The sequence below is a fragment of the Amphibalanus amphitrite genome, unplaced genomic scaffold (assembly GCF_019059575.1).
Source record: "Amphibalanus amphitrite isolate SeventyFive unplaced genomic scaffold, NRLGWU_Aamphi_draft 000222F_arrow, whole genome shotgun sequence".
NCBI lineage: Eukaryota > Metazoa > Arthropoda > Thecostraca > Balanomorpha > Balanidae > Amphibalanus > Amphibalanus amphitrite.
This window is the reverse complement of record NW_024881717.1, coordinates 313404-457582: the sequence shown is the minus strand read 5'-3', so window position 1 is coordinate 457582 and position 144179 is coordinate 313404. Positions and strand designations below refer to the sequence as shown.

At 48.0% G+C, this 144179-nt stretch overlaps 1 protein-coding gene across 1 annotated transcript; it reads left to right on the top strand.

Annotated features, from left to right (window-relative positions):
- The first annotated feature begins 61246 nt into the window (after positions 1-61246).
- Positions 61247-130962, top strand: LOC122385546 (D-aspartate oxidase-like). The gene is made up of 4 exons (XM_043373892.1): positions 61247-62297; positions 67373-67526; positions 82985-83173; positions 130231-130962. The coding sequence occupies exons 1-4, from the start codon at positions 62017-62019 to the stop codon at positions 130438-130440; spliced, it is 834 nt and encodes a 277-aa protein (XP_043229827.1). The 5' UTR covers positions 61247-62016; the 3' UTR covers positions 130441-130962.
- Positions 130963-144179: the final 13217 nt, after the last annotated feature.

Genomic DNA, 144179 nt, shown 5'->3' with positions numbered 1-144179 from the left:
GAAACTTGAAATTTTCAGTGGACATCAAGAAAGGATAGACGAGCAGCTATACGAAAAATCAGCCTTCTAGCTCTAAAAATGTTGAGTGCAGAGCAGAAAGACTGCCTGGGGGGTGGCAACCACCCCCCCCCCCATGTGCGGGCGAGGGTTAACCTATAATTTTGTTTCTTTTTTGAACGATGCACCAAATAACTATATGAAGCTGGATTCTATTTGGTCTTTTCCAATATTCATTATAAAACATTCATTACTTGCGCTCTTGGAATTCGGTTACAACAGTTTAGGCGATATTTCAACGACGATATTTCTGCTCTAAGCGATTCGGCCATTCGGCCGATATAGACACTTGCGCGAGAAAATCGCCGCTGTAACGACCGAATGAACCGGCCGAATGGATAGTGTGCGGTGGCCTTCAGTCATATACTAATGGCGTTTACGGCATGTCTGTATCTTTATTCTGTGATTTCATATGATTTTTTGAACATATGCCGTTTTTGGTCGAAAACTCAGAAATCATGACGTCACTAAAACCTTGATATCTCAAAATTTTTCCAACTTGTATATTTGAAACTTTGTCACAATAAACTTCAATCAATTCCCTACAATTATTTATGCTATACCCTGGCGAAAAAAGTGGGGGCGTTTAACACCCCCCCCCCCCCCCGAGCAACTCGCGGGTTAACACCGGTGTCGCTGCGCTGAGCGGTGGCCGTCCCGTTTGTTGGATTCTACAGCAGGCTGGCGGAAAGCGTTACCTGCCGCCCGTCCACCGCCCGCGGGCCGGACCGAGCGGTCCCGCTGACGCTACATGACCTGAGCCCGGCGCGATATGGGACAAGCAGACGTGGGTTCGGCTCAGCGGAGGCAGCGCCCACTGGTGTTGGGGACTTTTTTAATAGACCTACTGTACAGGGTGTCCCATAAGTTCCTTCTCACCTATATTTTTCTTTTAGAGGCTCTCTTATTTAAAGGGACTATCCCACCTTCTAAAATGTTTTTAATACCAGTTAAATTGTGCCCGACTTTATAGATTGGATGACCAGGAACACGGTTCTGGCATTTATTTTTCATTAAACATCTTAGGCTTCCCATATTCCAAACACAAACTTTCAAACATGTGACGTCACAGCCCAAAATTACCTCCTTCCCCAGGCCACATTACTGTCATAAAGCTGATTCTTTTTACTCTGTAGGCACCACAACAAAGTTCAGACCAAGTTTTGAGCGATTTTTCAACAAACAAACCCATTTAAATCAGAATGACTAAACGAGGTGACGTCACACTAACGGTCGCTCCATGTTGAAGATAGGGCCTTGCACAAGGCCCATTTTCAAATGAAGGGAACGAATTTCTTCAACACCAAGAGGCCGCGGGGGTTGCAACCTAGATAGATAGTGGTTTCTGAACCTCGCCGCAAACTTGGCTATCTCAACTCAAACCCCATGTTAAAGGTGGGATAGTCCCTTTAAGGCCACGCCTAATTTATTTTGTAACTGAGCTTTTGGGGTTGCCATGGCAACTATGAATATGCTCTACGGTAACTAATTCGTCTAGACAAAATATCTTTTGCTAGAGTTCACTTCCTGTGGAGACGGCTTACGCCGCAAAATAGAGGTCTCCGATACGGGTTCGTCTCGGTATTAAGTCCGCACGTGGGCCATTCGCGACGGTTGAGGGTGATTGAGACCAGACATGTGCATGGATCCGAGAGCTGGATCTATGATCTCAGTGGATCTCTCGACAAAATAGAGGGGTTGGATCTATGATCCGAGTGGATCTCTCGACAAAATTCCGGGTTTGGATCTATGATCCAAATGGATCTCTCGACAAAATTTAGGGGTCGGATCTATGATCTCTGTGGATCCAGCGGGCAACAATTTGTGGAGGACCTATGATCTGTATGGATCTCACGACAACATGTAGGCAATGAAACCCTTATCCCACATAATGTACACCTTACTGTGTAATACAATTGAGAATTGTCACTTGTGGACCTTGTGGTCACTTAAGACCAGTTGTAATCATTAGGTAGCATCATTAAATTTGAATTTAAATCAACAACATTTGTAGGTACTACATTTACAATAAACCAAGAACATGCACATTGCTACTTTTTGTGACCAATTGTAACTTTTTCATGACAGCACTGATGACAATCTTATCAACAAGCCACAGCCACTTTAATTCAATGAACAAACAGTACAGACAGATGCAGTGGCAGCGGGGCACTGCAGACTTGCCAGTAGGGCTGTTAAAATGCCAAAATATATGGGGCCACGGTGCCCTGGTGCCACCCCCCCCTCCGTTCCGCCGCCTATGGACAGATGTTAGGAAATCAAACCTGGAAGCCAAATAGGTCAGTTTTGCTAAAAATAATCCAGCAATCCACTTCTACCAGGTATGAAAACCCAATCCAGAATGTTCGTATGAGCTATTGGTATGTGCAACACAATTTCGATTTTGTAAGAACAGCAGGGGCATTCCACGATAGATCGTACCAGGCCCGTCACCCTCATCTCTCAGATTTTAATGAAAATGTCCTAGGGGTAATCATAGGCCCCAAAGACGCCTGGCAAAATATCAGACTTCTCAGATCAAAACTTTTTGAGTTATATCGCATTACATTTTTTTAACTTCGGTTTGTAACGGTGAGTTTGATGGCCTATAACTCAAGAACGGGTTAAGCTACCAACAAACAGTAAACAACACTGAGCTTGCGATGAATCAAAAATTAATATTACCATTTAAAAATTCCAAAGAAAAATTTTCATTGTTGAGCAAAAACCTTAATCTTTTTTCATTTGCCTCTAATGACCTTTGGGACCAAAATTTTTCAAATTTTTATTTTTTCAAAATAAACTTCATGTCATTGCAAATCGACATGCAAAAAATTAGAAAGGTGTTCTTTCTATAAAATCCTCATTTTCCCGCAAACAAAATTGGTTTCGGAGGGGTTCATACGACCCCAGCACGCCGTTTCACTTCTAATAGAGCCTCGCGAGCCTCGCGAAAGCCTCGCGGAAGAAACGAGCGTGTGTGCCGCAACAAGTCGCAGCGATTGGTACCCGATTTTAAGGTCTCAATTTAACCGGTAGCGTCTGAGGTCAGGTCAAGTGACTGAAGTTACGGGTTCGGTTTTTAGTAAATAACTTCGCAAAAAATGGCCGCAGAGCCGCGATTTTGGAATCATTGTGTTCGCCTAGCTCAGGTGCATCGAATGGTATACTTCTTGCTAGGGTGAGGTCAACTTAAGTAGTTGACCTCGGATCAAGGTCAGGTCAGAGCCCCTCAGGTCACGAAGCTGGGCAAAGGGTATCATATGGCATATTATTCGATTCGAAAGGTCTTCCCGAGTCCATTGGTGGCTTTCCCGACTCTCTAGCTCCATTTGATCGGGAGTTATTGACGAAAAACTCGTACGACTCTAGTGACGTCATAAATGACGTCACGCAAGGTTACCAATGCAAAAGAAAAGCATTGGACTTTGCAAGAAGTGCATGAAATCACGATACCATGTACGTGGGATAGTTTTAGATCATTTTCGGCGTCAAAATAACAGTTTTTATATTTCCCCATTGACTTATAACAGTGATGTCACGTGACCGACCTGATATCACGTAACCTTAAAAATTCCCAGATATACAAGTTGTGAGACCTCTGGAGGACACCATGTATGCGTCCTGTAACTTTCATCTCGGACAGCTATGGTCGTTGGCGTCCAAAACAATGTCAGAACCAAACAGCCTTTTTCACCCTCGCGCTTATAGGAAAGAGGGTTGGATGAGCCCTCTTTTCACTTTTTCAGATGACTCAGACTTCAATTGAAATTTCAGTAACCCGTGATGTCACTAGGCAGCTTTACCACGCCATTTGTAAGCTCCCCTCCCGAAATCACTATTCGAAACCGTTATCGTGACGTAAAACTAGATGCCGGCAGCGCTCGTGCGTTGCCTTGGGCCAGAATTGGAGGATCCATAGCCCACGATCCATAGCCCCCCGCACGCGCAGCTTGCACCCCTCGGATATTATCTCGCCGGAATGTCGTGATCAAATGTATTCTTCTTATGACCTGCAAGTTTTGAACCAGTTAGAGCTGCGTTTACCTTGCAGGCGTGGCAACGTACGAAGGGGTGCAATCGGCTTGCACGTGCATAGCTCATGCACCACAGAGTTTAGCTCAACCAAATGTGCATTATTTTGGAGGCCTTGCCTGGGACTACCATTGAACCGATTTTGAGGTTGATAGCTTAAAATTTCTTTGAGCCATAGGACCTCACGTCAAAACGGTTTTCCGACCCCAGCACGTGCAGCCTGCACCCCTCGCAGACGGTGACCCCCTGGAAACTGGTTCAAGGTGTTACCGATGTGTCCCGCCAGTATGGCTTTGCCCATGACCTCGGGTTGACCTGTAGCCTTGACAAAAAATTTCGTGTCACCGAAACTTTGAAGCGGAATAGCATGTGCCACGAAGCACCGAGCGAACCGAGGCCAGCACCAAAAGTTTACCTCGCCGGAGACGAATCAAACGGTCCCACTTTCGTCCCGATCGGTCCACCCATTTTGACTCCAGGTCCAAAAAAGCTTGGACAAACTCACTCACATACTCACATACTCACATACTCACTGACAAACAGGTTCAGCCGAACTTTTTTTCAGCGACCCACCAATGGGAATTTCCGGATGCAAAAGCATGCTATCGCATGCTTTTGATCCTCCAATTCTGGATAAATACATTTATAGAAAGAACACCTTCCTAATTTTTTTGCATATTTGTTAACATTGAGCCAAATATTTTTTTAAAGAAATAAAAATTCAAAAAAATTTGGTCCCAAAGTCCAAAAAATACAAATGAAAGAAAACACGATATGTCATATATCAAAAATAGCGTATTTTTCGAAATTTCAAAAATACATATTAATCTCTGTTTCATTGCAAGTTCAATGTTATATAACATTTGGCATTTGAATAATCCGTCTTGAGTTACAGCCCGCCAAACTTAGCGCTGCAAAGCAAGATCCAAAAAATGTTATACACCATAACTCAAAATATACTTATCTGATAAGCCTGAAACTGTTACAGGTGGATTCAGACCCTCTGATTACCCAAGAGACCAATTTTCGTCAAATTCTGAGAGATGAGGGTGTCAAATTGGAAAAAAGTGGTACGATCTATCGTGGAATGCCCAAGCAACCAACCTCTAATACTTTCCTAATAAAATTCCAAGTTCAAAAAATGGCACCAACTTCTTCAGATTACCTACTTTTGGCATCGTGCCACGTGTGGTGCCATGCTGTGCTGTCGGTATATAGGGCCTTGGTGCTGTCGTTATGAGAGAGCCTCCCAAAAAAAGACAAATGAAATTCACAGCTCACGTGTTAGTAATACAGGGTGTCCCATAAGTTCGTTCTCACATTTTATTTGCATGTGAAACAGAGTACTTTGCGTTTTGATATATTTATGACCCCTCAATGTGCTCCCCATTTAATAGGCAAACACATGAACACATGCTGCGGCATGCCAACCGGCATGTTTGGCTGCATAGCAGGCTTAAAGTTAACCCAGACTGACTTGACATGCGCCGTGAGCTCCTCGAGGCTGGAACAGCGCTACGCTTCGACGAGCCTAAATTTCAGCATAACCAACAATTTTTTATGAAATTTTGATCCGATGAGGTGCCTGGCATGTGGTCTTGCCACAAACGCCTGTCACAGTCTCCTTCCACCGCTTTTAAGCTTTGCTTGGCCTGTGCACTGATGCACTGTCTTGCCTGAAGATGGGCCTACGACCTCTCGGATGCCATTTTCTCCTCTATAAATGTGTTCATACTCGCGGTTCGAGTTCAGCTTGAGGGCTGAAACTCCTCCTAGATTTTCTTGGAAAAGCATTATGCTTCCCAAAGCTGTTTCTGGGACACCAATCGCAACCTGGTCAGCGTCTGGACGCCTATAACCCCACAATACCGTGATCTTGGCCTTTCGCATAGGAACATAACGGGACGAAACGGAGGCCTCCTCCTTCGCCCTTATGGGGTTGTTTTCGGGTTTGGACGGGTGTTTCATCTCGAACGTGGACTAGTTAGTCCAGATGACCTGGTTGATGTCCTCAGCCCTTTAGTTTTTTTTAGCCTCAGGCATAACGAAACTCATGTTTGGCCATTTTAAGACGTTTTTGACTGTTTTGAGCCCTCCGGTAAGCAAAGCTTAACCCGGCAGTTGCTGGGGTATTTCGCCACCCACCGTTTGCTGGGGGGGGGGGCGTTAAACGCCCCCAGCCGATAAATCGAGAACCAATAGGCGCAGCGAAACGCACGAGGCGGCAAACGAAAGAGCGCGACGAGACGCTTCAGATGAGTACTTAAAAGTTGAATTTTGAGGTCACAGGTCAGGTCAAGGTCAGGTCAAACACCGGAAATCGGGCTTTCAGTAGCATGGACTTCAGGACTTCGCAATGGGCGCCTCTCGTCATAAACTCTGTCAAAACGGTGCGCAATCCATCATATAAAGCTTACAAGAGTGTCAGCTCCATGTAGGGGTCAGTCAAGCATAGGTCAGGGTCAAGGTCAGGTCAACCGGGTAGGCACATATCCCCGAAAATCAAAACTGATATTCGCAGCCTGTGACACATGTTTTATGGGTAATTTGGAGCGTAGAACACGATGGTGACATTATTTTTCTCATATGTGTACGAGTTTGGCTCAAAAAGTTCAATTTAAGAAATTCATGTATCATGGTCGTGAGGTAGTCACGAGAAATTGCCAAGATTCAGTTCAAGATTTTGGAAAATGCGGAACAATAATCAATAATCGAAGATAGCCATTAGATTGCTCATGGTATTGGCAGTCTAATGGCGTTTACGGCATGTCTGTATATCTATTCTGTGATTTTATATGATTTTTTGAGCATATGCCGTTTTTGGTCGAAAACTCAGAAATCATGACGTCACTAAAATCTCGATATCTCAAAAATTTTCCGACCGATTTTTTTTGAAACTTTGTCACAATAAACTTCAATCAATTCCCTACAGGTACCCAATATTTGGCGCGCCTGCGGCGCGCCGTTTTTATGCCATGACCCGGCGAAAAAAGTGGGGGCGTTTAACGCCCCCCCCCAGCAACTCGCGGGTTAAGTCACCTTGAGTTATGTACCCCGTAAGAACAATTTTAGACAGCTGGTAATCCATCCTGAAAAGTCTGCTTACCAACTTTCTAACCCTTTGACCTTTTTGATGGCCACTTTGGCGCCACACAGTTTTGGCCACATGGCTCACTCCTGAGAGCTGACAAAAAAGGGGATAAACTTGCAATGATTGACTCCCGACAAATCATCGGTGTCACTTGCTGACTGTGCGTCCAGTTAGCGATGGACATTGTCTACAGACTGGTAGGCCTCAATCACCCTCAATCGTCGCGAATGGTCACGTGCTGACTAAATACCGAGACGTACCCGTATTGGAGACCTCTATGTTGCGGCGTTAGCCGTCTGTGTAGGAAACGGGCTCTCTAGCAAAAACTATTTTGTCTACAGGAATTAGTTACTGTGGAGCATATTTCTTCCAGCCATGGCAACCACGTAAGCTCAGTAACGAACCAATTTCAGCGTGTCTTTAAGCAAGAGAGCCTAAAAACGTAAAATTTAGGTGAGAACGAACTTATGGGACACCCTGTATTGTTTTATTACGTCATTATCGTTTGACCAATGAAAAATCTTAATTTGACTAAAACCGTAATGATTCCAAAAGGTTCCCCGTTATATTTAGGATGGTTATAGGCCCTTCAGACTAATGACGTAAGATATTGTGATATTTTTGAAAAGTGAATAAAATAAAGATGCAAGGCGCACTTGTAGCACTCGCGTAACATTAGCACTAATGGATTGTCGCACATTTGATATACACCCGGCTCAGGGCCATGCAATACCGTTTCAGCTTACGCTTTCGTCATTAAATTCAACGCTAAAAAGATGATATTCACAAACAACCGTGAACCGTATCGTAAAATTATGTGAAACAGAAAAAATGAACATTCTTTTGAAAAAGACTCCAGACTTTTGAATTTCCAGTTTGATTTTTTATTTATTTTCATTATACTCGAAGGTAGAACACTTAGCTCATTCGTTATTTGAAATGACGTCACGAGTTCTATTTAGATACTGAATAATCATTTTACGGTATTTATCCAAGGCCATTACAATTGATATTTCGCTTCCCATGGCTTCCGCAGGCTGTTGAATATTTTTATACTTTTGTTTATATCTCAGTTTATTTTATCAAACATTTCTTTCAATAGATTGAAATACCTTTACCTAGCCAAGCCACATGTGTCAGTATCATCTTTTATTGTTTATCAATCAATTGTGTTAGCTGGAAACTGGAAAGCCTCATGGTTGTCTAATGCAAGATTGTCTAATCATTATGTAGATTCTAACATGAATTGTGATGTGGTAGGTACAGTCACCAGCACTTGCTACTAATCACCTCGTTTTTGCTCAGTAGTTTGAAGACCGATCAATTTTCAGTCGTGCAAGATACGTCAAACGATCCGTTTGGTCCTCTGATTTTCGAATATCTAACTTGTTTTTGTATATTCGAAGCATTTTGGGATGGGGAGCCAAAAAACTCTTTTCTGCCCTAAATTGTGCCCCAAGAAGTCGTAGAACCTAGCCCCGCCTCTGATCCACAGACCACTACTATGCATTTCAGACCCCATGAGACCCTGTTTTTCGGCGATAATTTCTTCAATTTTTTGTCCAATTAGCTTAAAATTTTGGCAGACGATGTTTCAGCTCAAGCGCCAATTTTTGTCAATATGGTCTCTTAACAAAATATCAAAATTTAGAGCACTTGTCGTTGGCTCGTAATGTTAATCAGTTTTTGCACCTGGATAGAGGCTCGCTCGCTACCGCACCGGATTGGATAGGAGCGCTGGCCAATCACGTTACGCCGTGATCAACTTGACTCCGCCCACTGGCCGTGACCGCGATGGGTCTATGCCGCTTCAGTCGGTGTCAGCACCACGGAGAGGTCGGAGCGGGACCACATACTGGAGACAAGTGAAGCTGGCAAAGTTGTTTCGGGACGAAAGCCAAAAAATTATCCGTTCGAGGGCATTTGCTGTCCTCTTTTCCTTATTTTGGTATTTAAACGTCGAAGATCAGAATCAAGGTAGGATCTATTGGAACGGAACCGGCCGTAGAAGGAAAGATAGATGAACTCTTGGACTCTGAACATCTATTTAAGCCGGAGTTGCACCTGGGGAATTCCACGATAGATCGTACCACTTGTTTCCCATTTGACACCCTCATCTCTCGGAATTTGACGAAAATTGGTCTCAGGGGTAATCAGGGGCTCTGAATCCACCTGTAACAATTTCAGGCTTATCAGATAAGTATTTTTGAGTTATGTTGTATAACATTTTTTGGATCTTGCTTTGCAGCGCTAAGTTTGGCGGGCTGTAACTCTAAGACGGATTATTCAAATGCCAAATGTTATATAACATTGAACTTGCAATGGAACAGAGATTAATATGTATTTTTGAAATTTCGAAAAATACGAAATTTTTCGAAATTTTTGATATATGACATATCGAGTTTTCTTTCATTTGTATTTTTTGGACTTTGGGACCAATTTTTTTTGAATTTTTATTTCTTTAAATTAATATTTGGCTCATTGTTAAGAAGTATGCAAAAAATTAGGAAGGTGTTCTTTCTATAAATGTGTTTATTTTACGTCACGATAACGGTTTCGAATAGTGATTTCGGGAGGGGAGCTTACAAATGTCGTGGTAAAGCTGCCTAGTGACATCACGGGTTACTGAAATTTCAATTTAAGTCTGAGTCATCTGAAAAAAAGTGAAAAGAGGGTTCATCCAACCCTCTTTCCTATAAGCGCGAGGGTGAAAAAGGCTGTTTGGTTCTGACATTGTTTTGGACGCCAATGACCATAGCTGTCCGAGATGAAAGTTACAGGACGCATACATGGTGTCCTCCAGAGGTCTCACAACTTGTATATCTGGGAAATTTTCAAGGTTACATGAGGTCAGGTCGGTCACGTGACATCACTGTTATAAATCAATGGGGAAATATAAAAACTGTTATTTTGGCGCCGAGAATGATCTAAAACTATCCCACGTACATGGTATCGTGATTTCATGCACTCCTTGCAAAGTCCAATGCTTTACTTTTGCATTGTTAACCTTGCGTGACGTCATTTATGACGTCACTAGGGTCGTACGAGTTTTTCGTCAATAACTCCCGATCAAATGGAGCTAGAGAGTCGCGAAAGCCACCAATGGACTCGGGAAGACCTTCCGAATCGAATGATATGCCATATGATACCCTTTGCCCAGCTTCGTGACCTGAGGGGCTCTGACCTGACCTTGACCCGAGGTCAACTACTTAAGTTGACCTCACCTTAGCAAAAAGTATACCATTCGATGCACCTGAGCTAGGCGAACACAATGATGCCAAAATCGCGGCTCTGTGGCCATTTTTTGCGAAGTTATTTACTAAAAACCGAACCCGTAACTTCAGTCACGTGACCTGACCTCAGACGCTACCGGTTAACCTGAGACCTTAAAATCGGGTACTAATCGCTGCGACTTGTAACGGCACACACGCTCGTTTTTTCCGCGAGGCTCTAGCTCTATTAAAAGCGAAACGGCGTGCTGGGGTCGTATCAACCCCTCCGAAACCCATTTTGTTTGCGGGAAAATGAGGAACTTATAGAAAGAACACCTTTCTAATTTTTTGCATGTCGATTTGCAATGACATGAAGTTTATTTTGAAAAAAATAAAAATGTGAAAAATTTTGGTCCTAAAAGTCATTAGAAGCAATTGAAAAAAGATTAAGGTTTTTGCTCAACAATGAAATTTTTTCTTTGGAATTTTTAAATAGTAATATTAATTTTTGATTCATCGCAAGCTTAGTGTTGTTTACTTTTTGTTGGTTGCTTAACCCGTTCTTGAGTTATAAGGCCATCAAACTCACCGTTACATACCGAAGTTAAAAAAATGTAATGCAATATAACTCAAAAAGTTTTGATCTGAGAAGTCTGATATTTTGCCAGGCGTCTTTGGGGCCTATGATTACCCCTAGGACCGATTTTCATTAAAATCTGAGAGATGAGGGTGACGGGCCTGGTACAGTCGTGTACAGGTTGATGGTCCCCTACTCTTTATCCACCGGGTTCCTATGGCTCAGCATTGGCAGCAGCCGCCTGGTACCGGTAGGCTGTGCCGCATGACCCGAGAGTGAAGCGGCACAGTCTACCCAAGCCGTTTGACATCGGCTCGGGTCGTCGGGTGGAGCGCTTTGTAGACCAGCTGTCGCGTCAGACCAGCGCGGGGGAGGGGCTCGTCAGTCGTCTCGGTGGTTGGCGTGGGCTGGCGAGTGGTGTGGGGCGTGTTGGTGGACCGTGGGGGCTGGGCGGGTGTGTGTGGTCACTTGCTGCATTGCACATTTTGCGTCGCTTAACAATTGCATTCCTGTTTCTGCTAAGCACAATGCACGGAAGCCGAATGTAAGCCGTATGCAATGTAAGCCGAAGCGGTTGGGAGTGCAAAATTCGTCTCTCTTGATTCCGGTATATTATAACCCAAACGCTCACTCCAGAATGCCTTGAGCATCGAGTACCGACATCAACATGTCTAACGCTCTCCGCGTCCTGAAACGTATTACAATGCCATTAACAAAAATCCCGTAATAGGAGCGCGAACCAAATTGACTAAAGCACACAAACTCATTACAGAAGTGAACATAACAAATATCCGCAAATCAGTCAAAATGATAAACTCACCGTTCAGCAGACGCACAGCACAAACAAGCACAACGCCTTTCGCTGGCGCTCCGATCAGTTTGACCCGTCTGACGGCGCCGGCTGATCGGCCGAGCGCCGGCCGGCCCTCAGGCTACGTGGCCGCGCTCTCATTGGCTGACCACTAGAGCCGCAGAATACCGACGGTAACAAACACAGTACCTACACTCTTCCCCCTTAACTGAAAAAACAACAGAACAAAAGCACATAACAAAACGGGCAAAAACTAAGCATAACATCAATCAAGTTGAGCATTACAAACAGGTCACAATTCACACATCCAGGTGGTCGACGTAGAAAGAGACGCGTTTCCATGTGGTGGAAACATGGCAACATCGGAGTCTGCGCGCTAGACACCTCAGTCGTCTGTCACAATCCATTTCAGCCTTCACCAGCCCGGGTCAAGAACTTTATCTGACCGTGTCCGTGCACAACGATTTACATGTTACAAAACATCACACACTCTACAGATCGGCATGAAATCTAACACAGTAAATATCACCTATCGTCGTACCCTAACCGGTCAGGCGGAACACCTTTGGTTCGCCTGTCCGATCGTCTCGGAACGGCATCGGCCTGCCCATCGCTCTCCTGAGCGACGGAACTCTCGCCGTCATCAGTCCCCAGACCAGGCTCCTGTTGCACTCTCTGACCAGGGGACTCACTCAGTGAACTGAACGGCACAACGGGCGTGAAACTCAACGCGAACGGATTGAGTAATGAAATGACTGGAGCTCGAGACTCGGGGATTACACTGGTAGGATCAGCTGGCTCATCAAAACGGCCATTCCACTGAGGTCCACCCGCCACCCCCTTTGAGTTACAACTCCCACATTCCATCCCTCGGGGAGACACACGCGCCTGGGTCCCAGATGAGAGATCAGCCGCAGAGCCCTGGCTAATCCGGGGCTTTAGTCTATTGTGGTGCACGAGGAGAGTCGACTTGGCACCCTCTAATCTAACACGGTAGTTCAGTTCTCCCACCTTATCCACTACAACTGCAGGCTTCCAAGGCCTGAGAAACTTATAGTAAGCTCCCTTAGGAACCACACCCTTATGAAGATACACTGCATCACCAGGGGAAAAATTAAAATCGTTGATTTTCTTCTCGTACAATGCTTTGTTTTTCTGGTGACTTAACCTAGAGTTTTCTAAAGCTACGCGATGCAAACACTTCAAACTGGACCTCAGCTCATCGAGATACTCTGAGATGCCTCGAGTGCGGCCACGCAGAGGAGCGTCGAGCTCCATCTGAGCAGGAAGACGTGGCTCCCTCCCAAACAGAACACAGTACGGTGATACACCTAGTGAGCGGTGGACCTGAGCTCGCAGGCCCAGTAGCAGCAGTGGAAGATTCTTGTCCCACTCTGAATGCTCGTGCTCTTCGAGAAACTTCGCGAACATGTTTATCAAAGTACGATTAGTGCGCTCGACAATGGAATTGGACATCGGATGAAAAGCTGTCGTGGTCGACCGATTGATACCCAACAGCTCACATGTCTTTCTCATGATCTCACCAGTGAAATTCGCGCCACGATCGGAGTGGATTCTTCTCGGACACCCAAAACGTGACACAAATTCACGAACAAAAACAGAAGCAACCTCAGCAGCCTCCTGCGTCCTCAGTGGATAGGCCTCTACCCACCGTGAGAAGTGGTCAACCACAACAAGAAGGTGGCGATGCCCACTTGGGGTCTCTGGTAAAGACGACAGAATGTCTAAACCGACTATGTCGAGCGGCTCAGAGGCTGCAAGCTCTCCCAGCGAAGCTCTGGGCGCCGGAACTGGAATGTTCCGCGAACCGCATTGAGGACACTTCTTACAGAACGACTCTATCTCTGACAGCATCCGAGGCCACCAGAACCTGAGCTTGACCTGTTGGTACAGTTTGTCAGAGGCGAAATGGCCACCAGTCGGTCCGGTGTGAAGAGAAGCCAACACACTGCAAATGAGAGAGCGCGGTAGAACAATCTGTAACTGGTCGGTGTCAAACGGCCTTCGCTTGTACACTCGGTACAGTACACCATTCAGTAGTCGCAGGCGGTACCATTGCGAGAGAAACCGAGCTGCTGTTGCCGAAAGTTCCTTCTTTTTCGGCTTTCGACCGGCCGACAGATGCCTGCTGATCACAGACAGATCTGCATCTTGGTCCTGCTCATCTCTGAGATAGCTGACTGACCAGTCAGAACAGGACACACGAAACACATCGGGAGAAGCCTCGTCCGTCTGACAGGACTTGTCAGTGACATCCAGGGGTCGGCGACTGAGCGCGTCAGGCACGACATGCTCAGCGCCAGGACGATGCTCGATTGTGAATTGAAACTGAGCGAGAATTTCATACCAACGAGCCAAGACACCCGTCGGATTTTTGAAGTTTAACAACCAACGGAGGCTGGCGTGATCGGTTCGAATGATGAACCTGCGACCAAGTAAGTATGGGGCAAACTTGTCAACAAAGAAAACAACAGCAAACATCTCACGTTTTGTGACGCTGTAATTCGACTGGCTCTTAGAGAATCTGTGGCTACCATAAGCTATGACCTTTTCGTCGTCACCGACACGCTGCTTCAGAACGGCACCTGCAGCGTCTTGAGACGCGTCGGTCTCCAAGATGAAAGTGCCAGCATCAGAACTGAAATCGGGAACAGTCAGGACCGGTGCTTCACATAGCGCGGCACGTAGTTTGTCGAAGGACGCCTGTGCCTCCTCAGTCCAGACAAAAGCCTTGTCCTTGTGCAGCAGACGCTGCAGCGGAGCGGCGATCATAGCGAAGTCTCGAATGTGCTTCCTCATATAACTGGCCATGCCGAGGAATGAAGACAGCTGTGCCACAGAACGAGGAATGGGCCAGCTTCGAACTTTCTCAACCTTCTCTGGATCGACAGCTATTCCTTCAGCTGAGATCACGTGACCCAGAAATTTCACCGTCTTCTGGAATAGTGAACACTTCTGCAGGTTGATGGTCAGACCTGCACTGCGAAGTCGCTGCAAAACGAGCTCGAGCTTTCCAATGACGTCATCAAAGCTTTTGCCACCAATCAAGATATCGTCAAAGTACGCCAGGGCGGTCTCTGGAGGAACATCACGCAGAACCAAATCGAGGAGTCTGGCACACGTCATCGGCGCACCATTGATGCCTAGAGGCAAGCGCCTGTGCCTGTAGGATCCAAACGGAGTCACAACAGTGGTTTTGTCAGCGTCCTCGGGGGCGACTCCGATCTGATAGTAGCATTGTTTGAGATCGAGGACACAGAAAACAGAATTGCTACCGAGAGAATCAAGAAGAGTGTCAACTCTCGGAATACCATAAGCGGGAATTCGAGTCACGGCATTGACTTTCCTTAAATCGGCACATATTCGAATGTTTCCATCCTTCTTGGACACAACGCAGATGGGGGATCCCCAACTGCTACCGAAATTCTCCTCAAGAATGCCAGCATCCACCATGCGGTCCAGCTCTGCCTTGACTTTCCCTTGAAGAAACGGAGGGATCCGGCGAGCCGCGGACCTGGTAGGTGGAGCATCACCGGTATCAATATGATGCTGAACCAGAGGCGTGAAACCCAATCGACCATCAATCACGTCCTCGTATTTGGCGAGCAGAGAAATGACAGCTGATCGCTCCGGGTCACTGAGATCGCTCTGAGAAAGATCGAGCTGCTCTCGCCAAGTCGTTTTGCTGCTTTCCGTCTCAGCCAGCGGACACTCGGCAACGCCTACCTCAAGCTGTCCGAGCTCAGATCGTTTCCGAATTGTCACCGGTTCGCTGGAAATATTTCTCACAATGCAGGGCACAAACTGGCCTGAAACTGAAACAAAGGAGGGCACCAGCTCCACTCCCTCCATATCAGCGTTCGGCTCAAACAAGGCTGGCCCTCGAAAGTCTGAATTCGGGATGAAGGCCGGTATCACAAGCTCATGACCAGGAGGGACAGAGATGTCTTTCTGCACGATCACTCGTCCAACAGAGACAAGCGAAGCAGAAACAGACCGGACTACTCGTGACGGCGTCAAAACCAGTTGTCCCCCAGCCAAATCAACAACACACGGACAGGATGCTAGAAATTCAAGGCCGAGCAGGACTGGGACATCGATAGACTCAGACACAAAGAACGGCATCACTGTCGTCTGACCCGCCAATTTAAGTGACACGTTTGCCCTACCGAGCAATGGCAGAGGGTCCTGAGCTGCGGTCTTGGCCACAACCGACGTCTTCTGAAGAGGCGGCCGATTAATTAGAACGTCGAAAACAGACTTGTTCATCAAATTGATACTACTCCCTGTATCGAGCAAAAGACAACATTGAACTCCTCCGACTACTCCATCAAAGGTCATATCCGGTCTCAAGGGAATTACGCGCTCGAAGTCCTCGGCGGACCCGACTCTGGTGCCGCTCGAGTCTGATGCCCCGGCGACGGCAGGTGCATCTGGGGAACAGCCATTCCCTGTGGATGTGGAAACGTGACCACCGGCGGTTGCACGCGCGGCTGGTGCGACCACTGAGCGCCGCTCTGGTGCGTTGCGCTCATCGCCCCTCGGAAACCGGGCTGGGGCCGCCCGGGCGGGACGGAACCGACGGCCCCGCTCGGGTTTTCCGTGCTCTCAGACGGACAAACCTTGGCCAAGTGTCCCTTGACGCCACATCGGTAGCAGACGGAATTGCGACTACGGCAATCCCGACGGACGTGTCCCTCTCCACCGCAACAGTAACACGTCCTACGTCCGCTCCCGAAACTCCCTTTCCCCTGGAACCGAGCCAGCTTGGCCTCCAGTTCCTGTACCCTCTGGCGGAGCTGATCAGTCTCTGAACTGACCTGACGGACAGGGGCAGGCTGACTGATGTGCAATCGAGCTGCACAGCACATGTTGCGGACGGTCACTAGCGCAGCATCAAAAGAAGTGACCCCATCAGAAACCAACCGCGACTGGAACTGCATCGGTAGTGCCTGCATGAAGTAATTGAAAAGCAGAGCGTCCGACTCACTGTCAGGGAACGCGGCAGACACTAGTCCCCTTAACCGAATCGCGAACACATCCAGATCAGAGTTCGGCTCGAATCGCAAACCTCGGAGCTGCACTTGGGCCTCTACAGCACTGTGTGAGGGAAAAGCCTGCTTGAGACCAGCAAATGCCAACGAAATCGACTTTTTAGACGGCTCTGGTAAGCAATCGTATGCATCACGGGCGATCCCCGATAAACACAAGGGAAGTAAACTAACTTGTTTCGTGTCATCCCAACCCTGAAAAGCTGCAAATGTCCGGAAATCAGAAATAAATCTAGAGACGGACCCCGTGTTCCCAGCAAAGGTAGGTAACCCAAGTGTAATACCAGATTGTTTAGCCATGATACCAGGATAAAGGTAATTTGGAAATAGGGAATGAATTTATAAGAGAAAAATTAATCAAAGTGCAAAGCAGCAGTAACCCGAGCCTGGGAGCTGATCGAGAGAAAAGTGGAAAGTACCCAGTACGAACGTCTGCACGGCCGCCAAATGATCTAACTATCTAACACAAGCTAATTATATCAACTCAAGGAGCACGGCAACTAATGACAAAAAGCAAATAACAAAACACAATGCACAATACACTGTCACCTTCTCACCCTCAATTGGTCTCCCTCCCCCGCTGCACCTATCAGGAACACAGTAAGGCCCCTCACAAAGTCATTAGCCCCACTTCCTCACCTCGAAAATCCACAGTCCGGCGCACCAGTATCTCACGCGCGCGAGCAGTCCACAGCGCACGCAGTAGCTCACGGTGCAGTCAGCTGACGCTCCAGCGGTGACCCGTGTCCGCCGGTGCATCCGTCCTCCCGGCGAGCCACGTCAGGCGCCGGTCGCTGACCTTGGTCAGGCCGCAGTCAGCTGATCACGAGCCAGACAGCCGCCCGGCCGGCGGGCGAGGCAGGTCAGCTGACCAACCGCCCCAGGCCACGGCCGCCGCGACTCAGCGGAGCCCGGTGTCCGCCAGCGCTGAGCCGGCCGCTGAACCGGGAATCGAGCCGGTTGGCGAGTCAACTGAAGCTCACACGCGATTCTGAGCCATCCAGTCTGCAGTTGCAGAGCAACTCCGGCCTCCAAAAGATGGGAACCGACTGGAGACTCCCATCACACTTGACGAATGGTGCCACAGCACTCCCGATCGGCCACGTGGGTCCGAAAAGACCAGGCTGCCACCAAAATGTAAGCCGAAGCGGTTGGGAGTGCAAAATTCGTCTCTCTTGATTCCGGTATATTATAACCCAAACGCTCACTCCAGAATGCCTTGAGCATCGAGTACCGACATCAACATGTCTAACGCTCTCCGCGTCCTGAAACGTATTACAATGCCATTAACAAAAATCCCGTAATAGGAGCGCGAACCAAATTGACTAAAGCACACAAACTCATTACAGAAGTGAACATAACAAATATCCGCAAATCAGTCAAAATGATAAACTCACCGTTCAGCAGACGCACAGCACAAACAAGCACAACGCCTTTCGCTGGCGCTCCGATCAGTTTGACCCGTCTGACGGCGCCGGCTGATCGGCCGAGCGCCGGCCGGCCCTCAGGCTACGTGGCCGCGCTCTCATTGGCTGACCACTAGAGCCGCAGAATACCGACGGTAACAAACACAGTACCTACAGACCCAGCGAATACAATTTACTTGTGCATTGTGCAAAACGTGATTTGGCACGGTATCGAGGCAACCATAGGTCTTGTGCCACATATGTATATGCATGATATTTAGGCAATACACTTATGAAAATGGTAGATTGATCGGATTGATCCTTGATGTCAATTCGTATGCTAAATGTCGACATGTATTAAAAGAACGAATGAATGAATCAATCAATCAATCGACAATCGACACGTAGATATAAAACCGTATAAATGGCTCGCAACCACTAAAATCAAACCAGATCCTAACTCGGAAAAGTAGCCGGTGCCCCGATGAGGCTCGAACCGGGACCCCACGTTGAAAGTTTTGTCAATGATCCATCATCATTCCACCAAGCTAGAGCGACCGGCACCCGAAACCGCAAAAACATTCATTGACTTTGCTGCCGACCTCCCGGCCCCGCCGCCCGCCCGGCCAGACTTTGCCCCGGGCGTGGGCACCATCCGGTGTAGCTCAGCGTAGGAGTGCTGGACTGTCAAACTGACCGGTAATGAGAGGCCCGGTTCGAGACGCTTCGCGTGCTGGATGTTTATTTCTGTGTCCGAGGCTATGCGATTAGTCCACTTTTCAGAAAAAATTATCTGGTGACAGGTCTGTTTTCTTTCTTTGCTGCAATTCATGAGGAGACCGTATGGACCCTTACCTGTCCTTCCGCACCCCACTTGCGGAGATGGGTGTTTGAACCCCCCTGGGTTTTGTGAATATCTCTAAAGCGAATTTTTGGAGGGTGGATTACGATTGGTTCTATGCGACAAGTGACCACACACACCCAGCCCCAGGTCCGCTCACTCCCTCCCCACATCACCCCCGCCCCACACCACACTCCAGCCCGCCTCATCCACCGAGCCGAGCCAAATAGACAGACCTGACCCTTACGCCCCCCCCCCTCCCCCCCAGCCGGTGTAACGCAGCGTCCGGTCAAATCGCTCTTCCAGGCGACCCGAGCCGGTGTCATACAGTGTGGGTAGGCTGTGCCGCTTCACTCTCGGGTCATGCGGCACAGCCTACCGGTACCAGGCGGCTGCTGCCAATGCTGAGCCATAGGAACCCGGTGGATAAAGAGTAGGGGACCATCAACCTGTACACGACTGTACGATCTATCGTGGAATGCCCCACGGTCTATCTCATCGTCAGGTTGGGTCAGGTCACTACGCGATTACCTATAAGATCATGCGTAAGCCTCTGCATGACCCAAAAATATTGATATATTTGACAGCGTCAACAAATGTTTCTGAGGAAGGCGCAGAAAGCAACAAAGTTAGATGAAGAGTCTCGGACACGGTCGATTGCCTGGGGCATCGCTCCAGCGAGACGATCGTATTCGTGATTCGTCAAGCGGTGCGGGGCGCCGGGTGGGGCAGAAGCGTGATGTGTCGTGTGGTAGAATTGTCCTTTATAGTTGTGTGTGTTATATTGTTAAGACATGCACAAAAAGAAGTAGGAATGTGGCAGGCGGACGTTGTGCACTTCACGAGAACGATCATCAAGAAACACGTATCTTTTTGTAAAACTTATGTAACAGTAGGACGTAGGTATGTCCTCAATGGTGAGGTAACTATTTCTAGGCTTTTACTTTTCATGTTTGCATTTCAACACACAAGATCTGGGGGTAAATTTAGTCCGGCGACCTCCGCAACCTAAGTCGATGATAAAATGGATTAGTCCTGAAGGTGTTCAATGCTTATGCTGCACTGGGATGATATAAATCGATCACGCCGGCATACATTCCTAATCAAATTTAATATATCAAACACATAAACTGCATCCTATTAGTCTATATTACTATTTGAGGAGGGTGCGTCTGTCCGTTACCGAGGTCCCGACTTGGTCGTGCTTTGCGTGGACTACAGGCCAGACCGTTGCACCTAACGCGGTGAAATTTGCACAACTTATAGATCAAGGATGCGCGACGTGCCTTTGAGGGGTCTCAGCTCGATCGGATTGATAGGGAGTGCGTGGCGCGTGCTCAAAAAGTGCAAATTCGCGTCATAGACTTTACATGTATAAATCGGCGTGCGAAATCGGTCGAAAACGGCTAAATTTGCCCGACACGGGTCCGATCCCGGTGCCATATCTTGGCGACCAGGGGTCTGATCGGCACGGGGAAAACAGCATCGTGTAGAGAGTCGAACGGGCTATCGAATGCTGTGCGTTGCAGAGGATAGCACGCGCCACGTGCACCGGGGAGGGCACTTTTATTGGAAAAATTGCGGTTTTTGACGGATTTTGGGATTACATTTATTTTTAGGTGACCGTCAGACGGAGCGAGTTGAACCAACGCCTATAGGCAAGAGAAATGTACCGCCTCTCATGGAAAAATTGTGAAAAGCTGATTGATCCAAATCAAGGTGGTACAAATCACGGGAGAAAATGGTGTTTGTCAATTTTGTGCCACTTTATTCATTACACGGGTTTTGCTCCATGCTCTGATATCTCTGGCAATTAAAAATGGCACCGTTGGAAAGAGCATTCAATTCTGTCCAATATTCACTCTTCATTTTTGCATGATTAGCAACAGTATCCTTAAAAATGTAAATGCTCCAAACCATTACACTGTCATTTTTAGCGAAATTCATCGATGGCCCTCAAAAGACTTCACGCCAGTTTTCGAATCATTCTAAAGTAGAACGCATGATAATACGACACGGGCACCTCGATGCGATGTATCGTTTTGTTTTCTTACAAAATGCTTGGCCGTCAAAAAGCAATCGAACGAAATGGATATCTACCAACCAAATCGAGACCAACCCAATACCCACGGGTAAAAAAATCCCCCTTCGCGTTGCGGAGCACGCGGGTAACCCTAGTGGTGATTCTATTTTGCAATTTGGACGTAGTCTGACGCGATACATAATATTACGCAAGCATTTGAAATCAACAGCGTCTTTTATGAGCGTTTTTTTTTTTCACAAGCCCCGAATCTTGTGTGGAAATAGATATTTTTTGTGACTGAACAAGGTGTACGTACATTTGTGATAGATACAAAGTCGAGGGCTTCAGCTAGTGCGTTACTTATGCGCGCTTTTTAGCTCATTCGATGAAGTTACGGCTGCAACGACAACTGCACGGCAGCTACGTTCCATGCGAGCCGCCCCGGTGCGACAGCCCGCTCCACGCACTGCCTCGCCCGCTCCACGCAGCCGACTGACCGGCCAAGGTCACCGCCCCGTCCGCCGGGAGGGCGGAGCTTAAAGGGACTATCCCACCTTTAACATGGGGTTTGAGTTGAGATAGCCAAGTTTGCGGCGAGGTTCAGAAACCACTATCTATCTAGGTTGCAACCCCCGCGGCCTCTTGGTGTTGAAGAAATTCGTTCCCTTCATTTGAAAATGGGCCTTGTACAAGGCCCTATCTTCAACATGGAGCGACCGTTAGTGTGACGTCACCTCGTTTAGTCATTCTGATTTAAATGGGTTTGTTCGTTGAAAAATCGCTTAAAACTTGGTCTGAACTTTGTTGTGGTGCCTACAGAGTAAAAAGAATCAGCTTTATGACAGTAATGTGGCCTGGGGAAGGAGGTAATTTTGGGCTGTGACGTCACATATTTGAAAGTTTGTGTTTGGAATATGGGAAGCCTAAGATGTTAAATGAAAAATAAATGCCAGAACCGTGTTCCTGGTCATCCAATCTATAAAGTCGGGCACAATTTAACTGGTTTTAACAACATTTTTGAAGGTGGGATAGTCCCTTTAATGGTCACGTGTTTGTGACGTCACGCCTACGTACGGATAGCCTCTACTCCACTGACGGATTTACGGAGCCGATTTTAACATTACGAGGCAACGACAAGTGCTCTAAATTTTGATATTTTGTTAAAAGACCATATTTACAAAAATTGGCGCTTGAGCTGAAACATCGTCTGCCCAAAATTTCAAGCTAATTGAACAAAAATTGAAGAAATTATCGCCGAAAAGCAGGGTCTCATGGGGTCTGAAATGCATAGTAGTGCCATCTCTTGTCAGCCGAACAAGCCGCAGAAGTAAATAATGTCACGTGACCTTTACACACGCTACAATTACTACGCAGCTGTAGTGGGGGAAGCGGGGCGGAGGCGTGGAGAGGGACGCGATCGGTCGGCTGGGGTCAGGTCGCCGAGGTCAAAGGTCATGCGCCGGAGGGTGTATGAGCGGTTGGGCCGCGTGGGCTGGGGCCTGCGGAGTGGGGAGCGCCTGGACCTGTCTGGAAACAAGCCCTACAACGCTGTGACAGTCGAGAATATTGTGAGGAAAGAGAGAGAGAGAGAGGGAGAGGGAGAGGCAGAGAGAGAGAGGGAGAGAGAGAGAGAAAGAGAGAGGAGAGAGAGAAAGAGAGAGCGAGAGAGAGAAAGAGAGAGGGAGAGAGAGAAAGAGAGAGGGAGAGAGAGAAAGTGAGAGAGAAAGAGAGAGAGGGAGAGAGGGAGAGCGGGAGAGCGAGAGAGAGAGAGCAAGAGAGAGAAAGAGCGAGAGAGAGCGAGAGAGCGAGAAAGAGAGAGCAAGTGAGAGAGCGAGAAAGAGAGAGCAAGTGAGAGAGCGAGAGAGCGAGAGCGAGAGAGAGCTAAGAAAGACTGGAGGGAAGGGATAAGGACGGGAGGAGAGAAAAGAGAGACAGAAAAGGAAAACCAGAGAGGGTAAAATGAGAAAGAAGGCAATGGGTATATCAGTGAGAGGGAGCGAGAGAGGAAATATTTAGTTGTGTCAGCTTGTTTCACATGTAAAATGTAAATTTGCTTTCCATCATTACAGCTTCGGATTGGAAATTAAATCTTAGCATCCTTATGATAAACCCACGTTGACGGGATGCAGTAGCGGCGGAACACCTTCAATTAAGGGGGGGGGGGACTGCCGACTTTTGGTTCTATTATTTCCATGAAACGCTCATAGGGCTAATGTTGAAATGCCAAAATCAAAGGGAGGCACGGTGCCCCGGTGCCCTCCCCGTTCCGCCGCCTATGACGGTATGGGGACGCTTTTATGGTCGTCGTTGGGAGCTCGCCACTAATGGGGTCTGGGGATGATGTTGAAGGTTTCGCAAATGTTTCATAAAAGAGACGCTATTTTTTTGCAAAACCTTTTTAAACACTTTTTTTACGTTTGCTATGAAAATGTTAGGCCCAGTTCCTTCAAGATCAGGTCCACGACTCCACAGCTTACAACAGGAGCTCCGAGCTAGCTAACATAACAATTAACCCGCGCCGTGTTGGTGGCATGAACTTTTCGTCGAGTGCTGGGGGGGGGGGGGGGCGTTTCACGCCCCTCCGTCTACCTCGGCTCTTGGGCCACGTATCGACACGCGGTAAGTGGCAATCGAAAGATCGTCAAAAATAAGGAGGAAAACACTCCGTCATTTTAAAGTCAGGGCAAAGTTCAGGTCACCAGGGTTCATCAAAGGTCAAATTTTGTTGATTTCTACGATTTTGAACACCCGACGGCTAACTCGGGAACCAATAGAGCTACAGCGCCGCGGAAAAGCGCATTCGATAGCTCTTTTAACGCTCTTTCACCGACGTGTCCTCAAATTTGACCTCAGATCAACGGTTTAGCCCTCAGAGGGCACCGCTCTGATTGACCTCAAATTTGACCTCAGATCAACGGTGTTTTCACAGCTCTAGCACGTCTCTGTCTTAAGTCAAAAAACTGCTGAAGACCTTTTATGTCCTAAAATGACCTCAGGGGCACACACAGGGGTCACAGGTGCAATTTTCTGATTCAGTGTGTCCTGTTTACCTATGGACCGATGTTTGAGAGGGTGTATAACGAAATTCGTCCAAAAGAGGCGCATTTCAATTTTCTCCCATTGACTTATACCTAATGGAGCAGTCGCAAAATTGACCTGACCTTAGGTCACAGACAAAAAAAAATCCGAGGTATCCATTTTATACATACTGTTACCCTAAGCAATTACTGAAAGTTTTAAAGTGATCGCTCAGTCGGTGTAGCTACAGCGAGCTTTCGATTTTTTTCTGAGGTAAGGTCACTTGACGTTACCTGGTGACCTGACCTTGAATGACGCTACGCGTCGCGTCACCGTTTTTGAGATATTCGCGAAAAACCTGAGGGGGAAGGGCGTAAAAACGCCCCCCCCCCCAGCACGGCACGGGTGGTCGACATACCGACTCGGACTGAACAAATGCCTTTAACGTTTCAACGGTTGAATAAGGTGAGAGGGTTGAGGTAGGCTTGTATCGGATTTCCTTCTGCTTGTCGGTAGTTTAGGTTGAACTTAATTTCGCGAGCTGTCCATAATCATTCAAGAGGGAAAATTCAGCTGCACATCGTTCGGGTCAAAGTAATACCAAACATTCTCAAATTTTGTAGTGAAGAGCCAGTAGTCTACCAATATATTCAAAAAACAATTAGAAAAAGAATAAGGGGACCGGTTTCGTCTATCAAAGACTTCTTCAGCGCTTTTTCAAAAACGTATAAGAAGAAAACTAGCACAGTGACAATCGTTTGAAATAAAATTGGATTCAGTAAGAACTAAGAACTTCATTGTCCGAAAACCGCTGACAGTTGATAGCTCAATGACACTTAGAGCCGTGCATAAGGAAGCGTGAAAACACTCTCCTCATCTCGTTCTATTACGAGAGGACCATGTCATGGCGTGAGAAAGGTGTTCTCAAAATAAATGACACTGTATGAGTGAATAAATAATCCCCGCCCCCTTGGGCTATTGGCGGACCCTACCACCTGATCGGGTGGTGCAGGCGTTTCGCCTTCCACCTGAGATCTCGGAAAGCTACCGACCGATTTTGAACATTCAAAGAGCGTTCGAAAGCCCCATCAGGGAACTACCTTGTTACCAGCTTTCGTTGACCTAGGTGCAACCCATGACGTCACAAGTCAGGTCAAAGGTCGCATTTTTTCACCGATTTAGTCTAAGGAATGCGTTACAGTCAGTTAACACATCAAATAAAAGGCATGCTATCGGAAAACATTGATGGAGCGTTTGTTGTCTAATACATATGTTGCCTAAACAGGTCATTGATGCCAGGTCAGTTCACAGAGGTCAGGTCACTAAGGGTCACAATATGAACCCAACTATGCTAGGGTCGTGTGATACATGTTTTATGGCCAATTTTACATTTAAAATTCAATGGTGTGGGCTAGACGGCCATTGGGGCCAGTTAAGATTACATTCTGGTGGAGGTCAGGTCAAGGTCAGGTCAAAGAAGGTCAAATTTCAAAGTTGATATTTTGCATAAAAGGGGTATCTAGTTATTCGATGCAGCTCATCACAGGAAATCCAATGGTGGTCTTTGGCTTGCTCTGTGTGTTCTGTGACGGCTAAAAATTGAACTTGAAAATTTTACGTAATAAATTTTGAGTAGTTTTTTTTTTGCCATAACTGCTAAAAATGGAGCTATCGAGCTTAAGTTTGGCATATCTAGAGCAGATAGTTCTATAACATATATTTCAGTTTTGATTTTGAAAGTTGTTGGTATTTTCGGGGTGTTATACTTCTGTAGTTTTGATGGTCAAAATCAATTTTTGTTTGGAAATAAGAGTTGGCAGTTTGGTAGCGCTGTTTATTTTACATCTTTTTTATCTTGAACAGTTTTCGTTATCCTCAAAACTGTAAGCGTGACAGCTCTTCCCGCTAAACCTTTTATTGGGTCGAAAATGACAGAGCATGACATCCCTCTGACGTCATTTGTGACTAACCTTTCATAAGAGCTCTGAAAAAAATGGTCACAAGGTGTAAAAATGATGCCCGGAGGGGTCTTGAAAGTTTGGTGGCGACATTTGCTATATATACTTTAGGAGATATCGACTGAAAAGGAGAGAGGGGGCCGTTTCGCGCCGCCCTCCCCCCCCCCTCAACGGGGCTTCAGTTGCTGCTCTCATAGAACTCTTGGTTATATTACAACGTAGTGGAATTGCAAGTGGCAATATAAGCTTCCTGCCAGCGCCGGACCAGAGTTTAAACATGCAGGCTGAATTTTAACATTTAACTTTTGAATTTTGAAACCGTTGAGCTTTTTAAAAGTTGTATGAACTGTTCAGTTCCTTTTTTGGTCCATCACAGCGGGCTTGTATGTCATTTGTCAACCAAAATCGAATTAAAAACTTTTTATTTGGTCTGGCTACCTCGCCAACTTCTTAACTGGATCGTTTACGTTAGGCGGCACGGGCGGACATCGATAGCAGCGCCTCTATCGGTCACTAGGGAAAGCTGGACTGTAGGCGACGAAATACCGGCTGGGTTGTCACACGTTGAATCAGGGCCTCGGCTAAGGAATTTTGACTGGTGGGCCACTTGGGCAGAGACATGGACTGACCCGTAGCCATAGCCCCCCCCCCCCAATTTTCGATTTCTCCCCAGATTTCGGCCACTTTATTCTGCAAAAAAACGTCAGGATGGCATTAAAAAGTAAAAAAAAAAACGGGGCTCGACCCCCCCCCCCCCCCCGACTCTTTAGAGAGAGGAGAGAGAGAGGAGAGAGTAGGGACCCACAACCCTCTCAGTGGTGATACTCCGGCAGTGCTCATAAAATCGCACAAGTATGCACAAAATATTGACGCAGATTATCAAACTTTGGACGATAACTTACGGCCGGTCGGATGTTAAAAATCAGCGAGCCCTGAGTGGATCGCTCGCCGACTAGTCGGAGATTCGGAAGCGGTCGGACGGGATCGGGCGTTGGGTGGATCGGGAGGAATTGTGAACAGCACGAGTGCAACTTTATTACGGAGCGAGCGAAGCGAGCGTAGTCTTTCCTTAGATTAACGGAAATTTGTGAGTATGAGCGGCCGGCCGGCCGGCCGGCCGGCCGTGGTCACGATTCTGCGACGCTTATATCTCAGCAACCACTTGACCGATTTACACGCGGTAATTTTTGTAGGGTAGCTTCATTCCTTCTACCAAGTATTGGACTATTCCCGATGCATGTGGGTGACCCCTTATGCACGTGCCACGTGCAAAACGAAGAGGAGTCACTTTTGTAATTGTTGCAATATCTCGGTAACTACTTGGTCGATTGCGCTGAAAGCTGGCATGTAGGTAGGCACCCACTAGGCAATGCATATCCATGTGCCAGAGTTGGGGTGCTGCTGCACGTGCGCACGTGCAGGGGTCGATTCCAGATCTCGAGAACGGCTGGACCGATGGCGCTCAAATTTGGCACATGGTTAGGGACCGGTTAGTAGGGTGCCGTGCAAAAGTCAGTTCGGACCCATTTTGCACGTGCGCACGTGCAGGGTGCCGCTTCCAGATCTCGAGAACGGCTAAGCCGATTGTGCTCAAATTTGGCACATCGCTAGAGACCGGTTAGTAGGATGCCGTGCACAAGTCAGCTGGAGGTATCCCGTCGAAATTTCGCACGTGCAAGGCTCACACTCTCGCTCGCTCCGTTAGTCGCCCCAAAAGGCGTTATACTGGTAGGGGAGAGCGGGGAGAGTTGTATCATGTCCAAGTTGTATCAGGGCGAATTGTGCCAAACTTATCCAATAGATGGCGCTCGTGACACGACCAGCCGACGAGGTTTTCCGGGCGCCATCTTTCCCTGTTCTGTCGTGTGGCTGGATGGACGCGTCTCGAGGTGAGAGCCGATTTTATGTTTTTTAAATGTCATTCTAAAAAAATAAGTTGCAAGAAAATGTGTGTTTTGGGCATTTAGATGTGCACGAATTTGAAAGATCTCCGTAGCGGTGGTGAGGGTGGGCTCTAAGGCTGCGTGAGTGAAAATGGATTTCTCCAGCTGTCCGGGGTGAGACTAAATGCTTACTTCGAAATCTAAGCTGTGTTGCGGCATTGGCGGTTATGTGCGGCGTGTATCCCGCATGATTAGTAAGCGGCGACCACTAAATTAAAGACTTAAACGCTCCAACCTGTTTTCAATGAATAACACTGCATACCAAAATGCCAATCGCTCTCGTCATAAGATATTTAGATTTAAATAACTAAGTTATATGCATCATCATTTTGAACCAAATTAATGCTCTCAACTTAGTACTCACTCATTCCTCCCTTCGTTGGCTCCAAACAGTTTTTCGATTGTCTGGAAATCGTATGCCAAATCCCGCACCTGTATACGACTGGTGCATATAAAGGCCGATGTAAGAATTTCAATAGGCTCTCGCATGCGATTTCCAGGCTACCCAAAAAGTATGTTTCAGTCATGCTATCAAAACATGGTATGTCAGCCCTGTCACCAGCTTATGACTGCTCTGCTTGTAGTGCCCCTGACCGTCACCGACTCCCTTCCCTCCTTAAAAGCCTAGTTTCCCTCCATCATCTCTACTAGATTTAGGTGATGCTCCGACAAATTCACAAACAAGACCGAACTTGTTCGGAGTTCGGACTGTGAGTTAACCCTCGCGCTTTAGGGGGGGTCGAACGGACTCCCCTCGGTTTTTCGCGAATAACTCGCGTAAAAAGCGGCCGATCACGACGTAACTTTTAGTACCCTCGCGTTGATCAATTTTACACCTACCCTGAAAATTTCATGACCCTGACGCAAATAACCTTTGACCTGTGACCTACTTTTCGAGACCATGTTTGGCCGGAACCGCGATTCAGCGTATGTCGGCTCGCATTAGCAGCGCGTTTGCAGTCTTTTCGTAGTTTCGAGCGTTCAAACATGTGATATGATGTTGCCCCCATGCATTAGGGTGGGTGTCAAGGTCACCTGAAGGTCAGGTCAGGTCATTGACCTTTGGTGACCTGGGTTCACTTTTTCGAGTTTGACATGTTTCTAGGCCAGTTTTTCGAGCTGAATTCGAATTTAGCAACCACATGAACGTTTACAAAGTAGTTTTGGTGCCTTCGCAACATGTTACGAGGCTGTCAGAGGCGATTGAAACCTACTACAAATACCCGGCGGCCGGCAGGACCTCTACTGGTTGACCTGACCTGGCCTGACCCGACCTGGCCTAAATGAATGAAGACATCATCCGTGATCAAAACTAGCATGATATTCGTGATCAGCACCCCGAAAAAAACCATAGTAGCTTCACTACGACGTTCTAACAGGTCCCAATTTTCCGCCTTTTGGGTCATTGACCTGACCTGGAAGGTCAACCGATGACCTAGGACCTTAAACTTGGGTAGCATCGGCTTCCTCTCGTCACGGGCAACACGCTCGTTTTTTCCGCGAAGCTCTAGCTTGATCAGGAGCGAAACGGCAAGGGGTTATACCTTATACGTTCGCGGCTGGAAAAACACCAATACGGGCGAGGGTCAAGTTGAAAGTATTAATTTGGTTCAAAACGATGATGTAGATAAGTTAGTTATTTAAATCTCAATATCCTATGACGAGAGCGATGGACATTTTTGGTATGCAGTGTTATCCATTGAAAAGAGGTCAAAGCTATTGAGTTTTTAATTTAGTGGTCGCCGCTTACTAATCATGCGGCATACACGCCGCACATAACCGCCAATGCCGCAACGCAGCTTAGATTTCGAAGTAAGCATTTAGTCTCACCTGCTGTCCGCTGTTTTTGAGCACAAGGATATTTTTTTCCAAGATGGCGGCGAGGTACATGTTGTATCAGAGCCGGGTGGGGTATGTTGTAACATGTATGTACCTATATAAAGTGGGTTGTAGCAGGAACCCCAAAAGAGGGTTGTAGCAGCAACCCCAACATCTCTGAAAATGATCATTAAGCCTATTGGTGTCGCATGGAAAAGAATTGACTCAAAAGCCCAAGCGCACTGCGCAACCCTAATATTTTCTAAAAAAGAAAAGTAAACACTAAACACTAAACAGTGTCCCAAACTTCAGATTTGTCTTGGGTGTCTGAGTGGAAAATTCTAGCCACCCGAAATGTGAGAGTGGAAAATTATCCATTCTTATTCTTCAGTGTCATCTTCAGCCCAAATGAGAATTTTTTGGAACGCTGACTGTGAACGGTTCGAAATTCGTCCGACTGGTCAGATGTGTGACTGCAAGCATCATACCGGTCGTGAAGACGCATACTTGCAGACTTCAATCGGCTGGAAGTCGCCGATAATACCTCTAGTTTGACTCTGGCTTATATCGTGTCTATCGGCGAGCCGTGTGAGATCGCTCGCAGGCTTATCCAAGATTCTTACAGATACAGATGGCTTATCCCCGACCGTCTGAACTGGTCTGCTCTTCCACTTTTTACCCCAAGAGGATATTGCAAACAATAGGTTGAAGTTTTTTCACAATATGTTTCACCGATGGGTACTTTACAGCCTGAAAATGTACGATAAGATCTGCTAGTTCAATTTGAAATGTGAAAACTTAGATTTTTCGTAAAATTACTGGTGGGCCAAATCTTTGAGGCTGGTGGGCCATTTCGGGTCACTGGTGGGCCATTTGGCCCACCAGTTAACATGTTAGCCGAGGCCTTGCGTTGAATAGGTTTATAGACATCCGTCTTGTGGAAAAGTTGAACTTTTGCGTTCAGCATTTTTACAGGCAATTTTAGAAGTGTCTTCAGATAGATTACAAAACCGTTTAGATTATTGTATTCACTTCAAACCTTCCATATTGTTCTTGACGATGATGCGGGAACTATTTCTAATTAGTGTTTCTAGCTTAGTAAGAGAACATATCGTGCAAACAATGAAAAAAGCATAAATGGAAGATTTTAAATGCAATTTTCTCTAGCAATTAATGATTAATTCTCTACAGATCAAGGAAAAGGTGCATGCTAACTGATAATTTTAAGTTCTTGGGGCCAGTTGTTTTCTTCTTTTCTTACGTCGCCCCAATGGCCGCGAATACACTCGTGATAACGCCTATCGAATAGCTTTTGATTGGGCACTACCCACGTTGTCTGTCTAGCTTTTCGTGTCATATACACTGTCTATGACACGAGAAGAGGCTGCTGACATCGTTTGTCGCGGTTGATAATACCAATCCACGTCCCAGTGGCTGCTCGATCGCACTTTCCCTGGCCCACCTCTCCCACCATTCTAGACTTTGCCCGGCACAGCCGTCGCCTCAGTGCCTCGGGCGGTGACCCGTTCAAAGGGGCTTACAATTCGTATGGTGCCGTGGCTTTCAAACCAATACAGAACAGTAAAACGCAAAGGCTCACTTTCCATATAAGGCGAACGGCTGATTCTGGCGCCGGGGCTTCATTCATGCTAAGGCGCCCAATCACAGCGCCGCATTTCAGTTAGTGTCGGGCGCAACAGCTACTATGCTCCGCCCCTCCATCACGTGACCCTGCCCTCACGTGGCCTCAGTCACGTGGTGTTTCCACTTCTTGGCGCATGGCGGCGCTAGTCTCGCAGGGGCGGTGGTAGCTTGCTCCCCCGCCGTCCGAGGGTGATGGGTAGCAACTGCTGGTGACTGTACCTGTATTGTTCATTAGTCATTACTTTGACTTATTGATCTCAGGCAGCTTTTGCCAAATTGTCAGGGAACTCAGATTTGTTTTTCAATAGAAAAAAACACAATTTGAATTCTAAAGAATAGTGTTTTAACTATTGACAACAAACCTTCGATTACCTCTATGTTAATTGTTAATGCAAACTTTTCTGTTGGTATGTGAACAATCTTCATGTCACTCAAGTCTCTCAAGTTGTGACCGTCATGAGCCTCCTTTATTTTGTTTTCTGTACATACAATGTAACTGGATGCCCTTTACTAATATGGCTTTTGTATAAGATTGTTTGTTTCTAACCATACTTTGGTATTCATAACTTCTTATGCAAGAAAGTTGTTAACATTTTGAGCACCAATGAGCTATGATCCCAATGGATCTCACGACAAAATTGGGGAGCCAGATCTATGATCTGAGTGGATCTATCGACAAAATTGAAGGGTCAGACCTATGATCCCATTAGATCTCTCGACAAAATTGAGGGGTTGGATCTATGATCTGAATGGATCTCGGATGGGGATCCATGGGATCGGATCTCAGATCCATTTTCCCGGATCCAAGCACATGTCTGATTGAGACCATCCAGTCTGTAGCCAATGTCTGTCGCTAACTGAACGCACAGTCAGCAAGTGACGCCGATGATTTGTCGGGAGTCAATCGCTGCAAGTTCATGCTCTTTTTTGTCAGGTCTCAGGAGTGAGCCATGTGGCCAAAACTGTGTGGCGCCAAAGTGGCCGTCAAAAAGGTCTTCGCGTTAGAAAGTTGGTAAGCAGGCTTTTCAGGATGGATTACCAGCTGTCTAAGAGTATTATTTCGGGGTACATAACTCACGGTCACTTGGGCTTTAACTTAACCCTCGCCCGTATTGGTATTTTTCCAGCCGCGAACGTATTTGGGGGGGGGGGGGTCCGTTGGACCCCCCTTGCCGTTTCGCCCCTGATCGAGCTAGAGCTTCGCGGAAAAAACGAGCGTGTTGCCCGTGACGAGAGGAAGCCGATGATACCCGATTTTGAGGTCCTAGGTCATCGGTTGGCCTTCCAGGTCAGGCCAATGACCCAAAAGTCGGGAAAATCGGGACCTGTTAGAAAGTCCTAAAGCGTGGCTGCTATGGGGTTTTTCGGGGTGCTGATCACGAATATCATGTTAGTTTTGATCACAGATGATTTCTTCATGCATTTAGGCCAGGCCGGGTCAGGTCAGGTCAGGTCAACCAGTAAGGGTATTCGTAGAAGGTGGCAACCGCCTCTGACAGCTTCGTAACATGTTACGAAGGTGCCAAAACTACTTCGTAAATGTTCATGTGGTTGCTAAATTCGAATTCAGCTCCAAAAACTGGCCTAGAAACGTGTAAAACTCGAAAAGGTGAACCGAGGTCATCAAAGGTCAGTGACCTGACCTGACCTTCCGGTGACCTTGACACCCACCCTAATGCATGGGAGCAGCATCATATCCCATGTTTGAACACTTAAAACCACGAAAAGACTGCAAACGCGCGGCTAATGCGAGCCGACATACGCCGAATCGCGATTCCGGCCAAACATGGTCTCGGAAAAGTAGGTCACAGGTCAAAGATCATTAGGGTCAGGGTCATGAAAATTTCAGGGTAGGTGTAAAATTGATTAACGCGAGGGTACTGAAAGTTTCGTCGCGATCGGCCGCTTTTTACGCGAGTTATTCGCGAAAAACCGAGGGGGGTCCGTTCGACCCCCCCCCCCCATACGGGCGAGGGTTAACGGAGGACGCAAAACAGTCGAAAATGTCTTAAAATGTTCAAACATTTGTCTCGTTATGCATGAAGCTAAAAAAACTAGGGGGCCGATGACATCAATGTGGTCATCTGGACTACCCAGTCCGTGTTCGAGATAAAACACCCGTCCAACCCCAAAACGGTCCCATATGGGCGACGGAAAAAAGCCATCGTGTCATCCCGCTTTATTCCTATGCAAAAGGCCAGGGTCACCGGGTAATGTGGGGTAATATGCGTCCAGACACTGAGCAGGTTGCGATTGATACTCCAGAAACAGTGTTGGGACGCAGAATGCTTCACCAAGAAGATCTAGGAGGAGTTTCAGCCTTCTAGCTTAACTCGAACCGCAAGTATGAACACATTTTTGGAGGAGAAAATGGCATCCGGGAGGTCGACTCGTAGGTCCATCTTCAAGCAAGACAGTGCATCAGTGCAGAGGTCAAGCAAAGCTTAAAAGCAGTGTCAGGAGACTGTGATAGGCTTCTGTGGCAGGATCACATCCCAGGCAACTCATCGGATCCAAAATTCATAAAAATGTGTTGGAAAAATTGAAATCGAGGCTCGTCGAAGCGAAGCGCTGTTCCAGCCTCGAGGAGCTCACGGCGCATGTCACGTCAGTCTCGGCTGACTTCAAGCTTGCTATGCTGCCAAACATGCCAGTTGGCATGCCGCAGCATGTATTCATGTGTTTGCCTATGAAATGAGGAGCACATTGAGGGGTCATAAACATATCAAAAGGCAATGTACTCTGTTTTACATGCAAATATAAGGTGAGAACGAACTTATGGGACACCCTGTACATACTCGCCACATGCTCCTCCATGTCTCAGGTCCCTTTTCAGGCGCAGGGTCGAGATCAGTCGGTGTCAACGCGAGCCCAGTTGAGCTCCTTGAGCTTCCGCAGATAAGAACCGAGCTTGCCGAGCGCTCCCTCCAATACAGGGCGACTTCAAAGTTCGCACTGACTGCTTTTTATGACACCATTTGAACTCCAGTGATGCGTCTGCCCATGTTCGTCGCCTGTTGTTTTAACCCGCGCCCCAGTGGCGGTCTCGGCCAACTTCGCCCTAGTGGGGGAGGGGGAGCATATGTTACCACCCAGCTGCCGGACATTGGTCACGTGACCACATTTTCCGTTTGACCTTGAGTTGGCACCAGATTTTGTCGACGGATGTGGCGCAGCTTATTTTACTGCATTATTTTAGATACTAAATATTTAGACGTGTGGTGGTAAATGATTCCGTGCAAATAATATTGAATCATCAGTGACATAGTTACCATTGAAACTTGAATAGCATCAATAAAATACAATTTAACTATTATTACTCTTCCATTGATTTTATTGTGTTTGCAGGCATTGGTAGAAACTGAAGAGCTGAGCCTGCAGCTTACAGTTGTTCTATTTAATACATAAATCAAGGCTACTGAGGGCTGTAAATTTGTTTCACTTATCTTTAATAACTTATACCCTACCTTTATCAACCATTATCTGTAAGAATCTTGCATCAATCACCACCAGACTTAGGAGTTTTTTTTTACATACCTACGCCCCGGCCGCGAGTGGGTGGGTACGACTCCCTCGCCCTAATTGAGCTAGCCTCGCGGGAAAAACAAGCATGTGTGCCGTTACGGGACCGGGGACGCAGCGGTTGATGCACGGTTTAAAAGTCTCAGGTCAACTGGTGGCCTCTGAGGGTCAGGTCAAGTGCCCCAGGACCAAAATACGATTTCGGGTTTTGATAAATTACTTTGCCAAAAAACGGCGCCGAGTCGCGATTTTAGTACCATCATGTTTGTCATGCTCCGGTGAGTCAAATGGTACACTTTTGTTTGGGTGGGGTCAACATAAGGGGCTCACATCGGGTCAAAGTCAGGTCAGAGTTATTAAGGTCACGAAGTTGGTCGGAGGAGGTTATATTGTATATCATTCGATTCGGTAGGTCTTCCCGAGTCCATTGTCGACTTTTCCGACTTGCCAGTTCAATTTTATCAGGAGTTATTGACGAAAAAACTTGTGACCTTTGTGACGTCATAAATGACGTCACGCTAGGTTAAAGATCCAAAAGTGAAGCATTGGACATTGCAAGAAGTGCATGAAATTGCGATTCCATGTGCTTGAGCTAGGTTTAGATCATTTTCGGCGTCAAAATTACAGTTTTCATATTTTCCCCATTGACTTGTAATGGTGACGTCACGCGATCGGCCCGACCTCATGTGACCTCTAGGAGAAATCCGAGATATACGAGTTTTGAGACTTCTAGAGGATACTAGGTCCTGTAAGTATCATCTCGCTGGGACAGCTCCTCTGCACCGAGGGCATTGCGAAGTTACGGTATTTTGGGACTATTGCAGAGGTTCACGTGTGACGTCATAAGTCAGTGATCTGACCTGAGACGGAAATGCAATTGGTTTCCAAAGATGCATATGGAAGCAAAGATAAGGTGTGCCAAATAGCAGCCCTCTAGCTGTAAGGTGTTTTGAGCTATCGCCAAAAGTCGTGAGTGGAGCGCTACTGACTCCTCCGGTCGACCGCTGGAGGTTAGGAGGCGTGCAGGGTATCGGAAAACCACCCGGTACTTAGCGAATTTTGCCGATAAAAATACGTTTCTTATGCCGACTTATAGCCAAAAGACGACTGAATCTCCAACCAGTCGTATCCTTGCACTAAATGGCTTGGTTTAGACACGATAGGTCTGAAAAGAAAAGGTCCCATGTATTCTCTATGGGCGCCGCGAGGCCGTTGGCACCAGAGTTTCGGGAAGTGCCCTCGCCACAACTGCACGTGCAGATTTGGTCACGTGACCAAGCGCATTTGCCGCCACTGTATTTATATATGTTACAGGCAAAGTGAAAACTCGGGCATTTTGCAAAATGCCTAGGCAGTTTGCAAAATGCCTGACCGGCCAGGCATTTTGCAAAATGCCCAGGCAGTTTGCAAACTGCCTGACCCACCAGGCATTTTGCAAACTGCCTGAAATATTTTCCCAGGCATTTTGCAAAATGCCTGACATCAAACTCGCACTAGCGACGATGTATAGGTAAGCATCATTTGTAACTGCAGCTTACAAAAGTTAATCGCTGTCAATGCGCACCAAGTGAGGGGACGCTGCGTTCTCCGGGTAGCGCCGCCGAGTTCAGGTCACTGAGCCCCAGCGGCCGTCGGGTGCCGAGCACCGGGCGTGGTTTCGTGGGTAAACATGCGCTCGATACAATGATTGTACTGTTTCTAAGAGCTCTTGGTGGCTTTTTGGAAATACTATGGGTGGATATTGATCAGAAAAGAATACTCTTCCAATTTACGAAAATTTGATTGTTACACGTTTAGGTAGGTACATTATCAATCGTCTCTGCCGGAACAGCTGCCCACCAGGGCAGAATACTGGACATCGCAGCTTTTATACACACGGCTACAACTCCGCATATACGAAAGGTACGGAGACGGTCGCTCAAGTCCATTCAGCGTTGGTTCCATCTCGACAGAATTGACGCAAAACGTATAGGTATACAGAGTGTCACGAACTTGATACGCGGTTGGCGCGGTCTTGTCCCTACATGTCCCTCCTGAGTGCTGAATGGATGTAATTTTAACGGGTCCGGCACCAGGGCATCTGGTCCAGGGCACTCGGCATCTAAATCGGCCATCCCCCGGTATCTGAAGATTTTACCCTGAAGCTGAAGCCGCTCAACCTCAGGCTGCAACCCTGACTTACCGTCATCCATAAGTGATGCAGCTGGATTTCGACAAAACCCACCAAATCTGGACCATTCAGGACTAGATATTCAGACTTTTCAATGATGAGGCCGTGAGGTGATATTAGCCGTTTTCACGACGGCCACCTGGTACACATTTGGTTCACGGTGTAGATTAGGTGCATATTTGGTCAAATTAGGTTCAGTGTGTCTCTTAGTAGCTATCAGCTAGGGTTGTACTAATTGCTTATATACCTCCTTTGTCATATTATCAGAGAGCATCATCGGTTAAAACACTGAAATAAATTCATAAAATAAAGATATTTGCTGTATTAAGAGAGATTAGGTGCATATTTGGTCAAATTAGGTGCACTCACCGGACAGCCCGTCGTGAAAACGGCTATTAGAGCTCTTCTTAGTCACTAACCGTCCCGACAAGCAGTTCTGGGCCAACAGCAGCTCAGAGGCGCTGCGCCGTCGAGACGGTGAAGCACCCACTGGGCACTGGGGATTCTCGTTTGGGGCATGATGGGCTACAGAGGCGGCCTATTTGAGCTTCACCAGGTGCCGCGGGGACAGACCATGTGGCAGCTGATAACTTGTCAGCGAGGTGCTGGAGAACACTGACGCAACTACGATGCAATACATTTCGGGACACCAGTACAACATCCCGCAACAATTTCGCGACACCCGTATTCGTGACCGTGGAATGTGTCAATGTGAACACAACACATGTCAAATGTGTTGTGGGGTCAGTCACGGTGGAACGTTTATGATCAACGGCTGTAGTCAACAAAAACGGTGGAATATATGGAAACCCAGGCATTTTGCAAAATGCCTGGCGGGTCAGGCATTTTGTAAAATGCCTAGGCAGTTTGCAAAATGCCTGGTTGGTCAGGCAGTTTGCAAACTGCCTGGGCATTTTGCAAAATGCCTGGCGGGTCAGGCATTTTGCAAATTGCCTAGGCATTTTGCAAAATGCCCGAGTTTTCACTTTGCCTGTAACATATACACTGTGTTACCACCCACCTCTAACTCAAAAATAAGAGGGCTAGAAAGACGCAGTAATATATATTCCCGACCGGGGCTGGGAAAATGCGTTTTATTCACCGAGGTTTTTGTGCGGAGGACCGAGTGCCGGTAGGCACGAGGTCCGTAGCACGAGGGCTAACTCAAAAATAAGAGGACTAGAAAGACGCAGTAATATATATTCCCGACCGGGGCTGGGAAAATGCGTTTTATTCACCGAGGTTTTTGTGCGGAGGACCGAGTGCCGGTAGGCACGAGGTCCGTAGCAAAAAAAAAAAACGAGGTGAATAAGGGTGCGTTCGGAGAGCGCGGAATATTCCCCGTCATCGTGAAAATTCCCCGTGTTGCGTTCGGAGAGGGACATTCCATACCGCCAATTTCAAGGATCGCCGCTACTGCGCCAAGTTGAGTTTGTGGGATTTTGTTTGGGTTATTTGAGTTATTTGGTTATGTGGAACGCTACATCTATGGCAAAATGTAATAAGAATGAAGCTCTTGAAGAAAGAACAACTAAGAAAAATCACAATTATTTTCAAAAAGTCCCATCTGTACTGTGCCCCCCCCCCCACCCCCCACCCCAAACACACACAACACAACACTTCAAATTATCGTTTTCATTGCTTCAGAGGACAATCACACAACTGAGTAAGCATTATCAATTGTTGGATTTGCAATAAAACTGATCAGGGTGGAAACAATCGCAAGAAATATCCATTTATATTCAATAATATACTCACTCGAGCATACCGATGGGCGCCGCCATCTTGACGGGAACTACGCGTGAGATGCTTTTTAGATTCCGCGCTTTCCGCGTCCGTTCCGCGGAACTTTCCCCGGGAATCGCTCTCCGAACGGCACATTCGGCGGAAATTTCATGCCGGCGTGGAATATTCCCCGGGAATCTGCCTCTCCGAACGCACCCTAAAACTACATTTTCACAGCCCAAGGTTGGGAATAAATTTACCACATGTCGTACCGGCGCAACAGTTAATATAAAGTTTAATGTTAGGCATGACACGACATTCATGTATTAAATTCAGACCGGTTTCGAATCACAAGATTCATCTTCAGTGACAAAACTCTTTTCAAATTGATACAGGGCACATATTCAAACACACTTTTGATCATAAAATATATCGCACACGCACATGCAATAGTTCGAGTTCAGCTTCGAATTAGAAAACTGTCTAATGCAATTAAAAGTACAATGACGTACACAACGAAACAGCTACATAAAAGTACACAGTTAAGCAGTGACACGTAGTGGATACGCCGAGGACATGTCGTTGATTTGCTCAGACGATGAATATACAACGATTCCAGAATTCTTAAATCAGGGAATGTACTGCTTCTACTCAAAATTTGAAAGTCGTCTATCCCTAGTGATGATTGACATGATAAGGCATGGTCTCTGATGGATGATGCTGAGGGAGATGACAGTAGTTGACCTGTACGATGTGACTTGCCTAAGTGCTGAGCTACTCTGGTGTACAAGCGTTGGTAAGTGGAGCCAACGTATGACGCCTGGCATGAGGCGCAACTATATTTGTAAACCACACCAGAGATGCTCGACTTGGGCAGCCTATCCTTGTAGCGAAACATAGATCCTATGGTTAATCTGTTACGTAGTACTATTTTTGGGTTCAAATATGGGTAAAACTTGCTGAGAACTTCTAGAACTTCTTTTTGCATTTTAATGGACTGTTCCCCGAAGTATGGGAGCACTAAGTATTTCTCGAGTTTGTTGACAGTGACAGAGCTTTTTATTTCCTCAAAGCGCTTCTTCAGGAAGTCGCCGACAGTTCGTTCTAAAAGTTGTTTAGGAAAACAATTGTTGCAGAAAAAGGACGTTAAAAACTTTACTTCACTGTCGAAGAGTAGGTAGTTTGAACTTATTTTGAAGGCACGGTAAATCGCTGAATTCATTATGGCTCTCTTCACAATCATGGGGATGAAGCTAAAGAAACTGGTCCCGAGGCCAGTGAAAGACTGCTTTCTGTACACTGATGTCTCAAATCTGCACCCTACGCGTTTCACTTGAACGTCTAAGAACGATAAACTGTTATTAACTTCCGTTTCTTTTGTGAACCTCATATTTGGGTGCTGAAGATTCAGGTAAGTGAGAAACTTGTCGGCATGGGAGAGATGCTGAAAAATAGCGAAGCAGTCATCTACATATCTCTTAAAGTATACTGGACGGAAATCAGATGGGCAGTTTTCTATCCAGTTCTTTTCATGATGACAAAGAAATGCATTTGCAAAGGTAGGACCTAACGGCAGGCCCATGCCAACGCCGTCTATCTGTTTGTACAATTTCCGGTCGAAAATGAAGTAAGAATTCAGAACCGATACTTCAAGCATAGAACGGAAACAGTCTTTTGCAATACCCGCAATGGATGTGGCATTCTGAAACAATGAGCTGATACAAATGTCGATAGTCTCCTTGACGGGGATGTTCGTAAACAGGTTCTCAACATCAAAACTAGCCATGTACATGTTGTCTTTGGCCTTAAGTTGGCGTACATCGTTGGCAAACTCATAGCTATTCTTTATGGTAAAGTCATTTACTGTCAGTGGTGAGAGAATGGGAACTAGGTACTTGGCCAGCTTAAAAGTAGGTGTACCACAGGCAGAAAAAATAGGACGTAATGGAACCAGAAGCTTGTGCACCTTTGGGAGACCATACAAAATGCCCGGGACGGAGCCCGATGCAAAAAGACTGGAGTATACTTCTTTTGAAATCATTCCTAACTTTTTCATTCTATCTAGTAGTCTGTTAACCTTATCCTCAACCTGCAACATGACTTTGTGGAGAGAGTTAGGCTGCAGTGCTGGACATTCTGTCGAATCATTCACAAGTCTGAACTTAGATTCATCAGCTAAAATAGTAGACATTTTCTCATCATACTTGCACTTGTCTAAAATAACGACCCCCCTACCTTTGTCCGGTTTCGTGACGATTATTGACTTGTCGGCCGACCACTCTTTCAACAGGTTAACATCGTCCTTTGTAAATATTGATGAGAACACTTTAGATGATTTGAAGCCATGATAGTACTTGTGACAGACATTTCTGAGCTTCGTCGTTACGTCTTGAAATTGAAATCTTTCTGGTAGATGCAGTCTTGAAATCGAGTGTATGAGTTTCTCAAAGGACAGAAAGTAGTCAAAAAAGTGAAGCTTCCACACTGGTAGCTTAAACTCCAGTCCAAAAGCGAGCAGACACTTGATTCTGTTTGGAACAGGTTTGGAAGATAGATTGAAGATAACTTTCGAAGGGTCGCAAGGTTGGCAGTCGGCATGAATTCCAATGCGTTGAAGTTTTCGTTCATGGGTTTTCTCTTGGCTCTTGATAAACGTTGAAATAGTAGAGCGTACATGACGAGAGAGCCAAAAATATTTGAAAAGAGAAAGCGAACGGTAAAGCAGGTTACGTTGTTTCTGGCAGTCATCCTTGAGCTCTAAAACTCGGCGTTTTTTGAACTTTATTTCTTCGTCCAAAAGTTGATTCTGCCAGGAGCGGTAGAAGGCTCTATTGTGAAGAGACTTTTTGTAGAGTTTGAAGCGTAAAAACTTTGGAAAAATATTGTAGGTCTTGCATGTTGAAAGAAACTTGAGGTCTAGATTGGCCTTCTCTTTCTTCTTTTCCGTTGATATGTAGTTGAAGACATCTTTGAGCCGTCTTCTGCCGTGGTCACGTACTATGATATCATAAAGTCTTTCTTTTGATGGAATCAAAAGTAATATAAAGTTTAATGTTAGGCATGACACGACATTCATGTATTAAATTCAGACCGGTTTCGAATCACAAGATTCATCTTCAGTGACAAAACTCTTTTCAAATTGATACAGGGCACATATTCAAACACACTTTTGATCATAAAATATATCGCACACGCACATGCAATAGTTCGAGTTCAGCTTCGAATTAGAAAACTGTCTAATGCAATTAAAAGTACAATGACGTACACAACGAAACAGCTACATAAAAGTACACAGTTAAGCAGTGACACGTAGTGGATACGCCGAGGACATGTCGTTGATTTGCGGCCTCAGACGATGAATATACAACGATTCCAGAATTCTTAAATCAGGGAATGTACTGCTTCTACTCAAAATTTGAAAGTCGTCTATCCCTAGTGATGATTGACATGATAAGGCATGGTCTCTGATGGATGATGCGACAAGTCAATAATCGTCACGAAACCGGACAAAGGTAGGGGGGTCGTTATTTTAGACAAGTGCAAGTATGATGAGAAAATGTCTACTATTTTAGCTGATGAATCTAAGTTCAGACTTGTGAATGATTCGACAGAATGTCCAGCACTGCAGCCTAACTCTCTCCACAAAGTCATGTTGCAGGTTGAGGATAAGGTTAACAGACTACTAGATAGAATGAAAAAGTTAGGAATGATTTCAAAAGAAGTATACTCCAGTATTTTTGCATCGGGCTCCGTCCCGGGCATTTTGTATGGTCTCCCAAAGGTGCACAAGCTTCTGGTTCCATTACGTCCTATTTTTTCTGCCTGTGGTACACCTACTTTTAAGCTGGCCAAGTACCTAGTTCCCATTCTCTCACCACTGACAGTAAATGACTTTACCATAAAGAACAGCTATGAGTTTGCCAACGATGTACGCCAACTTAAGGCCAAAGACAACATGTACATGGCTAGTTTTGATGTTGAGAACCTGTTTACGAACATCCCCGTCAAGGAGACTATCGACATTTGTATCAGCTCATTGTTTCAGAATGCCACATCCATTGCGGGTATTGCAAAAGACTGTTTCCGTTCTATGCTTGAAGTATCGGTTCTGAATTCTTACTTCATTTTCGACCGGAAATTGTACAAACAGATAGACGGCGTTGGCATGGGCCTGCCGTTAGGTCCTACCTTTGCAAATGCATTTCTTTGTCATCATGAAAAGAACTGGATAGAAAACTGCCCATCTGATTTCCGTCCAGTATACTTTAAGAGATATGTAGATGACTGCTTCGCTATTTTTCAGCATCCCTCCCATGCCGACAAGTTTCTCACTTACCTGAATCTTCAGCACCCAAATATGAGGTTCACAAAAGAAACGGAAGTTAATAACAGTTTATCGTTCTTAGACGTTCAAGTGAAACGCGTAGGGTGCAGATTTGAGACATCAGTGTACAGAAAGCAGTCTTTCACTGGCCTCGGGACCAGTTTCTTTAGCTTCATCCCCATGATTGTGAAGAGAGCCATAATGAATTCAGCGATTTACCGTGCCTTCAAAATAAGTTCAAACTACCTACTCTTCGACAGTGAAGTAAAGTTTTTAACGTCCTTTTTCTGCAACAATGGTTTTCCAAAACAACTTTTAGAACGAACTGTCGGCGACTTCCTGAAGAAGCGCTTTGAGGAAATAAAAAGCTCTGTCACTGTCAACAAACTCGAGAAATACTTAGTGCTCCCATACTTCGGGGAACAGTCCATTAAAATGCAAAAAGAAGTTCTAGAAGTTCTCAGCAAGTTTTACCCATATTTGAACCCAAAAATAGTACTACGTAACAGATTAACCATAGGATCTATGTTTCGCTACAAGGATAGGCTGCCCAAGTCGAGCATCTCTGGTGTGGTTTACAAATATAGTTGCGCCTCATGCCAGGCGTCATACGTTGGCTCCACTTACCAACGCTTGTACACCAGAGTAGCTCAGCACTTAGGCAAGTCACATCGTACAGGTCAACTACTGTCATCTCCCTCAGCATCATCCATCAGAGACCATGCCTTATCATGTCAATCATCACTAGGGATAGACGACTTTCAAATTTTGAGTAGAAGCAGTACATTCCCTGATTTAAGAATTCTGGAATCGTTGTATATCCATCGTCTGAGGCCGCAAATCAACGACATGTCCTCGGCGTATCCACTACGTGTCACTGCTTAACTGTGTACTTTTATGTAGCTGTTTCGTTGTGTACGTCATTGTACTTTTAATTGCATTAGACAGTTTTCTAATTCGAAGCTGAACTCGAACTATTGCATGTGCGTGTGCGATATATTTTATGATCAAAAGTGTGTTTGAATATGTGCCCTGTATCAATTTGAAAAGAGTTTTGTCACTGAAGATGAATCTTGTGATTCGAAACCGGTCTGAATTTAATACATGAATGTCGTGTCATGCCTAACATTAAACTTTATATTACTTTTGATTCCATCAAAAGAAAGACTTTATGATATAACAGTTAATATATATTATATTTTTGTTTTCATTGTTGGGCTGCGTAAAAAGCTGAGTTTGAAAAAAAAAAACTAAGGATGAAGATGGTGAAGCCGGTGCCAAAAGTTACAACAAAGCATATGGAGTACAGCAGGAGAGAGGACTGAGGAGACCGTAAGTAAAAATGAAATTGGAGAAACGCTGAATCAAACGCGTCTTGGATCCCAGCTGCAACAATATCAAAAGTTTCATTGTGGCACCTTAAGGTGCTTCGCGCATTTAGATTGTTCGTTTTTGCGTGCATTTTGTAGTAAGAATGACTATTCTGGCCATGTTCTGCAGCAATAAATACATTGGGATTGGAACAATAGGGGAAGTTGGGGGAACGCCGAATACTTTTTTTCTGACGCCCGTAGCACGCAAGGTACACAACATAAGCTATTCTTGTTGGCGTCATTCGAGAGGCCAGTCTTTTGTCTTTCAAACATACCAGGCGCATTTGATGAATTCGCATACCGTTAAGCGCAAAAACTAAAAATATCAAAGAACTGACTTTTTCGGCGTTGCCCCGGACTGCGGGGAAAGCCGAAAATGGGATAAATGATCTACGAGGAATGCTGACATTGATGTTTTGCCAATTTATCTCAAACTTCATCAAAAGTTCATCAAAGCTGACACGCGTTTTAAGAGCTTGAGGACGCTTGGTGCACACTGGAAGTTATAATTGTGTGATATAATAAAAAATGCTAGGTAAATCATTCCTTATAGGTAACAGGCCGTTGTGCCGGCTGAAAGTGTAACTTGTTTGACTAAAAATACGCGTTGCTATTCTACAGCAGTAAAGTCCACGTAGCGTGCTTTAACGTGCGTAATTGCACGTTTTCGGCATTACCCCCAGCCAGCCATACTTTCATTTGCAGGCCCATAACTTTTAAACGTGCTGTATAAATTTCAAATAGGCAGCACACTTAGGCAAAGACATGCTGAAGATTACTTGACCGAATTGGCCAGACAAACGGTAGCATAATGAGTAAGAAATGCAGCTTCAAAGGCGCATGTAGTACAAGGGAAACGTACCTTGAAAACGCTTTTGGCGCCCTCACAGCCGAAGTATTCCAAATGACAACTCGTAACAAACATGCGATAATTGTAGTCACTTAAGCTTCAGAGCATCACTGAGACGTGGCATCCATGTCGTACGGTTTTAGAAATATCTCGAATTTCGGCTTTGCCCCAACTCCGGCATTGCCCCAACTTCCCCTACCCTTGTTTAGTTGAATTACGTTAACAGCAAAAGTAAGTAAACACGCAGTCACTTACTTTGCTGTCGCTGTTAGTGAACACGCAGTCCGTAAATATCTTCTTTGGAATTGGTTCTTCCGCTCAGAACATTCAGTAAAACTTTGTCTGGGAAAATAAAAATGACCACGGTCCGAAATCGTTTCCCAAATACCTTAAACATTAGCCACAGCCGGTCCGAAAGCTTTTCCCAAAAGTACGTGCTAATACTAAAGGAGTATCTCGGCATGTGGTAAAAAGTAGTCGATAGCTCTCAATGCGTGCGTTTGAAAGTATTTCCATGGATGAGATAATAATGGATTGGTGTCTTCGCAGTTTTTGGAGACATTGAGCTCAGGCCTGCCATCTAGCGGGAGAATTATCGTAAGTTAGGAGCAAGCCGAGTGAACGCCGCTGATTAGCATTGTGACACATGGGAGTGTGGTGTAGTAGCGGGCTTGTTGTGCAATTTTTCAAAAGGTTATGTCTTTATATGTCAGTAAAAGTGAAGGAATTAATAGATTTATGTGCAGGGTCAGTAATAAGATAAGCAGTTCCATGTTATTTCCTCATTAAATCGTGAAACAGGGAGTTATTGGAGACTTCGCCAGCACGTGTCGTTTTCGCTATTTTTCACGAGTTTTACTTGGCCTAAATCAAACAAATTGTCCGATCAAAGAACAAAACGAACGTTAAAGGGACACTCCCACCTTAACATTAGTTTTGAGTTGAGATAGCCAAATTGGTGGCCATGGCCTGCAAATACCGGTTTGGGCACTCACAACATCGAAAAATGCTTTAATTTGAAGATATGGAATTTCAAACTTGCAGTTTTCGGATTCTAAGGGGCTAATGCATTGGAATGCCCCCTTAGAATTTGTGACGTCAGCGGAGATCTAACGATTTTTAAAGCTTAGACTAAAACTATCGTTAACACGTGGTGGCATACGCTGCTTTGCGCGCAACGTCTGCCGCACTTTAAGGCTGCCAAATTATTGCTTCCAAATAAAGTCGCTAGTAACAGGGGAGATCCCAAAAAGTAAACAAAAGTAAAAGCCTAATATCTTGAAAACCAGTGAATATTTTTCGGTGAAATTTGGTAGATATTCGTTTTCGCTCTTCCTGAACCAAGGGACATCACTTTCATGCCAATTCATTAACTTTTTTGAAGGTGGGAGGGTCCCTTTAAGTACTATCTATAAGTCTAATGAAAAAGTTGAACGGAATTGCTAACGTCATTGCCGCTCAATATGTCATTCAAGACGCTCTATGAAAAAGACCCAACCAGTGCTGCGTAGTCGATGAAATTTCAGTGACTTTGGCTTCAACTCCGATTCCGGTATCCAAATATCGACTCCGACTCCTCCGGGCAGAACTGTCGATTCACAAAGACTCCGACTCTGACTCCGACTCTGCAGCCCTGGTAAGTCTGTGGAGTCGATGACTTTTCGGTGACGTTCGACCCATACTTCGACTACAGCTTTTAAAAATCAACCGACTCCGAGTCGGAACAGAACCGCTGGCTCTGACTACAACTCCGCAGCCCTGGCCCGATAGCCGCCTAAAACAACTTTGATGTGTGATCTTCTTCGTACGTACATTGTTAATGTTATTTTAAACAAGGGATGGAAAGGGGAGACGAAGCCTTCACAAACAGGGATCTCCTGTTGCGGATCAATCAGCTGCTGGAGCATGAGGCATACACACCTGACACCCAGGGGCGGATCCAGGAAAACTCCAAGGGGAGGGTCATGAATCGAAGTGGTGCCCCTTACCTATACCCAAAATTAAAAACTCAACGGATTTCGTCCACTTCATTTTGGTGGTGCCCCCATTTCAGTTTTTTTTTCTTTTATTTTTTATTTTTAGTCAGTATCTTAACTCTTAGCCACAACCACATTTACCAATTGTAAGCAAGTGCTTACAATTGGTAATGATGGCAATGAATGTGCTATGTGTATATGTTACGGGTCATATGCTAACCTGGGCAGTATGCAAACTACCCGGGCGGTATGCAAACTACCCAACAGCCCGGGCAGTATGCATACCACCCGGGTAGTATGCATACTACCCGACCCCTTGGGCAGTATGCATACCGCCCAAAAGCTTGGGCAGTTTGCATACTGCCCGCTTCTTGTCTTGAAGTTGTGTATTCCATGTCCATTTAAAAAAAAAGTATTAATGACTCTATAAGTATTGGCCGGTCCTGTAGCTCAGTCGGTAGAGCGTTGGACTCCGCGTGGTGAGAGCACGCGTTCCCGGTTATAACCGGCCCCCAGTCAATGGCATTGGTAGCTTCACGCTCTGGTGACGTAAGCAGAGCGTGAAGGTTTTTTTTATTTTCCCTTCACTAGTGCTTTACCTATGGGAGATACCGATTTCGAAGGCAAAACTAAAAGTCGATTTATGAACTTATTAGTCGAGATACGTATAAACCGAGTGTACCATACGACAGCCTGATCTTTCTTCTATCGATACCCGCATCCACTTTGGCGATGGTACATACATAAAACGCTGAAATTTGGCGATAGGCGGGAAGGTGCAATCCTAAACGGTATCATTCAATTACATCTTGATGGTTGCTTTTTCGAATGCTCGGAACATACCGAGTAGTGATGAACCTGACCTTTGATTCAAGCCGGATCTTGCAATACCAGCAGCTTTTTCAAGTCAGGTCAGGTCACTGACCTTTGACGTCATAAGTGAACCTCTGCACGGTCCTCAGATACCGCAAGTTCGCAACGCCCTCAGTGTCAGAGCAGATTTCACAAGGAGATGAAACTTGCAGGACCTAGTATCCTCCAGAAGTCTCACAACGTGTATATCTCGCTTTTTTATTCAAGGTCACATGAGGTCAGGCCGGTCATATGAAGTCACCATTATAAGCCAATGGGGGAAACTTATAAACAGCTATTTTGGAGCCCAGAACAATCTCAGACTAGCTGTAACACACGCAACCGTGATTATTTCATGCACTCTTTACAAGGTTCGATGCTTCATTTTTGCACCAAGAGCTTGCATGACGTCATTGATGACGTCACTAGTGTCATAAGTTTTTCGACAATAACTTCTGATCAAATTGAGCTAGCGAGTCGGGAAAGCCACCAATAGACTCGGGAAGACCTGCCAAATCGAATGATATGTGACATGACCTCCTTCGACCAAGTTCGTGCCCTTGGGACCTCTGACCTCACCGTGACCCGAGGTCAACACCCAAAGTTGGCCTCACCCAAATAAAAAGTATACCATTCGACGCGCCTGAGCAGGGCGAATACGATGCTGTCAAAATCGCGGCCCTGCAATCATTTTTTTGTGAAGTTATTCGCCAAGACCGAACCCGTACCTTGGGCCACTTAACCTGACCTCAGAGGTCACCGGTTGACCTGAGACCTTAAAATCGGGTACAAAACGCTGCATCTCGTAACGACACACACGCTCGTCTTTTCTGCGACGTTCTAGCTCCATTAGGGGCGAAACGGCGAGATGGGGTCGTACCCCCCGCCCCCCCCCCCCCCCCCACCCCCCACCCCGGCCCCCGGCCGGCGCGTATGTAGAAAACCAATAAGTCCGGCGAGGATTAAGCGGGTTGCACTGTGCACAAACAGCTAAGGGTTGTGCATTTAGTATGGTCATGAGAGAATCCTGTTTGATTTGGGCTCATAATACAATGCATGATCACTTCTTTTTCATAAGTTTAATTGATTTTCTTCTTCCCAAAAACAAACAATAGATGCTCTTCTCCATATTCCCCTTCACTCAACAACTTTTGATCACTTTTCCCTAAAGGCCTAAGGTAGTGCATTGGTAAAAACACAAATGGATGGCTCATCTCAATAGTCAATACTTCTGTCTCCTAATGCTCCTAATGCCTTTGATCATGGTGGCAATGCAATGTGATGATGACAGCTCACAGCATTCCATTTATCACCACTGAAACACAACTTAGCTCAAAAACACTCATATACATAAATTTATTTATCTCCATTTGTGCAAAATTACTTAACTTATCACATTCTTTGACTATTGCTTCAGAAAGACATATCAGACCATAAGATTGTGTGAAACAAGAAAAGATTATCAGGCAATAGAGTTGATATATGAGTAGATAAAGTCCAGATTGTAGACTTGAGTTTGGTAGGTTGTAGGAGTTAGGTTGTAGGTTTTAGGCTGGTGGGTTCATAGGTAGTATATTGGTAGGTTGAAAGCTTTGAGTTAGAAGGTAAGGTTAGGTGATAGGTCAGGTTAGATGTTCAAAATCTTCACTGGACTTCATCTTCACATTTACCACAGAGTTGACACTTGACAAGCTGTGCCAGCCAATCTAGCAACTAAGTATTCCGCACTAGCACGCACATAGGCTGGAAATGTGCACAAATACACGAAAAAAGGCTGCAAGTTTGGGAACTCTGCACTTATATGGAAACTACACTAATATTCAATGATGTCTCATTTGCCTTCTGAAAATTTCTTAGATAGCATTGCATCAACACTCAACAGTGTCAGCTCATATCACAGCACAGCCATTCGGCATGGCATTTACCACATCATGGCACGCAATGTGCACTGATCCACACAAAATTCACACCACAATTAATCTGCACTGCATTGTGCATTGGCTAAGTGCCTCTGCAGTCTGCCTGCACATACATCTTGCTGAACTGCCATTCTTAGCAATATAATGTTGCAGCCACAGGCATTGTAAGCATCAGAAGAGAGCCTGATGTTCTGGAGATTAACGGAGCAGTTTGAACATGCTTGCAAATCTGATGTTATTCATAGGTCTAAGCCTGACTTCGAGGAAATTTGAAGAATAATTTGAAACCAGTTGCAATACTGTTATTCCAGCCGTTTCAGTTTCACTTTTCAGCGAGGTTGTGCAGGGCCATAACAAGGCCTTCTTCACTTCAAATAATAATTGCCATTGCAAATCAGAGGCAGAACTGAATACCACAATTATTGAAGAAAATTCTGAAAGTGAAAATCACTGCGACGAAAAAGTACTGACGGCAGGAGACGCGATTTCAATAATAGAAATAGCATATCACCCAAAGCTACCTATACTGTAATTTGTTTATCTCGGCCGCCGAAAACACGTGTTTTTACCGACCGACTGCATTCGCCGACTCGCGGCCCCAGATGACGTAATCAACAAATAATTGGCCAATAGAGATAATAAAAAATGATTGTTGGAACAATATAAGAAAAAACAGGTAACAAAATATAATTTTGTTATTTAATAATGTCAAACATTTGTCTTAATGACCTTAGATGAGGACTTTTTACTCTATGACGTCATGTGTGCCAACAGTTTTCAAGAGGAAGTATAACAGTGGAATAAACCTACCTCTATTTGTAACTTGTTCGCCATTTCTGTCGACATTTGACTGCTACCATATCCCAAACTCTGACTGTACCCGGTGTTCTATATACTCTGGTTATAACAGTCCGGGTTCGAAGCGCGCGACGGGCGATTGACGTTTAATAAGCCTCCTTACAGGTATGATTGCGGTTTGTGGCAGGCCGTAGCCAAGCGAAGTCAGTGAGAGGACCGGCCGTGCGCGGCTCTGTGCGCACTTTAAATTTTGGACTCCAAATTCTGCCATATCCGGCATTGCGCAATCGGAGGGTAGAGGGCAGGGTTATCGCAACAAGCTTCGCTTAGCGGGGGCTCTGTCCCTGTGAATCCTTCTATTCAAAAGGTTCGGACTAAATTTAAAAAAAGTAACGTAGTTCAATCGCGAAGTCTTTTTTGCCGTCAAACGTGATTTATCGATCGAAGGGTGAAATAGTGTTTTGAATATGAAGATTTAAAATATTTCCCCAGAATTTCATTGAATTTCATTGCCAGCGGCCAACAAGTCATTTTCATCTGAAATGACGACAGATCTATAGTGCCATCACTCGCTGGCTTTGGTTTGGCACTTGGAGCTGTTGAGGGCGTTATTATAGTTTCAATAGCTAATGTTACATGAAACCATTTACTTTACATGTAAGACGTTACAAGTTGTTATGGTCGGGTTACCAGGTCAGGTCAAGTGACTTTACCCCAGAAAAAGTAGAATGCTCGCCATAGCAACACCGACCGAACGATCGCTTTGAAACTTTAAGCGATTAATAAGAGTAACATTAGGTTCAAAATGCATGTACTTGAATTTTGATATCATAGCGATGACTTTAGGTCAAGTCAATTTTGCACAGTCTCCCTAAGAAGTTGACAGGAGAAAGTTGAAGGACGCCCCTTTTGATGAACATCATTCCAAACACTCTCAAACATCGGGTTACAGGTAAACATGACGCACTGAATCGAAAAAAATGCACTTGTGACCCCTTTTTATGACCATGAGGTCATATCAGTTCATAAAAGGTCTCCAGCAGTTCTTTGGCCATTATTTTTTATGGAGACGTGTTGGAGCGATGGTCATGGAAACAACCTTAGATGTGTTCAGTTCGACGATAAGGAGCGGCTGATAAATAACATGACCTTTTCATGTCAGGTCATGACCTTGACCTCAGGTCAAATTTTGAACTTAGATCAACTTCGAGTACTTATTCCAGAAAGCGCTAAAAGAGCTATCGAATGCGTTTTTCTGCGGCGCTGTAGCTCTACTATCTTCCGAATTATGGGCGAATTTATAAAAAATGAAAAAGACGAAATTTGATCTTTGATAACCTCTATTGTCCTATTCTTTGACCTGACCTTAAAAATGACTAGGGCACTTTCTTCATGATCTTTGACGCTATTTCGAATGCCGGTTACCGCATCTAACATGCCGCTTACTTTTGTTCCGCATAAGTGGCACGGGAGTCGAGCAGAGGTGTTCAACATAAGCGCCACACGATAAGCGCCCCAGCCCGGCACGACTGGCGCCGAGCACCGCCCCGGCGCGGGTTAAAGCGTCTGTCATTGACATATATGTGAGCTATTGCATTAACTAGTCTCACGGGCCACGGTCAGCATATTGCCCGAGTAAACATCTTGCCCGTGAGAGAAAAGGTGGGTAGTATGCATACTACCCGGGCAGTATGCAAACTGCCCGGGCGGTATGCATACTGCCCAAGGGGTCGGGTAGTATGCATACTACCCGGGCGGTATGTATACTGCCCGAGCTGTTGGGTAGTTTGCATACTGCCCGGGTAGTTTGCATACTGCCCAAGTTAGCATATGACCCGTAACATATATATGTTGTGGACGCTGAGTAGTGAGTACTTACCAGGAACGTTATCAGAGGCGGATCCAGCTCAGAGCTTTTTTTTTTGGGGGGGGGGGCAAACCATAACAATTTATCGATTCTTTCCATGCATCGTCCATAGGCGTTATGTTAAAATTATGCCGTTTGGGGGGGGCAAATGCCCATTTTGCCCCCCCCCCCCTGGATCCGCCACTGAACGTTATCAGGTAAGCAAATCGTTGTCAGTCCGACGAACTTGACCCTGGCGTCTAAAGGGTCTGTCCTTGACACTTCAGGCTTGTCAGGGGCACCAAAGTCCTTCCAGGGACACCACAAACCTGTCGGGGGCACCTACGGCCTTGTAGGGGCGCCACAGGCCCGCCAGGGGCACCACAGGCCTGCCAGGAAGCAGGGGCACCACAGGTCTAGCAAGTATACACGACAGGCCTGTCAGGGGCACAACACCGTTCCCTGATTCTATCCTCAGGATACAGAAATCCTTCTCCTCCACGCCACAACCCCCTCCGGGCTGGACAGGCAACTTTATCTCATGCGGGCTGCTCCCTTGGAGCGGCACCGCTGCTCCTGAGGGAGCGCACCCCGTAGCCGGGTGCAGTGAGTGTCTTGGGGCTGGGTGGCCTGTCCTTGGACGGGCTCAGCCCCGGCGACTCACTAGGGTGCCTGCCCAGACCAATGTCTCCCCCTATATCCTATCATCCTCCCGGCTCTGAAATGGTCTCATTGGACCGAAAGAGCCTACCCAACAAAACAAAAAAAAACAAAAAAACAAAAGGGGCACAACGGGCCTGTTGGGCCCATGAGCACCCCTCGGGGCAGGGGCACCACAGTCCTTCCAGGGGCACCGCAGGCCTGTGAGGGGCACCAGCGGCCTAGCAGGGGCACCAGTCAACACAGGCCTGCCAGGGGCACCACAGACCTGCCAGGGGCACCAGAGGTCTGCCAGGGGCACCACCGGCCTCGCAGGGGCACCTTGAGCCTGTCAGGGGCACCACGGGCCTGCCGAGGGGCACTTCAGACTTTTCAGGGGCACCAGTCCTCTCCGGGCGCAGGGGTACCAGCGGCCTAGCAAGGGCACCAGAGGCCTGCCAGGGGCACCAGCGGCCTAGCAAGGGCACCAGAGGCCTGCCAGGGGCACCACAGGCCTAACAAGGGCACCACGGGCCTGTCAGGGGCACCTCAGGCTTGTCAGGGCCCAGGGACACCACAGTCCTTCCAAGGGCACCGCAACCCTGTCAGGGGCACCAGAGGCCTGCCAGGGGCACCACTGGCCTGTCAGGGGCACCTCAGGCTTGTCAGGGCCCAGGGGCACCACAGTCCTTCCAGGGGCATTACAAGCCTGTCAGGGGCACCAGAGGCCTAGCAAGGGCACCACAGGCCTGCCATGGACACCACAGGCCTGCCAGGGGCACCACCGGCCTTGCAGGGGCGCCTCAGGCCTGTCAGGGGCACCACGTGCCTGCCGGGGACACTTCAGGCTTGTCAGGGGCGTTACAGTCCTGTCAGGGCCCAGGGGCACCAGGCCCGTGGTGTCCCTGCTAGGCCTGTGGTGCCCCTGGCGGTCCTGTGGTGCCCCTGTCAGGACTGTGATACCCCTGATAGGCCGGTGGTGCCCCTGGCAGGTCTTTGGGCCCCCGGGCCTCAAGGGGGGGGGCATGACCCATGTGACCCCCCCTTGGATCCGCCACTGCTGACACCACGCATCTCATTTCATCGGTTTCCTAACGACACTGCACCAATGTTATAAGCTCTGATCAATGCAGTGCGAGCATCGATGTGACATTTGTGTACCAAGTTTGAGTGTTATCCGCCCCGCCGTTCTTGAGATATGGAAGCGACACCCCGCACGTGCGCACGTGCAGTAGCACCGTCATAGTGACACATGGAACTGCATTGGCCACTGGGTGCCTGACTATTGACGAAATTTAACTGTAATGGTCCCAGCCATTGCGGAGTTACTTTATGTGGAACAATCTCGACACCACTAAGCTGGGACGTGGCACGTGCCGTAACAATTAACTAAGATGAAGAAAATCGAGCGAAATTCGGAGAAGAAGGACTAAGCCTACCAAATATGTATGACATATTGTCAAACTGCTGTACCATTGTGAGTAAACGACTATTGAAAAGGTCGTACAAGCCGATGGGACTGAGCGTTTCAATACACACCGTCTTACGCATTTTATTTTCGTTATTACCTAAATGCTGCTTGACATTTTTGGCTTTCAAGCATTTAAGACATTTTTTATCGTCTCAAGTCCAGTAAGATTACCTCCAACTCGTGGGAATATGCACTTCAAGCCAACTAACACACCACACCCACGTGTGTCATAATGCTGAGAGATGGCGTTCACTCGGCTTGCTCCTAGCTTACGATAATTCTCTCGCTAGATGGCAGGCCTGATCCCAATGTCGCGGATCCCAATGTTAATTTCCACGAGATACCAATCCAGTGTTTTATATCATCCATGGTATTTCGGTCATTTTTCACCTTAGAGCAATATTGGGGTCACTGGAGGTCATCAAAGGTTAAAATTTGCCAAATGTCATTATATTTTTTCAGAAAACATACATTTATGTCAGGAACTATGATAGCTAGAAAAACGCATGGAAAAGCAATCAATAGCTTTTGAACTCTTCTTTTGATAACGTTATTATCAAAATTGACATCAGGTCAACGGTTTAGCCTCCAGAGGGCAAAAACTCCAAAAATAGCTGTTTTTACGAAGTGTTTTTCGACAGTACCTTTTGACCAAAAAGCCACGACATTTCTATTGCCAGAATCGTGTTCCTCTCGCCGAGACGCGTCGAATGAACTATAATTTGACCTTGAAAGGTCAACTTGAAAATTTGACCTCAGGTCAAGGTCATGACCTGACCGGGAGAGGTCATGTTGCATATCATTCGATGCGTCGCAACAAGAAAAACATAATGAGGCCCTCCCCAGCGTCCTATCTCTTTCCAATCGAGAGTTATTGGCAAAAACCTGTTTGTAGCCTCAGATGACGTCGGATGACCTTTCTAGAGGCTATCACCAAAAAAAAAAAAAAAACACACACACACACACACCTTGGTCGTCACGGGTGGTTCAAATCATTGTGATTCTGAAATAGTTAGACTGTTTCTATGCGTACACACGGATCTAGAGGCATTTTCATTTTTCTCCATTGACTTAAAATGGTAAGGTCACGCCACTGGCCTGACCTTAGGTCACGGATATAAAGAATCCAAGATATACAAGTTATAGGCGCCCATAACATCATGCAATCCACCAAGTTTAAAACCTTTCTGACAAACACTGCAGGCTGGACATAATTGCAAACTTTTTTAGGCTTAGTTAAATAACTTAACCCTGGTGACCTGACCTGACATGGCCTGGGGTCAAACATTTCGCACATTGTCCAAAATTGATATACAAAAAGCTACTCCAAGCGGCGCGGCGTAGCGCCGTGGTTTTTTATTCACACGCAAAAAACGCGACAGGGTGGTAATATATGCTTCCCCCCCCCCGCTGGGGCGAAGGTTAACCTTCCAGGCGGTGGGGGGGCATTTTTTTGCCCCCCCTTTAGTTTTTTTCGATATATCTCGAGAACCGCTGCGCCGATCGTCACCAAACTTTCAGTACCCTCCCGGGAGTAGCTAGCGCACATGGTGACCAATTTTTTTCCAAAGGCTATGATAGGTTGGTCGCTAATGACGTCAGAGTGACGTCATTTCTGCCATTTTCGACCCCAAAAAAGGTTTCGCGGGAAGAGCTGTCAGGCCTACAGCTTTAGAGATACAGAAAAATGTTTCAGACATAAAAGGTGTGGAATCAACAGGGCTACAAAACTGCTATTTCGGTGTTTCGAATTTTTTGGATTTAAACCCCCAAAAACCAAAATAAAATTTTTTAAATATAATAGCCGAAAAATCCAAAACGTTTTTTGAATTTCGAAAAAACCGGAATATATGTGATAGTCCCTACCACCTTCTATCTGCATACCAAATTTGAGATCGATACCTCTTTTTTTGGCCAAGTTATAGCGAAAAAACTGTTCAAAATTGATGACGTCAAATTTTCAAACTCAATTTTTAGCAATTCTAGACCTCGTAGCGCAAAACAAAGACCACCATTAGACTCCCCGTGACGAGCTGCATCGCATTGATACCCATTTTATGCAAAAATTTCAACTTTGAAATTTGACCTTTTTTGACCTGACCTTGACCTGACCTCCACCAGAAAGTGACCTAAACCGTACCTGATGGTCTTATAACCAACACCATTGAGTTGGAAATGAAAAACTGGCCATAAAACATGCATCGCACAACCTTAGTATAGTTGGGTTCATGTGGCGACCCTTGGTGACCTTTGGTGACCTGACCTGTGACCTGACCTGGTATGACCAGTGACCTCTAATAGCAACATATGTACTAGACAACTGACGCCCTATCGCTGATTTTCGACAAAATGCATTTTACTCGGTGTTATAGCGCTTTCCCTAGAAGCCCCGTGAACATTGAAACATTTTATCTTTGACCTGACTTGTGACGTCATCGGTGACCACGAGGTCAATGAAATTTGGTTTCCGTCAACAAATTTGACAGGGCTATCGAACGACGTTTGAATTTTTTGGATCCGTCCAGTAGTTTCGGAGATACGGGGGGGGGGGAAATGCTCCCCCCCACACCGCGCGGAAGGTGGCCGGTAGGCCCACCGCCTGCCGGGTTAAGTGTTTCGACGTCAGTTTCAAACTGATGTTTGAACAATAAACTCGACATACATACACACATACTTATGCGTGGTTCACACCGGATCCGTAATGACGCCGTAACCGTTACGGACGTAATGAGCTAGAGATTTCTCAAGATTCCCCAAGCATTGTGACTTTTGTAGACGAAGTTGAAATGTGGCAACCAGTCGCCGTAAACTGGCAGCGTCCACCGTACTCGTTACGGAACGTAACAGAAGTTGGGAAAATTGAACTTTTCGGCTCGACCGGCCGCCGTAATGACTTTTATCGACATATATCTCCAAAACGGTTTGACTGTTTGATGAGCGGTCTTCTTTGGGGAGGGGCTGCATCCTTTCTACCCTGAACTGTGCTATTGATATCACTCATGAGTGCCTGTTACAGCACGTGTCACGTGCGACGAGAGAGGTTCCAAAAGAGCTCATCATACCATAACTCGGGAACGGCCGAATGGAAACGGTTCAATATTTGTTTGTTGTTTTGGCTGGGTGCACACTACACATCCCGTGACCTTAGGACGATTTCAAATTGCCTCAGCGCGTGCGCACGTGCGCACCCGTTTTTCACATCTCGGGATTGGCTGTGCCAATCGCGCCCATATTTGGTATGCTGAATGACATCATGTTTATATGCAAATTGCACAGGTTGACAAAAGCATTGATCTGCACGTGCGCACGTGCGTGCCTCTTTTTCATATCTGGGGATCGGCTGGGCCGATCGCGTTCATATTTGGTGTGCTGAATGACACCATGTACATACATTGTACATATGAAGATTGAACAGATCGGCAAAGGCATTGGTCTGCACGTGCGCGCGTGCGTCCCCCTTTTAGGCATCTTGTGATCGGCTGGGCCGATAGCGCTCATATTAAGTATGCTGAATGACACCAAGTTTATTTGCAGATTGCACAGGTCAGCAAAAGCATTGATCTGCACGTGCGCACGTGCGCACCCCTTTTTCATATCTGGGGATCGGCTGGGCCGAAAGTGCTTATATCAAGTATGCTGAATGCTAACATGCTTATACATATGTAGAATTCACAAGTCGGCAAAGGTATTGATCGGCACGTGCGCACGTGCGCACCCCTTTTTCATATCTCGGGATCGGCTGGGCCGATAGCGCTCACATTTGGACTTTGGTATGCTGAATGACACCACGCATATAAAGTATGCAGATTGCAAAGGTCAGCGAGAGTATTGGTCGGCACATGCGCACGTGCCCACCCCTTCTCACATGTTGCGATTGATTGGGCTGGTCTGGGTAGCGGGTAGCGGTCTGCTCGTGTGCAAGTGCGGACCTTTCTATTTGAAAAAAATCGTATCAACTCGCCGACTGATTTTTAGGCATTATTTCATGTAGGTATGCCTTCAGTATGTCATAACCTACTTTGTATCTCTTGAGTGACGTACATAAAATTCATGTTCCGTAATTACATTTCACTCGTTTATTTAAAGATAACATTTCCTTCGTAGGCCTAGCCTAGCCCTAATCATGTAGGTATGTTACAGGTCAAGTTCAAAGTCCACAAAATAAATTCCAATACATAGATTTTCGTGCCACGTCTTTTATGCAGTTCTGAGTCAACTTCGCTGCCCATATTGCCCCTGCTAGACTTGATGCTTGGTCTTGGACGGACACTGCACCGCCTCTTCGCAAGCCAATTGAGCAAACTGTACGATGCGTACGTTGATCTTGCCCATGGATAGCAGCGATTCACGAGTGTAGAAAATGAACTTCAGCGTTGACCAGCATAGGCATGTTTTCTTGTTTATGCCAAAAGAGGATAAAAGATTCTCTGTAAAGTATCATGACCACAATTATATTTAATTAACAATGATATGCCTCCATACAATTATAAACCACTATGCAAAAGTGATAGGAATAAATTTAATAAGAAGAGAGCAAAACCAATTAAAATTCTGACGCACCGATATTAAGAAACAGCTCTTAGCTTTAGCCCATTTTTCGATTGTTTTTAAGCAAAATAGTTTTGGCGCACTTGATTCGAAGGACGGCGCTCAACATGGCAATTCCCGGTGCACACCGAATCCGTAACGAATACGGCGTTACGTCGCCAAAAAATCGAACTACGCATGCGCGTTGCATTGTGCCCTCCACTTTCAAGATATTATTTAATCGCCGACGTATTCATTACGGCACGTAACGGTCATTACGGATCCGGTGTGAACCACGCATTAGTCGTTCAATAAGTAAGGTAAAACGACAAGTTAAATGCGAGTTTTTTTTCGGCGACTATAGTCTGTTCCATATCAAGCTTGCAGTCGGAGTTTCTTCGGCAGATCGCTCCTCCGCTCAAGAATTTGCGACTCAAAATGTAAGATTAGTATATATACAGAAATCACGCACTGCTTTCAGCAGGGCACTTCGGCTGCAAGCTTGAAACGGAACAGAGTATAGTCGTTTATTGTTTCCTTTAACTTACCTTTAATACCACTGGACGCGAGCGACCTCGGTGCGGACATATATGTATGGTCATCATGTTTCGGCTGTATGCTACGCTGATGATCTGCTCCTCTTTGCTACAAATGCTAAAAACCTCGATGCCATGCTGGAGCTGGTTGGTGACTTTGCACAGCGCTGGAGGCTCGAGTTCGTTCACCCGGAGCCAGCCAAAACTAAGAGCCACTGCATCATCTTCGGCCATGAGCTATTGGCTCAAGAGCCCAGCTGGAGTCTGTCTGGTCAGAGGCTTAGAAACCAACACCAGTCTGAACATCTCGGCGTCTTACTGGACGGCAGCCTGTCGGCCGCACCGCAAAATCCGACACCGCACGGCAAGAGCGCGGGCTAGCCTGTACAGCCTTGCGCCTGCCGGCATGCTGGTATCTGGGCTCTGTCCAGCAGATAAATGTTTTCTCTGGAAGTCGGTGGTTCAGCCAGCACTGACATACGGCTGTCCGTCCGCTCTGCTCAGCTCAGCTGACATTGAAGAATTGTACTCCGCTCAGACAGTGACCCTCAAGACGGCGTTGGGGCTGCCTCGCCGCGCCCACCACTTAGCGCTCCTCGCTGCTGCCGGTATAGCCCCTGCACATGAACTGATTCGGTCGGCATGCTTCCGAGCTGCATGTGGTGCTCTGTGGTCCGAGCACCGACTCCAGCAGGCCTTCCTCTCGGGCCTGACGAAGTTGGCCATGTGCCCCGCGCTACTCGGAGAGTCTCTTCTTCCTCAACTGTTCAGCATGTGCGGAAACGACTTCTCTGCCGTGGTCGAGGCAGTTGCCGGACTACCGTGCAGCTACATGGTGACGCCATTGCGCGCTTCAGACGGGCTGGCGGACAGTATTCGGTGTTTGTTGAGAGACAGCAGCCAGGCTTCGCGTCGCCTTCTAAGGCTTCTGACCTGCCACATCCCACCGGGGGGATGTGACCCCTGTGACCTGAGCTCTGTGCAGACACGCGACAGTTTTTATCACTGCTGGTGATTGTAAACAGCTGTTAGAAATTTGCCAATGTTTGGTGCGAAATAAATATGAATGAATGAATGAATGAATGAATTGAGATGTCTAGTCATAAAAGCTTGAAATTATATATTAAAATCACACGCCTTTAGGTAAACGCAAATATACATACATACGAGAAGCGTCTGATTCTGAGTCGATTCATGATTCGACTCTGAGTCGTACCCATGTCTGCCGACCTGGCATAAATGCATGAAGCCATCATCTTGCATAAAAAACAGCATGATATTCGTGATCAGCACCCCGAAAACCACATTGCAACCACACTTGACGCTCTAATAGGTCCCGATTTTCCCGACTTTTGGGTCATTGACCTGACCTGGAAGGCTGACCTAGAACCCTAAAATTGGGTATCATCGGCTTCCTCTCGTCACAGGCAACACGTTCGTTTTTACGAGAACCTCTAGCTCGATCAGGGGCTAAACGACAAGGGGTCCCACGTGAACGGACTCCCCCCCCCCTTATACGTTCGCGGATTGCAAACCACCAGTGCGGGCGAAGGTTAAGCTTCAGCGTTGCTCAAATTGCAATAAATCACGATGATATGTGCTTGAGATCAGATTGGCGCACGTTTTATTTGCAAACCATGCCCACACTGGTGGGCGTCACTGTATGGTATTAAAAGCGCGAAAACTATAAGAAATGCTGCCTTGTTCATGTACGCTTTGTTTATGAAAATGTTGTGTAAGTGTGCGTGCGTGCGGGCTGGCGGGTGATGTTGGACATGTGTGCAGCATGTTTCAGCTGCGTATTTTATGGCTTCAAAATGTGTTTCTCACCATTACAAATGTGTCATTTTACTACGGAGTGAAGCTGGAAAAAATGACAAATTCAGTTTAGGTACTTTAATTTTAATAACAAAGAAGGTGAACCTATATTATTTGGCAAAGTTGTAAATCTCGTTGAACCTTATTTCACTATGGCGTGATGCATGTTTTCTAGAGAAATCATAGACGACTCGTGGCGCTACTACCGCGAACTGCTGGCCTCGGAGAATGCAGTGGCCGCCGGGATCTGCGAGCTGTCTGGCTACTTCTTCACCAAGGACGGTCCGGAAAAGGTCAGCAACGCCCACCTGGCGCGGCTGTGCGCCGACTACCGACCCGCTACGGAGCGCGAGCTGCGGCTCTGCCCGGGTGGCTGGACAAACGGCGTGTTCTGCACTACCCTTCTGGCCGACGACACCTACCACCTCGGATGGCTGACTGAAAGGTGAGTCACTACTGCTGCCTGAGTACTGGTGTATAGCGTAGCCGGGGGCAAGACGCCCCAGATAATTTATCTTGCTAAATAACTTCTCTCCCATATCACCTTTCAGATCAAATTTGTGCTCAGTGTGTTCTTTAGACATTTTACTTTCAATCCCACCCCTCAAATTCATTCACTTGTGATCGAGTTGCTGCAGCTAGGAAGTGATTTGTGAAGCAGCTGCGAATCGGGCATTTTCCCCGCCCCTAGGGCAAAATGCCCCATGACCTGGGGCAAGAAGCTCCAAGTCACAGGTCACATGTCCCAGTGTTCGACCCATTCGACCATTAACATATGGTATGCTCGGCATCAGGGGGTGCGGAATGCACGCGCTAGTGGCGAAAAACATGTTTTGAGGAGACATCCTCCGATTCCGGAAAACCTTGACCTAGGCACACAAAATTTGGCACACTGACACTACTGGACACGCGCTTTAAGGTGCTGTACAAATAGGCGTGCTGCGGTACACGGTGCACGTGCTGTGCACGTGCAAACTTTTTAATGTTGCACTCTGTGTCACATATGCGGGCGCTGGCAAGCTCAAAGTGCCAAATTTACACAGGCCACCCAGAACGCATTACAGCATAGTTATTGAGCATATCCATCTCCTGGTGGACACCAAAGGTGCGCTCTGCACGTGCAAAAAAAAATTATCCGCGCCGGGCGGTGGGGGTGCTTGGACACCCCATGTGGATTTATGTAAATATCTCGAATACGGCGTTGTGTAGCGCCGCCGTTTTTGGCACACCTTTTCATACATCTTGTTCACACATGCTGCGTAACTTTCAGACTTAGGTCACTCAAGGTTAGGTCATCAGGCTACGTCCAAGTGACCTTACCTTAGGAAAAGTTTAGTGCCCGTCATAGCTACACAGACTGAACAATCGGTTTAAAACGTGCTGCGATTGATAAGAGCAACAGTATATACGTAGAGTACATCGACCTCGAAATTTCAATATCACTGACCTAGGGTTCTGTTGATTTCGCGATTTTTCTATTACACGTAAGTCCATGGCAGACAATTGAACTGGGGAGCATTCTGGTTTAGGGGTAAGTTACTTGCCTCTAGATTCGGCCATCCAGGTTCGATTCCCGGGCAATGCACGTGGCAGTGCCGCTACCTGACCATTTGGAACAGCGTGAGAGTTCCGGTTAGCGCCTTGGTCCACTGGATGTGGTGCTTCACCCAAAACCAAGACAATTGAACTGCGCTTCTGTTGACACTATATATGGCCTTGTTCTGTTGCACAAAACTCATATAAACATACTAAACAATGCACTCAAATCACGGGACACGGCTGGCAGGGAAACGTGACGAACCTAATCGGGAAATTGCACCTGTGACCTACATTAATGTCCTAGGGTTATTTCAGATCATGATGGACCCCCATAACTTTTTGACAGTAACCTTTGGTAGAGACATCTAAGAGCGCTGAAAACACTTTTGATGTGTTTAGTTCAGCTTCGTAAATTGAGATTGGAAGTTTTTTTGGGTTCTGGATCAGGAATGTCATGTTTGTTTTGATCCCAGCTGATGTTTTCATGGCCAGGTCGGGTCAGGTCAGGTCAGGTCAGGTCAACCAGTAGGTGTCCTACGGCTTATCCATAGTAGGTGTCAACTACCATTGATGGCGTTGTAACATGTTTCGAAGACACTAAAACTACATTCCTCTTAAATGTTCAAATGAATACTAAATTCGAAATCAGCTCCAAGCACTGCCCTAGAAACATGTAAAACTTGAAAAAGTGAGCCAAGATCATCAAAGGTCAGTCACCTTGACCTACCCTTCATGTGACCTTGACACCTACCATACCTATTGCGTGGGACCAACAACATTCCACATGTTCGAACGTACAACCACAAAAAGACTGGAAACGCGCGGATAATGTGGGCTGACTTACGCCGAATCACGATTCTGACCCAACACGGTCTCGTGAGGGATCAGATACTGATTTACCGTTACTCAGTCAAGTTCGAACCATTTCTTGGCCGCGGTCACCGGTCCAGGCCACCACATAATCGTAAATTATACCGCGCTTGCAATGATCAATGCTCAGCTCGTATTGTATGTAAGAGCACTGCGGCACAGCATAGAAACAGGCGCTTTGCTACTGCCATCTATGGGTGAAAGAAGAAGATAATGGTTATTGCGGTACAGTATCACTGCGGGCGCAAACAATGTGGATAACAAAGATGCCTATGCTGCGCTGGCCGGCGATTGAGGCGTAAATTTGCGTTGCTGGGTAGCAAAAAGCTTAGGAGCCCGAATTTGACAAAATAAATGATTTGCTGTGCTGGTGGTCTGAGGTCGCAAAATCATGAGAACCCTAGGTCAGTGATATTAAAATTTCGAGGTAGAGGTAGGTACTCCACGTATATACTGTTGATATTATCAATCGCTGCACGTTTTAAACCGATTGTTTAATCTTTGTACTGTGTAGCTATGACGGGCATTATAATTTTGCCTAAGGTAAGGCCACTTGGACATAACCTGGTGACAGGGGCGCGGGAACTACTTCCAGATTGGGGGGGGGGGGGATCTAGTTTTTTTCACCGGTTTTAGGCCACTTATTTTTCATTCCTTGGCTTTTTCAACAAAAAAGAAAACATTTGCAAAAAAGTGGTATTCCGTCTCAAAGCTGTGGGGCACCTCCCCCACGGCCCCAGAGTTGGAGGGGGGCAAGCTGCCCCCACTGCCCCCCCCCCGGCTCCCTCGCCTATGCCTGGTGACCTAACCTTGAGCGACTTAAATCTGAAAGTTATGCAGCATTTGTGAAAAAGATGTATGAAAAGGTGTGACAAAAAAACGGCTGCGCTCCACAACGCCGTTTTCGAGATATTTACATCAATCCACATGGGGTGTCCAAGCATCCACACCGCCCGGTGCGGATAATTTTTTTGCACGTGCAGAGCGCACCTTTCGGGCCCACCAGGAGATGGATATGCTCAATAACTATGCTGGAATGCTTTCTGGGTGGCCTGTGTAAATTTGGCACTTCGAGCTTGCCAGCGCTACCCGCCCTACCCGCATATGTGACACAGAGTGCAACATCAAAAGGTTTGCACGTGCACAGCACGTGCACCGCGTACCCCAGCACGCCTATTTGTACAGCACCTTAAAGCGCGTGTCCAGTAGTGTCAGTGTGCAAAATTTGTTGTGTCTACATAGGTCAAGGTTTTCCGGAATCGGAGGATGCCTCCTCAAAACATGTTTTTCGCCACTAGCGCGTGCATTCCGCACCCCCTGATGCCGAGCATACCATATGTTAGTGGTCAAACACTGGGACATGTGACCTGTTAATTTGGCACCCGTGCCGCCCTTTGTTTGATTTGAAGCGTCGCTTAAAGGTTTTTGCCCTTTGACTTTTGTCGGGCGCGTGGCACGCGCCATGTGACACCGGGTGACCTGTGACATGCATCATCACATGCCTCAAGGCATTACCCGTCGAACGGTACCACCAGCATCTCGATTCGATCATCCGTTTAGACTCAATTCTAATTGTATTGGCTCGATGACCTTCCAGAGCACGGTTTTTGGCAATGAAGATGGCGCCTTGTCGGCTTCACCTGAATGGTGGTGGTTGCGGGTCCAGTTTATTTTATTTATACGTCCGTGATGGATATGCCTATGGATATGCTAGATGTCACGTGCAAAGGTCAAGTGTAATCAATGATCAACGCGTTTCAGCCCGACCCCACCATACACGATTTGGTAGCCGAGATCTGTGACGTCAGCCGGGCGTGAAGTTTTCCCTTCACATTAAGCTCAACACACAAACTAACCGAAGTTCATTCCTGGATATCTCACTTTGGAAGTGCAAAAAATTATTAAATTTTGTCCTCATTAGATTTAGTGCTTCATTTTCTGTCTGAAAACATCCATTACTTTGCCTCAAAACAGTTATAAAGTACTCAAAATCGAAGCTCAAGAAGATGCTGTCCTAACGCAGAATCTGGTAATATCACGTAGCTTCTTTTCTGCAGAATATAGGTAATTTTCAAATATAATTACAGGATTGCTCATAAAACATCTTTAATATAATGATTTTAATATATAACTTTCGTTTAATTTACAACATTGCAGAAGCTAAAATTTACCATGGTAGTCACGTGACCAATGGTATAGGAGGAACAGGGACACATTCTAAATGGGTTTGATGTTTTTAATATAAATTATATGAATTTCATGATGAAATTTGAAGATCTTATTTTATTGTTATGTAATACCAATTTTCGTAGGTAAATTATTTTCCCAATCGGTGACATTCTCCACCTAAAGAATGTCCGTGACGTCATCAGGGCTTTACTTTTCAACATCCGATCTACCTGTTTCTTATAGGTATCTTGTTTCAGCCGCGGGTTGGGAGCGCAAAGCGTTTCCCAAGTGAGACGCGTTTTGGACGCGGGTTGTGAGGCTGTGAGCTAAGTGACTATAGTGAAAACACAGCGCACGTAACGTTTTCCGCGCTTGACGCGAATTCGACGCGTTTTGCAAGCATGTGCTGTGTTCTGGCCTTTAAGCTCAATTCCGGTTTTGTTTCGTTGTGAGCCATATCTGGCGCGTATCTCCACGTAGCGACAATAGGCTGTCTGGCTAGAGATCAAAATCCCACCTGATGTTGTGTATCTGGGTCCCTTCGTTCAGTTTTCTCCCCCAAGACCCAACGTCTTGACCTCCGATATACTTGACCTCCGATGTATTCTCACCGCCACAAGCGACAAAACAAACGGTCTTAGAACCGCAACCCTTACCTCTCCGTACACCACACGCACTGTGCACCAAGATGGCGTCCCTCCACGCTCCACATCACGAAACATTGCACTCTTGTCACCATTATGGCGCACACCACGACCCTAACACATACAAGTTTTGACAAACAAAGTTTTAACAACCAAATTAATGGCCCCCCTTCACATCTATACAGTTATCGCGTAAACCTGTATCCTAGTCTTAAATAGAGAGAATGGATGTCTGATATGTCTGAGAGATGAGATAGAGAAGAGAGTGAGATGTCTGTTGGCTCGCTGTTCGTCTCAGGTTTAAGGAAGCCGGTGGCACCATCATAGAGGCTGAGGTGAGGGACCTGCGCGAGCTAGCCGGCTACGACATAGTCGCCAACTGCAGTGGACTGGGCGCCAAGCGGCTGCTGAACGACAGGCGACTGGTGCCACTCCGGGGCCAGGTCTACAAGGTCAGGGGGCCGGCCCGCCTCGGGGTCGTATCTGCAAGGTCAGAGAGCTGGCACGCTCTGCTGCAGGCTGCTCGGGACCTGGCTCGGCTCCACACACTCGGGGGCGCCATGGGAAGCTAACAGCTAACGGCCACAAGCTGTCGAGCGAGAAATTTAACCCTCCTAAGGGCTAACGAAAATGCATGGCTTATTTTACATTGTATCATTTCTGTTGCAGGGGCGGCGGATTCGGGGGGCAGGGGGGCAGCTGCCCCCCTGGTAAACTCTTGGGGGGGGGCAAAAGTATCTTTTTGCCCCCCCTAATTTGTGACAAAACTTAGACAAGAAACATATACCTGATTATTCCGTTCGATCATCTGAAGATGTAACCAGATGCCCATATACACTATCGTACGTTGCGTTTCTTAAATGACAAGTGTTCGCGTTCAATTCAAGTTTTCCTCTCTTCAACCTAGTTTTGGAGACATTATAAGCGTCAATGTGAGGCAGCGGCAAGCCAGGCCTTCAGTGACCGCTTACAGGGGCGACGAATACGGAGCGGCAGAGGAGGCATCGTTCCCTAAGAAACTTCTGGAGGAGGGACAAACGTATATTCTTGCCCCTCCATAATTTGTGCCCTAAACATGACGAAAATTTTCATAGCCTGATATTGCAGCTATGCGCTCCTACAGTTTTTCCAACGGTGCCTTTTGAATATGTGTAACGGGTGTCTACTAATTTTTGGCACAAAAGTTTAATTTATTTTTATTTACACTAACGTCACCCAATGTCACTGAAATTCTTTGCATATGAAGACCTAACAATTGTGCACTCGCCACAACATTTTTATTTTATTTTCGTGCAATATTCACTTATCATGGAGACTTTGACTAAAACGCAGGCTCGTGAATTTGTGGCCGATTTTGCCAAAGAACACCATTTCCTACCAAAAAGCGAGCTTGGGTCACGGCTGGAGGTAGCAGGAGTGTCGAGAAGAACTGCCTACCGTATATTGAAGAACATTGAGACTAGGGGTAGCAGTAAGCACGCCGGTAAAGGGAAAGCTGGCGCAAAACCCTCCAAACTTGGGCCCCAGAAGAAGCGCCTTCTTTTGAATGCCGCCAAGGGACGCGTTGGAACATCCCTGCGCGTGCTGGCCCGGCGTTTTGGCGTATCTCATCAGTATGTGGCGAAAATCCTTCATGATAACAACATAAAGTATAAGAAAAGGATCAAAGTGCCCGAGGTCACTCCTGAGCAAGAAAAGTGGCAGAAGACCCGGATAAGACGGCTGGCCCGTGGGTCGTTCTCGAGGAACGCCGAACTGGAGGTGGTCATGGATGATGAGAGCTATTTTAAGTTCTCAGGAAGTGATATGCCCGCAAACTCCGGCTTCTACGCTGGCCCTGGAGGAGACGTACCGAATGACGTCAGATTCCGGCCTGTAGGAAAGTTCCCGAGAAAGCTTCTCGTCTGGGTGGCGATCTCTCCCAGGGGGGTGTCAAGCCCTGTCATCTGCCCGAGCCGCACCAACGTAGGGGGCGACTTCTACCGCCAAGAGTGTCTCCAGAAGAAACTTTTCCCATTTTTGAGAGAACAATACCCTCATGGTGGGTTTATCTTTTGGCCAGACCTGGCAGCGGCCCACTATGCCAAGAAAATGGTCACCCTTCTGGAGGAGGCTGGGGTGCCGTTTGTTGCGCGCGATGAAAACCCGCCCTGCGTGCCTCAGCTGCGACCCATCGAGGACTTCTGGGGCATCGTCAAGCAGGAAGTTTACAAGGGCGGATGGAGAGCGGCATCAGAAGTCCAGCTGAAGAACCGTATTCAGAGGGTTCTTCGTTCGATCCGAGAGGAGGTGCCGCGCACCATGATGGGGAGGGTCCCGGAGCGCGTGCGCCGTGCCGAGCGACGAGGAGTCAACAGCAGCCTGCACTGATCAGATAGCGTTAAGTATGAGTGCTACCAACCATGTGTGAAGTTTGGTGACGTTTGAGCAAAATATATGTGATTTATGAGACCTTTAGTTTTGTGCCAAAAATTAGTAGACACCCTAAATCCTAACCATTTCCGCTTTATAGCATTTTTTTGTCTTTTCAGATTCGATTTAGAGATATTTTTAGTGTGCAAGAGACGCAACTCACACCCTCAATGGTCGTTTGCCGCTATTTTGTACCTACACATGAATGCCAAATCGCAAGCGAGCGGAGACGGAAGGGCTAGCCATTCGCTTGCGGGTAGTTAAGACTGATGAGCGCTCGTAATAAGCCACTCCCCTGATTTTTCGAGCGCAACAGTTTCCAGTGCAAGTAAAATGGTAAACGCAGAGGTCGTACACATTGACCAATGCACGGTATGACACCCAAAGGCCAGTCATCAGATATCTGCTTTGGGCATTCGGAGGCTTGTGTGGGGCCAGTGTAAAAACTGGATGTTCACAGTTCAGTATCCGCTTTATTTCAGTATTCACTATTAAATAAGCAAAAATTAACGTTGGAAACTTTTGAGGGCTAGGGCACTGATCATTAGTGGGGCCCCCTCTGGCTAAAGGCTGGCTATAGAATACAGAGCATCGAACACGAAAGCAAAATCTAAGGCATTTTGGAAAAATGAGTATGCCCCGCAGCGTCCGATAACTACCACCTTCCAGTGGGTCAAGCCAACGGGGTCCAAGTCTATAATGGCACTTAACGATAGCACTAACCTTGTCTCACTTTTCGTTGAAGTCTGTTCTGAATGGTTTCGGCGACAGACTGGCTGCACTGAGGTCGTTTGGTATGTGCAACTGTAATTAAAGCCACCTGAGGCGCCCACACTAGGCTGAAGCTAGGTTGGAAATGCTTCGTCTTTGCAGATATCACTGGCCGCTGATTCTCGAGTGCCTGAACCGGTAGATGTCGTGGCAAAATTTGGTGTGATAATTTGGGCCTTACCGCAGTCAGCGCACCCTAAAGTCCTAATAAAGAAACGCCCCCTCCCCCCCCCCCCCAGAGCTTCTGCATCCAGTCCACCGAATTCCTTCACCCTAGTCCGCTGCTCGACTCCCTCACCTCAGCCCTCCGTTCCCAGCTTGACGAGCGTTTGGGACTTAGTTAAGCCTTGCTGTGGACTTACTGTAGGATAAACCCATCGAGACAGCCCGTCTCGGTGAGCTTAGTTGGCGAACTACTGCCTTGGGGTGGGTTTCTGGCGGATTGCTGTCCCAATAGGTTTAGATGCGAACGACTGTCTCTGAATGTTTGAGCGGTCTCCTCCCGCTGTTAGCTAGTTTCAGTTGATAGCTGTCTCAGAAATACTTTTTAAAGGAAGGTTAAACGGAAATCGAACGTAAAATGAACAGAGGAAATGGTAACGAGTTACCTCATTGAAGAATAGCGCTCGCCTACTTCAAAAGGTTTGGCACCGTTCTTCAAATCTAAATTGAACCCACTACACGGCGTGCGGACACACAGACAGACAGACAGACGGATTCTGTTTGAATAGTAAGTTAGATGACGTTTTATTCCAGTTTAATTTAAGCCCTCATTGTGCGGAAAACTGTGAAAGTTCCTCTGTCACACCACAAAGAGAGCGCTTTGTTTTTTCGAGGAATAAGATTGTATCGTCTGCATACTGGCTTATGCGAACCTCTGTTACTGCATCCCTGTTAACCCTCGCCCGCACATGCCATTTTCCCATCCTAGAACGCACATGGGGGGGGGGGGGGTTGCCACCCCTCCGCACCGTTTCGTTCCTGTTGGAGATAGAGCTTCGCGGTAAAGACCAAAATTTGGGAAGAGACAAATCTAATGATACCCAGTTTTACCTTCTCAGGTCAGTCATTGACCTTCCAGGTCAGGTGAAACTAAAAAATGTTGCTGTTTTGGGTCACCGTTGGATATCAAGTGCGCTGCTTATCATATACCGATGACGATGCCGTTTTCTGGTGCCAAGCCAGCTAGAACCTCTTTGTAACACTACCCGACCAGAATTTTGCTGATGAGGTCATTTCAGGTCAAGTTAGGTCAAGGTCAATGATATGTGTTTGTATGTCTGTGTGTGTCTGTGTGTATACTGATGTGTGCACCGAGTGTTTATGTGTCCATATTACATGAAATGATATGAGAGGCTTTTACCAAAAATGCAGTCAAAAAACTTCACGAAAAGTAAATTCAGCTTGCCTAAAACGCAATTATTTTAGATGACCTAGGTTGACCTTGACCCTGACCCTGACATCTGTACATCGTCGAACGACATGTTCCATGATAGGTGGGAGGTAAGACTGGCAAAAAAGGCCGAAATCAAGGTGTGAAAAGCTCACAAGGCCCATAGCCAACGCATGATGTTGAGAATTGGTCATTTGGGTCATGACATGACCTGAAAAACAAGGTCATATCTCCGAAACCAAAAACCACAGAAACTTGAAATTTTCAGTGGACATCAAGAAAGGATAGAGGAGCAGCTATGCCAAAAATCAGACTTCTAGCTCTAAAAATGTTGAGTGGAGAGCAGAAAGACTTCCTGGGGGGGGGGGGCGGCAACCCCCCATGTGCGGGCGAGGGTTAAAGCTCTCGACTGTGTTATTTGCTTCGCCAATATTTCTATCGCTATGTCGAAGAGGAAGCCAGACACAGGATCTCCATGTCTTATTCCTCTATGTATTTATATTTTTTTTCCTAGAAATCCATTTAATACTATCCGAGAAAAGTTTTTATTATTAAGGTACATTATATTTATGAAGCTTATGAATTTAGTTCCAAAACCCATTTCGGTCAGCACAGCTCTTAAGTAAGGCCAAGAGACTGTCTCAAACGCAGCCTCAAAATCGGCAGCCATGATAAGACCAGGTGTACTTGTTCGATTGATACGTGATATAACATCATATACTAAGCGGCTATTTTCACCGATAAATCTACCTTTGATGTAAGCTGTCTGTGAAGAACTAATTAAACGGTTAATCACTTTTTTGAACCTGTTCGCTATAGCTGTTGAAATTATTTTGTAGTCGACATTCAAAAGGGATATTGGGCGCCAACCTTTCAATGAATGATTCGTCTGTACCGATTTTGGTATCAGCGTAATTAAGCTTTCTTGATGTGTTGCTAGTGGCGGGCCGATGCTCCCGCGCCACGGGCGGGCTGATGCTCCCGCGCCACGGGCGGGCCGATGCTCCCGCGCCACAGGCGGGCTGATGACTACCGCGACAGGCGATCAGCCTGGCCGCTACTGGAGCGCCACGCGGCAGTAGACTCCGCCGCAGCCTCCCAGAAGTGTGTCCCGCTGCAACTGCGGCCGGGACGCAGGCCACACGGCAGAAGGTGGCCGCTGCAACTGCGGCCAGGCTTGCCGCAACTGGTCGGACAGGCCACCCGGCAGAAGGCTTTGCCGCAACTGCAGCCGCTCCCCGGTGCTCCACCAAAAAAGGACGTGCTCCGCGACTGGCTGTATTGTACAACGCCAACGCCCAATACTCGCCAACACACGCCTTGCGTGACAACACTTGCCGTTGCTGCGAAAGAACAACATCGTTCAACGCCATGACACTGGAAACGACAACGAACATCCCTAAAACATCGCTTCTGAATTTTACGTAAATAAATAGCTAAATGCGGCTCCAGTGGCGCAGTTGGTAAGGCGTCGGTTCTGTGGTCGGGGGGACCCGGGTTCGATCCCCGGTGCCGCCCGGCTTCCGGACTGGCGTCCCCAACTGTGTCACTGGGGGGTGGGGTGGGCTCCCGCCTTGCACCGTAGCCCTGAGGAGGAGCAGGAGCCCTCCCATAAATGGGAAAACATATCCCGTGTGGAGGACGAGGAATAAATAAATAATAAATCGATCGGTCTGGCTCAAACTTTCTAACATTGAAACATCGAACATCAGTATCGATCAAAAACTTATCAGTACAAATAGATTCTTACCGGAAATTGCGCCCTCGAGTGATTTACTGGAACTCCAGCTGCACTCGGTGAAGCGGCTCAACGCTCTCCCGTTCGTCACCTCTCTCGTCACTTATCGAGCGCTCTCCCGTGCACTCCCCCGTTCGTTGTGCGCTCACACTCGCTACGGGCCGTAGCTCTCCCGCTCGCCACTCAGACCAGACTGACCCCTGGCCGCCGCCGCTCTCCCTCGCCGCACTGACCCGGCCCATCGCTCCCGGGCACAGACACCACGTGACCTAGCCTGAGGTCACAGACAGAAACTAAACTAGAGCGCGCAAACAAAGAGCCAGACCGAAACCAAAGAGCAGGGCAGGGAAGGATAGGGCACGGTAAAGGAAACGAAAAGAAAGAAAGGAACAAAAACATAATAATGTAGTCGGCGGCTACAGTCGACTAGATCGTTAGTTTCTGCGAAGCTAAGAAAAACTTGTTTTGCATTATGGTTGTATTCGCGGGCGTAATTATGAGTCGATCGTGGGGTTTACCAAGAAATTGAAATCTCCTCCTATAATTGTGTAGTCTGTATGCAGTGATTCTAAAAATGTGGTAATGTTACGGTAGAAGGTAGGATTGTCTTCGTTTGGGCCGTAAATGTTGGCTAGTAGATACGATTTTGTTCCTATTTTGCATATAACGTAGAGAAAATTTCCACAATTTCCCCCCTACGCGCACTGCAGGGGGGGGGGGTGTGTTTTCAACCCCCCTCTGGTTTTTTCGCTGTAGGTAACTCAAAAACCAGTAAAGCTACGACTTTGAAACTTTGTATAGCTGTTCATCAAACAATTTTACATCACCTCTGAAAAAAATTAGTGCAGGTCATGCAAGGTCAGGTCACCAGGTCACGATAAGTGACCTCACCTCATAAAAAGTTTGACGCTATGCTACATCCACACCATTTGACTGAATGGTATGAAACTTTCAGAAACATATTAGGAGACCATAAGGAACATTTTGTTTATTTCGAAATTTTTATTCCTGTGACCTAAGGTCAGGTCACTTTTTGGGGCCCGGTATGCAATTCAACGGTCACCAACGGTTTTTCTTCAATAACTTTTAATTGAATAGAGATAGAGACTCCGTTCGACGTTTATCGTGTTTGTCTCGTCAATGCGGATCGAATGATATGCAACATGACCTATTTCGGTCAGGTCATGACCTTGACCTGAGGTCAAGTTTTGAACTTGACCTTTCGAGGTCATATTATATGCCATTCGATGCGCCTTGACGAGCTAAGAACGATGGTGTGTGAATTATTTCTCTATCTCTTCGGGAAGAAAAGTTATTGCAGAAAAAGCATTTCCGGAAAATTTGCAATATTGATCTGACATTACATGACCTCTATAGGCTGAACCGTTGACCTTAGGTCAAATCTGAGGACATCTTAGCAAAAGAGCGTTTCAACAGCTATCGAATGCTTTTTTCGCAACTTTCTAGCTCTTCTAGTTCCCGAGATAAAGCGGGAAATATGGAGGGATGTCGAGATCGCTAAAAAATCGCAACATTTTGAGTTTGGTGACCTCTGCTGACCTCGTTTTTGACCTGACCCAAAAATGATCTTTGTATTTCTTGTAGATCTCATCTCAACCTATCCAACGCCGTTTACCGCTTGTCGCTACGTTGCGCCGTTTTCGAGATCTCAGGGGGGTTTCAACCCCCCCCCCCTGCAGTTCGTGTTCGGCTCAGACCCACTGCAGTGCGCGTGTTAAGATGTTTTACTCTAATTACTTCATGTTGTAAATTGTGTCTGATCATTATACCAACTCCTCGACTACGACTGGAGTAGCAAGAATGGTAGCATTTACCATGCCATAAGCTGTTAAAGTATTGTATATTTTTGTCTGTTAAGTGGGAATCTTGAATAAAAATAACGTCAAAATTGCAATTCCGTACAGGGTGATTTTTTTTTTTTTTTTTAACTGTTAAAGGTACCCTCCCACCTTAACATTAGATTTGAGTTGAGATAGCCAAAATGGGGTCCCTGGCTCACAATTACCGGTTTCGGCACTCACAACATCGAGAAATGCCTTAACCCGCGCCCGGCTGGGGGTCCTGGATTTCCACGCCCTGCTGGGGGGGGGGGGGTGTTTGAACACCCCCCTTGTAACTCGGCTCCTGGGCCACGTAGCGATACGCGGAAGGCGGCGTTCGAAAGAGCGTCAAAAATAATGACGAAATCACTTCGGTCAATTTTTTGGTCAGGTCAAAGGTCAGGTCACCAGAGGTCATTGAAGGCAAAATTTCGCCGATTTCCAGGTCGAATGTCGAAAATTTCCAAGAAGCCAACGCATAACTCGAGAACCAATAGAGCTACAGCGCCGCGGAAAAGCGCATTCGATAGCCCTTTTAACGCCCTTTCTGAGTAATTCTCTCAGATTTGACCTAACGTCAACGGTTTTGCCTGCAGGGGGCAAAAACTGCAAAAATAGCCGATTTTTTCGGAAACAGTTTTTCTGCAATAACCTTTGACCCAAGCCTTGTACGAGCTTCCTTTTACCGGCATTGTGTTCCTCTCGTCAAGACGCATCGAATGAATTATAACTTGACCTTGAAAGGTCAACTTGAAAATTTGACCTCAGGTCAAGGTCATGACCTGACCGGAAAGGGTCATGTTGCATATCAGTCGATCCGTATCGTCGAGCTGAACACATCTAAGGCGTTTTCATCGCTCTAGCATGCCTCTATCGAAAGTTATTTGCGAAAAACTGTTAGATACCATTCGTGACCTAAGATGACCTCAGGGCATAAACAAGGGTCACGGACACCATTTTCATGTTCAGTGTGTCTAAACCACTTGTAATTCGGTGTTTGGGAGTGTTTATAATGTCTTTTGTCCAAAAGAGGCGCATTTCTATTTTCTCCCATTGACTTATAATGGGGAGGTCGCAAAATTGACCTGACCTTAGGTCATCGATATCAAAATTCTGAGATATACATTTTGTACATGCTATTGCTCTTAGCAATCGCTGAAAGTTTCAAAGCGATCGGTCACTCGGTGTAGCTATGACAGACATTGAACGCCGCCGTTTTTGAGATATTCGCGAAAAACCACAAGGGGGGGGGGTGTTCAAACACCCCCCCCCCCCCCAGCAGGGCGCGGGTTAAATCGGAAATATTGAATTTCAAAATTGCAGCATTTTGATTCAGAGGGGCTAATGCATAGGAATACCCCTCTGAATGTGTGACGTCAGCGCAGATATCTAACGATTTTTAAATGCTTGACTAAAACGTTTCGTAGCACGCGGTGGTATATGCTGCTTTGCGCGCAACAAATGCCGCACTTTCAAATAAAGTCGCTAGGAACAGCGGAGATCCCAAAAAGTAAACAAAAGTAAAAGTCTAATATCTTGAAAACCGGTGAATATTTTTCGATGAAATTTGGTAGATATTCGTTTTTGCTCTTTCTGAACCGAGCGACATCACTTTCATGCCAATTCATTAACTTTTTTGAAGGTGGGAGGGTCCCTTTAAAAAGTAAACGTCAATGTGGTGGTCCCTAAATCGAAAAATCGCGTGCAAAAAAGCAATGCAAGTGATAGATAAATCTCGGACATTTTGTATGGTGTCATGATTTGTCCCTTTTAACCGACGGCCTCAGCCCCAATGGAGCCTGAATATGTCCCACCAATCGGGCACGATGGTCCACCGCCGTTCAGTAAGGAACGACACAAAACGATGATTTTGAAGCATTGAGGCGGTTCGAAGCTTACGATCATCAAGGAGAAACCTCAGAAAGACGTTAAATATTGCACGAACAAGCTTGTAGTCATAAATAACCTTCAAACGGTCCATCTGGCGTATGTGCAGCCCCTGAACAATCAGTCCTCAGGGAGAAAGAAAAACAGCGAATCAGACACCACCAGAGCCGCCAGTATCAAATTCCTCGACCTGCCCTTCCTATACTTCTAGTTTTTGGACCCAGCTATGGCAGATATAACAAGAAAACATTGGAAATATCTGGCAGAGCTGAAAATGGGTGATAGGAACCTTTTCAGTCCGCCTAATGAGTATGGGAGTCCATGGTGCTGTTCATCACGTGCTCAGGCGGGCTGATTCGTGTCGGTGAGAGCGGTGAGAGAGGGGGTAACTTCAAGCACAAGTAAAATACACGATGGTCGTTCCTTCACATCGTGTCTGCATGAAATCAAAATGTCCCAGAATGCTCGTCATCCTGGTATATAATTTTGCAAAATATATTTGCATTTTAACGCCACTAGACCTCATTACTTTTTAACAAGTAAAACAAATCACCCTGTATACTGCATAACGTCTCTACGTTTTTTTTCACATTACTCAAGCCTCTGCAATTAATTGAAGCACATTTTAGTTGAAGCATCAAAATTTAAAGAACTTGGAAAAGTTTGACGTTGAATATGAAGGACATTGACCAGATATTGCCGTCGATACAAATATGGGCAGTAAGATGCATGCGTACACACCTCTACCCCTCGCCCGTCGAGTGTGTATGTGTGGTCTGCTTGGGTGCCTGTTTGTATGTGTGTGTGGTGATGCTTGCGTTGTCGTGAATAATGTGTGTTTAAACTGAAAACAACGCATAGTCCATAAAAAGTAGCTATTACAGATGACCTAAATGAAAACGAAATAAACACAAAACAAACACGGAGCCTGCAGCAAGTTCCAGCGAACGAGGGAAACACTTCGGGTCAGCTGCGGCTTGTGATAAAGTAAATAAATAATAACAACATATAAGCAAATACGACGCGCTAAGTACGATCAGTAAGGGGTGGCGTTAAAATTCTTACGAGAGCAGTACGCGGCGGAAGAAGAGTACGTCATTTACAAACGACAAACGATCGCATAATTGTTGGACTACACTACACCCTTCCTCTCTCAGCCCAGAAAGGCCGGAGCCCTACCCAAAAAGGTGCACCCTAACCTAAAAAAGATGTTATTCAATTGAATAACATCCCCTTCAAATCAAACTCGCCCCCCCCCCCTCGAACCAAACTCCAACACCCAAGCCGAGGGAAAGGGATGCAATACGAAAAAAATACGCAGCGACATCGGGCTAACTTCGTCTCTAACTTTTAACGTCTAACTTCGCCACTAAGTGCAGGTCGTCTCTCCGTGGGAAAGAAGTACCGCATGAGTCTTACCTCGGCAGCAGGGCCTATTTTAACATGTTAACTGGGGGGGCAAATGCCCCCGCACTCAACGGAATTGCCCCCCCAGTCGTCGAGATTTGCCCACTATAAAAATGGGCATAAAGGAACAGGGTGACAAACATATACTGTGATTGTTTTGCAATGGATGTCAAATGAGTCAGTCTGCAAGTAATAACCAGTGGTGGATCCAAGGGTGGGTCATATGGGTCATGACCCCCGCCCCTTGGGGCTCGGGGACACCACAGGCCTGCCAGGGGCACCAACGGCCTGTCAGGGGCACCACAGGCCTGTTGGGAGCACCATCGACCTAGCAAGAGCACCATAGGTCTGCCAGGGGCACCACAGACCTGACAGGGGTCCCACCGACCTCGCAGGGGCACCTTGGGCCTGTCAGGGGCACCACGGGCCTGTCGGGGCACCACAAGTTTGTCAGGGGCACCACAGACGTGTCAGGAGCACCATCGGCCTAGCAAGAGCACCATAGGTCTGCCAGGGGCACCACAGACCTGCCAGGGGCCCCACTGGCCTCGCAGGGGCACCACCTTGGGCCTGTCAGGGGTACCACCACAGGCCCGCCAGGGGCACCACAGGCCTGCCAGAGGCACCACAGGCCTAGCAAGGGTACCACGGACCTGTCAGCGACACCTCAGGCTTGTCAGGGCCAAGGGACACCACAGTCCTTTCAGGGGCACCACAGGCCTGTCAGGGGCACCACAGGCCTGTCAGGGGCACCACAGGCCTGTCAGGGGCACCACAGGCCTGTCAGGGGCACCAGAGGCCTAGCAGGGACACCACATGCCTGGCAGGGGCACCACCGGCCTCGCAGGGACACCTTGGGCCTGTTAGTGGCACCACGTGCCTGTCGGGGACACTCCAGGCTTGTCAGGAGCACCACAGTCCTGTCAGGGCCCAGGGGCACCAGCGGCCTAGCAGAGGCACCACCGGCCTAGCATGGACACCACCGGCCTTGCAAGGGCATCATGGGCCTGTCAGGGGCACCACGGGCCTGTCATTGGAACTTCAGGCTTGTCAGGGGCACCACAGTTCTTTCAGATGCACCGGCGGCCTAGCACCACGGCACCATGTTTGGCCGGGATCGCGATTCGGCGTATGTCGCCTCGCATTAGCCGCGCGTTTGGCAGTCTTTTCGTGGTTTCAAACGTTCAAAACATGGGATATGATGTTGCTCCCATGCATTATGGCGGGTGTCAAGGTCACCGGAAGGTCAGGTCAGGTCATTTGCCTTTGATGACCTCGGTTCACATTCCGAGTTTTATATGTTTCTACTTAAGCTAGTTTTTGGAGCTGAATTCAAATTTAGCAACCATTTGACCGTTTACACAGGGTGTCTCAAAAGTTCGTTGACAGGTACCAGCCAGGCTTTTTTTTGTCAATAATTCGGAATCAACAAGAAATTAATAGTCAAATTTTGCATGGGCATTGGTGACAACCTTCCTCAAGCAGTTTCATTGTTTTCAAGCGCATTCGACCCTTCATGAGCTCACAAATAGGGTTCACCTTTGACCATGGATCAGACATGAAAGTGGAGGTCGCAAAATCGGGTCGGCTGAGAAGCAGACAGCAGACTCGTGCTCCGAAGAGCACCTGAATATGCAGTCCTAATTATTGAAAACTGACTAGAAGCTAACAGACAAAGGTTACCCAGTTTCAAAAATTGCAGGTCATCATAAAATAAAGACAAAGACAAGTGACCCTCCAAAAGTGTCAATTAATGTTAAGTTTTATCTTACGAAGTTCCAAGAGGCAGATCTGAAGCTAATAGCTTTCTTTTACACACAAAATCCGGACAAAACCGCACGATGGACATGTTTTGGTCGTTCACAAAGCAGAACCTCTCCTGAGGAAAACACTCCGGAACCTAGCGAAGGTCTTGGCATGGGAAATGACGAGCGTTTGGGATTTGCAAAATTTGCACAATGTGTCTAAGAAACAGATGACCGACACATTTTGCTACGATATGCTGCGAAAAAATTGCCGCTGGCACCTCCCATTTGTTCAAGAATGGGGTTGTTTTGAAAAGGAAAATGGTACTTGGGAGGTCGGCGCCAGTCATTCATGAAGGAGTTGGTGCCAGAGAAGACCTACGAAATACTCACGGATGGTGTCGATGCAAGCTGTCGGCTTTAAGGGAGAAGCGGATGTTGCCAGGAAGCTCGTCAAACCTAACTCCGACGCAGAAACTGCAGGGGATTCACCTGCAAGAGCTTGAAAGTTGAAAGCTGGTAACCTTTTATCAGCCTCCGGCAGCTGACGGAGCGACGAAAATCGGTATGGGCAAATATTTTTGGAGATACAGCAAAGGGTTTGGTTTCTAACCTTCCGAATCAGTTGTCAAAGCATGCATATTTGTCTAGTGTACACACACACACCAAAACCTTAGATTTTTGGCCGGTTCTTATATGCTTTATTGGCATGGGAAATGTGTCAAGGAACTTTTGAGACACCCTGTAGTTTTGGTGCCTTCGTAACATGTTACGGAGCTGTCAGAGGCGGTTGTCACCAGCTACGAATACCCGGCAAAACCCTTACTGGTTGACCTGACCTGACCTGACCTGACCCGACCTGGCCTAAATGCATGAAGACATCATCTATGATCATAACTAAGATGATATTCGTGATCAGCACCCCGAAAAAACCATAGCAGCCACCCTTTACTATGCTCTAACTCCCGATTTTCCCGACTTTTGGGTCATTGACCTGACCTGGAAGGTCAACCGATGACCTAGGACCTTTAAATTGGGTATCATCGGCTTCCTTTCATCACGGGCAACACGGTCGTTTTTTCCGCGAAGCTCTAACTCGATCAGGGGCGAAACAGCAAGGGGGAGGGTCCAACGGACCCCCCCCCCCCATATATACGTTCGCAGCTGGAAAACACCAATACGGGCGATGGTTAATGGAATTATTAAAGACAATTTTCCAGGTTGCCCCCCCAGTCAAATTCCCTTAAAATAGGCTCTGCTCGGCAGACGCGGTGGCCGAGCCGAAAATGGCCGCGACCACGACCCAGTCTCTCGGACAGAGGGCCGGAAGGGACTCTCCGCCACTCAGCCCTCGCTCACAGTGAAGCCAAGGTCGCGAAGTGCATGCAGAGAGTTGACTCTTGTCGACACACCATGCTGCTGCTCCTTGAAGTACACTTGGCCGCCGCGAGAGTAGACGGTATACACCTTCTTCTCTCGCTCAGCCGCCAGCAAAGATCGGAAGATCTGGCTTCTCTGTTTCGTGAGCGACTCGTTCACGTATAGGTCGCGACCGCGTATGTAGTTCGAGGCGTCGGGACATTATGCGATCGCGTAGACTGCCCAGCCCGGAGCGCACGAATCTCACAATCACTCGGTTGTTAGAACCCGGTAAGCGATGCGCGCGATCGATGTCACTCTCGGCAAGTCCTAGTCCGGGCATACACCTGTTCAGGGTGTTCACCACTAGCAGCGCGTTGACGTCTTCTTGTTCCCACGCGACACTCCCGCCGTCTCGGCGACCACTCGTAGACCCCGCCCGCGAACCGACCTGGCGGTCGGCTGACTGCGACGTCACAGTGTCTCGATCGCGGCCGGGGTCAGCGCACAGTGTGGCCAAACGCCAGATTAGCGCGACTTTAATCAAAAAACGAATTTTGGAATTTTGACTCTTTATAACTATCAGTCGATAGGAAATTGTCCAAAGTATGTCAATATCACAATACTTTGGTTCAATGTCTTCCTTTCGGTGTCCAAAAAGCTAGCTAAAGTGGACATACGCAATGCCGGTCCCGGCTGTGCTGAAATAGTCGAAAACCCGCGTCACGTTTACAACACATTTTGGCGTAATTGTCGGAGAGTTTTGGAAATAAATGGAGTGGCATATGACTGCTGAGCCTATAGTTGATAGTATACCTGAATTCCATAGGTATCCTTGGACTAACCGATGAGTTATGCTCATTTTAAAATTACCTTTATTATTATTATTAATTATTATTATTATTATTATTATTATTATTATTATTATTATTATTATTATTATTATTATTAATATTATTGATATTGTTTTAACTATTATCATTATTATAACTATTATTATTATTATTATTGTTGTTGTTGTTGTTCTACGACGTGCGGTGGCGCACTCGATAAACCACCCTCTCATAACAGGTGAGGTGAGGGAAGGGGTGCCTGAGGGAACATATCTTAGGATGCACCGCGGTACCGGACAGACGGTAACACCACCGGACGCGTACACAGAGCCACAGAGCTTATGTTGTATTTTAGGCCTAAAGGAGCATTGATATACATAAATGGTCGAACTGTCTCCAGCTCCTCCAAGTATTGCTTATATCTTTCTCTAACGAGCGTTGGCACGTTGGAACTTGGAAGTTTTGCGCCACTCCCATTTTGAATCGAATATCGAGTGGAGCAATATGTTGCTATCTCTCCTCAGGTAAAGGCACCGTGGATAAAGACGTTCTTATACTGTGGCGAGGACACCTACGTCATCCCGGGCGTGGATCATGTGACGCTGGGCGGATCGCGCCGGTTTGCCGCAACCAGTCTGGACATCGACAAGTACGAGTCGAAAGCCATCTGGGAGCGGTGCACGCGGTATGTGCCCAGCCTGCGGCGCGCCCAGGTGAGTGACGGCTGCGGCCCACCGCACCGTAGGGATATTCCTGATCTTGCCTGTCTCAACCCTCGCCCGATGAGGGGGAGGGTTGATGCAATCCCCCCTAAGGTTTCTCGCAAATAACGTAAAAACGGCGGCGGCGCCGCGCCAAATTTGGCATACCCTCTGCCCTCTGGGGCAACCTTTTCGCACCTATCCTGAAAATTTCAAGTCCCAGTCTTTTCAGGTCAGGTCACCAGGTCACAAAACCGGTACAAGGTCAGGGGAAAATTGGACTAGTTTAGTGGCAAATGAATGACAGAGTTAGTCGTTGATAGCGTGGGTGCTATGACACGTAGCGCTACCAAATCTCAGTCACAACTTGGGGAATCCATTTGACACATGACCTGGGAGTTTTAGATTCCAGTGACCTGAGGTCAGGTCACAAGGTCACAAAAACCGGTACATTGCCAAAATGGCACTGAAAAGGCACTATTTTGTTCATGGAAACTTAAGTTCTTTATAGATTTGATTCAAACTTGCAGGATATGCTGATGTCACCGAGTGCCATCATATGCACCCCAGTTTTTCATATTCAGTTGACCTGAGGTCATCTAGAGGTCATGACAATTTTTAAGGAAATTTGCCCGAATGTGTAATGATAAGCTATTTGTGCTTTCTTTTAACGTTTTTGTGTTTTACTACCTTGATTTACATCTACTTGGTGTTTGCCAGCTGCAAGAACGCTTGGGTCGGGTCAACTGAGGTCAACTAAGGTCAAACTACGTTTTTGCTAATACCTTGCTACCCAATGAGGCTAGAGCTTCAAAAACGGTGTCCTTTTGTTCCTTGTGATCAGGCGGTTAGAATGATATGCAATATGATGTATTTTGACTAAGTTAAACTTAACTAATTAGTTTAAGTTCACTTAATTTTTAAGAAAATGTTAAGTTCAGATTCAGATTCAGATTCAGATTCAGTGTATTTATCATATTCCTCCATACATTCGAGGCTTTTCACATGACACGTCAGTTCAATGGTAAAGGTAAGAAACAGTAAAAAAAAAACGGGGTTATGCTATGCTAAAAACCACATATGCTAGAAGATCACATATCGAGCAGCACTCGTTCCAATGCTCGCTTAAAACCGCCCATTGACACAGCATCTCGCACCTCGTTTGGTAGGTCATTGTACTTCCTAACTCCTCCGTTGAAAATCCTCCTCTCTCCCGCACATGTTCTGGCCCTCACAGTCACCAGCCTATGAGCATACCTAGTTCGATGCTCATGATCGGCAGCAGAAAACAGACTCAGTTCGCGAGGTTCACCAGTGACAAGTATGCGGCGTATCAGACACATCTGGTGATACGTGACAAGTTGCTGTGCGGTCATTAGTCCGAGACGACGTACCTCTTGACTAATGTGATCATATTTGCTTTTGCGGCTAATGACTCTGGCACAAAAATTGATCAGTTTTTGTATGCGGTGGAGTTGTGTGGCTCCGCACGTACCATAAATCGATATGCAGTACCTGATCATTGACAGAACTAATGCGACAACAATTTGTTTCATCAGTGAGACGGGAATGCCGTGGCTCAGGTGGACAAGTGCAATCAAAGTGCCGGTACATTTCCTCACAACGTGGTCGATATGGTCGCTAAACGTAAGATATCTATCCATGTACACTCGGACTCCTAGGTTTTTAACCTCGCGGCGCTCGCTGACAACATCGTTTCCTACTCGGACAGACACAGTGGGGAGGTCTCTCAGCATCGCCCTGGTACCAAACACGATTACTTGCGTTTTCGATGAATTCAATTTCAGTGAATTATGGGCGAACCAGTCGAAGACTACGGCGAGCTCGCTTTCTAAACACGTAATCATATCATTAATATTGTTTGTGGCCGGATATCAGTGAATAGGTCAAAAACGCCCCCCTTAAGCGCGAAACCTTCTGACACTCAACCCAACACAGATTACTTAAACCTTTGGGCACCATCATGTAGCTCATTCTTTGTACTACGCTTTGAGACCAAGAAAAGACACCTGCGTGTGGTATTTAACCCCCCCAAAAAGGTTTCCGCATACCCTTACAAAAGGGCGTTTTGCCCCATACCCTGGGTAATACGCCCACACCCATGTGCAAAGCGCCCCCACCCCATCCATCAACAGAAAATGATGAACATGGCAGAACTTGACGTCATTCTGACGTCATTTGTGGTCAACCTATCATAGCCTTTGGAATAAAATTTTGTTGCAATGTGTACAATGGATGCCCGGAGGAGTCCTGAAAGTTTGGTGACGATATCTGCAGTCGTTTAGGATCTATCAGCAAAAAAGGACAGGGAGAGGCCTTTTCGGCCCCGACCTACAGGGCGCTACCCTGCACTCTCACCACCGTGCAAAACGCCCCCCTTTCAGAAAACTGGGGGCGTCTTGCCCCATGCATCGAGTAGGCGTCTTGCCCCATCCACTCCATTTCCGGTCAACAAAATATTGACAAAAAACGCGCCACTAACGCCGCAGCATAATACATTCAACAGAATGACAATAAAACGCAGTTTTGAGTGATGTGCACAATAGCAAGTTTTGTGATATAAAGAGGGCATCAAAATGTTAGGAATCTTCTGTAAAAACAACAAAAACAACACCCAAAACCAATATCAGCACCTACCCACGCTGCTCCTCAAGACGCAGACCCGGAAATAGAGACCTACGTAAACAAGCAGCTGACTGTTCTGAAAGACAGGATAAAACACCTATCCGTCGTCGATAAGAAATACGATTTTTTTAGGGGAGGCGTTTAACCCAGGGGTGCGTTTTCCCCACAGTTACCCTAATCTGAGTATCGTCCGCGAATAAGACGAGCTTAGTCTTCTCAGAGTACAAATTGAGCTCGTTGCTAAAAATGGAGTACAGTAAACATGATAACGAACCGCCTTGGTATACACCGGTGGTATTTGGTAGCGATCGCGACATAATCTTGGTACCATCCTTCGTCACAATTTTTACCTGCTGTTTGTGATTTTGAAGGTAGTCAGCAAACCAGTGGTTATCAACGCCATACATCAACTTGTTATCAACTTGTCCAGAAGTTTGGGGTGAGAGATCACATCGAAGCACTTTGAGCAGTCTAGTAACACAAGTATCGTGATTTTTCCCTCGTCCATGGCTTTGTATATAGAATCAGTCACAACTGTGAGCGCGGTTTCGGTTGAGTGGTTTCTCCTATAGCCATGCTGAGCTGACGAATACAAAGTGTTCTCGATGAAGTATGAATTTAGCTGATTGTGTACGGTCCGTTCTATGATCTTAGAGATGGCAGGTAACGTCGTCACCGGTCGCCAGTTAGCCGGGTCGGTAGTAGTCCCTCCATTCGGTAGCGGCACTACGATACCGTGCTTCCACGCGTCAGGCACGACACCGGATATGAGACTCGAGTTGATGATGTCACAAAGTACATGCTGAAGACCGAAAAAGAACCTCTGGAACATAGCGATGCTAAATCCGGTGCTATCAATAGATGACGATTTCTTCATGCTGGCTACAGTAATGCACAGATCGTTCTCGGAAATTGGGCTAACTCTAAACCCACATGACAGTACGCGCGGTAAGCGAGTGGGTGGCGGGTTGGTCGGCGCGATCACAGAGGCGGCGGTACGGGGTCCCACATTAACAAAATAGTCATTGATGGCATCTGGTGTCACACTTGGCACGGTGTTCGCCGCCTTCTTGCTACCTATTATCGGCGCCAGCACTCGGTACACTCGGCTGGGTCCGGCTTCGATAAGCCGCTGTTGCAGATGCTCCCGCGAGTCACGGCGCACGGCGGCTCGGCACCGACGGTTGATTGCCTTGTAGTTGTCTCGTTCGGGCTGTCCGGCAGCAAGAGCCGCGCGCCGCTCGGCGAGCAGCGCCCGCGTCGATTCCGTTACTCTCACTATAGAGGCGGCGTGGCGCCTGACCCTCCTCAGTGGAGCAACGGTGTCCAGTAGCGTGGTGAAGATTCGGGTGAACTGGTCCCATTTGGCTGTTGGTCCGTTCGCGGCAAACACACTCCCCCAGTCGGTATCTGCCAGCGTGATGTTGAAGTCGGTCGAATCGACTCGGTTGATAAGTCGCGTCTCAGTGGTCGGCGGTTTTACCTTAGTTTTCGGGCAGTACCGCACTAGTGCTCGAGTAAAGTCATGGGGTCCTCCATAATGGCAACGGGTGACGCCGCACTTCACGACCAGCTCCGGCTGATTGGTAATGATTACGTCAATCAGTGTTCCCGCCGGTCTGTAAGTAGGACAAGTTGTGCTGCACGCGCTAAGTCCGTAGGTCCGCATGATTTCACAGAGTTTATAGCTGGGGGTGCTTGTGCTGGACGCAGTGCTAAGCAAGCACGCGTTTAAATCACCGGCGATAATCACAGGGGCTCCAGGATGAGATGCGAGCATAAACTGCAGCTGGGATTCGAGGTCGTCGAAATCCAGAGCTAACTGTGACGCAGTGTTGGTCGGGTGGCGATAGGCAGAGGCAAACAACATGCGTTTGTGTTTGTCGAGTCTAACCAACGCCCAGATTATCTCGATGTTCGACGAGTCAGTGCCTGTAGTTGGCCGATCTAGCAGTTCCACGTTGATGTCGGTACGTGCTAGCAGTGCTACACCGCCGTACCCTTTCGGGAGTCGGCTAGTTTTTGGTCGGTCACATCGGTACAATGTGTAGCCGTCGATGGTCAAAAGTCGATTCGGTATATTAGGTGACAGCCACGTTTCTGAAAGTGCTAACAGATGGAAGTAATGCACGTGCGATAGATCGTGGCGTAGGTCAATCAGCTTCGGCTTGATGGACTGTATGTTTAATTGGCCGATCATGAGCTGTCCAGGTCGATGTCCTCCCGGTCCGATCCACCGGGCACCTCCCCGGCAGCCGCGGCGACGGCTCCTCCGTCCCCGCTGTGTCAGCGGTGGGTTCGGCCGGTATCCCCTCTATCCGGGGGCGCAGCCCGCCGCCCGCCAGCAGCCAACGCGGCCGGCCGGCTGCCACGTGACAGGTTAGCGTCGAGTGTCGGGCTGACATCCAAGGTCACTCGACGCCCCGAGGGCATTCTGGGTCGGATCGGCCAGAGTGGTGGGGCCGGTTGCGAAACTCGCACCTAAATTGGTAACAACAAAGTACATCATTCGATGCGCACGGACGTCCTAAGTTCACTGGTATTTTTATTTTTTGGCTGTATCTTTCAGGGGCGGCGGATTCGGGGGGGCAGAGGGGGCAGCTGCCCCCTGGCAAACTCGGGAGGCAAAAGTATCTTTTTGGCCCCCCATAATTTGTGACCTAAAACTTTGACAAGAAGCCATACATTAATTTTGTTCGATCATCTGATGTTATCAGCTGCCCATATACTTTATCATACGTTGCACACACAGAAATATTGAGCGATGTCAAGTTCAATATACTCGTAAATAGTTCAAATAGCTTCAAAGTTCTGCTTCACTTAGTAAAATATCTTTAGTTTAAGTATTTTCGTGATAAATAAGCAAGGTATCCGTTGCACAACGCCATAATAAGTAAAGGTGTTAGGGGTTGCGGTATGCGACCCCGTGCCCCCCTCCCTCCCCGGCCGGCCTGGAGTCGCTCGTGCGGCCGGCGCGGCGGGCCGCCCGGCGGGCCGCCCTGGATCCGCCTGTGTGGCGGCGTGCCCGCGGGCGGTGACCTGGGGCAAAGGGGCTGGGCGCGCGGCGCGGTGTGCCGGGAATACAGTATCTGGTGACCGGACCTGGCGTGTGGACGCGGAAGAGGCCGAACGACGATCCTAATACTGGCGCGGTCGGTCGGTACTTCTACTGAACGTGAGTTGTTATTTTGCTGTATTCTTTGGGCTGGTTTATTATTTGATTTACTTTCGCTGCAGTGTATGGTGTTATACCTGTTAGCCGGTGACTCTTCAAAACACATTCTGTATTACGGAATAGCATCAATTTTTCTTTCTGTACATCATTGCATATTTGCACCAGGAGCAAAATGGATCAATTGAGCACAATCTTGTTGTCACGCCTGGAGATTTTTACGGGTGAGGGTGGGCAAGATTTGCAGTCTTGGCTGAGCCGTTTTGAATTATTGGTGGACAGGGATGGCAAGGATGGGGAGAAGGCTAGATTCTTGCTGGGTCTACTGGGAGGCAAAGCGTTCGAATACTGCGCTGGGTTACCAGAAAAGGTCATCAAGGATTATACGCAGATAAAACAGCATCTTGTCGACAGATTCGACACAAAAGTCAACGAGTCACACGCATATTCCGAGTTCACGCGGGCTTCTCGCGAACCGGGGGAGGCGGTTCAGGATTTTGCAGAAAGGGTTCGAAAGTTGGCCCGTAAGGCTTATCCGGATCGAATCAGTGCGGAGGCGAATAGCCTGCAACAATTTGTGTGCGGCTTAAATGAACCAGGTTTACAAGCGAGGCTCCTCGGGAAGGGTCACTCATCCCTGGATGAGGCACTCAGCCACGCCCGTGACATTCAGCGTCAGCACGCTGCGTTGGAGGCTATGGGGGCGCGGGGCAGTGATGGCGCCGCTCTTCCTGTGCGCAGTCGACCCGCTACCGAGGAGCAGGGGCTGCGGTTATCTCCAGCAGGGTTCGAATCCCGGTCGTCTCCGGGAGCAGACGAGCGTTTAGATCAGATCCAGAGGCAGGTGGATGCCATTCAGACATCTCTTTCGCAAATGGGCACTGCATCGTTTACAACAAGTGCAGGTCCCAGTCGACCTGTGAGATGCTGGAAATGCGGGGCGCCCGGACACATCCGTGTGAACTGTCCGCAACTGACTCGAGCCTCGGGGGCCGGGCGGGCCACATCAGCGGGCACATCAGCGTGCCATCTATGTGGCGTGGAGGGCCACTGGATGGCGCGGTGCCCCCTGAGTGCGGGGAGACGCACAGGGCCCGGGCGGGGACCCACCAATACAGAGTTCCGGCACGCCGAGGCTGGTAGGCCGGCGTTTTGCTATTGCTGTGGAGCCGAGGGCCATTGGATGGCCCACTGTCCCCAACATCCAGCGAGGGTGCGCGACTTCGCAGCTCCAGTGGAAGGAGTTTCCGCCAGGAATTCGGAAAACTAGACGGAGTCGGTTCCACGCGGCAGGAATCGACTAGGGGTGGTGCACTCGCACCACAAAGGGCCGCCATGATAAGAGTGAGCATCGGAGGTCAAATGGTTTGGGCGCTGGTTGACTCCGGGGCAGATTTCTCACTCGTCAGAGCGAAGGTGGCGCGCAGCTTCGTGGGAGCGGGGGTCAGCGCACAAGAGTCAGGTCCCAGGGGTACTTTGGTGGGGGCCAGCGGCGAGCCGCTGCATATCCTAGCAGTAGCCGACATACCGATGCTTATCGAACAGAGACAATTTAGCGTCGCCATGGCGGTAGTGGAACACCTCATCTATGACGTGGTACTTGGCAGGGATTTTGCGTGCCGGTACGGAACGGTCCTGGACGACAGGCGAGGGATCCTGAAGCTGGGAGACATGGAGATACCTTTACCCACATACGACGACATCCGCCCATCCAGGTGCCGGGTCCGACTGGGAGCTGCGGTGTCAGTCCCGCCCCGCAGTGAAACTGTGATCGCTGCCGTTGTTGAAGCAGTAGACGGGGATGACAGGTGGCGGCCGGGGGTTAGGCTGGAGGGGGTACTGGAGCCAAACGAAAAGGGTTGTTCTAATAATCTCCTAGTGTCTCGGGCCGTCGCGGACGTTGACGGAAGGGGTCAGATACCAGTCAGGATCATAAATATCTCGACCAGTGAGGCACGCCTCCTGGCGAACACTGACATCGGAACCCTGTACACTATTCGGGACGATGGCATGGGGATTTACGACGTCAGCGACGGAGAGGACGGCGGGGATTCTCCCCCACTCTGTTCGGGAGACGAGGCGGTTGACCTGGTGAACACAGTTGATTTATCTGATTCCGGGATGAGTGAAAAGGGACTGAACCAGGTGCGTGCGTTGGTTAGGGAATTCAGCGATATTTTTAGCCGCCACCCTGGCGACTTGGGACTAACTCACCTGATGCAACATGAGATCGAGACGGGGGATGCACCGCCCGTGAAGCAGAGACCGCGGCGGGTTCCGCTGCGTCTGCGAGAGCAGGTGGAGGAGCAAAGGCAGCAAATGCTGCGGGACGGCGTGATCGAGCCGAGCACGAGTCCGTGGTGCTCCCCCATTGTGCTAGCCAAAAAGAAAGACGGTTCCTATAGATTTTGTGTGGACCTGAGGGCGGTTAACAAAGTCACCAAGGGCATGGCCTACCCCCTTCCCAGTAGAGTTCTGCACGGCTGCAATTTTCCACAGCCTAGCCGCCCCGCAGCCGTGGCTCCACAGCCACAGCCGCCCACAGCCGTGGCAAAGTGTGGGCAGCCAGCCGTCAGCCGGCCGTGGATACTTTCAATGAAATGCAACCAAATAGTACAAAATAAGTTGTTTTTAGTTGAAACATTTAGCTAAAAGCACATTGCAATGGGCTACAGATTCTCAAGCTCATGAAGCATCATAGGTTAAGTGGTTGTGTATCTGGCTTTAGGCTGAAGGCCTGAAGCCTGATGCGCATCGCATAGGTACCTAGGTACACAAGCCCTTGCAAGGGGTTAAGAAAGATGGGTAGGTAGGTAGGTATACCTACATCAACAGAAAACAAACAACGAACCAGAATAGAAGCACTAGCAGTGTAGACATCTAATGCCAAATCCTGAAGCATGGTTGTGGGACAGAACAACAGACTCTGATGCTTTTCATGATCAATGTTAGGTATGGAAAATGAAACTTGAACTGAAGTTGATGGACTGTCAAACAGTGATTGTCTGGTCAAAACTCTTGCTTCTTTCTTACCTTGCATTTTTTCTGGGGTGTGATATGCCAGGCTTGAAGCAGCCTTCTGAGCAAGTCTCAAACTAATTTGATATGCAAGGCATCAAAACACTAGTGAGCATCCAAGAAAGAACCACATTCATCTATTTTGATTTTTCCAAATAATGATCTTCGCTCAAATCCCCAAGGACGTGCGCGCCACAATTGCCTCTTTCAATTAAAAATTTTACTTGAGTTTTTAATGACGTCAATAGCAAAGAAGTGGCAATAAATTGTTTTGTGTCACTATAAACAGCCATAAAAATTATAACTAATAAATAATAATGCTGTACAGTTAAAAACTCGCTCTCAAACAAAGATAAATTATCAAATTTTAACATTTTCAGAAGAAGACGTCATTGTATTAGTAAAGTCAACAGCTCGCGTAAGAAATATTGTGTTCAGGGTTTTCACCGTCATGTGAATTACGTGTTCAGGGTTTTCACCATCATGTAAATTAGCCGTAAGTAAGGTTCATGCTCACTTATTATCTAATTTCATTGGCTTCGTTGATCAGCATTTTCTGTTAGCGGTCACTCACACACCAGTTAGAACATAAAGCACCAGTTTTATATTATGTAATTGGACTTGCCGAAAATCCAGAAATACATCTTACATCTAAGAGTTATTTTAGATAATATTTTATGAAGCCTTTACCTGCCCTTACCTAGGCGTGATTTCTTTTTTTATTACCTGAAAGAATCATTGAACGCTCGTCTTCAATAGCTGTAAGGTGCTCTCCTAATGACCAGGTGAGATTGATTTGAGAGGGATGTGACAATGCAACATGTTGCATTTTCTGAAACTGTAAAGTCTTGGTGATGAAGGAACATTTGGTACCTATAATTAGTATTCTGTACCAGAGTGCAAACTCCCCTACAGCAAATGGTAAAACCATTACAGGTTTTCAAAGGCTTCACCACTTTCAATGTTGCTGGGCATCCTTTGCATGATTTTTACAGGCTAGACTGCTTATAAGAATGTAAGATTAAGGATTTAAAATTTTATATTTGAGTACTTAAGATTGAGCTTGAAATCTCACAGCCGTGGCCACAGCCGTAGCCGTGTTCTTGGAGATATTTGCAGCCGCCCCGGCCCACAGCCGTGGGGCTGCAGCCAGCCGCGGCTGCAGCCGGCCGGTGCAGACCTCTACTTCCCAGAGTAGATGATGCGCTTGATTCGCTCGCCGGAGCAAAATACTTCTCTACTCTCGATATGGCCTCCGGATATTGGCAGGTGGAGCTAGCACCCAAAGACCGAGAAAAAACCGCTTTCTCCACTGGCAACCAGCTTGACCAGTTCAGACTGATGTGCTTTGGGTTGAAAAATGCGGGGGCTTCTTTCCAAAAACTCATGGAACTGGTGCTGGCAGGGGTTGACCCAAAACAGTGTCTGGTTTATATTGACGATATTATATTGTTCGGACGTTCAGAGGACGAGCACATCGCAACCCTGAGAGAGGTTTTCTCCAGAATCAGGCAGGCCCGGATGAAACTGAAACCACAAAAATGCCACCTGGGAAAGAGAGAAGTGACCTTTCTGGGGCATCGAGTGTCTGCGGAAGGTATCGCCCCCGATCCATCAAACACAGAGAAAGTGAGACAGTGGCCGGAACCCCAAACAGCCGCGGAGATGCTGAGCTTCCTCGGTTTGTGCGGGTACTATATGCGTTTTGTGCCGGGATACGCAGAGGTCTCCAAACCTCTGAGGGAGGCCGCATCAGGAAAGGGCACACTGGTGTGGTCGGAAGCCATGAGAACAGCGTTCCATGAGCTGAAGGAGAAGCTGATCTCTCCCCCGGTCCTGAAACTGCCGGCAATGTGCGGTCGATTCAGGCTGTATACTGACGCATGTAACAGTTCTGTCGGGTCGGTCCTCGTCGAGGCAGTTGGAGACCAAGAACGGGTGGTGGCCTACGCGAGTAAAGTCTTGTCAAAGGCGGAGCGACGCTGGCCGACATACGATAAGGAACTATGGGCGGTCGTATGGTCGGTGCGACATTTCAGACAGTACTTGGTAGGAGCGGAATTCGATGTGGTGACTGACCATCGCCCTCTCTTGAATCTGCCGAATTCAATCGTCGTCGAGAACGACGCGACGGGGCGTCGGGGTCGATGGGCAGTGGAGCTGAGTTCCTACGAGTTCAGGACCCATTACAAAAAGGGAGCCGAACACAGCAACGCTGATGCTTTGTCCAGGCTGCCTGCACAGACGGGTAATGCAGAAAAAAACCTGTCTCTTGGCTCAGGCACCGACAAACCGGCCCTGATCATATCGCCGGTCAGCGAGACCCGAATCCAGGAACTGTCGGCAAACCCTGATGCAGCTCACGCGGCAGCCCAGAGTAGGCGCTCTGTAAGAGCACAGCCCCCCGAAGCAGATCCGGCAAGCAGCCACAATCATTTTCAGTCTGCTCAGGCTCAGTCTCAGTCATTGTTCCCCGAGCAGGGCCAAGATGAACATCATTGTGGAACAGGGACTTCGGTGGGGAATGAGAGCGGGGTCTGGTACCAGGAGGCGGGGTTGAAGGCGGCTCAGAAGGATGATTCACTGACGAGCGAGATTCGCAACTGGCTTCAACAGGGCAGGCCACCAGCAGGGCACGCTCGTAGACGATTAGACTGGAGGGAACGAATTATGGCACGGAATTTCGACGATTTAGCCGAAGTGGAAGGAGTAGTGGGATTGAAGAGGAAGAACGACAGAGGGTGTAGCTTTCTACCCCTGGTTCCCTCGTCGAAACAGCCTGTCATATTGGAGATGTTCCACGACCACAGCACGGCTGGGCACCTGGGGACGCACAGAACATTGGACCGAGTCACGAAGCGTTGCTACTGGCCGGGCATGTTCGGTGACGGGCCTATTGCAGGTCGTGCGAAACGTGCCAGAGGCGTCACTCACCAGCACCGGCGATGAGCGCCCCACTTCAGACAGACCAATACGGGGGGCCGTTCGAAAGGGTGGCAATGGACATCACCGAGATGAGTCTCACAAGCAGCGGGAATAGATATGCCTTAGTAGTTATGGATTATTTTTCAAAATTCGTCCGAGTGTACCCCATGCCCGACCAGAAGGCGGAGACGGTAGCAGACAAACTTCTGTGTTGGGTCTATGAGCACGGAGTGCCTGAGAGAATTCATTCCGATCAGGGACGGCAGTTTGAGTCCACTGTTTTCAAGGAACTGTGCCGTAGATTGGGAGTGGAAAAAACCCGCACAACTCCCTACCATCCTGAAGGGGACGGGATGGTCGAACGTTTCAACCGGACTTTGAAGGCAATGATTTCAAAATATATCGACCCCCAAGGTTCAAACTGGGACCGTGACGTCGGAGCTCTGATGCTGGCCTACAACTCATCCACTCATAGCACAACAGGCTATACCCCTTATTTCTTGGTCTACGGCAGAGAAGTGCGGCTTCCTGGCGATGCACTACTCTCCCCACCCACTCCCGTCATCCCAGTCCAGAGTTTCCTGGAAGACAGATCGCGCGGAATCCAGGACGCGTTCGCCAAGGTCCGCGAAAATATCCGATCTGCGAACGAAAAGATGGAAGCTCGGCACCGGGGGCGTGTTCGGGAGGTCCAGTACAGACCGGGAGACCCGGTTCTAGTGACCGACCCGACAGCCGCGGTGGGGGGGAAAAACGAAATTGGGTTTACCCTACGCCGGTCCAGGGACGGTGATAGAGAAAATAGGAGGCGATGAAGGGGTGGTATATCGAGTACAGCTGCCGCGAAGGGGTGAGGTTATATTACATCACAATAGACTGAAACCATTCATAAGTAGGCGAAACCCAGGCGGCGACAGAGTCGCCATACAACCAGACGACCGAGTCAATCAGGGTCAGGGAGAACTTTACCCTGGGCAAAGTAAGCTACCAACGGCACAGCAGAGGGCCGAAGAAAGTCTATGGCTGGGGCAGATGGGCAAAAAGCCGAATATCCCGTATCACACTCGCAGTGGGAGAGCTGTACGACCCCCGTCACGATACGCCGCTCAGATGTAGGTGTTCTGCCGTTTTTCTTCCTTTTCCAGGCATGGCATATTATATGGAGGAGTTGGGCGTCGACCTGGACCTGGTCGGAGGCGACAGGGTGGCCTGGCTGGCGCGGATCCGGCAGCTCGAGGACCGAGTGCAGCGCCTTGAGACGGAGGCAGGCCGCGTCGGGGAGATCACCTCGGATGGCGTGCCGTGGTTCTGCCGGTCGGAGGAGACGGGCGGTGGAGGCGGCACACAGGCGGCCGGGCCGGCGACTGCGTTGGTGCACAGCCTGCCCCTGGCCCGGGGTCTGGAGGCGGCCGAGCCGACCGACGGGGGAGGCGGCGTCATGATCGTCCCGGGGTCGCCGCTGCCGGCCGCTGGGTACGGCCGGCCCCTGGTCATGGATCGGCGAGGGGCGCCCAAGCCGCCGTCGCCGGACTGGACGGACGTAGCCGGGGGCATGCAGATCCCGGGATCGGCTGGCGCTCCGCGTCTCTGCCGGCCTGATGAGGTGGACGGAAGGGGTGGCGCGCAGGGGCCCGGGTCGGCGGCTGCGCTGGCGCACAGCCTACCCCTGGCCCGGGACCTAGCGGCGGCCGAGCCGACCGACGGAGGAGACTACCTCTGGGGCATTCCTGGGTCGGCTGCCGTGCCGCTGCCGACCGCCGGGTACAGCCCGCCCCCGATCGTGGACCAGGGAGCGCCCGAGCCTCCGCTACTGGAGCTGATGGCGAGGGGGGACGGTGCTGTCCCCATCCGGGGCTACCATGTGATCATCGGCGACTCTCACGCCAAAAGTCTGTTCGGGAGCGTGCGGGCAATGAACGTGGCCGTGAGCGGGAACACCTGGGCTCGCCAGGCCCCGGCCCTCGCGGCCGTGATCCAGCGATGGGAGGAGGCGGCGGAGCGTCGTGGGATGCCGACTGGCCTGGCGGTGTTTTGGCTGGGCCAGAACGACGTCTACACTCGGAACGGGCAGGCACGGGACGCTCCATGGGCAACGATAGTGACGGCCGTCAGGGAGGTGGCCTCGCGCCATTTCGTGGCTCTCCTCGGACCCATGCCACGCCCCCAGGTTGATGCTCAGTCAGCGTGGAAGAGAACTGCAGCCTATGACCTCGACCGCCGGCTGAGCTCCCTGGCGGGGCCGAGGGTCGGGTTCTTTTCGGTGGGACGGTCCCTCTGCGTTATGGGACGGCGAGATGAGGAGGGGAAGCGCCAGCACTGGGTGAACGAGGACCGCGGCTACTTTTCGGCTGACGGCGTTCACCTGACCCACCTGGGACGGCGGAGGGTGCTGAGCGGCCTCCCGTCCTGGCTGGCCGAGCTGCGTCAGCCATCCGAGTGAGCGGATAGCGGAACTCGAGCTGCATCACCCGGAGGTGGATGGCGCTGCGGTCTCTGAGGAAGACTGGATGCCGTCTGACCGGTGCGGCTGTCCGGGGGTGTGGCTGACGGAGGGGCAGCGGGTGAGCGGGCGGAACCAGGAAGGGGGGCTACGTAAGCAAAAGGTTCTGTTCTGTTTTGTTGGTTGCATTGTTCTGCATTTGTTCGCATTCGCACATTTTGAGGGGGGAAGGATGTTAGGGGTTGCGGTATGCGACCCCGTGCCCCCCTCCCTCCCCGGCCGGCCTGGAGTCGCTCGTGCGGCCGGCGCGGCGGGCCGCCCGGCGGGCCGCCCTGGATCCGCCTGTGTGGCGGCGTGCCCGCGGGCGGTGACCTGGGGCAAAGGGGCTGGGCGCGCGGCGCGGTGTGCCGGGAATACAGTATCTGGTGACCGGACCTGGCGTGTGGACGCGGAAGAGGCCGAACGACGATCCTAATAAAGGCATCAAGAATAAGTTTGTTTTTATACGACGTTTATTGGTTAACTAACAAACATCGGCAGTTTTATTACACCACGCAAGCATCTTTACGCAAAACAGGATAATGTAACAGCATAACAAATGCTCAAAATACCTAACTGATATGTTTCCATGCAAAGCAAGTGTATCCATACGCGAATGAGTGTTGTGTCGCACTGGTAATTGCGGTACACATCCAGAGCACCGTTCGTTTACGTCAACCCGTGTAAATTTAGCGAAATTTTGAGCTAAAGGCTGACGGCGGCGGCGCCATTTTCGCAATCTGTCAGTTGTGCGCCGGGGACCGCGGGGGCCGGCGGGGGAGTGCTGTGGCTGCAGTGCGCAGAGTGGGTTTGCCCATTCTTGTGCGATCAGTGAGTTAAAACAGTGCTGTGGTGTTTATCTAGTTGGATAATAAGCTGAGTAATGAGTGAATGAGTGAATAATAAGTGAAATGCTGCATTGTGTTCATCGTCTTATAACTGCAATCAAGACCGAGTCTGAAATCTGAAGCGGAGCGACATTGGAGGAGCTACTGGAAATTATCCAGCTTTGTCGGAGTGCTAAGGTGGGCTTGTAATTTTTCAACTGAACTGCTGTCGTGTTATGAAAATAATGGATGCACTTTCATGTTTTTCTAGGGTTGATTAGGTATAGGTATACTAATTTTTTGGCAGATAGGCAATAGAGAGCCGATGGCTAATTAAATGAACGATAATTTTGGTACAGTGAACTAGTGCGTACAGATGACATATTTTTTATTTATTAATTACGGGCAGTTGACGGGAGACGGGCGGTGGCTGCCGCCTGTAGCGGCGCCCATGCGTTGTGAAATATCCAGCTTATGTATATGATAAGGTGATACTTTTGCGCTAATCTAACTTTTATTTCCGTCAGATGTGATGTCGATTCTTAGCAATAAACGACAAACAAACAAACGTGTTTGCAGCATGGGGTAGGCATTGATCATCATAATGTTTTGTTCCATTTAGCTAGGCTCGCGGCTGGCGACAACGTCCCGCCACGTGTCGCTTGCGAGTTGCGTTACAAATTTTGCGGGCCCAACATTTGCTTGACCTGAAAAAAACGTTATAATAACCATCATATTTGCGTAAATTTACCGCCATGAATTTGTGTACGATTACCACGCGAGTGTTCCTTTTGGTACTTTTTACCAAAAACACATATTTGTGCGTAAATGTAACGCGAGATCCGCGGTAAAGTTACACTGAAAGCGGTTCTCCTACACAATAGTGAAACACTCCGAAGCTAGCAAAACACACATTTAAGTGTTCTTTTACCCAGAAGACAGAGTAATTTTACACCAAAAAAATGTTCCTTTTGGTACTTTCAATTACACCGTTTTTCCGCTCAATATTTCTGTGTGTGTGCCTTTCTTAAATGGCAAGCGTTTGCGTTCAATAGAAGTTTCCCTCTCCTCAAACTCAGTTTTAGAAGCAATACCAGTAAAACGCCTTTTGGGCGAAGAACGAGCGAGCGAGATAGTGAGCCCTGCACGTGCGGAAGGGCGAGAGGGTACTTCCAACGGGCTTGTGCAAAGCACCCTTCTAACCGGTCGCTAGCGGTGTGCCAAATTTGAACGCAATCGGCCCAGCCGTTCCTGAGATCTGGAAGCGGCATTCTGCACGTGCGCACGTGCAAACGGGGTCCAAAATGACATTTGCACGGCACCCTACTAACCGGTCCCCAACCGTGTACCAAATTTGAGCGCAATCGGCCCAGCCGATCTCGAGATCTGGAAACGCCCTCTGCACGTCCGCACGTGCAGTAGCATCCTAACCGCAACACATGGGAATGCATTGCCTGGTGGGTGCCTACCACTGAACTCTAATATATACTGGAAGGAGCATTGGTGACTTGTTTTTGTCTATCGATTTCCGCCATGTTGTGTATACCAGAAATATAAATTGCATGTACGGTGGCAGAGGTGCAGTTAAGTGAGAGGTACACTACTCAAAAGTGCTGCTGCTTCATGCTTGCAGTTTGATTGCAGTGATCAACTTTTCAAGACTTTGGTATACACAACATGGCGGAAATCGTTAGACATTCTGGCCCATATACGGCCAAGGCGAGTGCCTCCCCCTGGTGCCTACCTGTATGCCAAGTTTCAGCGAAATCGCCCCAGTAATTACCGAGTTACTGAAATGGGAACAAATTTGGCACCTATTCTTTTTGTATTTTGCACGTGCAGTGGGGGTCACTCACATAGATCAAGAATATCCGACCTTTGGTAGAAGGGATGCAGCTACTCTATAAAAATCACCGCAAGACAATCGCTCAAGCCGCTACTGAGATATGGGCCTCTCAAAATCACTACTTTTGTAAACTGCTAAAACACCCTTGACTTTTCACGTGGCACGTGCCACGACGGTCACTGAGATGTATCAAAAGTAGTCAATTACGGGGTAGAAGGGATGGGGCTACCCAGCAAAAAAGACCCCATGCCAATCGGTCCAGCGGTTGCTGAGTTATAAGCCTCTCAAAAGCGTTACAGGCCGGGCCGGGCCGCTCATACTGAGATTTTTCCGTTATAGTAAAAAGACTCACTTCGCTCGCTGCGCTCGCTCGCTCGTAATAAGCGTCAACGTGACGCAGCGGCAGCCCAGGCCTTAAATGGCCGCTTTTAGGGGCGACGGATACGGGGCGGCAGAGGAAGCATTGTCACCTAAGAAACTTTTGAAGGAGTGGCAAACGTATATTTTGCCCCTCCATAATTTGTGCCCTAAACATGGGAAACTTTTCATAACCTTATACTGTACCTATGTGCCCATACAGTTTGTCTAACCGTCATCTTTGGAATACATGTAACTGCCAACGATTTCCGCTTTAACCCGCGCCCCGTAGGGCTACCGGCGGACCCTACCACCCGTGGGGGGGGGGGGGCGTTTCGCCCCCCCCCTAAGATCTCGGAAATTCACCGGCCGATTTTCAAAATTCAAACGGCGTTCGATAGCCCCACCAGGGAACTACCTTGTGACCAAATTTCATTGACCTAGGTCACACCGATGACGTCACAGGTCAGGTCAAAGGTCGGATTTTCACCGTTCACAGGCATTTTAAGAAATGTGTTGTGAACTCGAGTAAATTAGTAAGGTTTTGAAAACCATCGATGGTACATTGTTCGTCAAACACATACTTCGCTATCTGAGGTCACTGATACCAGGTCAGATCACAGAGGTCAGGTCACTGGGAGTTACCTGGGGGTCACAATATGAAAGTGTCGTGTGATGCATGTTTTATGGTTCATTTTACATGACAAATGCGATTATGTGGGTCAGGCAGCCTTTGGGGCCAGCTTAGGTCACGTTTTGGTGAAGGTCAGGTCAAACTAGGTCAAATTTCAAACTTGATATTTTTGCATAAAATGGGTATCCGTTCGATGCAGCTCGTCACGGGGAGTCCAATGGTGGTCTTTGTTTTGCCTTACGGGGTCTAGAATTGACAAAAATTGAGTTTGAAAATTTGAAGTCATCATTTTTGAACAGTGTATTAACAGTGTATGTATAACTTGGCCAAAAAACGAGATATCGATCTGAAATTTGGTATGTAGATAGAAGACAGTAGGTACTAACACATATATTCCGGTTTTTTCGAAACTCAAAAAACTTTTTGGATTTTTTGGCTAATATTTCCAAAAAATTGCTTTTTTGATTTTTGGGGTCAAAACTCAAAAATTTCAAAAATCCGAGATAGCAGTTTTGTAGCCCTGTCAATTCTACACCTATTATGTCCGATCATTTTTCTGTATCTTCAAAGCTGTAGGCCTGACAGCTCTTCTCGCGAAGGTCTTTTTTCGGTCGAAAATGGCAGAACATGACGTCATTCTGACGTCATTTGTGGCCAACCTATCATAGCCTCTAGAAAAATTTTTGGTCACAATGTGTAAAATTGATGCCCGGAGGGGTCCTGAAAGTTTGGTGGCGATATCTTCAGTCGTTTAGGAGATATCTACGGAAAAGGATAGGGGGGCCGTTTCGGATTAAAGCGGGTTAAAGCAGTTTTTTGTCCTTCCAGCTTCGATTTTGAGACATTTTAAGTGTGTAAGATATCGGGGTTACATGAGCACAGTAAATACGTATTTAGCCGCTAATTCGAATTAGGAACGCATTACCGACTCATGTAGCCACCTGCTAGTACGAATCGGCGATCCGATCCGCGGTTACATGAGCAAAGCAAATACGTATCACGATCGGATTCACCGCTAATACGAATCAGGAGCGTACTACCGACTCATGTATCCACCTCCCAATACGAATCGGCGGTCCGAACAAAATCCGCTGGGAAAGGAGGCTTAGAAGCGAATAGGACCAAGATACGTATTACAGGAACTATTTCTTCCCAAAAAGAAACATTTAAATGCAAAATAATAGGCATTTTTTCATTTGCTTCTTTTGAAATAATAATTAAAAAATATGTCGGTATTTTGTCAAGTTTTCAAAAATAAATATAGTGAAAACCAAAAAGAAAATATCTAAGTACTTTCAGTTGAAACATTTTTCTGACAGCACTACAGACGAATCAAGAGAGGCAAGTACCCAATGAGTCAAAGCAAGGCAAACTTATGTTCAACTTTTTTTTGTTAAGTTAATTGAGAATGTTCTGAGCAGATTAACCCTCGCCGGCACAGGGGGGTGATGCAACCCCCCTAAGGTTTTTCGCGAATAACTCGCGTAAAAAGCGGCCGATCGCGACGAAACTTTCAGTACCCTCGCATTGATCAATTTTACACCTACCCTGAAAATTTCATGACCCTGAACCCAATGACCTTTGACCTGTGACCTCTTTTCTGTGACCATGTTTGGCCGAAATCGCGGTTCGGCGCATGTCGGCTCGCATTAGCCGCGCGTTTGCAAGCTTTTCGTGGTTTTAAACGCTCAAACATGTGATTTGATGTTGCTCCCATGCATTAGGGTGGGTGTCAAGGTCACCTGAAGGTCAGGTCAGGTCATTGACCTTTGGTGACCTCGGGTGACCTCGGTTCACTTTTTCGAGTTTTACATGTTTCTCGGCTAGTTTTTGGAGCTGAATTCGAATTTAGCAACCGTTTGAACATTTACGAAGTAGTTTTGGTGCCTTCGTAACATGTTACGAAGCTGTCCGAGGCGGTTGACACGTATTACGAATACCCGTCACAACCCCTACCGGTTGACCTGACCTGACCTGACCCGACCTGGTCTAAATGCTTAAAGACATCATCTCTGATCAAAACTAACACGATATTCGTGATCAGCACTCCGGAAAACCACGTAGCAGCCACACTTTACGACTTTCTAACAGGTCCCGATTTTCCCGGTTTTCGGGTCATTGACCTGACCTGGAAGGTCACCCGATGACCTAGGACCTTAAAATTGGGTATCATCGGCTTCCTCTCGTGACGGGCAACACGCTCGTTTTTTCCGCGAAGCTCTAGCTCGATCAGGGGCCAAACGCGAGGGGGGTCGTACCAACCCCCCCCCCCCTTGTGCCGTCGAAGGACTCAAAATGGCCTGTGCCGGCGAGGGTTAAACGCAGTTCACACATGACCGTCAGTCTGTCGGTGTCGGGCCCGTCACCGTCGACCTGACGGCCTGCAGCCCGTCAAACGAAAGTTGAGATTTGGTAGCTCCCATTGGCTGCCATATGTTGTGACAGAAATGGCGCATCATTTTCGAGATGGACGCAGATGGGGGAAGGGGATGGGGAGGGTAGAGGCGGAGAAGTTAAAAATATTCTGTGAATTACAGAAATAAAATACCACGCTTTTACATTTTTATGTCAAATAATGCTGCAATTTTATTTTAATGAAAGTCACATCGGTTCGCTGACCTAAATCAGGGATCGAATCTCAAGATATCGTGCCGTAATAAACACTTTCATCTTAACAAATTGAGAGAAAATGATATAAATTATCTTAAAAATGCATTTAAGCTTCATGCTGCATGATAACGTTCCTTTTCCTCTTCCTCCAACACGCAGACATTCAAACCGACGGGCCCGTCACCGTCAAAAGTTGAACATTGCTGAACTTTCCAAAGCGACGGCCGTCAGGTCCGGCGCCGGCGCAGTCAGCTGTTGCCGGCCGTCAAACGCTGCCGGTTCACACATGCCCGTCGACCTGACGGCCGTCGCTCCGTCGGTTTCGGCCGTTTTGACGGTGTCGGGCCCGTCACCGGCAGACCTTACGGGCAAGTGTGAACTGCGTTTTAAATGCAAAAAAAGACATAAGATATTAGATTTTTAATTCAGTCACCTCTATTGCTACGGAAATGCGCCACATTTGTATGCTATTCCGTTTGTAGTGCGCATTACCTTCCGTCAGGCCGAGAGCCAAACTAGATCCGTTTGACGTCACTGATACGAATTTGCTCATGTAGTCGGTGCACTGAATGCGTTCTTGGGGGGCTGATGCGAATTAGCGTAGTACGTATTTGGAACGGATCGCTCATGTAACCGAGGCACACGATTCGGGCCGTATTTCCCAAGAACTATTCTTTGCTGAATGGAAGCGTCAAAATGCAAAATACTAAGCATTTTTTATTGGCTGCCTCGTAGAAAATAGCAACAAAAAAATGTTGGTATTTTGGTTTAGTCTTTGAAGGTGAATTTGATAAAGATCTAAAATAAAATGAATGAAATATTTTGATAGATATTTTTTTTCTGACCACCCTGCTGTCGCTGCATGGCGAATCAGTGCCTAGTGACTTAAAACAAGAAAACTTTGTTTTCATTTTTTGATTTCATGTTAATTTTAAATGTTTTTTGACCTATCAAATGATATAAATATTTAAAATTTAGTTCAGTCGCCCCGGTAAATGCTGCAACTGCGCCATGACTGTACGCTAATCCTATTCCGTTTGTGATGCGATTAACCGGCCGTCGAGGAGTGAGCCAAACAAGATCCGTTTGACGTAGATAAAACGAATTAGTTTCATGTAACCGGTGCCGTAGATACGTTTTTGGGGAGCTGATGCGCATTACCGTAGTACGTATTTGGAACGAATCGCTCATGTAACCCCGGTAAGAGACGCAACTCAGACCTTCAGTGGTCGTTTGCCGCTATTTTGTAAATTCCAAATCTCAGGCGAGCGGAGACGGAAGGGATTGCCATTCGCTTGCGGGTAGTTAGGACTGATGAGTTTTCGTATAAGCCACTCCTCTAACTTTTTCGGGCGCAACAGTTTCCAGTGCATATGTAGGTACAATGGTGAGCAGTGAGCACCGCGGTAGCACAATTGACCAACGCATGGTATGATACGCCTTTGGGTATCATACCATGCGTTGGTCAATTGTGCTACCGCGGTGCTCACTGCTCACCATTGTACCTACATATGCACTGGACAGGGGTGTCGTTTTCCGAAAATGATTGGTAGGGCCCAAAGGCGGCGGCCGACCACATGTGGCGGGGCTTAAAAGGTAGGGTACCCCCAAATCTGCCTTTCTCATCGGATTTCGGCCACTTATTTTTTCGCCCTGGTCATTGACAAGACAAACCAAAATCTAAAAAAAAAAATGGAAGTCTAGGTCCTCAACGAGCTCCATGCACAAAACGTGCAGTTAAATAGGCAGTTATAATAGTGTCGGAGGAATGCACGCCATTCTGAAAGAGGCCCACGCCGACTTAAAAGCACGGCTGTGCTGAAACGGGCCAGGGACGGCTTTGATGGCCCAAGCCGAATGAAAAAGACGGCTACGGGGCCAGGGACGGCTTTGAAGGCCCACGCCAATCGCAGGGTTCGACAACTAACGAGGTCTCGAAACACCACGATAGTTAGAAAGACCTGCTTGCCAAAATAAAAGGATGACGGTACAAGCCGGCATTCAGAAAGTTACATGCCCGACCATGAAGAAGCAGAGAGATACGTCATCGACTTATTAGACAAAAAAGTTCATTTATTCAAATAACCACCGCTAAGACAAACACATTTCGCGCAGCGCTTCGGCCTTCGGGAGAGCCCTCAAAGTCTCCATAATCAATTGGGTTTTGGACCCATCCCACGTCCAAGACGGCTGCTTTAGTCTCCCTGCAGTCAGCGAAGCTGCCACTGCTAATTTCCTTATGTTGGGGAAGAGGTGGCAACCAGAGGGTGCAGGGTTCGGAAAAAAGTGGATGCGACAACAACTCGAAGCCACATTTCATCACTTAACTTATCGTCACCCCGCGCAAGTACGCAGGTGCGTGGCCGTGGATCAGTTGCACACTTTATGTCAGCTTCCCTATAGCCTCTCCTCGATGTCTATCGAATGGACGCACATCATCAATTGTGCGCCCCTGTTTTAGAAAGTTGACAAGCAGAGCCCCGTCGGCATACCAAAATGTAACCACTATCACTTTGCCGACTAACTTCAACTCGTACCACTCATTTGGTGGCCGTTACTCGGTGTGCACTGTGCTTCCACTTGCGCAACTCGGCACGGTGTCCCTTAGTGTCAACGTGTGACGCCCACAATTCCTTTACGGTGACAAGTCAATGATATCTTCTAGATATTCGATAAGGGGCCAAACACCCCGCTAAGCCTCCTTTCGAGCTTGCCTTTTCTGTGCAGTGTCAGCAAACGGGGGATACATCTTGCAGAGATCTTAAACATAGCATGATAGATTCCAGTGGCGTAGCCAAGTGGGGGGGGGGGCACAGGGGGCGCGTGCCCCTCCCATCGGGTCCAGGGGGCCATTCGGGTCCCTGCGGCGCCAATCGGCCGCTGAGGGTCCACGCTGGCCATATTTCGTCTCAAAGGGACCCCACAGGGCTCGTCAGAGCATCTCATGGGCCCCTAAGTGGCGTATTAAGATCTTCGTAAGTGCCCCACGCCGGCTTCTTAGAGCCCTTGTCACCAGTTAAGGCCCTAAGAGGCCGCCAAGGGCCCCTTACCAGCCTGCCCCTCACGGTCTCTGAGAATCTCTTGCTGGCCTCTGAGGGCCCATTGGTGGCCTTGGCTCTGAGGGCGCATTGGTGGCCTCGGCTCTGAGGGCCTATTGGTGGCCTCTGAGGGCCCTTACCGGCCTATTAGGAGCCGGCTCTACGAGCTGCATGCCCGCCTGTGATGGTCCAACACCAATTCTCTTAGGGCCCCAATAACTGTGAGGAGTGCCTCTGATAGCCCACACCGGCGTTTCTGAGAGCCCACGCCGGCGGCGTTTCTGAGGCCCCTTCTCCCCCAGTTCTGAGGGTCTTCATCAGAGGCTCGTAAGGCCCTACACCAGCGACTCTGACGGCTCCACTGAGTCCACACTGGTGACTCTGAGGGTCCCAGTGGCGTCTGAGAATACTATTCCGGTCTAAAGGGACCCCTCGGCGCTCCTGAAGGCACCACCGACCTCTGAGGTCCCCTTGTCGTCCTATGAAGGGCCCGCACCAGCACTTAGCTCAGCAGCTCTAAGGGTCCCACGCATATCTGTGATGGCCATAAACCAGTGTATCTGAGGGCCCCGAAACGGCGCTTAAGAGGGCCCTCACCGGCGACTGTGCAGGTCCCACTCCGGCGCCTCTGAAAGCCCCACACATATGCATCTGACGGACACCCACCAGTGACTTTTGCGTGGCCCACACCGGCAATTCTGAGGATCCCACCGGAGTCTGAGAGTACCGTGCCGTTCTCTAAGGACCCCACTGAACTTCTGAAGGTGCTGCCGGCCTCTGAAGACCCTTTGCCGGCCTGAGGAGTGAGGACACCTTGCCGTTCCCTAAGAATCCCCTGCCGGCTTGCGAAGGGTTCCCGACAGCAGCTCCTACGGCCCACAGGCCACACACATCTGTGACGAATGTACATATATGCTTATTTGCTTATCTGTTTATTTTGATTTTTTTACCAAGTGACAAAAGATTGGTAGAGCTCAGCGAACACTGGTAGGGCCCAAATAAACATTGGTAGGGCTCGGGCCCTACCAGGCCTATACAAAACGACGCCCCTGCCAAAGGCCAGTCATCAGACATCTGCTTTGGGCATTCCGAGCCTAGTGTGGGGCCAGTGAAAAAGCCTGGATGATTACACCTCAGTATCTGCTTTATTTCAGTTTTCACCATGAAATAAGTAAAAAAATAAAGTTGGAAAGTTTTTTTTTTTTGGGGGGGGGGGGCACTGACCATTAGTGGGCCTCCCTCTCACTCGAAAACAGACGAATGAATCTCGTGATCGCTTTTGCTGAAGCCATCTGTGGATCAAACGTTGCGCGATCATGCGACAAAGAAGAAGCCCTTCTCTATAGGTTTCAACCCTTCCCATGGGTCACATCAAAGTTGTAAAGTCAATGGACGAGGACGAGGTAATTCGGCATAATAGCCCCACAATAGACCCAGCCATTTGAGCGCTCAGTAAGATTACCTTGCCCACAGAGCATTGTGGTCAGCATTTGGCGGATTCAGGAATGTTGGTTGGCGCATTTCTCCCTCTCAGAGCTTCCGAAATCGACGAAATTGTTTTTTTTTTCGCAAAAAAAAGATAACTGTTTCGGAGGATCCCGAAACCGGGTTTCGTGTGAAATGTCACGCGGTGTTAATTTTGTAGAAAAGGTTGTTGAACTCAGTTTGAAAAGGAGAACAAGTGGACTTTGAGAGTGCTTGAATGTTTTTTGGAAAGTGCAGTGAATAAACTGTGAATTTGACACTGCATCTTCAATCATTGATAACTGAGAACGATCATAAGGAATAAAGAATTTGTTAAGATCAGTAACGTAAAGAATGATCATTGATGCTGTTTCCTTCAGCAGCAAAATGGATGAAGCTCTCTATCTTGCTCAACAGAAACTTCAGGAGATAAAAGAAACTGAAGCTCATGCAATTCAGAATCTTGAACGTCATGCGGATCATCACGCCAAAACGGGAAGACTCCCAAAGCTGGAGCTCCCTTTTTTCGATGGCGAACCAAGGAGATGGTACGAATTCTGGGACATTTTCAATGCGGCGATTCACACAAGATCTGACCTGGCAGAAGTCGAGAAACTCCAGTGTCTAAAGGGCCAGCTGAAGGGTGCCGCACTGAAACTGATAGATGGATTTCGGCTGACCGCTTCGAACTATGAGACGGTGGTTGAAATGTTGCAAGATGCATTTGGTGACAGAGACGCAATAATCGACGCTCACATCATCGAACTGGTGGAGCTGAAGACTCCTGACAACAGCGGCGTGCAGGCGATTGAAAACTTCCGGACCGAAATGGAGAGTCACCTTCGTGAGTTGGAGGCGCTAGGGATCAAAATGGACAAGTACGGGAGACTTCTCTCGCCGCTGCTGATGAAGAAGCTGCCGTCTAAGTGGAAAGAGAACATAATTAGAAACACCGGGAGTCGACATCCAAAACTCGATGAGCTCAGAACGTCACTTGGAGCTGAAATGCTGACCATGAAGGCAACTGAAATCGATCAAGCTGGAGATAGGGTTAAGACATCCGGACAGCCTCAAGTGAAGAATGGTACATGGAAAAAGAAGACGCTCGTCAGCCAGACGGACCATCGGGCTAACAAGTGCAGACTCTGTGGCAGTGATCATCTCCTGGAAAGCTGCTCAGATTTTAAGAACATGAACCAGATGGAAAGAATAAACGCGTGTAGGAGCATGGGAAGCTGCTTCCGATGTCTCCGTAGTGGGCATCTTGCGGCAGCTTGCAGGTCATTTAAAGGCTGCAGAGTGAACGGATGCAGGGGAAAACACCATGCACTTCTCCACCAAGAACAATCTTATGGAGAAACAAAAGAATTCAACCCCACAGGGACTACAGGTGCGTCCAGCGCAAAACAAAGTGAACAGGAAAGCCGCCGCTTACCAAAGCAGAACGGCGGCGCCGAACCGCCTGCTGAAGCGGAAAGATTGAACCGAGCGCTGACCACCTCAGCTGGGAATGAATCAGCCAAGACAAAGACCGTGGTTTTTCAAACCATTCCAGTGTACGCTGAAACTGGGCAAACAAGACTCAAGCTGAACGCCCTTCTGGATCCATGTTCAGACTCATCTTACATCTCACAGGAAGCTGCAGAAGAATTGGGAATGGAAGGGACGCCGTGGACATTCGAACTCACAACGGTGAAGGGCACCGAAGCTGTAGAAATGAAAAGAGCTCCAGTCAAGATTATAAGCACTGAAAACAGCAAGAAAACACTTGAGCTAAACGCCTTCGTGACAAAAGATCTCATTGGATCATCAAAGGCCTTCGATTGGGGACAAGTACAGAAACGGTGGCCTCATCTCAAGGAAGTTCCCTTTCCAGTCATCGGGAAGAGGAAGAAAGTGGACATTCTGATCGGCTTGGAAGCCAGCACGATGTGCCTTTTCGTGGCAGAGGAGCAAGTGGCTGGAGACCTCAGCGAACCAGTGGCACTAAAGACACCGTTCGGATGGACAGCATTTGGACCTGTGGAAGCAGAGCTTGTTCCCAGTGAGAAGAATGTGGAAACGAGAAACGGAATGACCAGCTTCGTCAAGACCCTGCGGACGACGGTGGCGAAGCTATCCGTGGGGGAAGAGATCGAAGCCATGAGAGAGATGACTGAGCGAGATTTGATGGGCATCAAATCCGAAGAAGGAGAGGCTCCGTCACGCAAAGAACAGCAAATCTTGGAACAAGTGAGGAACTCTATTAAACATGATGGAGAAAGATACGAAGTGGCGATACCCTGGCTTGAAGAAAGAGAAAAGCTGCCGACAAACTACTCCAACGCGGAAAACCGGCTGATGAAGACAGAGAAAGCTCTCCTAAGACATGAAGATAAGGAACTGGCGGCGAAATACAACGAAATCTTCATCGATTATGAAAAGAAAGGATACCTGGTGAGACTGAAGAGTGATGAAGCCGAGCTGGCTAGAGAAGACGGCTGGTACTTACCTCATTTCCCAGTGATAAGAAACGACAAGTCGTCCACAAGAGTAAGAGTGGTTTACGATGCCGCCGCTACTTTCAAAGGCAAGAGTCAGAACTCTCAGATCTACCCAGGACCATCGCTCTATAATGATCTAGTGGAGGTTCTTCTCCGCTTTCGTCAGCACGCCGTCGCCTTAGTTGGAGATGTCAGTGAAATGTTCCTGCAAGTAGGCCTGGTAGAGCGAGACAGGAAGTATCACAGAATCCTGTGGCGTAACATGAAACAGGACAGTCAGCCAACAATCTATGAGTCCCGACGCTGGTTGTTCGGGAATGCTGCAGCGCCGTTCTGCACTCAACTTGTCATCCAAGAGAACGCCAGAAGGCATGCGGCTGCATACCCCGTAGCGGCAGACCTCGTTCTCAGGAACTTTTACATGGACGACGCGCTGACCTCGTTTCCGACTGAGGCTGAAGCTCTGGAGGCCAAGACGCAGCTGGAGGAGCTGATGAAGGCTGCCGGCATGAATATCCACAAGTGGATGAGCAACAACAGCCAGGTTCTGATGAAAATTCCTGAGCGCCAAAGAGCGCCAGAGCTCCAGATGACTCTGAAGCAGGAAGGCGTGCCTCAGGTGAAGACGCTGGGTGTCAGGTGGCTGACAGGAGACGACAAGTTCGCGATCAAGATCGCAGCCGATCAAGGTGAATTCTGCTTCACGAAGCGGAGTTGCCTGCGCCGCATGGCTGCAATCTTCGATCCTCTCTGCTTCTTCGCTCCGTATCTGATAAAGTTGAAGATCTTGTTCCAAGTCACGTGGGAGATGGGCTTGGACTGGGATGAAGAGATGCCGGAGGATATGAAGAAGCACTGGAGAGACTGGTTTGATGGTATAGAAGAACTAGAGAAAATCGAAGTCTCACGATGCCTTCACAGATTTGGCCAAGAAGCTGAGATTGTGAAACAAGAACTGCACGTGTTCTCAGATGCGTCTGAGAAGGCTTACGCTGCTGCGGTGTATGTGGTGACAGAGGTATCTACGGGGGAGCGCTGCTCCACCTTAGCCATGGCAAGAGCTCGTGTCGCCCCGACCAAAAAGAGACTGACGGTTCCCCGACTAGAGCTCATCGCTGCTGTCATGGGCCTCAGACTGGCCAGAAAAGCATGCAAGGCGCTCAGAATCTCGCTTCGAGAGGTCCACTTCTGGTGTGACGCCTTGGACGTTCTGTGCTGGCTGCGAAACGAGGTGCGCAAGTTCCAGACTTTTGTGGCCAACAGAGTGGCCGAGATACGAGCAGACACAGAACCGTCACAATGGCAGCACTGCCCAGGATCGAAGAACCCTGCTGATCTACCGACAAGAGGTATCACTGCAGCTGAGTTGAAGCATAGCGAAGAGTGGTGGACTGGACCAGAATTCATCGTGAAGGACAAATCTTTCTGGCCAGAACAGAAGTTCGTCTCGACAGCGGACTTTGATCGCACAGAGTTCCGGAAAGAACACAGAAAATGTGCTGCAACTCTTGTCAGCTCACTTCAGTTTGTGAAGAGCTCTCGACTGAACCCAGAGCGGTTTTCAAGCTGGTCTCGACTGAAGAGAGTAACGGCCTGGGTCTTCAGATTTCTGAGAAACGTGAAGGAGAGCGCTGGCGATGGAAACACGCAAAAGGCAAGAACTGTTTCCGGAGAAACGGTCCCTGAGCTGGAAGTTGAAGAGCTGCAGCGAGCTGAAGAGTTCTGGCTACGATTCGAGCAACAGAACGCCTTCAGCAAGGAACTCGGAGAGCTGAAAGAGCGGGAACAGCCTGCTGATGACATCAAGCGAGCGACACGTGACAGCAAAATTGGACGACTCTGTCCTTTTCTGGACGGAGAAGGTCTTCTTCGAGTCGGTGGCAGACTTCAGAGAGCGGACCTGCCTTTCGAGACACGCCATCCAGTGCTGCTACCAAAGAAGGGGGCAGTCACCGAGCTCATAGTCCGGGAGTGCCATGAAGCTGGTGACCATCAGCTTGGAACTGAACACTTGCTAGCAGAGCTGAGACAGCGCTTTTGGGTAGTAAGTGGACGACAGGTAATCAAGAAGCTTGTCTTCAAATGTGCCGAGTGCAGGCGAAGGAGAAAGAAGCCTGAAGAGCAGATGATGGCGTCCAAGCTCGAAGCTCAGGTCAAACCATGTTTCAGAGCCTTTGCAAAAGCAGCAGTGGACTTCGCTGGTCCATTTGAGACCCAGCAGGGAAGGGGTAAATCAAGGATGAAACGATACCTCTGCCTGTTCACGTGTCTTCAAACACGGTGTGTGCATCTGGAAATAGCTTACGGGCTAGACACTGACTCATTCCTGTGTGCACTGAATCGTTTTACGGCGAGAAGAGGAGTGCCGGAAGAAATATGGTCTGATAACGGCAGGAACTTTGTCCGCGCCGACAAAGAAATACAAAGGATGTGCGGATCGCTGGACAAAGAGAAGATCCTCAAGCACTCCAGCGGGAAGGGCCTAAAATGGCACTTCAACCCGCCCGCAGCGCCTCACTTCGGAGGCGCTTACGAGTCAATGGTCAAGATTGTAAAGCGGAATCTGTACAGAACTATGCAAAGTGCGAGTCTGACCGATGAAGAACTCCACACAGCATTCTGTCAGGCAGAAGCTATGATTAACTCCAGGCCTCTGATCCCAGTATCGACAGATCCGCAGGACGGCTCCCCGCTAACGCCGGCTCACTTCTTGCTGGGCCACATCAGGACCGAAATCGAGCCTTCTGCTGATGGCACAGGGCCGACTCATCAGAGAAGATGGCGTCGTCTGCAGCAGCTATCGCAGCTCTTCTGGAGGAGATGGATCATGGAGTACCTCCCAACGCTGCAGCCACGGACCAAGTGGTCGCAACCAGTCCCGGACCTCCAAGTCGGACCTATGCCAGCCAACTCGAGGTGCTAACACACTTGATCTAGTGCTTTCAAACAGGCAGTGTGTCACCGATACCGACACGCAGGATGGTATCTTTGAGTCTGATCACAGACAAGTGACTTTTGCTATTGAATGTGTTAGACCTGCTGTCAATCTCACATCCAGACGCATTGCATTCAACTACAAACAGGCCGATTTTGCGAGACTACGCAGGTCACTGCAGTTGATACCATGGAATGTCATAGACGGCTTGCATGTTGACGCAGCTGTAGATGTATTCTACGATCTTTTGAATGCGGCTATCCGTGACTGTATACCTGTAGTCGAGATCAAAAGGAACTTTCCTCCCTGGTTTGATCGTGAACTAAGGATTATGCTGCGCGAGAAAGAAACGGCATATAGAAGATTAAAAAGGAACCGTTGTCAGGAAACGACACAGGCATTCAAAGACAAAAGAGCACGTTTTAAGAATCTGGCAGGAAAACGGTACACCGACTACCTTACTGGACTCACCGACGAATTCAAAACAAACCCGAAATGATTTTGGTCATTTTTGAAAAGTACTAAGAATGGCAGAGGAGGACTGCCAGCGCTCTTAGTTGATAACGTACATATAACAGACGACCAAGCCAAGGCCAATGCTCTGAACAGCACATTCGCCTCAAAATTCACCAGCGAAGCGGTCGCCGCGTTCCCAGACTGCCCTTCTTACGACTTACCGCCGCTAGTTAACATCGAATGCACTAGAGATATTGTTAAGACAGTGCTAGACAGTATTCCGATCAACAAGGCGTGCGGACCGGACGGGATTAGTGCCCGCATAATACGCGAGTGCCGTGATGTTCTGTGTGTTCCCTTAGAGAAGATATGTAGAATGTCTTTAAGACAAGGCGTATTTCCTGAGTTATGGAAAAGGGCTAATGTCGTGCCGATCTTTAAGAAGGGGAGCACGAAGGATCCTAGGTGCTACCGGTCTGTATCACTGATCCCCCTCTTCGGCAAAGTCTTAGAAAAAGTGGTGTATATTAGTTTGATGCGTCATGTGGAACCTGTCATTGCACCAGAACAGCACGGTTTTGTTCGGGGCAGATCTTGCGCGACGAACCTGGCAACACTTCTGAGCACCGCCTGGGAATCCATTGAAGAAAAATCTCAGACGGACTGTATTTATACAGATTTTTCGGCCGCTTTTCAAAGTGTGAATCACTCCCTCCTAGTCCACAAACTCAAAAATTCATATCATCTATCCGGACCGGCTCTAAATTGGTTTTCCTCTTATCTTGACAACAGGAAACAGCGCGTCATTGTAAACGGCAGGTGCTCGGAATGGTGTCGGGTAACGTCGGGCACACCAGAGGGAGGTGTGATCTCCGCCCTGTGCTTTGCGCTCTACGTAAATGACCTGCCGCGTGGGATGTCCTCTCGGGTGCTTTTATACGCAGATGATGCCAAGCTATACAGGAAAATCTCTTGCCAAAACGACGCTGATTCTCTGCAAAACGACATTGAAAACCTTCGACGGTGGTCACAGACATGGAAATTGAGTTTAAATCCATCAAAATGTAAGGCATTTACAATGACGCTGAAAACCAAACCACTGGTAGCAAACTATTCGATAGGAACGGAATCACTTGAGCGTCTTTACATCATTCGAGATCTCGGTGTCATGCTCGACTCCAAGCTGACTTTCGGACCACATATTGACCAGACAGCAAAAAAAAAAAGGAAATCGTGCCTTAGGTTATCTGATCAGATCATTTCAGAAAGCTTACCCGAGCGGACATCTCAATGTGTCATCAGTGCTCTCCTCATACTATGCCCACGTGCGGTCAATACTCGAGTACTCTTCTGTTATATGGAATGGCGCCGCCGAAACGCATACCGATCGTTTAGGCCGGATCGAGCACAAATTTCTAATGTGGCTCAATTCCAACTGTCGTGACAAGTGTCATTCACTAGCTTACAGAGACCTGCTGAGGCATTTTAATCTTGTATCTGTAGCTGCCCGGAGAACTCAGCATGATGTGATGTTTATCCGTAACATTTTTAAAGGTAGAATCTCATCATCGTTTTTACTGCAGTCATTCTCACTCTGTGTACCCAGTCGTGTAACCAGACAGCAAACTAGTGTACTGCTGAACGTACCATTCGCTCGAGTGAGCACTGTCAAGGAAGGACTGTTTGGTAGGCTGCCAAGACAACTGAACCGTTTTCTGGACAGACATCCTACTGTAGACATGTTCAACAGTAGCTTCTATCACTTTCGTCGTTCTGTTAAACTATACGCTGCTTCAGTATGATCATGTGCTCATGTGAACCAATTGCTACTCTGCCGTATCCGGACTAGTCAATTCAGCTTTTACCTTTTACTTTTGTTTACTTTTGGAAAGACGCCTACTCGATGCATGGGGCAAGACGCCCCCAGTTTTCTGAAAGGGGGGCGTTTTGCACGGTGGTGAGAGTGCAGGGTAGCGCCGTGTAGGTCGGGGCCGAAAAGGCCTCTCCCTGTCCTTTTTTGCTGATATATCCTAAACGACTGCAGATATCGTCACCAAACTTTCAGGACTCCTCCGGGCATCCATTTTATACATTGCAACAACATGTTATTCCAAAGGCTATGATAGGTTGACCACAAATGACGTCAGAATGACGTCAAGTTCTGCCATGTTCGTCATTTTCTGTTGATGGATGGGGTGGGGGCGCTTTGCACATGGGTGTGGGCGTATTACCCAGGGTGTGGGGCAAAACGCCCTTTTGTAAGGGTATGCGGAAACCTTTTTTGGGGGTTAAATACCACACGCAAGTGTCTTTTCTTGGTCTCAAAGCGTAGTAAAAAGAATGAGCTACATGATGGTGCCCAAAGGTTTGAGTAATCTGAGTTGGGTTGAGTGTCAGAAGGTTTCGCGCTTAATGGGGGCGTTTTTGACCTATTCACCCTATGCGTGTTTGATTTTATGAATTGACTTCGTCTTTCAATGGGAATCCCGTCGACGATCTTGGTAAATAAATAAAATAAATAAATAAATAAAGTCGATGACGTAGTTCTCGTCATGGACCCATCAACGCCCAGGGGGCACTGGCCGCTTGGGAGGGTGATAAGAGTTTTCCCAGGGGAAGACCAGCGGGTGCGGGTCGCTGAGGTTAGATCCAGAGGAAAGCTGATGACGAGGCCTATCGTGAAGCTTATAAGGCTAGAAAAAGCAAGTGACCTGTGATGACCTGAGAGGTCATGGCGGAGGGCCGGGATGTTTCGGAGGATCCCGAAACCGGGTTTCGTGTGAAATGTCACGCGGTGTTAATTTTGTAGAAAAGGTTGTTGAACTCAGTTTGAAAAGGAGAACAAGTGGACTTTGAGAGTGCTTGAATGTTTTTTGGAAAGTGCAGTGAATAAACTGTGAATTTGACACTGCATCTTCAATCATTGATAACTGAGAACGATCATAAGGAATAAAGAATTTGTTAAGATCAGTAACGTAAAGAATGTGCTTATCATATTAAAGAATCGATCTGATCAAAGAACGTAACATACTGACAAACCATTGACTTTGCTTGGCTCGGTAACGTAGAGATGGCACATAAAGAATCTGGTCTTTTCAAATATTAACTGAAACATTAGGCACAATGAAGTTAACATAAATACACAACGCGACGATTAGAACTCCAGAACAATAACAAACCACGTTTAATAGAAAAGGCTGGCTATAGAATAGCATTGAACACGAAAGCGAAATATAAAACATTTTGGAAAAATGAATATGCCCCACAGCGTCCGATATCTACCACCTTCCAGTGGGTCAAGCCAACGAGGTCCAAGTCTATAATGGCACTTATAGATGGCACGGACCTTCACCCTTGTCTTACTTTGCGTTGAGGTCTGCTCCTAATAGTTTCGGCCACAGAGTGGCTGTACCCAGGTCGTTTGGCATGTGAAACTGTAATTAAAGCCACCTTAGGCGCCCTGACTGCGTCGTCTTTGCAGATATCACTGGCGGCCGATTCTCGAGTAACCGGTAGGTACCTAAGTAGACGTGGTGTCAAAATTCGGTGTGATAATATCGACCTTACCGCAGTCAGCGTACCCTAAGGCCCTAATGAAATAACGCCCACTCACAGCTTCTGGCTCATCGTCCCAGTCCTCCGTTCCTTCGCCCTAGCCCGCCGCTCCCTTACCTCAGCCCTCCGTTCCCTCACTCTAGCCCGACGAGCGTTTGGGCCTTATTTAAGCCTCGCTGTAGGCCTGCTTTATAAACCGAGACACTCCGTCTCGGTGAGCTTAGTTTACAAACCACTTCCTTGGGGTGGGTTCAGCTGGCGGATCACTGTCCCAATAGGTTTTGTTGCGACCGTTTGTCTCTGAATTTATGGTAAGCGGTCTTCTCAGGCTATGAGCAACAGCTTCAGTTAATATCTGTCTCAGAAATACTTCTTAAGGGAACGTTGAGTTGAGTGTAAAATGAAAGAGAAAATGGTACCGAATTACCTCATTGAAAAATGGCGCTCACCTTTCTCCTTGAGTTCAGTTCCGTTCTTCAACATCTGATATGCCATCAGCCACAATTTTTCCCGTTGGAGCTTATTCTAATACCTACAGCGATACAAAAATCGTTACATCGTACATTGGCGGATCCAGGGAGGGGAAATTGATAGTTATTACTTTCCCGCAACGCCCTAACTCGACAAAAATATGTTTTCTTATAATACAACTCTTAGGTACAAGTGTTTTTGCTTTCAACTGCTCAGCAGTAGGTACAGGTTCGTAGGGAATAAAAATCCGAGGAGTTTTCGGATTTTGGAGACTTTTTAGGGGTGGGGTATGTACCAGCAGTCTCGAAACCGTCTTTCTGATCCACCTATGATATCATGTCGGTCTGGGATCTTACCCCCCCCCCCACGCCAAAATCGAATCCGCCGCCACTGGTATCTTTACTATGTAAGTAAAACGTTATAAGCGAAAAACTTTTGACATGTTTTAGCAAAGTTTTTGCACTTCTACCCCCCAAAATCCCCCTAAATATTGACTTAGAGTCACCAAATTTTCACGGGGACGAGGAGCTCTTCTACGGACCCACCTATCCTGTAAATTTGGCGTTTCTAAGTGCCATAGGAGCCAATCGCCAGGGGGTCGTACCAACCCCCTTCGCCGTCCGTATTATGGAAAAGGCCTTCGCTTGGCGAGGGTGAAGTCCCAGAACCAACTTCTTGCTTTAATCATTCTTTTGACCTCATTTTGCGTAAAATGGTCTGAATTTTCACGTTATGTGTCTCATTTTACCTTAATAACAACGTTGAGTACAAAAATGAGCTCAAAGTCAAGCATTGCTTGCTTTACACACCGGGTAGAAATGGATGCTGAAAACAAGCACGTGATTCTGTGGCTTATAACTGGAAACCAATTATTTCCAGCATGACAAGTGGCATATGGTCTAATGGCCATATCATTTTGGAGTATGGAGATGCATTGCAACCAGTAAAACGCCTTTTGGGGCGACTAACGGAGCGAGCGAGAGAGTGAGCCTTACACGTGCGAAGTTTCGAGGAGGTACACTCGGGGGCAGATTGATGTTCTACAACTCTTTATCCACCGGGTTCCTATGGCTCAGCATTGGCAGCAGCCGCCTGGTACCGGTAGACTGTGCCGCTTCACTTACTTGTCAAGCGGCACAGCCTACCCACCGTATGACACCGGTCTAGGTCGGTGGCTGGAAGGTGATGTGGGCCGCCTGTGACGTCAGCGCAGCGCTGAGGGCAGCCCGGAGGCATGGCTCGGGTCGGCGCGGACTGGCGAAGGATGGGGAGTGAGGCGGGGTGGAAGCATGGACCATCGCGCGGCTTGGCGAGCGTAGTCAACTTTCGCGTCTCCATTCGCCAATTATTCTACCTATCAGTTGCGCTAAAGCATCTGTTAAAATGCCCTATGCCCCAGACAGCGCCTATCATTTACTTGCTATGCGTATTACGACGCACTTAACCCGCGCCCAGATGGGGTCTGCCGAGCAACGCGGTCTGATGGGGGGGGGGGCCATTTTGCCCCCCCCCTCAGATCTCGAGAACCACGCAACATAGCGACAAGCGGTAAACGGTGTTGGATAGCCCCAGCGGGGAACTACCTTGTGACCCAATTTCATTGACCTCGGTCAAACCGATGACGTCACAGGTCAGGTCAAAGGTCGAATTTTCACCGTTTACAGGCATTTCAAGAAATGCGTTGTAAAATCGAGTAAAATGCATTTCATTGAAAATCATCGATGGAGAAATGCTCTTCAAACACATATTTTGCTATTTGAGGTCACTGATACCAGGTCAGGTCACAGAGGTCAGGTCACTGGGGGGGTCACAATATGAAAGTGTCGTGTGATACATGTTTTATGGTCCATTTTACATGACAAATGCGATTATGTGTGTCAGACAGACTTTAGGGCCAGCTTAGGTCACGTTTTGGTCAAGGTCAGGTCAAGGTCAGGTCAAGGTCAGGTCAAATTAGGTCAAATTTCAAAGTTGATATTTTTGCATAAAATGGGTATCGATTCGATGCAGTTCGTCACGGGGAGTTCAATGGTGGTCTCCGTTTTGCGCTACGAGGTCTAGAATTGCTAAAAATTGAGTTCAAAAATTTGACGTCATCAATTTTTAACAGTTTTTTCGCTATAACTTGGCCAAAAAAAGAGGTATCGATCTAAAATTTGGTATGTATATCGAAGAGCGCAGGGACTATCACATATATTCCGGTTTTTTTCGAAATTCGAAAATTTTTTGGAATTTTTTTTAGTTTTTCTAGAAAAATCATTTTTTTTTTATTTTTAGGGGTCAAAATCCCAAAATTTCGAAAATCCGAGATAGCAGTTTTGTAGCGCCGTCTTTTCTCTACACAACCACATAAAGAACTTTAAAATTGCTTGTTAACTGTAGAATTGGTGAGCGTTTTAAGATGTCATGTTTTTTGCTCATTTTTGCTCGAACATGACCTCAGTTTGACCTCAATAACTCCTGACCTGAGGTGACCTGTGACTTGAAATTTTGTGTGAAGGTGTCAAATTGATGCCCGGTAAGGTACCCAAAATTTGGCGGCGCTGCGCGCCGCCGTTTTCTCGCTATTTAAGAAAAACCACAGGGGGGGCCAAAATGCCCCCCCCCCATCAGGGCGCGGGTTAAGCGTGGCAATGGGACAGCCGATAGAACATATTTCACTCGTGCATCGATGATCGAGGTGCGGAGCTATATTTTGTATAACATATTAGTATTAAGGCTTTGATTGAGCAGATTGGTGTCTATTGTTTCGCACGGCAATCATCCAGAGACGTGGGAACTGGGGGTAATGAGTATAGTGCCGCAGCCAACGTCCCAATTTAATAAAGCGATTATCACTGTTGCTCTAATATGTGGTCGCAGCCACAAATAGCAAACCGTTCCAACAAGGAACAAAAAGTCGGGCACTTAGGAGGGTTCGAACCGGACTTCTCCCCCCGGTTAGCTCACGACACGGGCGTTCATCCGCTGAGCTACCGAGAATAGTCCCCACCCGCACAAAACAAAATGACATTCACCCGTTGACCGCCAATGACAGTATTGTGAGATTTGATCGCGTTTCTGGTCTGGCAGCGCGTTCTGGCAGCGGGTGGTCACTGGTCTCGGTAGTTCAGTGGATAAACGTTCGCGTCGTAGGGCGACCGGTTGGAGAAGCCCGGTTCGAATCGTCCTGAGTGCCCGACTTTTTGGCTCCTAGTTGGAACGGTTTGTTATTGGTGGCTGGGACCACATATTAGAGCAACAGTAATAATCGCTTTGAATTGGGGCGCTCGTTGTGGCACTACTCATAAATCCCAGTTCCCACGTCTCTGGACGATTGTGGTGTGAAATAATAGACACCATTGAGCTCAATCAAGGCCTTAATACTTATCTGTTATAAACAATTCAGCTCCGCAACTCGATGCACGTGTGATATAAATTCTATTGGCTGCCCCAATGCCACGTTAAAGTGTGTTGTAATGCGCATGGCAAGCATGATGATAGGCGCTGTCTTTGGCATAGGGCATTTTAAAGGTAGTGTGCCACCTTCCAATAATTTCCCATTTTATTTTTCCTAGGGTAAGAAGCTTCTGTTTTTACCTAATATCGCAAAAAAAAATCAAAAATGGGCCTAAAATAGTGCTTTTTTCGCCTAAAAGTTTATCGGTTTTACGATATGTATAACAACTGTAGTGGGCTGATCTGCAAACAGGCGTCGGCAACAATCGCGAATGCGGCGCACATGTGACAATAAGCAAAGGTCATTATAGAGTTACGACGTACGGGAATGAGTTATCAGCTGTCTAATCGTAGACAACGCAATGTCGAATTTAAACTGTAAGCCTGTATTGGTATTGTTTCTTTAATTTGGCTGTCGAACATTAATTTATGGTTTGAAATATTATTTTATGTAAAATAATTGAAATGAAACAGCCGTCTCTACAGTTATGACCCCATCTCACCACATGAAAGTGGCAGAAATGACAATGATCAGCTGACGCATTTTTCTTGGCCGAAGTCAGAGCGCGCGGCCCGACGCACCACCACCGCACCACAAAGTATGAACAGAAGCCGCGCCCAAAGCCAGGGCCCCGGTAACGTTAGGTAGCCGAGTCGGGGCAGCGTGCGCTGACCCAAGCCGGGGCCGCGGCTTTGGGCGCGGTCTACCGCCTCCCCGGGCTATCACATGACACCGGGAGGACGCGCGGCCCCGGCTTGGGTCAGCGCACGCTGCCCCGACTCGGCTACCTCACGTTACCGGGGCCCTGGCTTTGGGCGCGGTCTACCGCACCACCTAACAGGCGTGTTCGAAACCGCAGGAGATGATGACGAACGGGTTTATCGAAACTTGATTGGATGAGCCTATCGGTAATAGCGATTTCAGTGTGTGCATTTATTGTTCATAGTGGTGTGAAATGTGGTTGGGGTACGACCGACAACCCGTCGGAGTGAATTTCGCACTGGGGTACTCAAAATTTGAAGAATTTAACCCTATTCCTGGCGGGGGGGGGGGGCCTCAGGAGCCCCCCCTGAGGTTTTTTGGTTATTTCTCCCAAACGCGTTGAGCTAGGAAGCTCAAATTTTCTGACTTTTCCTAAAAGGCTTCTACGCAACATGTCTGAAAATTTTGAGTTGATCTGACCTCAGGTCAGGTCACCAGAGGCGGTTTGGTGACCCTACCTCAGAAAAGTTTGCAATCACGCCAGAGCTAGAGTTTTTGACCGATCAATTTCTTCTCTTCAGGCTTTAGTTAGGGTACCAGTATGTGCAATTTGTATATCTCGGAATTTTGATATCGGTGACCTAAGGTCAGGTCAGTTTCGCGACCTCCCCATTATAAGTCAATGGGGGAAAAATCAACTCCCTGTTTTTACCACTAAAACGGGTCGGAATGGCCCCATATACCATACATGACTTCATATACGATCAACCTTCACTACCTTGAGGTCTGTTTTGCTGTTGGGCAGCTGTGAGGTCATGTGACGTCATCAAAGGTCACCAAAGGTTTTTGGCCAATAACTCCGTACAGGAACAAGATACAGACGCGTGGATGGTCTCATTGTGTTCAGCTCGTCAAGACGCATCGAATGATATACATGATGACCTCGAGGTCACGTGACCTGAGGTCAACCTTTGACCTTGACCTTGCGAGGTCAACATATATATCATTCGATGCGGATTGACGAGAGGAACACGATGATGCCCTTAGTTTGTTCCTATCTTGACTAATTCGAAAGTTATTCGAGAAAAACTCTCTCCATATCTAGCGCCGCCATTTTGACTTTTTCGACCCCTGTGACGTCATCTTTGACCTGACCTGAAAATGACCTTAGTAAAAATTGTAGATCTTGACCGTGCGTATCCGATGCCGTTTACCGTTTGTCGCTATCTTGCTTCGTTCTCGAGATCTCAGGGGGGGGGGGCCGAATCGGCCCCCCCCCCCCGCCAGTTTCTTGTCCCGGCGGAGCCCGCCAGGAATAGGGTTAAGACGTTTCCATGAGTTTTGAAGGTATGGATAAGTTCTAAAAATCCGGTTCTCCTTATCTGGGCCATTAACTCCATACGGTCCAGGAAAGCTGGCACACTACCTTTAACAACTGTTCTAGCGCAATTGTTAGGTAGAATGATTGGCGCCTTAACCCTCGCATGTGTGCGGCGTTTGCCAGCTTCTAATGTGTAGGGGGGGGTCGGTTGGACCCCCCCCTTGCCGTTTGGCCCCTGATCGAGCTAGAGCTTCGCGGAAAAAACGAGCGTGTTGCCCGTGACGAGAGGAAGCCGATGATACCCAATTTTAAGGTCCTAGGTCATTGGTTGACCTTCCAGGTCAGGTCAATGACCCAAAGTCGGGAAAATCGGGACCTGTTAGAAAGTCGTAAAGTCGTGTGGCTGCTAAGGGGTTTTTCGGGGTGCTGATCACGAATATCGTGTTAGTTTTGATCACAGATGATGTCTTGAAGCATTTAGACCAGGTCGGGTCAGGTCAGGTCAGGTCATCCAGTGGGCGTCGTGACGGGTATTCGTAATACGTGTCAACCGCCTCTGACAGCTTCGTAGCATGTTACGAAGTCACCAAAACTACTTCGTAAATGTTCAAATGGTTGCTAAATTCGAATTCAGCTCCAAAAACTAGCCTAGAAACATGTAAAACTCGAAAAAGTGACCCGAGGTCACCCGAGGTCACCAAAGGTCAATGACCTGACCTGACCTTCAGGTGACCTTGACACACACGGGAGTTACATCAAATCACATGTTTGAACGTTTGAAACCACGAAAAGCTTGCAAACACGCGGCTAGTGCCAGCCGACATACGCGAAATCGCGATTCCGGCCAAACATGGTCTCGGAAAAGAGGTCACAGGTCAAAGGTCATTTGGGTCAGGGTCATGAAATTTTCAGGGTAGGTGTAAAATTGATCAATGCGAGGGTACTGAAAGTTTCGTCGCGATCGGCCGCTTTTTACGCGAGTTATTCGCGAAAAACCATGGGGGGGGGGTCCATCCGACCCCCCCCCCCCCCTACACATGCGAGGGTTAAGACGCGAAAGTTAGCTACACTCGCTCAGCCGCGTGATGGTCCATGATCCCACCCCGTCTCACTCCCCAGCCCTCGCCGGCCGCCGCGCCGCGCCGACCCGAGCCATGCCTCCGGGCTCGGCCCTCACCGCTGCGCTGACGTCACAGGCGGCCCACATCGCCTTCCAGCCACCGACTCAGACCGGTGTCATACGGTGTGGGTAGGCTGTGCCGCATGACAAGTAAGTGAAGCGGCACAGTCTACCGGTACCAGGCGGCTGCTCACTGGCGGATCCAGGCTTGCGTTTTGGGGGGGGGGGCAACTCATGCAGGAGCCAAACCTAGGGTACCCCCAAATCCTGTTTTCTCATCGGATTTAGGCCACTTATTTTTCGTCACAGCCCTGACACTATGAATTTTTTTTAACTAATAAGAAAAATATATAAATGGTAGCCCACCCGACCCATGCCTTTATATTACTTTGTTAACACTTACCATTGTTTTTATCGACCAGTTAAAGGGACCCTCCCACCTTAACATTAGATTTGAGCTGAGATAGCCAAAATGGGGTCCCTGGCTCACAATTACCGGTTTCGGCACGCACTCACAACATCGAGAAATGCCTTAAATCGGAAATATTGAATTTCAAAATTGCAGCATTTTGATTCAGAGGGGCTAATGCTTTTGGATACCCCTCTGAATGTGTGACGTCAGCGGAGATCTAATGATTTTTTAATATTTTACTAAAACGTTTGGTAGCATGCGGTGGTATAGGCTGCTTTGCGCGCAACAAATGCCGCACTTTCAAATAAAGTCGCTAGGAACAGCAGCGGATATCCCAAAAAGTAAACAAAAATAAAAGTATAATCTCTTGAAAACCGGTGAATATTTTTCGATAAAATTTGGTAGATATTCGTTTTCGCCCTTTCTGAACCTAGCGACATCACTTTCATGCCAATTCATTAACTTTTTTGAAGGTGGGAGGGTCTCTTTAACCCGCTTCGAGTCAGTGCTTGGGTCCCTTTGCGGGCCGGAGGTGGTAAAACAGCCCTGTCTAACTCGGCTCCTGGGCCACGCCCTGATTGAACTATGTTTCATTATCGTTTGGGGGAGGGGGAAAACGGGCCACTTTAGGCCTCTGGGAAGGGGGCATGGCCCTAAATGCCCCCTCCCTGGATCCGCCAGTGTAAGAAGAGACCATTGGAGCTGCAGTTGGGTACCCTGGATCCGCCAGTGTAAGAAGAGACCATTGGAGCTGCAGTTGGGTACCTCAGACATTAGGGTACGCCCTCAGATGTATGTATAGGACTCGCATGGAGACCTCTTATGCTATAGTGTACTGAAAGGACCCAAAGGAGCCTGTCTTTATGGGCTCCCGGAGATAGACGTGGGCCCTCAGGAGCCCGCCAGAGCCCCAATGAGGGATAAGTGAGGGATACCAAGTGCCTGCAATTGCATATTGCATAAGCCATAACGCCTTTACAAATCAATATATTATGCATCAGTGGCAGATCCAAGGGGGGCCACATGGGTCATGACCCCCTTGGTGCCCGGGGGCACCACAGGCCTGTCAGGGGCACCACCGGCCTAGTAGGGGCACCACCAGCCCGCCAGGGGCACCACAGGCCTAGCAAGGGCACCACGGGCCTGTGAGGGGCCCCACAGGCTTGTCAGGGGCACCCCAGGTCTGTCAGGGACACCAGAGACCTGCCAGGGGCGCCGCCGGCCTCGCAGGGGCACCATGGGCCTGTCAGGGACACCAGAGGCCTAGCAGGGGTACCACAGGCCTTACAGGGGCACCACCGGCCTTGCAGGGGCACCTTGGGCCTGTCAGGGGCACCACAGTCCTGTCAGGGCCCAGGGGCACCAGCGGCCTAGCAGGGGCACCACAGGCCTGCCAGGGGCACCACCGGTCTAGCAGGGGCACCATGGGCCTGTCAGGGGCCCCACCGGCCTCGCAGGGGGCACCACCGGCCTCGCAGGCATCACGGCATCACGCAGGGGCACCTTGGGCCTGTCGGGGGCATCATGGGCCTGTTGGGGGCACTTTAGGCTTGTCAGGGGCACCACAGTCCTGTCAGGTCCCAGGGGCATCAGCAGCCTAGCAGGGGCACCCTAGGCCCGCCAGAGGTACAGCCCACCGCTAAAGTAATGTAGGGTTTTACCAAACTCAACGGTTGGCTTTGACTGGCGATTGTTTAATGCGAAGTGATTGAAAAGAAGATGTCAATAGCTAAAGTTGTAGCTGCAAGGGTGACGATACATATAAGCTACATTCAAAGTTTCATTGTAGTCTGGCTAATCGTTCCTAAGCTTCAGAAGCAGAACATACCCATGACTGAAACCCCACATTACTTCTGCTGTGGACTGTACCACAGGCCTGCCAGGGTCCAGGGGCACCACAGGCCTAGCAAGGGCACCACGGGCCTGTCAGGGGCACCTCAGGCTCCCGTGCCCCCCCCCCCTCCCCCCAGATCCGCCAGTGATGCCACACCACGCGAAACACCGCCAACTACCAGCTGCCGCGCCATAAAGACGTGCCAACAACAGTCTTTTTTTTTAAGGTCGACTCCGCTCGCGCAACTTTTGACTGACCCTCACTGCTACTATATTGCTTCCATATTATGCTGTGGAAAGCTTTACTTCACCAAGTAGCTAAAAACCTCCATCAAGGTATATTTTCTTAGCAATTTTTCTGGCGTTTTGGGGGGGCCAAACAGGCCACTTTAGGCCTTTGGGGGGGGCCATGGCCCCCGTGGCCCCCCCCCTGGATCCGCCAGTGCGGCTGCTGCCAATGCTGAGCCATAGGAACCCGTGGATAGAGAGTTGTAGAACATCAATCTGCCCCCGAGTGTACCTCCAACTGACTTGTGCACGGCACCTTACTAACCGGTCTCTAGCGATGTGCCAAATTTGAGCACAATCGGCCCAGCCGTTCTCGAGATCTGGGAGCGGCACCCTGCACGTGCGCACGTGCAAAATGGGTCCCAACTGACTTGTGCACGGCACCCTACTAACTGGTCCCTAACCGTGTACCAAATTTGATCGATTCGGAATCGACCCCTGCACGTGCGCACGTGCAGCAGCACCCCAACTCTGGCACATGGATATGCATTGTCTAGTGGGTGCCTATCTACATGCCAACTTTCAGCACAATCGGCCAAGTAGTTACCGAGATATTGCAACTATTACGAAACTGACACCTCTTCGTTTTGCACGTGGCACGTGCATAAGGGGTCACCCACATGCATCGGGAATAGTCCAATACTTGGTAGAAGGAATGAAGCTACCCTACAAAAATTACTGCATGTAAATCGGTCAAGTGGTTGCTGAGCTATAAGCCTCGCAAAAGCATCCGCACGGCCGGCCGCTCATAGACTTTTCATTGACAATAGACAATAGACAATAGACAGTTTATTCAGGACATTCCACGTGCACATGTGGCTATTACTGCCCGTCGTCAATAAAACAGATGGTGATAAAAAACGTAAAAGATGATGAAAGGGAAACACACGTGCAGATAAACAGTCATGCTGGCTAGACAGTGTTTTGCTCCTCGAGCAGATGGGTACGCAAGTGACGTCCGAAAGCTCCAGGGGGCAGTCGGGACAAATCCGGTGGCAGCGAGTTGAGGGCAGCCGGCGCTCGGCAGGTGCACCGGCGTTTGCCCATCTGTACGGGATCGCGGCACGTGCAGGAGCGCGTCCTGCCGCGCGCCTCCGCCACGGTGGCCAGACTGTGTGCTAGCACCTCCGGCTCGGCGTAACACCGCACTTTTTGCAACAGGCACAGGGAGTGGTAGGTGACGAGGTTCTCCGCGCTGAGCCAGCGCAACTGGCACATCAAATCGGAAACAAGGTCATACTTTTTTCGGCCGAAAATGACTTTGGCTGCGTAGTTTAATATTTTTTGTATCCGAGAGAGATTGTGTCTGGTGCCAGCACCATATGTAAGCGTCTCGTCTCTGGCGTCAGGTGCCTGACGTTCCGCAGCGGGCAGCCTGACGCTGAAGCCTCCACCAGGAACCCAGACCAGTACTCAATCACTCAGATGTATTGGAAACCAGGCGAGTTCTGGCGTGTCCAGTATCTAGACAAAAGCTCGACCAGACCAGAGCTTCAAAAGCACGTTGACCGGAGCTCCCATCCAGCCGAGCTCACTCTCCAGCACGGCCCCGGCTCCAGTAAGCCGCTCACCGAACGATTGGCTCTCACAGCCCGTGCCGCTGGCCCGCCGCCATCAGCCCGCTGCCGAACTCGGCGCGCCGCCACGCCGGCCACCAGTCACCGGCCACAGCAAAGCCCGGCCACAGGATCACCGCCCCGGACTGCTCACCACATTCCGCTCGCAGCCAGTTCACAGTTGTCCGGTCCACGCTTTGGCCGCCCAACGCAATGTCGGCGCAATACCGAACGAAAACGCAAACGCAATGGCGAACAACCGGCTCGCACATCGCCACAACAGGAAGATCTCCCAGACGTTCAGCGTTGCCTTTCGCAGAAAATCATTACTAACCAAACACATTACTAAAAGTAACCATTACTAGGGAAAACACTTGCTTCGACATGAATGAAAAAAATATAGAAGTACTAATGATCCATTTAATAACTTAAGATCTACGAGTTCAACACAAGTTCCCAAAACATTTCTTTAGAGCGTCCAGATTAAAGCTGATAGTTTCACGCTACAACTCCAATACTTACACATATACTGCGATGCAGCATCGAATTTGGGATATGACCAGTGCGCTGACCAGCACGGAGATCACAGTGGGCGGTAGGTGCCCCCTGAGATGCGAGAGACCACCCAAAACTCCAAAGCAGCGTTTCGTGAGCGTTTTGATATGATCACCCCAGGTCAGGTGACGATCAAATATGATGCCGAGGTTTTTGGCTGAGATAACTGGGGATAGCTCGTGATCGCGGTACTTTACTATAAATTCAGGCAATGTACGAAGATTTTGGGGGCTGCCCAACAGCATCAGCTGGGTCTTAGCGGCGTTGACTTTTAAACCGTTGGCCCGGAACCAACGGTCACCCGTTCCATGTTTCCATCCTCAGGATACTGAAATCCTTTTCCTCCACACCGCAACCCCCTCCGGGCTGGACAGGCAACTTTATCTCATGCGGGCTGCTTCCCTTGGAGCGGTACCGCTGCTCCCGAGGGAGCGCACCCCGTAGCCGGGTGCAGTGAGTGCCTTGGGGCTGGGTGGCCTATCTTCGGACGGGCTCAGCCCCGGCGACTCACTAGGGTGCCTGCCCAGACCAATGTCTCCCCCTTATCCTATCATCCTTCCGGCTCTGAAATGGTCTTACTGGACCGAAAGGGCCTAACCCAAAAAAAAACAACGGTCCAGAGAGGCCAAGGTGTCCTCCATACGAGTGACGACAGATTGAATTTGTGATTTTTTGCCGCTTACTAGAATTTGTGTGTCGTCTGCGTATTGAACTACTACTGCGCCCTCGGCAAACTGACTGAGGTCGTAGGCGAAGACGCAGTAGAGGAGGGGGCCTAAGGCTGAACCCTGAAAGACTCCGATGCTGTTGGGCAGCGGGCGGGACTTTTTGACTCCACCGTGATATGGCCTGACCGGCTGCCGGTCAGGCCATATACCCAGAGTCACACCCGTCCGCTGCTTACCGACCGGCGGTGCTCTGTTTCAGATTGTGGAGGAGTGGGTCGGTCTACGACCCCATCGTGACCCGGTGCGCATAGAGAAGGAGCGCCTGGACACGGGCCTCACGGTGGTCCACTGTTACGGTCACGGTGGCTACGGGGTGATGACGGCGCCGGGCAGCGCTGCGCTGGTCAGCCGGCTGGTCACAGAGGTCACCAGCGGAGACTTCACCAACCCTGCCATCAGCAGTTTGTAAGCGCGCAGCGGATGGAGTCGGCTGGTGAGGCGCTCGCTGCCGACTTGCTAACCGGCTGCTGGTAGGCAGACCGCTGGCGTCCGTGTCTTACGGTCTGCTGGAAGCTGAAGTAGCATAAAGTGACCAGTACCTCTTTTAGAGCGTCGGGTATGAAAAAGGGGCACAGCACAGTATTTTATCTCGGCCTCAGAAGCGGACATAATACGATATCTCAGCAAGTTTTCATCGGATCCTAATAATTTTGATGTCAAATGAAAGCGCAGACACTGGCGGTCATGCTGACCGTCGCTGATGTCTAAATATAATAGGAAAGATCGTATTATCTAGAAAAACCAAATTCACCGTTTTACGCAATAAATGTTTTTCTACAAGTGCCATGGAAAATCTTCAGTTCGTGTTCACCGAGCATTCTGATTTCGGGCAGAACATCCATTTTCGGATTGAAATGTGAAAACATGTTTTGCTTTATTGATAAATATTTTTATACATTTGAGAGGCATTGCACTAAAGCGTCATACAGATCGGATACTCAAAGGAAGAACGGATGCTTTGGTAAATGCAATACTCAATGGATATGGAACGGAAGTGAGCAGGGATTCAGCAGGGGTTCAGCAGGGATTCAGCAGGGGTTCAGCAGGGATCGACGGCACCTACGATTTCGCTGAATTTTGGTGGAGAGGTGCAGAATGGTGTCCTCTATCGAAAATCTTTGTGCCAAAATGCGGGGAATCCATCAGGAGGGCCACCAATCCCAAAAACAGTATGCCCTCAGGCACGGAATATATAGTCTACGACATGGAATGGACAGGAGCTTCGATTAGCATTGCCACGTGTGTAACCAAAAATCAGGGCTTTTGCCGGATGAATATCCGGAGGATGCGGATGAATTCCTTTCCACGTGGGTTTACCTTTTCATACATTTTCTTAACAATACATGATTGACATTGACACATTGACCTATAATAAGTATAGACGAACTACTCGCGTTTTTGCGGCGTTCCTCGTCGACCAAAGAAGGAAATTGTTTTCTGAAATTACAGCGCAGGATAAGGGCAATCCTAACCTTTAAGCACGGACGTAGAAATAAAAGTTTATTAAATATTTGACGTTAATTTATTTTAAAATGTGTAACACAGGGCGTCGGCTAAGGAATTTTGACTGGTGGGCCACTTGGGCAGCGACATGGACTGACCTTCGTAGCCATAACCCCCCCCCCCCCCCCAATTTTCGATTTCTCCCCAGATTTCGGCCACTTTATTCTGCAAAAAAAAAACGTCAGGATGGCATTAAAAAATGTAAAAAACGGGTCTCGAACCCTCCCCCGACTCTTCAGAGAGAGGAGAGAGTAGATAGTAGGGACCCACAACCCTCTCAGTGGTGAGACTCCGGCGGTGCACATAAAATCGCACAAGTATGCACAAAATATTGACGCAGATAAAACTTTGGACGATAACTTACGGCCGTTCGGATGTTAAAAATCAGCGAGCCCTGAGTGGATTGCTCGCCGACTAGTCGGAGATTCGAAAGCGGTCGGACGGGATCGGGCGTTGTCGGGAGGAATTGTGAACAGCACAAGTGCAACTTTAGTGAAGTGGGTTGTTGTAGCAGGAACCCCAAAAGGGGGTTGTAGCAGCAGCCCCAACATCTCTGAAAATGATCATTAAGCATATTGGTGTCGCATGGAAAAAAATTGACTCAAAAGCCCAAGCGCACTGTGCAACCCTAATATTTTTCTAAAAAAACTAAGTAATGTACGCTTTTGGTGAACAGTGTCCCAAACTTCAGATTTCTCTTTGGTGTCTGAGTGGAAAATTCTAGCCACCCCAAATGTGAGAGTGGAAAATTATCCATTCTTATTCTTGAGTGTCATCTTCAGCCCAAATGAGAAATTTTTGGAACGCTGACTGTGAACGGTTCGAAATTCGTCCGACTGGTCAGATGTGTGACTGCAAGCATCATACCGGTCGTGAAGACGCATAATATTGCTTGCAGACTTCAATCTGCTGGAAGTCGCCGACACTACCTCTAGTTTGACTCTGGCTTATATCGTGTATATCGACGAGCCGTCTGAGATCGCTCGCAGGCTTATACCCGACCGTCTGAACTGCTCTGTTCTTTATTCGTAGTTTTTCTTGTAACCGACTGGTCTGCGGCAGATGCTTATGTGACTGCAACCACTCGATCGATCAGAAAGCTTGCAAGAACTTTCGCAGACCTCGATCGGCTGGAAGCCGCCGACACTATCTGTAATTGACAGAGGCAGACGTCTTTCACGATTATTGCATAAAATTTAAAGCCTCGGTCACACTTCACCGGATTGGACCAACGGACGAGAAACGGACGAGAACTGTCAGCGTCCGGTGATGTCCGTTTGCAGGGTATATTGTCCGTTTGTTTCCGTTGGACGTCCGTTTGTCATCCGTTAATATCCGTTCCATATCTGGTGGTGTCCGGTCGAGCACACCGGACACCACTGGACATGGAAGTACTGTGACGTCACATGGAGATCGAAGTAAAAATCATACAGCAAAGACGTAGGTGGTGGATTTTTAAAGTTGTGGGTACTATAGTCCACCCAAGAGGATATTGCAAACAATAGGTTGAAGTTTTTTTCACAAGAATATGTTTCACCGATGGGTACTTTACAGCCTGAAAATGTACGATAAGATCTGCTTTTTCAATTTGAAAAGTGAAAAATGTGAAAACTTCGATTTTTCGGAAAATAACTGGTGGGCCAAATCTTTGAGGCTGGTGGGCCACTTCGGGTCACTGGTGGGCCATTTGGCCCACCAGTTAACATGTTAGCCGAGGCCCTGGTGTAACATCACGCTCACATTTACTACAAAACATTTATTTAAACGTTTAAGGGTTGAAGTCAAGCCCCACGAAATCGTTTCCATGGTAACGGAATAAACAAAGTCCTCGGCATCATTTATTGTTGCCGCATTGCAAATTGCGTAAGGTGTGTTGACAGTTCTGTGCATATTAAACAAGAAAAGATAGTTTGTCACCAATAAAGAGCACAAACAAATATCAAGCACATATTGCACGTGATAAGTGAATCATTTCAAGGCGATAAAATTGACTTACGTTATTACAGCAAGCATTTCAAGCGGTGTGATCTGAGATATTTGGTATTTATGTAATTAAAGCATTTTATTTCATTTTCTTTAAATTCAACCTGTTTATCTGCTAGAGCAGTGAGACACTGATAATTTTATCATAAATGGCTAGAGTCAAGAGAAGAAAAAACTGAGAGACACTTGCAATCTTCACAAATGTTATAAGAAACGGTTTGTACGAGGTCTACCCAAGGTCTACCTAAGAAGGCACAGGCCTATGTTCCTGTTGCTGAAAGGCTTCTGAAGTGTGCTGAAATTCATCTGCCAACTGAACCAGACATAGCCCGACTTATGGCCAAGATACCTATAAAGTAAAAAAGATTGACGAACCTCAGTTGTAAGTTGCTACTGCAATTAAAGGGACCCTCCCACCTTCAAAAAAGTTAATGAATTGGCACGAAAATGATGTCGCTCGGTTCAGAAAGAGCGAAAACGAATATCTACCAAATTTCATCGAAAAATATTCACCGGTTTTCAAGATATTAGACTTTTACTTTTGTTTACTTTTTGGGATCTCCGCTGTTCCTAGCGACTTTATTTGAAAGTGCGGCATTTGTTGCGCGCAAAGCAGCATATACCACCGCGTGCTACCAAACGTTTTAGTAAAAGATTTAAAAATCGTTAGATCTCCGCTGACGTCACAAATTCTAAGGGGGCATACCAATGCACTAGCCCCTTAGAATCCGAAAACTGCAAGTTTGAAATTCCATATCTCCGAATTAAAGCATTTGTCGATGTTGTGAGTGCCCAAACCGGTATTTGCAGGTCATGGCCACCAATTTGGCTATCTCAACTCAAAACTAATGTTAAGGTGGGAGTGTCCCTTTAAACACGATGGAGGCTGGAGCCGTCAAGAAAACTGAATGGAAGCTCAGCAAGACTGCAGCAGTCGAAATGCCTACTATGTGTGACCTGCTAATGACTGGCTTAATTATTTCTTAGTGGCTCAACATAAGTGCTCAAGAGCAGAAGGCCCCTCATTTACTTGTGTGTGCGCTGATTTGTGGAACGTGGAACGTGTCGAAAACCAGAATTCGTGAACTTTTGGTGATCACCAGACACCAGTGACCTTTAGCGATGACCTGATTGAAAAATCGTCTAGATGATTCTCAAAGTCCTTGTAGCGAGCTACCTACTGCCTTTTCCGCATCTTTATACCTTTCTTCCTTTGCGAGATAATATGGCGTGGACAAATACGTCGGCCCCCTCCTCCCATCACTATGGCGAAGCTGACTGAAAGGCCCACTCGGGCGCGGGTTAAGGAGGCTCATGGGTGAATGAAATGATGCATAATTTTGTGCACTCAGATTGGTATGAGTACCTATATCGCCACTCATCCCACAGTCTCTACTACCATGAACATTATTTTCATGTATTCATAGTTCATATGATTTGACGATGCTTTGATGATGTCATGAATGTTACTGCTGAGCTTCATCTTAAATACACAATACATAATGCTATATCAACTAACAAACTGTCTTAATCGAATTCGCAATCATGAAGAGAAACGCGCATGAGACCTGCAAAACTACGTGATAGTGAAGCCGAATGCTCCTTTAACGGATCAATAAATTATGATTCTGAGCGCAACGGCAAAGCCGCTCATTCGAGATGTGAAAGTGGCCCCGCTCGTATGCACGTGCAAACTAGACCCAAATGGACTTGAGCATGGCACCCTTTTAAACGGTCACTACCGGTGTACCAAATTTGAGCGCAATATCCCCAGCCGTTCTTGAGTTGTGGAAGCGACCCCTCGCGAGTGCGCACGTGCAAGCTGGACCCAAACTGACTTGTGCACGGCACCCTGCTAAACGGTCCCTAACGGCGTACCAAATTTGAGCACAATCTGCCCAGCCACTCTCGAGATGTGGAAGTGACCCCTGCACGTGCGCACGTGCAAGCTGGACCCAAACTGACTTGTGCACGGCACATCTGTCAAACGGTCCCTAACGACGTACCAAATTTGAGCGTAATCGGCCCAGCCGTTCTCGAGATCTGGAAGCGTACCCTGCGCGTGCGCACGTGCAGCAGCACCCAAACCGTGACACGTGGAAATGCATTATCATTTGCATGTCCACCGACATGCCAAGTTTCAGCTCAATCAACCCAGTCGTTGTAAAGTTATTGTTGATCGAACAAATTTGTCACCACTTAGTTGGCACGTGGCGCGTGCCGTGCCCCTCACCCTATGACTTTGTGCTATGTTCAAGTGATTAAGCTTGGACGCTTCTACATTGTAGACGCAATCTCGTTTCGTTCCGTCGTGTTATTTACGAGAAAGAAGTTGATGAACTTTCGCGTTTTTCCCATAGACAAAGCATTGTGTCATTAGTTCGTGCCCTTACACGTACGGTGGCGCTAGTGTCGCTCAGCGGGAACGGCCTTCAGGCGCTGATTAAGCCAGTGTAGTCTGTCTATACTTATTATAGGTCAATGCATTGACATGATTGACAATACATGATTAATTAAGTGGTCTTGCAAGTATATTCGATCAAGTCTGCCGTATTTAAGAGGATTCTGTCTTGTCCAAGTATAGCAATCTCGATGAGGATTAAATTCTCTCCATGTATCTATCAAGTCATATTGTTCAATAATTTTACCAAAGGCATTTCTTGCACCAGGATTGTTTCGTCTTAAATAATTCGAATCGCGTAGGCGATCTGTAACAAAGTTAAAATCTCCAGCAATTATTATATTATCAGTTGATACTTTCTCTATCTTATTGTACCAGTAAAACGCCTTTTGGGGCGAAGAACCAGCGAGCGAGATAGTGAGCCCTGCACGTGCGGAAGGGCGAGAGGGTACTTCCAACGGGCTGGTGCAAAGCACCCTTCTAACCGGTCGCTAGCGGTGTGCCAAATTTGAACGCGATCGGCCCAGCCGTTCCTGAGATCTGGAAGCGGCATTCTGCACGTGCGCACGTGCAGACGGTGTCCAAACTGACTTTTGCACGGCACCTTACTAACCGGTCTCCAACCGTGTACCAAATTTGAGCGCAATCGGCCCAGCCGTTCTCGAGATCTGGAAGCGCCCCCTGCACGTGCGCACGTGCAGTAGCACCCTAACCGTAACACATGGGAATGCATAACCTGGTGGGTGCCTACCTGTATGCCAAGTTTCAGCGAAATCGCCCCAGTAGTTACCGAGTTATTGAAATGGGAACAAATTTGGCACCTCTTCTTTTTGCATTTTGCACGTGCAGTGCGGGTCACTCACATAGATCAAGAGTATCGACCTTTGGTAGAAAGGATGCAGCTACCCTACAAAAATCACCGCAAGACAATCGCCCAAGCGGCTGCTGAGATATGAGCCTATCAAAATCACTACTTTTGCAAAACAGCTTGAACACCCTTGGCTTTTCACGTGGCACGTGCCACGACGGTCACTGAGATGCATCAAAAGTAGTCAATTACGGGGTAGAAGGGATGGGGGCTACCCAGCAAAAAAAGACCGCAGGCCAATCGGTCCAGCGGTTGCTGAGATATAAGCCTCTCAAAAGCGTTACAGGCCGGGCCGGGCCGCTCATACTGAGATTTTTCCGTTATATTGAAAAGACTTCGCTTCGCTCGCTCGCTCGTAATAACTGCTCAAAGAAATCTGGACGGTCATCATTTGGTCCATATATTGCTGCAATTGTGTATGTGTTCATAAATATAGTGCAAGCAATTATAACGAAATTCCCATACTGGCAATATTCTTGATGAAGTATGTTATGCTGAACTCTTGGCTTAAATAAAATTGATACTCCGCGACTATTGTTTGTACCGAAAGAGTGATAACATGTCCCGCGCCAGATAGTGTTAAAACTAGGGTTACCCGCGTGCTCCGCAACGCTAAGGGGGGATTTTTTGACCCGTGGGTTGGTCTGTGTCGATTTGGTTGGTAAATATCCATTTCGTTCGATTGCTTTTTGACGGCCAAGCATTTTGTAAGAAAACAAAAAGATACATCGCATCGAGGTGCCCGTGTCGTATTATCATGCGTTCTACTTTAGAATGATTCGAAAACTGGCGTGAAGTCTTTTGAGGGCCATCGATGAATTTCGCTAAAAATGACAATGTAATGGTTTGGAACATTTACATTTTTAAGGATACTGTTGCTAATTATGCAAAAATGAAGAGTGAATATTGGACAGAATTGAATGCTCTATCCAATGGTACCATATTCAATTGCCAAAGGTATCAGGTTATGCAGCAAACCCCGTGTGATTAATAAAGTGGCACAAAATTGACAAACACCATTTTCTCCTGTGATTTGCACCACCTTGATTTGGATCAATCAGCTTTTCATAATTTTTATATGAGAGGCGGTACCTTTCTCTTGCAAATAGGCGTTGATTCAACTCGCTCCATTTAACGGTCACCTAAAAATAAAATTAATTCCAAAATCCCTCAAAAACCGCAATTTTTCAAATAAAAGTGCCCTCTCCGGTGCACGTGGCGCGTGCTATCCTCTGCATTGCACACCATTCAATAGCCCGTTCAATTCTGTACACGATGCTGTTTTCCCCGTGCCGGTCGGATCCCTGGTCACCAAGATATTGCACGGGAACTGGACCCGTGTCGGCCAAAATTAGCCATTTTCGCCCGATTTCGCACGCCGATTTATACATGTAAAGTCTATGACGCGAATTTGCACTTTTTGAGCACGCACCACGCGCTCCCTATCGACCCAATCGAGCTGAGACCCCTCAAAGGCACGTCGCGCATCCTTGATCTATGAGTTGTGCAAATTTCACCGGGCTAGGTGCAACGGTCTGGCCTGCAGTCCACGCAAAGCACCACCAAGTCGGGACCTCGGTAACGGACAGACGCACCCTCCTCAAATAGTAATATAGATACTGGGCGGTTTTTTCTGTGAGGTGTGTATCTTGTAATAAATATTTATCAAAATCGAGGTTTTTAAGGAAATTTACAACATCTCTTCTTTTTTCCTGGCTGCCGAGGCCCCTACAATTATAAGTCATTAACTTAAGTTCTGCCATTGTGTTCGTTAAGTTGAGGAAAGTTTATACTTTCTTGATAGATACACTTATCGCACAGGGGTGGTTGGAGTATGACATTGAACATGAGCAGGAATATAGGATTAACTGATAGGAGTGCGAGCGAGACGAACCCATCCGCTGAAGCCGCCGGCAGGACCGCAGCAGCCAGCGCAGGCCACGTGGGAGGTGACGAGACGAGCGTCACTGCTCCCGCCGCCAGCCCAGCAGCAGCCAGCCGACGCAGCCGATCCGCAGCCACGCCCCCAGAGGCGCCGCCGCCGCACGCAGCTCCGAACCCGTCGCCTCTGCCCGGAGCTAGCCTGCCAGCGCAAAAATCGCGATCCGAACCACCACCTGTCAGCAGACAAGCTGTGTACCAGTCTCGACCGCGGACAGTGCAAAAGACATGTAAAGAAAGCACACTTAAGAACGAACAGGTCACGCTAGATTCTAGAAATACTCTCTGATATCCTTATAATTAGACGGGTCTCCAGCCCTCCCCAGTCCCCCCGAGCGACGATCCCCTGAGGCATGAATGTCACCGGCACGGTTACCAGACCGCCGGGCACCACCCTCCCCCTCCCCCTCTGCACCACCCGTCATGCCCCGGCCCGGCGGAACTCCGGGACGGCCCAACCCGCCACTAGCGCCACCCTCCGGTGACAGCGGGTAAGTTAAAGGTAGACTGTCACCTTTTTTCACTTGCCGGTTTTCGTAAGAGGTGCCCGCCCTCACCACATATTTCCAGTCCATTTTCCCATATCCTCACCCTGTAACGCGGAATCACCTCCCAAAGTCCCATTTGATGCCATCTTTTTCGCCGGTGAAAATGCTCATCACTAGGTTCAAGATGACCACCCAACGTGCTCTTCAATTCATGGGCAAACACATGCATACACGATGTGGCATGCCAGTCACCATATTTCGCAGCGTAGCAGGCCTGAACTTATCCAAGGCTGACTTGACATGCGCCGTGAGCTCCTGGAAGCTGGAACAGGGCTTGGCTTCGATGAGCTCCGATTTCGGTATTCCCAACATATTTTCATGGAATTTGGATCCGATGAGTTTCCTGACAGTTGCCACAGACGCCTGCCACAGTTCCCTGTCACCACTTCTGGACTTCCTCTGCGCCGATGCTCCGTCTTACTTGAAGATGGGCCTACGGCCGATCTCCCTGATGCCATTTCCCCTCCAAAACTGAGTCCATACTGGCGGTTCGAGTTAAGCTGGAAAGTAGAGACTTCTCTTAGATCCCTAGATCTTCTGGTGAACCAGTCTTCGTAAAAAAAAACTGGTTTTGTGGTACCTCAAGCAACTTGAGTCAGCACCTGGGCGCCTATCTATAACCCCACAATACCGTGGCCCTGGCCTTTTGAACAGGAACCAAGAGGGGCGAAAAGGAGGCACTGTCTTTCGCGCTTATGAGACCGTTTTGGGATTTGGGCGAGTGTTTCATCTCGATCATGATAAACACGTGTTACGTGACCGACGCATGATATAATATTTTCGTGACCTGTGATGACCTGACCTTGACCTGAAAACCAAAGTACAAGTTTGGTACCCTCAGGGTATCTAGAGGCTAGAGCATCTGTTCACGAGTGTGTGAACCACAAATGAGCCTGATATGACGTGTAAGACGGCGGCCAGAGCCCAAAACGTGAACAAGCCAAAATGCTAATAATTTTTACTTTGACCTGACCTATGACGTCATCGGTGACCTCGAGGTCAATGAAATTAGGTTTCGCTCGACAGTTTTTCCGGGGCTATCAGACGCCGTTTGAATTTTGACGATCGGCCCAGTAGTTTCGGAGTTAGGAGGGGGGCTATGAATAGCCCCCCCCCAGTAGGGTGTGTTATACGCAGACCCCAGTGGGGCGCGGGTTAAAAACCAGTAGCTGGGATGTTCTAGGCATTTCTAAATATGATCTTATGAAAGGCGGCTATATCATCATCAAAAGGAAAAAACTCATAATGCCTTGTTTCTTAATTACAACGGTAAGGGAAGTGTCCGGCTAATTTCGTATCCTTCTACAGGCTATTTCACTGGTAGGTCAGCCATAATAATTCTGTCACTTTTGACATACTGAGACTCTAAATGAATGCTTAGATAAAATGAATGATAAAATCGTGACCAGTGACTTCAAGCAAATGAGACTGATCATGTGTGAAAGTCAACCAAAGGCCATTCGAGGTCACATGACAACATAAAACTTGACCTTTTCAAACAACCTATATGTCATTCGACGCGTCTAGACATGTCTAATGCGTTGGTACACTGCTTTAGGTCTAGGACCTTCTTTGTTGAAGGAATCTGCAAAAATAAAAATAAAAATAAATCCGCAGCTCAGCTCGGGATCGCTGACCTGTTGCCGTTTTTGGCAAAGCTATTCACCAAAAACAGAACCGTACCTTGGAGCACCTGACATGACCTCAGAGGTCATCGGTTGAGCTAGGAACCTAAAAACGGGCATCAGCTTCGCGTCTCATAACGGTGCACACGCTCGCTTTTTTCCGCGACGCGCTAGCTCCACCAGGGGCGAGACGGCGAGGGGAGGGCCGTACCCGTCCCCGCCCTCCCCCGCCCCTCGGCCAGCGCGTATTTGAAAAAAAAAAAAATAGGTCCAGCGAGGGATATATTCCTGTACCTATGCACGTGGAGAACTTCGTATAGGTACACTCGCCACGCTCAAGCGCTCTCGCTTGACTGTGCTCTGTCCCAACCATATCCTTCCCCCGCCTCCCCCTTCCTTAGCGTCGGTTCGTCAAAACAACACCTGCACGACCTTTTCTTTTTCTCCCTCTCTCTCTCTCCCTCACTCTCTCTCTCTCTCTCTCTCTCTCTCTCTCTCTCTCTCTCTCTCTCTCTCTCTCTCTCTCTCTCTCTCTCTCTCTCTCTCTCTCTCTTTCTCTACCTACCTACCTACTCCCTTCTCTCTCTCCCTTTCATCTCAAGCCGCCACGTGTTCGCCGCGCGCCGCGTCGCCTACTAGCTGATAAGATGTCTTATCAGTATCCCTTCCCCTTTTATCTCTAACGCCTGTCCCGAGCCGCCGCGCTAGCTCGGGGCGTCTGCATCGTTCCCTTACCGCTGACAAGACACCTTATCAATGAGTAGGACATAAGTATTACGCCATCAATACCTATAAAAAACAATATTTTGGTGGGTTTCAGCTTAGCAAGGAAGACTATAAGATATTGCATATCTAGTAAGCGAGGTTTGAACTAGCATGCACCACCTGAACGACGAGGTCTCACTGCGGGAGCTGGCCCGTGCCTGTAGGTACGGGCACTGGGGAAGGCCGGCATTGGTCAGAGACACGTCACACCGTTATACAAGTAATTCACCGTTTTTTTTTTTTTTAATAGGCCCGTAACAATATTAGCTGTTTTCACGAGGGCCATCTGGTACACGTTTTGTGCATATTTGGTGCAGATTAGGTGCAGATTTGGTCAAATTAGGTTCCGTGTGTCTCTTAGTAGCTATCAGCTAGGGCTGCACTAACTGCTTATGCCCCTGCCTTGTCATATTATCAGAGAGTATCGTCGATTAAAGCACTGAAATAAATTCATAAAATAAAGATATTTGCTGTAAAAGAGATTAGGTGCAGATTTGGTCACATTAGGTGCACTCGCCGGATAGCCCGTCGTGAAAACGGCTAACGTCACACAAATGCGGCACGAGTGCCAATACGGATACGGTCGATTACACGCCTTTACACGCTTTACACGTCAATTACACGCTTTTTGTTCTTAAAATAAAAAGTCGCAGTGCATGCATCCAGCATTCAAGGGTAAAACATTTTTACCCCGACCGCCTCAGGCGATTACGTGCTGTCACCCACCTGGCCGCAGCTGCCTCTCCGTTCTTAAATGTGTCTTGCGGTGCAGTATCACGCCTGGTACGGACGGGTACTGTCATCTGGGGAGCGAGGTTAGTACTAGCATTCGCCACCTCAGCGACGAGGTGTCACTGCGGGCGGTGGCTCGTGCCTATACGGGCGCTGGGAAAGGCTGGCATGGGGCACGGACACGGCGGCTATTCCTGGCGGGGGGGGGGGGGGCTCAAGAGCCCCCTCTGAGGTTTTTTGGTTATTTCTCCCAAACGCGTTGAGCTAGGAAGCTCAAATTTTCTGACTTTTCCTAAAAGGCTTCTACGCAACATGTCTGAAAATTTTGAGTTGATCTGACCTCAGGTCAGGTCACCAGAGGCGGTTTGGTGACCCTACCTCAGAGAAGTTTGCAATCACGCCAGAGCTAGTTTTTGACCGATCAATTTCTTCTCTTCAGGCTTTAGTTAGGGTACCAGTATGTGCAATTTGTATATCTCAGAATTTTCATATCTGTGACCTGAGGTCAGGTCAGACTCGTGACCTTTACATTGCAAGCCTATGGGAAAATATTGAAACGCCTCCTGCTTCGTGTAAACGAGTCAAAACCACCCAATTCTTTCAGTATTATGGAAGATTATCTCATCGGTGATGATCCTGGTGCCGCTAATTGACAGGGGCACCGGCAAAGGTCATCTGAGGTCATGTGACGTCATAAATCGTTTTACTGTCAATAAATCACGACATGATGGTGCTAAAGACTTGCAAGTGGTACCAAACTGCTCGCCTGGTCAAGGTGCGTCGTTTGGTATGCAGCATGACCATACCCCACAACCTCATTGATGAATGACCTGACCTTGACCTCAGGTCAAATTTCAAATTGACCTGTGAAGGTCATCACATACTTATTTCGCATCGCCTCGGCGAGAGCAACAAAAAATGTATTGGTTTTATGTCTCTATGTTTCTTAGTTTAAAAGTTATATAGGTAACTAATTCCAAAACATTTTATAGTTGATGACCTCTGGTGACCTCAATGTTGACCTGACCTGAAAATGTTTTTTTGTAAAAGTTGTAGATCTTTAAACGACCTATCAAACGCCGTTCGCCGTTTGTCGCTGCGATGTGTAGTTTCTGAGATCTGAAGGGGGGGGGCCGAATCGCCCCCCCCCCCCCCGCCAGTTTCTTGTCCCGGCGGAGCCCGCCAGGAATAGGGTTAACGTAACATAAGTAGGTCACAGTAATTTAAATAGGCCGGTGGCAATATTATCATACGAATGCAGCATGAACATGGATACGGCCGATTAGACGGCCGGCAGCCGCCGCCAATATTCTTCAAGATAAGGTTGGGGCTGCTGTCGCGTGGCTGTCAGCTGTTGTGCCAGGCGGTCGTGCTGACATGCCAGTGGGCGGTAGCGGTATTCCAGGATTCCATTATTTACCTAAATGCTTTGCTTTTAAAGGGGTTTAAATAATAGACGATTCCCGGCTTGTCTCGTGAGGTTGTTATCATAATCAGGAGACTTTTTTTTACTAATCTTGTCGAGACCGTAGCATTTGAATGAAACAAATTCGGACGATCGTTCCCTAGTAGCACACAACATTGACGTCTAAGGTGTATTTAGTGGAATGCCCTTCATGTTCACATCTCGGTCGCCCTTATAATCCTCGCGAAAACATACCTTTACCGAAGAATAATCGGAAAACGGTACAGAAAGAGCGAGGAGCCTGTTTCCGAATATTCTCACGGAAACATTCCTTAACCGAAGAATAGTCGGAAAACGGTACAGAAAGGGCGAGGAAC

Excerpts from the sequence above, each read along its gene's own strand:
- LOC122385546 (XM_043373892.1), top strand. The coding sequence starts at position 62,017 with ATGTTTTCTAGAGAAATCATAGACGACTCGTGGCGCTACTACCGCGAA. Across the intron at positions 62,298-67,372 it reads CTCGGATGGCTGACTGAAAG|GTTTAAGGAAGCCGGTGGCA; the intron begins GTGAGTCACTAC and ends TGTTCGTCTCAG. Across the intron at positions 67,527-82,984 it reads TCCGGGGCCAGGTCTACAAG|GTAAAGGCACCGTGGATAAA; the intron begins GTCAGGGGGCCG and ends ATCTCTCCTCAG.